Here is a 144,179-nt window from a genome sequence, read left to right on the forward strand (position 1 = left end):
AACCTGTCTGGTGATAGGTTTAGTAGGCTACGGAGTCATAGCGGGAGTGATTGGCCTAATTTGTATGAAAGTACCGAAAACATATTCCGGTTGGTCGAGCATCGTGACTTGAATACTTGCTTGTCCTGATCAACCCTCTCATTTTGAATTGAGGGGAAGAAATATGAGAGCTAAGCAATGAACGCGAGGGCAAGGTATCAAAAATTAATTAATAATCGGTCAAGACTGCTTGGGCTAATCTCGTAAATTGAATATCAAGTGGTATTTTGGTAATTCAGGTCAAAACTCTTCCGTTGATGCTTAAATTGGTGCTTTGAAACTATCACCAACTGGAAAGACTGCCAGCACCAATAAAGTGCATCAACTAATCAACTAGGATTTCCCCAAGTGATGAGGCCCAGAACACAGTTCCTACTTCGACAGGTCAGGTATTGTCAGGATGATGAGAGGCAGGATATGCCGTCAATTTGTTTAAGGTTTTGTGCTAAAGCATGCATGCCCCTTGGTTGCTCGCATTCTTAATTAAGAAGTGTGGGATGTACTTTATTACGTGAATCATGTCTTGGTAAAAGAGAAACAATGGCCAAAATCTTCTCTTGCAAACCAAACCAATTGAGAACCAGACGTACATTAGTAAGTGTAGTTTTGGCATACATATAAGTAGTAAGTGTAGTGTCCGGGGGACTTCTAAACATAAATATGGATTGGAATTGGTTAGTTGACAGATATTTTTTTGAAAATATCCGCGTGGGAAAACAAATGTCTTTCTTTGGGTGGACGTTTTACTCTAGTCCAAGTGGTAACAACACAAATCAGTGTATACTGGGTGCACTTGTTCCATCTTCCGACTGTCATCATTAAAAAAATTGACAGAATCACAGCTATCTTTATTTGGTCCGGTATGAAGCAGCGAAAGAATTTTCACTTAACCAAGCTGCACCACATCACCCTTCCAAAAATTTTGGATGGGGCATCCTCGATCTACGTCGTTTTGAACAAGCTCTCCTCTTTAAATCCATTTGGCATGGGATTTTTGGGATCGGTATTTGGAGTGATATCATCAATAGTAAATATCTGAGCAACATTGACTTTAAAGTCTAGATGAGAAATGGCCATATCGGGAAAGCTACTGGCTCTGCTATCTGGCGAAGTTTCATTAAAATACAAAATATTTTTATTAAAATGCTGGCTTGGAACCTGGGCTCTGGTCACCATATAATTATGGGTTGTGACCACATCAAAGGACTGTCTGACTTCGTCCTCCTCCTGTACCACTTCATTGAGACTCTTCATCACAATTGTATCTTCTTTTGGCACCAAGTCATTTCTACTTGGGAAAATGACAAACCAATTTGGAAAGAGGCTGCTCAGCGAAATCTCTCTGGCGTTGCTGCTGTCGATTGGAAGCTCATATGCTCACATTTGAATCTGGCGGGTCTTTACAGAAATGATTCTATGGATTCTATTACTTGGACCAGTAAATTATCAGAAAACAATATTGTAGTTGCTGATGCATATTATCAATTATGTTTACTGCAATCTGACCACCCGGGGAATGGGTGGTTCGCTAAATTTTGGAGTCCACTTCTTCCCATAAAAATCACTATTTTTCTCTGGCTGGTGTGGAAGAATAAGAATTTGACCTGGGAAAACCTTCAAGTGAGGAACTGGTCTAGCCCTGGATACTGTGTTCTATGTGGAAATGATGCTGAGAACAATACTCACCTCTTCAGAACTTGTAGTTCGGTCTCCATTTTATGGCATCAATTAGAGCACAAAATAGGCAGCCTGGGACCATACATTTGCGACATTGAACTCTGGCTGACTTGGTGGAGCAACCAATCCAGCCCAAGAAGACTCATTCCTGCCATATTCATTTGGGAAATATGGAAATGGTGCAACAACATCATATTCAACAATCACATGGAGCTGGCATCGAATGTGCTGGAGAGAATTGCTCAAAAAATAGATGATGTTCTACAATCCTCCCCAAAACAGAAGCCATCTCGGCCATTGCAAAATATGGAGTTGGTATATCCATCTGGTTTCTTCGATGGGGCTTCAAGAGATCACAAATGTGGTTGTGGTTTCATAATCAACATTCATTCAGAACTATCATATCATGTCTATTGGGGGGCTGGCTCTAGAACAAACACTAAGGCGGAAGTAGTGGCTCTGTGGGGATTACTTTGGTTCACAAATTTTCTGAACATTCCAAACTTACATGTTTTTGGCGACTCCAAGGTTGTCATTGACTATGTTTGCTTACAGGCTCATATTCATAAATCCTCTCTACAAGGTTGGCTAAAGCAAATAAAAAATATTTGGAGTTCCCTCAAAAATCCCACAATCCAGCATATCAGCAAAAACTTAAATTCCGAGGCAGACAGATTATCAAAGAATGCACTGGATTTGGAGCTTGATGGTTTACATGTATCTATTGAATTGGAAGGGTGTCTACTTGATCCCTTGTTCTTGTGGGACCCCCTATATCGGGGAAACATGGTGCTCCATCCATCAAAAGATCAGCGAACATGCAGCTGACCTAAGACATGGGAGAACCAAGTCTTCAACGTTAGCAGAGCATGCGAAAAAGACCAAGCATCAGGTTTGTATAGAGGAGGCCAAGGTTATTGCCAAAGTTGCTTAGTTCCATCATCGTAAATTCAGGGAAGCTATTGAGATGGAAAGAAGGCCTAACAATCTCAATAGAGATGACGGCTGGAAGATTAGTAGTTGTTGGATCCCTGCCCTTTCTTCCTAGTCTTTCTTTTCCTTTATCGCCCCCTTTTTATTTCGAGCTTTCATTGTTTCCCCCAGGAACCTTGTCTTTTCCTTCCTCCTAGAGTTTATCCTTCTTGCTCTATGGTTTTCTAATGGTCTTTTTCCTGTCCTTCTCCTTCTTTTTATTTATTTTTTCCCGGTTGGATATTAATAAATTATAATCTTATCTATTATTCCTTTTTAAATAACCCCCGGCTTCCTCTTTTTTTTTTAATACATAAAACTTATATATATATTTGTATTATTATCATTATATATATACATATTTATTTATTTTTATTTTTATTTTATTTATTTTTATTTTTTTCAACTAAATTTAACCTTTACCAGCTATGTTCTTAGTTAAATAATCCCCGCCTTCCTCCTTTTTCTTTTTTAATACATAAAAAATTTATATATATTTTTATTATATATATATATATATATATATTTATTTTTATTTTTATTTTATTTATTATTATTTTTTTCAACTAAATTTAACCTTTACCAGCTATGTTCTTAGTTAAATTTCCTTTTTTTTTTTTTATGCATAAAAAACTTATATATATTTCTATTATTATCATTATATATATATATATATATATATATATATATATATATATATATATATATATATTTATTTATTTATTTTAGTTATTTATTTACTAGTATTTTCTCGTTCTAATATATATTTATTCTAGCTAAATTTTATCTTAAAATTACTTTTTATATGTGTATATTAAATGAAAGATCTCCCATATAACTAAATTTAAATTACAAATAACTTATAATTTTTAATTATTAAATGATACTTTTTAACTATCTATTAACTTAAACACCAATTAAAATTATTTTTTATATTTTTATATATATTTTAAAGGTATGGTCACTGAATATAACTAACTTCCTTGAAATTATATAAAAATGATTTTATGACTCTGGTCCCTAAGTCAAAATTAGCCGTTGGAGGCTCTGCTCAGAGTATTGTGTGAACCTCCCTTACATCCAAGGGACCTCGGATAGGATTGCGAGGGTTCTGAGGAAGTACGATGTGCCCGCAACTTTTAGACCGCTCAACACTATCCGTGGCTCCCTCAGGTCTGTGAAAGACCCTATTGACCCTAAAGACATGAAGGGCGTCTATGTCATTCCCTGTTCCTGTGGGACCCCTTATATTGGTGAGACTGGTCGCTCTATCAATCAACGGATTAGCGAGCATTCAGCTGACTTAAGACATGGAAGGACCAGGTCCTCAGCCCTGGCTGAACATGCGGGGAAGACTATGCATCATGTATGTATAGAAGATGCTCAAGTCATTGCCAAAGTTGCGAAGTTTCACCATCGCAAATTTAGAGAGGCCCTGGAGATTGAGAAGAGGCCGAACAATCTTAATAGGGATGATGGCTGGAAGATTAGCAGTTGCTGGGTCCCAGCCTTGTCTTCCTAGCCTCCTCATCCCCTTTTGTTTAGTCTTAGGGTTTCTGTCTTCCTTCTCCTCAGGTTTTGTTTTTGGCGGTTGGTCCCTCCTCTCTTCCCGGGTTTTCTCCTCGTTATTCCTTGTATCCTATAGTATTCTTCGGTTTAGTCCTAGTATTATAGGGGGTATAAGTTATGAATATGTTATAAATCAATCCTGTTTATGATACTATTGGGTATATTAATTATAGATTAGATTTTTGTTTCCTAATTTCAATCTTTTATGCTTTATGTTTAATTCTACTATACCTTTAGAAGTAAAATTCCCTTTATCTAATTTCTTATATATTTAATAAGTGAGAATCCCTTTTTTAGTATTAATATATTTACCTAAGACATAGTTAATTTGAATAATTTGATAACAGATTATTCAATAGATATTGATCATTTAAAGAATATAAATTATTAAAGGAGATCTAATTCACCAATGGACCATTAGGTTTAAATGAAAAATTAGAAATTATTATTAATATATATAAGATATACCATAGTATTGAGTCAGTTTGAGTTAGATTATTTATTATTAAACATATACTTCAAATTATGATATTTACCCAATATTCTATGAATAATAATAGATTTAACAAGAATACTATTGGTTTGTTTTTAATAACATTGAAATTATAAATTATTATATAAATTATATATTATTTATTGTTTTAATGGCCATTATATTTAAATATTTAAATAATATATTACCAATGGACCATTATTGAATATGTATATAATTAAATAATATATTTTACCAATGGACCATTATTGAATATGTATACAATTACCTAACGAAACTAATTCTAGGAATAATAGTAATCTAAGACTATTTGTTTATATTAAAATAATATTGAATATTAATAAATACATATGGTTTAATAAAGATTATTTATTAATGTATGGACCATTATAATAAATATGGATTACATAAATATTATAGGAATTCATTTAGTTAAATTAACAAATGGTTTCTTTTAATTTTAACTAATTTTTAATAATAATAAATTATATATACATATACATTTATTAACAAATGAATTCTTTTAATATATTATTTAGCTGTTTTCTAAGAATAATTGGAATTAAATATATCAAGAATTTTATTGGTTTGACTATGATCATTAGGTCAAATTTAGCCGTTAGCAATATAGCCGTTGGAGTCTCTGCACGCTCTATTTAATCAAGCTAAGCCAGATTGGTTCTTCAACTTGTCCTGACGATGAACCACACTGGTTGGTTCGAAATGCGTCGACAAAAGATTGATTATGTGATTTTGCCGAAGAGTTTCTAAACAATGTTATGGATCACAGAAGTCTAAATTCATTAAGTATTTGGATCTGTTTCTTCAACTTGTCCTGACAATGAACCACACTAGTTGGTTAGAAACCCATCTAAAAAAGTTTTCTTCATGTGATTTTTGCTGAAACTCTTGTTATAGTTGATATGGATCACAGAAGCCTCAATTCAATAATTTTTTTCATCTGAAAAAAAAGTGTAGTGTACCGGGGTTGTAAGTGGTAGTGTTAGGGTGTTAGCTAAAACGCTTTATTCGGCCATTGATCCAAGCACGATGGGAAAGCACCTCGGTGAATTGTTGCCCAAACGCTGCCACTGTATATGGCTTTGGATTGGGATATGCTCTTCTCAATATCGATCTCCCTTCTCTTAATATCTCCCCGGTTCAATAATAAGAACCATACAATGGTCGGATAACCATAGCTTGAGTGAGAGAGGGATATTGATAGCTCACGGCTCTTACCTCGTTCACTTAACTCGTTCTCGTTCAAGAGGAAGGCTTTCTCCTACACTTCGATTCAAATAGAAAGGGTGAAAGCATTGTGTTTGTGACAACGACTCGTCCCTTTAAAGTTTAAGCAATGAGGCCTTTGTTCAGTGAGAAAAACCCATCCTTCAACCTTGCCCAACTTTAGCCTTAAACATCAAGTCCACAAGCCTTTCACCTTTTTCCTTAGAGGAAAAAGTCAGAAAACATTAATAGCAAAGATAGATCAGAATGAATACACATAATCCCCTCTTGGCGGGAGCTTCAATTCGTTGGGATCATCATAGCTCTCCTGAATACTGATATTATCGTTTTGAATACTGATGCTATTCTAAGAATGATGTTCAGGGGCCCCTTTGCAATTGGAGATGAGTTCCTGAATTAGAGATGAGCTATTAGAGATTAGTTCTTCAATTAAAACTTGAAAACCCTTGTGTTCCTCAAATGGGTTTTTGTTTGATGCTTAACCTAGGTGTTTAATACCAGGATTCAAATCCTTAAAGATATTTTTTTCCCAGTGGTTTCTCTTTCCCATTCAAGCTAACTATCTTGCATGCTAAAGTAGGCCCTAAAAAATCTTCTGATTTCAAATTTTTTCACTTATTGCAGAATTTGATTTTTCATATTGATGCAGGAAACTACAATTGAGGGAAAATGGAAAAACTTTGTCACAGACTATGCTAAAGGTTATTCTTGAAAAGCTCAGGCTTATGGGATAATAATACTTTAAGGTTTTTAGGCATACAGATTATTCACTTAGGATGCAGTGTCTTTGATTTCTTTCAGATTCTGGGCTTGGACTATTGTGCAAACACAATTGTTGGATATCAGATGCACCGTGGAATCTCTGGGGGCCAGAAGAAGAGAGTTACCACAGGTGGTCCAAGCAAGTTTCCAAGAATAGTTCCTTGTCACCACAGAAAATTTGCATTTGCATCATAATACGGAGGCAATTTTCTGATTGATAAGATATTTGCAAGAGAAATGTTGGTCGGTCGTGCAAAAGTTCTTTTCATGGATGAAATTTCCATAGGATTGGACAGTGCTATGACTTTCCGGATTATGAAATGTTTCCACCAAGTTATCAATCCCTTTGATGCGACAATGCCACAATGTTGATCTCTTTCTGAAGCCTGCACCTGAAACACATGAGCTATTTGATGACATCATCCCATTGTCTGCAGGAGAGGTGGTGTATTAAGGACCTCTTGAATATGTGCTTGATTTCTTTGAGTCCATGGGCTTCAAGTGCCCAGAGAGAAAATGGGTTGTTGATTTCTTACTTACATGCAGTAAGTATGATTTTTGATACAATTATGCCTAGTCTGGTGGTTTGTGGGTGGCAGTTGCAAACTACCATCTAGAATTCAAAGAAGAAATATTTACAACATTTTCACAGATATATGTTTGTGGAGATTGATAACCTTTGCAAGCTTCAACTTACCATGGTTTTTTTCTATCTGTTTCCAACAATGGTAATTAAATGAATTGTTTAAACCTTTGTTGAAAATAGACCTTAAGGATGGAGCTACTTGAATTCTACAGGTGACCTTAAGAAAGGATCAACAGTTGTATATCCCTAATGTTTTTTAGTGTTTAATAGTTATGTCTGTTCCGGTCTAATGTTTTGTCTCATTTTATAAGTATTTCAGGAAAATAATTAGTGGAACTTTCTTATGTCATGTTGATTGTTCATTAGGGTAGAAGAACAAAGCATTTCCTATTGTTATAGGAGTTCTGTAAGCACCTTGCCAACCTCTTTCTTTGTGCTATCAAGCACATATATACAAAATAGTAGGTTTTTTCTTGTGCCCAACTTCTCTAGGATTATTTGGATCTGATCTACTATTGATGCTCCTTTTTTAATCCTTTAAGAAAATGTTCATTTTTTTAACCACAAAGTTTCATTAGTGGATCATCTATTCCTTTACAATATTCATAAAAAAATGTTTATTTGTCCTTGTGGATAGAGAACCTGTGATGGTATTTCATGGTTCAACTTTTTCTTGAGAAATGAGGCTACTTTTCCAGAAGGCTTGAAAGCTACCATCTAAGAGATGTTGGGCAGCGATGCACTGAGGTTTAGAGATGGAAAAGGTGATGTGATTGCAACAAAATGATCTGTGGAACTTCCTATTGTCATGTTGTTTGTCCAATAAGCTATAAGAAAAAAGCATTTCCTTGTGATAGGTATTGTGTAAACACCTTGCCAACCTCCTCCATGCTATCAGGTACATATGTAAAAACTAACAGGTTTGTTCTTGTACCCGATTTCCCTTGAGGACTATTTGGATTTATTCTCCTATTGTTTCTTCATTTTGGACCCTTTAAGAAATTCTTATTTTGTTTTTCACTACAAATTCTCATCCGTGGATTATGTATTCCTTCATAATTATTCATAAAAAATTGTTGATTTGTCCTCATGGATAAAGAATCTGTGACAAAAATTTCTGGTTCAACTGTTGCTTGATAAAGAAGGCTACCTTGCCAAAAAGACTGAAAAATTACCATCTAAGAGATGTTGAGCAGTGATGCATGTAGGTTTTGAGATGGAAAAGATGGTTCGATTTCAACATCGACTTTGACACGTGCCATTTAGAAAATTGCAGGGAATGGAACATAAACCTTCTCGCAGATCTTATGTTCTGACGATGTTATGGAATTGCGCTTCAGGTCATCGTGTTGGAGGGATTCCTACAGAAAGTATCTCAAGTTTTTGCAGTGCATTCAAGGCCTATTGAAACTGGTTGGTTTCTAGCATTTCATCTAACACTTTTAATCATAAACCTTTTGTCAGACATCTTATTTGTTCAATACTTGTTGTCTGGCATCTTATTGTCAGACATCTTATTAATGAGATCTTTGAGAAAAATCCCACAACGATCAAGAATTTTGGCATCTAGCTTCGGTACTAGATTAGAACTGGTTACCATAACATGTACAAAGAGTACCGAGACACCATTCTAAATGGTGTTGTTGAACAATTGTATGATGAGATGGATTCACGTCATAGAGCGTGTTATCCCTGCATCCATATTATCAAGATAACCACTTTCCTAAAGAGCTTTGCAAGCTGGAGAATAAAAAGAAATTTCAAGATTCCAAAATAAAATTTCCTTTGGTCTATCGTATGGTTAGATCTCCAACTAGAAAGTTGAAAACAACCTTCAAGGCTTCTAGGCCTAACCTATTTATGTAAGGCAATTACCTGGACATATTCAGACGTTTTTAGTATAAGATTTTATGTTTTTCCTCCAGTAATTTTTTTTCCATGTCAATTCCTCTGAATTTTTGGTTGATTTCATCAACTTCATAGTTACAAACTTGAAGTACATCTAAATTATCTTTGTTTCATATGAATTTTACAAGTAAATAGAAAGCGGGTCCTGTATTTGAGTTATGTTTTGCCTTTTTGTTCTGATTTCTTACTTGAGGTAAAACTATTTGAGCTTAGTTAGGTGATGTCATCTACTGTCTCCTTGTGCTTCAAATGTTTAAATTTCAGCCTCTTGTGCTTGATATAAGCCATGTTTGCATTTTTAATATGGCATGCTATCTGGTGCAGTCAAATATATCATCCTAGTTGCCTGTTACTGATTTATGTATTTGGAAATACATGTTATGGGATTAAATGCAAGTTCATGTTTTTGTTGGTCCTTATTTTTTATGTTTTGTCATGGAATGCTATCTGGTGCACTCGAATCTATCATACTAGTTGCTTGTTAATTTTACATGCTTGCAAATGCATGTTACAAAATTAAATGCATGTTCATTTTATTTGTTGGTCCTTATGTATCATACTTTTATATATATGAAATCTATGAAAATATGTTCTTCGTATGTTTAGAGATGTTGGGAATTAAAATGTAGTGGTCAAAGAGATGTATCTTATTTTTCATAAAAATAATTGTTTTCAACAAGTCCTTGTTTTTGTTGTTTGTCTCATAGTTATGTCAATATTATTGTACCTTAGTGATATTCATGCAATACTATTTTATTTTGTTTTGTATGTTGTTTTCATGACTGTAAATGATAGGACCTTTAGCAACAGATTGATTCAGTATACATGGGAATTTTATTTATATTGGTATTACTTTGTGCAAGACACGTTTTTTATTCTTGTATGTGACGATTCCAGGTAGAAAATGTTTCACTCACAAAACATTTTTATTGTGATGCCTTCTTCCTTGTGAGATTTGTAGAGAAAATAAAATCATTTCATTCTTGCAAGTGCTCCACCTCATTCCATTCAAAGTTTATGGTAGCTCATTTAATGTATAAAACCTCTAACTTTGAATGTATCACACCTCATTGCTAATATTGAATTTGTGTTGAATATGAATGAAAGAATTGAGATGAGGTAGAGCTCACGTTGGAAGGAACAATCCACCTTTCTTTGAACTGCATTCGCTAACACCATTACAATATGCAACATGTGCCACTTGCAGGGAAGGGAACTGCAACAACATTTTCTCAGGATTAAGGTTGTTGCAGGTCTTTATATTTAGATCAACAAGCTCTGGACAGTCCAGAAACAAGGCATGGATACCAGAGTAACCCCAAACAGAGTAACCCTAAAGGGTAAGTTTTTTTGGTCTCAAATGCTTGAGGACCAGTTCATTAGTTAATGTATATTCCTTAGAATGGTGATTTTTCCTCTGTAAATATTGTTGGGCCATAAATTTCTCTTGTTCCTAAACACAGTTTATATCTTCATTGGCATGAGTGTAACATTTGTCACCTATGGTCATTCCACAGTCTTAAAGTTGCAGGAATGGAAACTGCATAGCCACTATCTGGATTCCAGCAACAGATATATTATGACAGAGAGCTATAAGAAGCTTAGAGAGGCTTCTTGAAAATGTATTTCATATAATAAGAAGTCCCGGATCAGTGATGCTTGATCCACTCAAGTCTAGCAGCTGCAAAAAATTAAAACTTGATGCCTGGGAAACAACATATGCATCAGTAATTTCCAATCCAAATGTAGGAGACAACATATGTAAAAATCTAAATTTTGTACTTGCAAGTGCAAGCACTATAAAGTGGTTTAAACAGGAAGAAGCAACATGTAACTTCGACAATCTTGGGCAGCCTTACCCCAAGTTCTCTACCAGATTACAGAAGTCAGTTGAATCATCTTCTTGAGGCACAAATAAAAGAGATAACTCTGTCAGTGATGAACAGTTTATAGCCATGGTATTCAATTGATAGCAATCAACCAACCAAAAAGTTCCGAGATGTGCAGAGCATATATTAATATTTCTGATGTCTTTTACAATTTTGTAGTTTGAAGGTTTGAATTGAATAGTTCAATCCACCCGTCATGTTGTTGATTCCACCCTGACTGATCTGGATCTCCAGAGAGGTGAGGCAAGGTGTCAAATTGGCTATAAATCTTAGAAGGGTATCATCAATTTCACTCCTAACATCTAGGGTGGAATGGTTTGGACATTTTTGAAGAATGATAAAGACACTTCCTTTTTGTTCATGGGAAACTAAGATTCAAGTCTCTTCAATAGCAGACCAGACTGAATGAGCTTATCGTTGCCATAGGGTACACATATTGCTTGCTGCCAATCATTTCAAAACTTCTAGCATACAGGTTTCTGTAAGAACACTTGTTCCTCTTCTGTCTGACAAATGCATGCTGAGGAATTCCTCCAATTCTCCACGATCAGCATGACCATATGTGTGAAAATTATCTCTTTCTTTACAACTTCCAGCTAGAATACCCATAATCAGAGTTACCAATTGTGACATCAAAGCTATGGGTTCAATGCCAACACCTACCAACTCCCTGACCTCTCTTACAGTATTGGCTGCATTAGTTGACGAGGCAAATCCAATTGATCAAGCAACTTTTCATCTGATACAACTCCAACAAGATCATACACTGGCGATAGAGTGATCCTTTGCCCCAGAAATCTCATGTTCAACAACAATACCACAATCAAGCGTGAAAGAGATTCCCTCAATATATCTAGAAGTGGTGCTGTAACCAATGGAAGCCTGTTGTCCAATAATCAGGGTTTTTTCCCTGAGCTAAATCATCTAATCTTCCCATATCTAGAGATAAAATCATGCATGTTGCCTACAAAAACCATTTTCTTTCACTGGAATCAACAGGCCAGCCCTTCCACAAAGAAAACCAAGTTGGATATTTGAGAAGTTCAAATAAAATAGATGGAGACTGTGTAAAAATCAATCTTTCAACATGAAGTCTTGCCCCTGTGAAGCAATTATCAACAATATTGGGAATGTGTTGATCTAGCTTTGCTGCATCTACTAGAACTGTAAGGTCAAACTTCTTCAAGTAAAGGGAATTCCCAGAAGTATCAGGTAAAACAATACCAAGATTTAGCACAATTCCATCAGCCACAAAAGAAGTAATTCTTAAGCATGTTTTCTCTTGCAGATCTGCATACCAATGTGAGAGGCATGCATGACCCTCCATTACCATATAGAAGGCTTCCATTCCAAATGTATCTTTACCCTTTCCCTGATTAAAAACAATTCTTGTCAAAAGTCGTATGTGCTACCTCTGTGCTTCATTTGATTTAAGTTGTTCAACAGAGAAATGACAGACCTTCTGAAAAACAACAAATAAAAAGCCTCTTATATCTTGATCGCGGGGAGAAATCCTTGTCTAAAGGGAGATTGGATACCTCTGCCTCTGATTCAACCACATCATTTTCTACAGCATTTCCCTTTAATGGTACTTCTGACTATTGTGAAATAGTGTTTCCATCACTGATATGTTGCCATGTGTAGCCACAAGCCTCTATACCGTCACAAATCTTTCTCGCCAGATTTTTCTTCAACATCCTCAGATTTGCTATCTTCTTTTCCTTTCAATTTTTAAGGTCTTTATGATTTCCTGCATTGCCATCACTCTTATATTTGTTGGAATCAGATGATGTAATGCCCCACTTAAATCTTATCCTACAAATTTTGTTAATGTTTACATTATCTGAAAATATTGAGAAATATTGGTCTGATATAAAATTCATGATTTCCATTATTCAAATTCTCCACTTACCTTTTCAAATTGAATATTAGGTAGGATATGGTCTCCTTCCATTATTTCAAATAATATATGTATTCATCTTACATTCCCCAATGTGCCTTCACATTTATTAGGGAGAAGACATGGTCCTCTCCATTTAATTACATCTCACATTCCCCAATGTACCCTCACATTTACTTGAGAGAAGACATGGTCCTCTCCAATTCATTATCAATATATATATATATATTCATTTCAAATTCCCCAATGTACCCTCACATTTACAAGGGTGAAGACATGGTCATTTCCATGTAATTACATCTCACATTCCCCAATGTACCTTCACATTTACTTGGGAGAAAACATAGTCCTCTCCATTTAATTATCAATATATATATTCATCTCACATTCCCAAAAGTACTTTTCAGATTTACTTGGAAGAAGAAATGGTCATTTCCCATTAAATTCACAATTTTATATTCATGTCACATTTCCAATTGTACTGCCAGCTTTACATGGGAGAAGAGAAGTCAACTATAAGGATGGATGAGAAGTTAATGACATTAATGAGAGGTGGTTAAGGTGGAGAAGGAAATGAGGGTATAAAAAGGGAAGGGGGAAGGGAGAAAAGGGGGTTGGGTCTTGTTTATGATTGTAGGGGTTGGTTGTGATTGTTTGGACTTGTTGTGTTTTTGGAGACCTTAAGAACCTGTGGAGGTTTCTTGGGTTGTTGAGAGGAGGGAAGTATTGTTATCTTGGTCTAGATCGTTCATCTTGGACATACACACTACCTCTAGTTGGACTTGGGCTCGGAGGGTCAGGGAACTTGTGGAGGTTTCCTGGGTTAGGGATTATTTCCTAGTTGGCTGGGAGGTAAATCTAGTTGGGTCCATCAAGAGGAGCGTTCAACAGGAGCAGCAGGACAAAGGTGTCTCCATCAGCCACCGGTACAGGTATTCCTCCATAGACTACTCTTGTAAAGTTTATTAGAATGAAATATTCACCTTAATTTATGTCTATGTTACCGGATCTGTCAGGCCTAGTGGCTGGATCCGCGGATCCCCGGATCAGGGACGGATTCGGATCCGGATCCACGAAGATCCGCCCCGCCCAACATTTGTTTGTGTATAATATGGTTTGACGTCAGCACATATTTCCAAATTATATTTCAGCGCAGAATCTAGAAAGAAAATGTCAGTGGATGAATAACCCGATATTGGAAAAATCAGCCGTGCGGGAGTTCATTAATCTGTGTGTAATATGGTTTGACGTCAGCACATATTTTCAAATTATATCTCAGCGCAGAATTCCAGAAAGAAAATGTCAGCGGATGAATAACGCTATATTGGAAAAATCAGCCGTGGGAATAATTAACAAGAGAGTTCATTAATTTGAAGATTATAAACTTGCGGTTGACCATAGTATAAACTTTATTTCAAGATACGGATGTTGGGATATTCTAATTAAATTATATGTTTATTTTAAAGGTTTGATGAAGTAAGTTCTATAAAGTAACTTCATTTAATTTAAATATAATAATTATTAAATTATATGTTTATTTTAAAAGTTTCATAAAGTAAGTTTATTTAATTTAAATATAATAACTAGTAATTAATGTTTCAATATTATGATGCATTAATTTTAATATATTAAATTAATAATTATTTTTTTCATCTGAAATTAATAATTATTTTAAAAATATTATATAGAAGTTTAATATTTAAAATTTTAAACAGAAATTATAATTTTTATTTTTATTTATTTTTATACAAATTTAATTAATATTTATAAATAATATATTAATTCTGATACTATTTATCTAATATATCTAATATATATTTTTATAAGTACTATATATATATATATGTTTTTATTTTATTTTTATATAAATTTAATTTTTAAAAATTATAAAATATTTTATTTTGTTTGTACTTGTCGTATCCGGATCCTGGGTTTTCAAAAAACTGGCGGATCTGTATCCGAATCCGAATCCGAATCCTGGTAACTTAGATTTATGTTGATTAGAATGTAAATGATAAAATTTTATTTGTTTAAAAGCCGTGTAAGTAAGTAAGTTATCGCCTTTTATCGCATTTAATTTCAGAAGAAATTAGATCCCTTATCGCATTTAATTTCAGAAGAAATTAGATCTGTTAGCATACCCAAAGGGAAGTCTCTTACACATGATACACATGGTATTAGAGCTTTGGTTTAAAATCTGGACCCAAAGCCCACTAAACTCAATATTGTACACGCTAGAAGGAGGGATTGAACCTCTGACCTTGAGGTTAAGCTTTTGTGGTAAACAGCCACATGCTCTAACCAACATGGCATCCAGATCTCTCACACTCACTCGCTTGCTGCGCCCTCGATCTCGTATGTCATTGGGAAATCCTCAATTCACAGGGCATTGGTCTTCATTCAGAAAGTGGTCAACAACCGATGCCCATAACGTTTACAGGGGTGGGAAGTGGATTCAAAGGGCGATGTTTGGGGGCACGTTTGTAGGTCTGGGTGCCCTCGGCTACCTCTCTCTCGGATGGGATACTGATTTCTCAAGGACGCTCAATGTAAGGTCCTTGAGTTCTACCCGAGCGCGGGTGCTGTTGGGCGCCGGGCGAGTCGACGGACGCGCGGGCGGTCGACGGGTGCGCGGGCGGGCGCACGAGCGGGCGCTCGAGCGGGCGCATAGGCGGGTGCGGGCTGCACGACGGGCGGGCGCGGCGACACGGGCGTGCGACGGTGCTGCGGAAGGAATGCGACGAAACCGTGCACGACAATGCGACGATACCGTGAACAGAATTACGACACTTATGGAAAATGCGTGGAGCAATGAACCTTTATACTACGACTTGGAGGAGGCTGCGTTGGGGCATGGCCGACTTAAGGATAAGTGGTTTAAGGGTGCGTTGTGCTAGTTTGGGGGTCGGCCAAGGGGCTACCACCCACATAAGGGACCACATATGTAAACAAGTTAAGAAGCATACAAATATGGCATGCGTTGATGTCATTTGAACATCCAACTTCGCACTTGGAAGTACGCACAAGGTGAAGAGGTAAAGAGTGCGTAGATTTAAGGGGTGATGCGCATACCTCATGCGCAGGTCTTAAAGAAGCACTTGAGAGGTCTCTTGAAACCGGTTGTGGATTGGGCAAGGTGTGCCCGGGTGGATTTCTAAGGTGCGGTTCTTGGTGTAAGACTTGGCAAGGATTCTTGGTGGCTCGGGTGAGCACCGTCCTTTGTGCAAGAGATGCACAAGATGTTGTAAAGGCAGGTTTGCCTCTCTTTGTATTATTCGGTTAAGTGTGAGACTTGGTTCGGCCAAGACACACTTGTATTGTAAACTGATATTCTTAATAAAATTGTCGGGCAGACTCACATTACGGGGAGTTGCCCCTCCCCTTTATACTTGTTGCAATTGTTATTGTTCTTGGTATAATTGCATGATGATAATGAATGAGTATGGGCTTCATTAAGTATAAAGGATAATTATGTTTACTTGGTTGCGAAACACAAGCTAAGTAATGTTAAAGTGAAAGTAGGCGTAGTCCACGAATGTTAGTATTGGTGAAAAGAAAGCGTTCGGTGGTGCCGCACCTTGCTACAAGCGGTTGGAAGACTACCGCAGGTGTAGGGGCGTGACAGGTGGTATCAGAGCAAGTCTGAAGACTTGGAGAAGTCTTGCAGGAAGCTGGGTGAAGCAAGTGTGCATACACTTAGAAATTGATGACAGGTGATATTGAGACTTGAACAAGGTTCAGGTGTTGAAGCATTTGAAGGTAGTTTCAAGACTCGGTTTGAGCAGGGTTGCTCGTGATAGTGGAAGCAGGTTTAGCAGAGGTGAAGCTTAGTGCTTGGACCAAGCTGAACGACAAGACATGGCAAGTTTGGGAGAAGGTGAAGGGAAGATCTTGCTTACCTTATACAGGTTGAAGCGGATGAAGGGAGAGAAGCCCCGGATCCGAAAGGAACTTGAAGTCTTGGAAAGGAATATTGAAGAAGAGCTTCTTCAACTCGGTTGGACAATGGAGCAAGATGAAGTTGCAGATTGTACTAACAAGGAAGAGGAAGCCGTGATGGTTGTAGATGTTGCAGACATGACCATGATGGAGGATGAACTTGAGGATGATCAAGTTGGACCAGGATCATGCGGTTTGCAGACATGGATGAATGAGGAAGAGCCTCATGATGATGATGAAGTAAGTATTGATACTTGTGTTTCATTTGGGCATCTGGTAGATGGACCGTATGCAGGGAGAGGCAAAGCCAGTTTGCCAATGCTATGGAGGATCTTGCCATGGATGACTAGGATGAGACCTTGTATGGAGAAGCAGGGATTGCTGATTGTTGCAGGACTTGTTGGGGTTGTTTGTGACCTTATGGTAGAAGGTGCAAAAGCCCTTGACAAGGGTGGAACTTGATGATCGTTATGGAGGATTGGGTCATGCTTTAGCCATATGGAAGATTGGCTAAGTGCCTGACATGACTCATGGGCAGATTGGAGGGCACACTCTTGGGTGGACTTCTCATGGTCGAGACCAAGAGATAGTCTTGGTGGACACTTTGGTGGAGGAGCTATGATGGAGCGACTCATGACATAATGGTTGGGTGACCGAGTTCACTAAACCGAAGATTGTAGACTTGGATGAGGATGACCGATTGTTGTGATGGTTCTACTTGATTGGACTACATGGGCAACTTAGTCATGGACATCAGGTTGAAGGCATGAAGCATGGCAGTCTTATGCAGGGACATTGTGTGGGAGCACTTGTAGAGGTGTCATGGACATCCAAGGAGGAGTGCCAAGGCAGGAATGTTGTGCGGATAGATTTGCTAGTGTGACATGGAGACTTATTACTTATGAGTTGATGGAGAGGTTGTGCACTCTTGTGCAACAAGACCATGGACTTGGATGGATTTGTGAGCAGATTTGGAGCTCATGATGACATGAGATTGTTGTGACTTTTAGGGACTTCATACATGGTGGACTTAGAGGATTTGATGCATTGAGGCGTTGAGGTCAGGAGACTTTGATGCAGTATGGGATGCATACTTTCAAAGTACATGTATGGGCATGGCTTGGAAGAGTGACTTGATGTGGAGGATCGATATGAGACACTTTGGAGTGATGGAGTTATGATGATGATGATGCCTTGGTGGCTACACTTGGGCATGGGTTGAGCCGAGACTCAACTACTTTGACACATGGGAGCTGATTGATCTATGATCATGGGCAGCACATGGATAGATGAGACAAGTGCATACTTGTTTCTATGGATGACTTGAGGGATGGCACATTGTAGATATGATGAAGGGGTGCTTCATGGATCTAGATGTGGCACATCGAGAGTCGGTTTGAGGAGATGATCTCTTCATATGGAAGAGACACACACACACATGATGATGTTGGGATAGATGTGGCTGATTTCATATAGCACATTGACACCAAACATCATGGACAGCATGTTGCAGATGAGATGGATGAAGTTCTATGGACCTGAGCATGGATTATGGAGATAGATTCTTGATGAGTCAAGGATGTGGCAGATGTTTGAGAAACAACTGATGATGGCATGAGGATGTTCACTCTCATGGTTTGAGCGTGATAGTTGGACTGATCACTCGACTAGTTCAGACATGGGGTCGCGAAGTGTGTAGAGATGTGTTAGCATTATGTTGGAGTATCATGGCAGCAGTTCACATGAGGACACATGATGAAGACAGGAGGTCAGTAATCAGGGATCGAGATGACATCTGATGGAGTGCATACCTTGGTATGGTGAGCTTGGTGGCAGTTGGTCACTAAGTCGAGGCATGATGGAGATGAGGCTTTACATATGTTGCAAGGATGTTTGCTTTGTGTTGAGAAGTCAACATCATGGATGATGATGATCTTGGTGGATGGCTACCGGGATGGTATGTTGTTGAGGACGACAACGATTTCATGTGGAGGAGGATGTAAGGTCCTCGAGTTCTACCCGAGCGCGGGCGCGGTTGGTCGCCGGGCGAGTCGACGGGCGCGCGGGCGCGGGCGGGCGCGGGCGCAGGCGCACGAGGTGGGCGCGGGCTGCACGATGGGCGGGCGAGGGCTGCACGACGGGCGGGCGTGGCGACACGGGCGTGCGACGGTGCTGCGGAAGAAATGCGACGAAACCGTGCACGACAATGCGACGATACCGTGAACAGAATTACGACACTTATGGAAAATGCGTGGAGCAATGAACCTTTATACTACGACTTGGAGGAGGCTGCGTTGGGGTATGGTCGACTTAAGGATAAGTGGTTTAAGGGTGCGTTGTGATAGTTTGGGGGTCGGCCAAGGGGCTACCACCCACATAAGGGACCACATATGTAAACAAGTTAAGAAGCATATAAATATGGCATGTGTTGATGTCATTTGAACATCCAACTTCGCACTTGGAAGTACGCACAAGGTGAAGAGGTAAAGAGTGTGCAGATTTAAGGGGTGATGCGCATACCTCATGCGCAGGTCTTAAAGAAGCACTTGAGAGGTCTCTTGAAACCGGTTGTGGATTGGGCAAGGTGTGCCCGGGTGGATTTCTAAGGTGCGGTTCTTGGTGTAAGACTTGGCAAGGATTCTTGGTGGTTCGGGTGAGCACCGTCCTTTGTGCAAGAGATGCACAAGATGTTGTAAAGACAGGTTTGCCTCTCTTTTTATTATTCGGTTAAGTGTGAGACTTGGTTCGGCCAAGACACACTTGTATTGTAAACTGATATTCTTAATAAAATTGTTGGGCAGACTCACATTACGGGGAGTTGCCCCTCCCCTTTATACTTGTTGCAATTGTTATTGTTCTTGGTATAATTGCATGATGATAATGAATGAGTATGGGTTTCATTAAGTATAAAGGATAATTATGTTTACTTGGTTGCGAAACACAAGCTAAGTAATGTTAAAGTGAAAGTAGGCGTAGTCCACGAATGTTAGTATTGGTGAAAAGAAAGCGTTCGGTGGTGCCGCACCTTGCTACAAGCTGTTGGAAGACTACCGCAGGTGTAGGGGCGTGACACTCAAGGTCTTATGGGCGCTGCCCCTTCGCCTTGGCCGAGATGCTCTCACTGCTGCGACCGTTGCGACTGGAATACCTAATTCCTGAGGAATATGTACTCGTTATGAGAGCATCAATGCTGAAAAAGTGTCCTGTATCTTCATATGCACAAGTCTGTGATGTGTTTATGAAAGAACTAGGCAAGCTTCCTCATGAAGTGTTCCTGGAGTTTGACCGGATTGCATTGGCAAGTGCTTCACTTGCTCAAGTGCATGCTGCTCGCACCCATGATGGCAGGAAAGTTGCCGTCCAGGTTCAGCATACACATTTGACTGACACAGCGGTTGTGGATACCGCCACTGTAGAGTTGGTTGTCAATAGTTTGCACTGGATTTTTTCTGCATTTAATTATAGGTGGTTAATTGATGAAGTGTGTGAGAGTCTTCCAAAGGAGCTAGATTTCCTATAAGAGGCAAAGAATAGTGAACAATGTGTTTATAATTTCAAAAGATTATCTCCTCATCTTGCACCTTATATCTATATTCCCAAAGTTGATTGGAATTTGAGTACATCAAGGTTGTTGACAATGGAGTTTATCGATGGAGTTGGGGTCACTGATGTGGATGCCATCAAGTGATTTGGAATTGGTATTACTTGACCATGGTTTATACGGGGTGCTTGATCCATTAACACGGGAGCACTATGCTAAGCTTTGGAAGGCTCTTGTGTTTGAAGATGTCAAGGGGATCAAGGAGAATAGTATAAAATTAGGTGCAGGTGAGGATCTCTATGTCCTTTTTGCTGGTATTCTAACAATGAGGCCATGGCAGAAAGTGCTTGATCCAGCAATCGACCATTTATGTTTTAATGGGGCTGATGCTGATCGTGCTAAACTTCAGGTATTCTTTCATTTGTTCTGTAGTATGTGTGTGCTCCATTGTTGGTTACTATGTGAACATTATGATATATTTGATTCTGTGCATTATTAAAAAATAGCAACGCCTTTATGTATGAGTATCTACCTTAAGATTGGAAGAGGACTCACTTTTTATTGGATAGCCAGTCAAAAGTATGTAGACTTTTTTTTGTATTTTTTTTAACTACTATTCTTTCACGTCTCCAGTAGCTTTGTCAAGTATATAATTTAAGTCACATTTAAATTGGTCAAGTAGAGCAGGTTGATTCAAATGAAATTCACAGGCTTTGCAGTTATCCATGAACAATAATTAGCAACTAAGATCTAGAATTCATGAGTAAGATCTGGAAGGAGCTCTTTATGTTGGTGGGAAGTACAAAACTAATATGTGTACCGCCTGTTATCTCTAAACAGATGGGCCAACAGAGATTGCTAATATATGTTTAAAAGAACATCCAAAGAGTTAATGGTTACAGTACCACTTACCATGTGTCGACCAGATTGTTTCCTTTAATTGACCTTTATGGCTATAAATCTTCATCAACTTGTTCGAACCGTCAATTATCAAGGAATGAAACACCTGGTTCACATAATTTGAAAGAGCAAATTAAGAACGCCCAAAATAAGATGTAATATCAGGTAGACGTCGAGACTGCAACATTATGAACTAAACTGGGTACAACAATAGTTACTGTGTGTCCACCAAAATGATTTCTTTGATTTCCGTTTATGGTTACAAACTTTCATTTTGGAGTCTTGTTGCAATGGGGTTAATGACAACAAACAGAAAATATCACTATTAAAAGAGCATGTTCAACAAGCTCTAATTCTTGTGTAGCAACAGGTAGACTTCCACATTGTAGAAATATATTTAGGATGGTGTTTGGGCTTATGAATAGCTTTGACTCCATTAGCATATCATGGCAATTTTTTCTTGATATTTTATTCTACAAGGTCCTAATCTCTCCACTTGACTTTTGCACAGGGCTTGAATGCTCTTAATATATTTCTTGAGAATGGCTGCTAGAATTGGTTCTTTAGCAATCATATTTATTCTTTTGGTATTACCTTATTAAAGGGAACTGTGAAGATGCCTCAGATTCTATGGTCCTTGATACCCACCAAAAGTGGGTTGAACAACCCGTAGGAATTTTTCCTTTTGCCCCATTGACTAGCCAACCAGGCAGCTTCTCTCCTCCACACGTGTGAAGGGCTGACTGTACTTTTCTGTTTTCTGCGTTGACCAAGTTGCACCAAGTTTGACTGATTTCTTCAAGACTGTTTTGGGCTAAATTGGATTGTTTTTGGAGGCCAAATTGACTGAGTTTAACCAAGCTCATTTGGAGAAGTAATTCTGTTGATTTGACCAGCGTTGACTGTGCATTGACCAAGTTTGACCGATTTCTTCTTGACAATTTTGGCCTGATTTGGACTATTTTTGGAGGTCGAATTGACTAAGTTCGAGTGAACTGGCTGGTTGCGGTTTTGGTTTGGCATTTTCTTAATACATTGATACCGATAGAGATTTTATTCTAGGAGATGCTATATAAAGGGATAACATCCATTCTTGACTTTCACACCCAATTATAGGGCTTATGCATGTTTGTATTCATTCCTTTGATTGCAACATGATTAAGTTGTCATCAGTTAACAACTATTAGCTATCATATAAATTGAACCCCTTGACTGATTGTGGGCCAAGATTACAAGGCTTTTGGTATTCGTACTTTTGTGAGAATCCAACAACCCTTGTATACTTTAAAGTTAAGAGATCTCTTACACCTTAGGTTCTTAGAAGGACTTCTCCCCAAATTAAACAGAGAAAAAAAAAGGGCCACTAGCATTCATAACATTTGTTCTTTTTCAATGACTTACAGTGATGCATTTCATGCTACTTAGAAATAGAAATCCATTAATGTACATACATTTGATGTTATAGGATGTGATTCTCCACACTTGCAATATGGCACACTTAAAACAATGGTTAGAATTAGTGTATGTTTGGGTTGGTATTCCAGTTTCCATGCCCTGTTTTAAGAAACGGCCGTTTCGAAACCGAAACGGCCGGCTTGATCCGATTCAATAGCAAGGATAGTGACCCGGCCTTGGAAACGGTCCGGTTGGCCGAGTCACCCATGACTCGGCCGAGTCATGGGTGACTCGGCCAACCCGGCCGTTTCCGATATGACTCGGCCGAGTCACAAAGGAACGGCCCAGGCAGCGTAAACAACAAACAAATATATTTTTTTAATGGATTTTTTAAATGTTTTTTGTTTGGTTTGGACCCCAAACAGCTATATGAATATGCTAAATGATTTTTGGGGTCCATTTCCCCCTCCCAAACCCTATTTAACACACCCAAGTGCTCTCATTCACTCACAGCAGTCTTATGCATTTGAGTGAGAGTCTTCTTTGAGAGTTAGTGAGCAGTTCTTGAGCTTGTTTTGTATCAGCAGTGAGGAGTCTTGGAGGAGCATTGTAGCTGGAGTGAGGAGCTTCTTGGGCAGCCATTTGGAGCAGCATTGAGGAGCTGATTCTTGGAGCAAGCTTGAGGAGGCAGTTTGTGCCTGGAGGTATTTTTTTCCACCTCTATAAATCTGTTTTTGCTTAATAAATTTTAGGTGCATATCTAGAAATCTTAGAGAGTGTTTTTTGTCAAATAAATGAACATTGAATCAATGTTTTTTTTTTTTGGTCATTTTCAGATTGTTTGCTTTCATTTCCTAGTCAAAAAATGGCACCTAGAGCAAGAGATCCTGCTTGGGCATATGTTGAAATGGTTGATAGTCAAATGCAATGCAAATTTTGCCATAGGAAAATTAAGGAAGGTCCTGGGGGCATTAATAGGCTGAAACAACACTTGGCAGGGATTAGAGGCCAAATTACCCCATGTACCTCACCAGAAATTGGGGAGATTAGAAAGAATTTGTTGGCCAACTTTGAGAAATTTAAAGAAGATAAGGCTACGCAAAAAGACATACAGGCTGAAATTGGGAGGAAGAGGGAGATACAAAAAATGATGGCTACCAACCCCCACTATGATTTTGAGGGTTCTTCCTCTATCCCTCAAACTGAGGCATCCAACCCTTTCCGATATGTTCCTCCCTCTTTTGGTTCTGTTCAAGATAAGGGAAAGGGTAGAATGAATTTGAAAAAGGGTGATGTGACTATCAAAAGTTATTTCACTCCCTCCTCTCCATCAGATGCACATGGTCCTGAAGTTAGTAAAACTCAAATGCAACCCACTTTAGATGACCATTGGAAGAAAGAATTGAGGGAGACTGCTTGTGATTACATAGCTAGATGGTGGTATGATGCTGATATCCCCTTTAATGCTGCTCGTTCACCATATTATGAGCCAATGTTTGATGCCATACATGCTGCTGGAAAAGGCTTCAAAGGCCCTACTATGCATGAGCTAAGGGGGTTTCGTTTGCAGAAAGAAATTCAATCCATTAATTCCCGAAAAAGAATTACCTTTCGGAATATATTTCCCTTAATGTGCCCCTTGGAAAAACTAGTAGTAATATATATTTATGGAATCTGAACCCTAAAGCCTTGGATATTGTTGGTCATAATGACCCACAATACAAAAAAAATCTCTTGGATGTGCAAGAATAAAGCCAGGTCTATTTTCTCAAAGTGTGCTCCATGAAAATATAAAAGCAGAGTTTAAATTATTTTGCAAGTCTGAAAAAAAAAATCATTTGTAAAATTAATTTGTCATTTGTAAAAAGATGATAGGCATACTAGTTAGCCTGTGCTTTCCTTGATGGCTCTACATGTTGACTTAGTCCTTCAGGTATCTTGAACAATATAATGGCCAAATATCAATGGCATGCATATTTTATATTGCAAAACTTGCTAAGAAAATAAGCCAAAAAGAAAAAAGAGCCATGTTTACCATTATACTCTGTTTTTAGGCTTTTATGCAATAAACCGTGAACAAATATGGAGTGAATTTGAAAACAAAAACCAACCAAATCAGAAAGCTCAAAAAGGGAAAAATACCGAATTTTAAAACTCAATTAATTTTTGAAGAAAATTCCCAACTAACCAAATCACAAATGTAGAATACAAAATACCTCAAAAACAAAACAAAAAAAATATAGCGGGGGACAAAAATTTACTACCTGAATCACAGAATCCAAGGAAAAGATGCCATGTACTCTCTTACCAGGGACTAAAATTATCAATGAAACTAGCCAAACAGATGCACAAAATTAAAATGCAAATGTTATCTATGTAGTCCTTTATTGGGGAATAAGATTATGAACAAATCATAGACAAGCATAAAAGAAAATGCCAAGAATAGCATATCCTTGCCTCTGTTTTTACTACAATAAAATTATGAATCGAAACTGACTCCCATTTGAGCCTCTTATCTAGATATAGACTGCTCTCTTGAAAAATTTGTATCCAGTAGAGTAGTGGACTGATTGTAGAGATTAGCAATGTCAATACTAGCAGGGGAAACACCCAAAAGTCTAAACGTTTTATCCCACACTCAGAGAGTAACGGTCCAGTCGTTTGCTCACCTGCAAACTTTTGCTGGTTTGCAATCATATCTATAATATGAAAACTTAGTAGTGGTATCTCGATTGTTAAGGTACCAATGCGGAGCCAGAGAATGTCTTCAGCGTAATGGCCTGGGATAAGAGGGCTGAGCTGGGTTATCCTGGAGAAGCTTTTGTAACATCCAAGGCCAATGAATCCCTAGTACAGGCAAGAAACTGATGAATCACAATTGTTTCTTTCAAATTCTAACAGTTTCAAATCCCATTGTGGCCGTTGGAAAGGTGACTGTATCATGAGGACACCATTACTCCCCCCTAGTTCAATCAGGAAATAATCAATGCCCCAAGTGTTGATTGGTAGATACTCCTCCCTCAACTTAATTCCCAGATTTTGGACTCAATTAAAAGTTTCTTTAGAAGTCATAACTTTCACTTGCTCTCAAACAGTTCAGACCTAATACCAGAAGTCTTTAATCTTTCTACTTTGTCTGTTGTCTTGGTTTTCTTTATGCATTACTAATTGAAAAGGAAGACATTAAAATTGAAAAGGAAGGCACCTGGCCTCATTCCTTTTGACATGTCATTAGAATGGGGCAGACCACAGAAAGATTGGAGCTCGGTGGATGGCTCAATATTGTCAACCACACCAGTGAAGCAAGGCCCTGCTAGAGTTTCTTTGACTTAGATGCCAAAATCTAGTCTGGCAAAGTCACCTAGGAACTGCACCAGGCCTCATCTTATAAGAAGTCAATGCATACAATCCACTTCGAGGGTAGAAACTCCTTTTACAATAAATACAATACAAGACAAGATATGATGGCCCTGAGACTAGGTACCCTTGCTATATATATTGGAGACAAAGGGTAGAGTAATAGCACTCCACCAATCTAGGGTAGACTCTGCAACTATCTTTGGGTGATAAATGATAAATGTTTATGAAAGACATGAGGATCTTTGTATATGTCAGAATCACTGAGGTTCAAGAATTTTTCTTTTATGTGATAGTTGAACATAGCTCATTTATGTTGTCACCTGTACTGCTTACAATTCTACATTATGCAACCTGTACAATCATCTACTATACTGTTCAGAAATGGAATTTCTATTACATTAAAGGATGAGATCTCTTACCTACTTCCCGGGCATGATCTGGGAAGTCAAGTTCATGTTACAAATTGCAGCGCCAATTTATATGAAATCGTGAGGCTTTTGCATGTTAGGTTTGGTAATATATTGCCCCCAAACAAAATCTGGCAAGAGCTCTCATTAAATTGCTATCACTATATGCATAAACTTGCTTCAAGGACAATCATAGAAGAAAATCTGACAAGAGCTTTCATTAAATTGCTAATACCATATACATAAACTTGCTTCAAGGACAATCAGAGAAGGAATTCCTAGAATTCTGTAGCAATAATGTTTACAACATTGAGCCAGACAATAGATCTGGGCATCTGCAAACTGTCCATTAACCTCCATCCAGGAATCCAGATTCCCTAAATGATTTCAAACAAAATGAAGATCAATTTGACTAAAACATTCTAAAAAAAGATTGCTTTGCATGTATTACTTAATACATCACTATTATTCTACTCTGTGTACAACATCTAGGGCTCAAGCCTAAGAAGCCCAGTTGGGGACCCTTACTGGTTTCTTCATAAAATTGAAAAAAAAATTTATCCAACATATTGAAACTTTCCTAATAAACAAAAAAAATTATATTAGCCTAAGGCAACCTTAAGGATCTCAATCAACAAAAGGTCATATGAAGCAAATAATATTCAGGGAGCCCAGAAACAAAGGAGCTTTTTCTCTGAATCCTCAACAGCAAGAATTCCTTGTCTCGGGTGGTTCCACTCCGTCCCCATCTCCATATACATCCATAATATTAACCATAATATTAACTCTGTTGAGAGATAATTGAGACTTATAGGAATCCGAATTCAACATTTTCTTGCTCACATTAGTGTAAATCTCCTTGACCACAATTTGGAATGCAGACAATACATTTGTATTATCCAGAGCCGAGGTCTCAATGAAGAACAGCCCCTCTGATTCGGCAAGCTTCTTCCCATCTTCCACAGGAACTTCCCTTATATGAGCTAAATCAGACTTATTCCCCACAAGCATTTTCACGACATTGCCATTAGCATGCACTGCAATATCAAAATTTCACATGAGTTTGAAAATAGCTTGCAACATCACATAGATGACAACCAAAAGCCAAAGCCAATTTTAAAGATGCTCTATAAGGCATTACAACAGTAATTGCTTGCAATGCAAAAGTCAAAGCCAGAGCCAATTTCAAAGATGCTCTACAAGGCATTACACAAAAACTGCTTGCAATGTTAGTATCAGAACTAAGGAAGATGCTATCACATCAAACCCAAAGATGATCCACAAGGCACAACACAAAACTGCCCATAATATTGGTAGGAGAGTGGTGGAGTGCTATTACTTCAACCCAAAGATAGCTTCAGAGTCTACCCTATCCCCCAATTGTAATAGAAAAGTTGTTCCAAATGTTGTTGATGAAGTTCAACCTTTAACAAGTGTAGTGTGAAGGAACCGTTCATGTAGAGTGGCTGAATAAATTTCTTGTGATGTTATATGACAAATGACATTTCTGTCACACACAAGGCATATACATGAACCATGTTTTGCTTAGACAATGCTCTGTTAGTCTAGGGTTATGTGGTTTTTGGTGTATGGACAGTCGGTAAGGATAAATATTTTTAGAGTTTGCATATGGCATTCAAAAACCAGAGAAGCCTAATTCAGTATCATTTATTTTAAAACTCATAGATGTATTTGGGTCCTATAATGAGCATTTCATCTATATAAAGTGGTGATTGCTAAATGTGTTTTTTGCAGAATAGTTGCCAGTATTGAAAGTGTTGCAGTGTAAATGAACACAAATTATCTGCTTTTTTTAATTATATATGATTGAAAAACATGTTGAGTATTAGGAAATAGATAATTGTCTACTTGTTTAACATGAATTTATTGTTATCTTATTTTTCAGTTTTTGAAGTGTAAAAATTGGTGCAAAAGTGGCGTTTATGCATTGAAGTGTCCTGCTTTCCAAATCTAGGTCGAGCAATTATTAAATTCATCCTTTACAATATGGCACACTAGTGAAGCAGCTGCCAGTTTTCCACCAATTCATGCAGGGGCTTGGCTTTTACTTGTACAAATATTCTTTGGTAGACAAGAATCAAAATAAATGTAAATATCTCTGTTATTCGACAGGATTTTGTTTTATACAGTATTTAATCAGTCATAAAGGAGATGGACAACATAGAAATTCGGGGTGTCCAACTCACCTCTGTAATTTATCCTTCTAGGAGATGCCTAATCTCTCCCACATGGTCATTGTAGCTTGATGTACCTTTGGGTCCCATTGCCCTGATTTGATCGTTTGTGTAATTGATATAAAATTTCTATCTTATCAAACATATATATTTGAATTGGACTAGCTTAATTGATATGTGCCCACTTTTGCTAAACAGTGCATATTTTATGTCTGGAATCTGGATTAGGTATTCTCACACACAGCCATCATACCATTATCAGCAAGGTCATGACTTTTGTTGTTTAGGTTTTACTCCTTATCAGTAAATCTATGTTTAGGTTTTACCCTCCACTTTTTTTAGTGAATAGATTGAGGAATGTGATTGCACAATCTTGTTAGAATATTTCCTTGAACATGTATGTTAACCCAACTAAAAGGTTACAATTCATAAGAGTTAAAATATTTCATGCATAGTATGGAAATTTATTAATATAAATGTTCTTGCCATTTTTGTTCTTCTGGTGATTAACTGATTTTTTATTTATTTATTTATTTATTTATATAAATATCCGGATCCGCCATGGAAATGAATCCTTCAAGCCAGGAAACAGATCCCATGCTGCCAAAAGGGATCCTGTGCCAGCTAGCCCTCACATGCTGGATCCCAAGCAACTAGCATTAGAGTTTTAGGTTTGTATAATATGCAGTCTGAATAGCTGTATAGGTAAGTAATTTATCATCTGTAGTCTGTATAGTATATGACAATGCTAGCAGGAAAGGTCTGAGAAATCGAAATTTAGTTTCAGTTTCTGATGATGCTAGCAGCAAACATCTAGGAAAGGCTTGAAACATTATATAGATGAATGTATATAATATATACATAATTTTCAGTTTTCTTTGTGTGCATGGGATGGCTGTGTCATTAATATTTTATTAAATCAATCCCGTCCAACTCTAGAGGGTCCTCTTAAAACAGTATGGCGCATAGACCATAGCATTTGTCAAACAGTGTATGGCATTCATTTACCATCATACCTACCTGGGAATCTTTAGACTTTAAGGCAAATTTCAGTGAAGATGACTGGTTGATTGTAATGTAAAGTTGAAATATTTAGATGATGAGGATGTAGACCCATTTAAGAATGTGTAGTTAGACATACTCTTCATTATCATATTAATATAGTAATCATTGATGAGACAATCAAATTTTTATTTACAGGTATCCTTTTTGTACGAGGCTTGATGCATCATGATTTTAGTCCTCAGATTTATAAATTATCTAATGATTTTAGTTATAATGTTGTGATTCATGAATGGTTTTGATTCTTAACTTTGAATATGTTCTTTAAAATTAAAAAAATACTATTATATTTGTTGTATGTGGCGTTCCTGCCGTCATTTGGATCCTGGCTATTAAAGAATCTGGCGGATCTGTGGCCATATCCCCTTCAACTTTCCTTGTAACTTTCTCCTATTATAGGTTAAGTAGTCCCAGTTAGCTGCATTCACTGGGATGTAGTTATAATTCTACTGTGATGTAGTGGTCCTCCTAACACTGAATTTCTGGAGTTTATGTTATTACATAATTATGTCTGGCCATTTTTATTTGGGAGTAAAGGGACAACTGTCTCTATCATGTAGTTTCTGCTCCAAGAAAAGCAAGGTCCACTCTATAATCCAACGTGGATGAGCATTGGATGATGAGATGTGTAACCTGATAATGCTAATAAAATAAAAAATGAAAGAAAAATTTTTAGGCCCTATCTCTGTCCCTTCTATGAGAAAGAATACAAATGTCTCTTTTGTTATGGGAAATGTTTCCTGATCTTTAGAAGTTGTGATATAGGCCCTTTGTCACTAATCTACAACCTTTTGTAATACTCTTCTTCTCAGGAAATAATCCCTTTCTCTAGTAGTGGTCCAAACACCTTCCAGCCTTGCTTTCACAGTTCACTTTACAATTTCCTTGATCATTCCCCCCAATACTATACCCTGCCCTCCATCTTGCCATTTTTGTTCTTCGGTGATTAACTGATTTTTTTTTATTTTATATAAATATCCTTGTAAAAAAATGTGTCATTTTCAGAACCATCCATTAATTTCACATAAAAGATATCATCTATATTGCAATTCTCAAAAAACAGTTTCAATCAGTTTTCAAAGTTTGTGAGTATGGCAGGAAGCCAAATGAAGTTCATTTGAAGTCTGACAATATATTGCAGAAGAGAAATCTTTATTTCCAACCTTTGAGAATTGAAACTCTCCTATGGAACATTAGACACTTTTAATGACAACATCACACAATTGAAGTTGATTATTCTTCCATCCAACATAAAGCTGAACCTGACATGAAACTAGCCCAACCTAAACTAGCCCATGGGATCCTTATTGTATTTTCATTTTTTTTCTTCTGTAAAGCATCATCAACCTATCCTTTTGTGCCTCTTCTAAATTTCCTATAAGCAAGGTTTGTCTTCAAAGTTCGGATAGCTCATTAGCTGATTGACCAGTTAGTCTCTCTAGGAAGGTCCGGTCTCTCTATCCAACCAGCTATCTATTATCCCGGCAAGAAAGCAGTCTATCTCCAGGCAAGGAAAGCATTGACTGCCTAGCCTATGGAGCAGTACCTGTTTACCTACTTGCAAATTAGACTGTAGGAAAACGGTGTGGCCAGCCAACTTGAATCTGCCAGGGGAGTAGAGCCCCCACTATTCTTCTCGGGTAATTTGAGATCAATGAATGTAGTTCAACTGACAATTAGTGGAACAAGTATAATTTGAAATATGAGTGATGATTGGGTTTGAAATAAAGCAATGGTAATGCAATCCAGCAACTCAGATGTGTGAGACTGACACAATTGAGGCATACTTCGGGATTGATTTCTCAATCTGTGAGGTAAGTTCATTGTAGAAATTGACACCAGATATCTAATGTCATGCTTTAAAGGCAAAGAAATACTATATCTTCTTATCCAATAAACTGAGGGATTTAGAAACAGAGAGGAAGGGATGTAAATATTTTGAAAATGAGACTGATAATATATTCATGAACATAAAGAAGATATTGTGTTGTAAAGAAGAATGGAAAGTTTTTTACCATAATCTCCAAACAGTGAACAAAGTAGTGATTCTAAGGCAGTGCCAGATTTCGGAGAAAACAATGTGTGCTATGTAATGTGAATCTCTGAACAAAGATGTTTCCTAATGGAGTTGCCCTTGAAGCAAAACTGACTGTTGCTCTTGAATATATTTCAAAGTCCTCTAAACAAACGTGTAGTCCTAGAGAATATGTTTCATCGTGATTGAATGGCAATTTCATTTTTTGGACCAGTTCCAATTCTGATAAAATTGTTTCATACTAAACACAATCACATTCCCCAAGGCAATGTATATATTTCTTAACACTTTAATGCTAGCATGAGCCAAATGTTAAAAGGAAAAAAAAAGGGTGGCAGTGATAAAAGAAAGTGAATGGACAAAAGTCTAGACTGAGCTCTACCCCTCCTCAGGAGCTCTTACCCAATTTCTGGCTAAATCACAATCTATCAAAATGAAAGGAACTTTGAATATCCCAAACCACGATCAACAAAGAACTGCTTCATCTTCAAGGGGTCAATAAGGATTATCAAGAACCAATGAAAACTTGCAATCCAAGCCATGTATGTAAAATTAATAATGAAAAGGCTCACAAGAAGAGTGGTAAAATATGTTGAGGAAAGGAGTAACTTAAGTCCCATGATTGCCCCTTTTTCACATTATAATACTCAAGGATATTGTGAACTTCATAGCCGATACAAGATAGTGACATCCTCCATGAAGTAGACACCACACCATGTCATTGATCACTTATAGCCCAAGATCTGCTACTTGGGAGGATGCAGAGACTATGCGTCATGACTACCCCTCACTTTTTTGAGCATCTGTGATGCCTATTTTGACTTACATAGCTACCTATGTTAAGCTTCTCTTTTGCAGTTCCATGTTATTTATTTATGAACATTATGTAATATTGATGCAATTGGTTTGACACATAAAACTACTTATATGGATTAGTTGATAGATTTGATATTGATGATAGAAATGGTTGATGTATGGACTACATGTATGACTCACTTAGTGATGGATTATCTAGTGCATAACTTATCAGAATTATTTTGGTTCATATATAGCTCAAGTGGATATGATTTATTTAAATGAATGACTTAGTGAGAATTCCCAGATTGACACATGGCTACTAGACTTAATAATGTGAAGATTATATGTCTTGTTGTTATATAAATGCATGAATGAGAGCTAACCCGCAGGGGGAAAAGAACTATATGATAGCCAAGAGGGAAGGACGAGACATCTCATGAGGTGGCAAGACGACTTGACTGGATTATTCGATGACAAGTCCAACTAGCTTTGTAGTGTGGTCCGTATTAGGGTATTGACCCTAGTCCTGCAGGAGGGGTGGAGGCATTTCCCATCGTGTATCCTCCGAAACCTGGAATTGTGGGAGGGCAGTGGTGGACACGCTCCCCTAGACGTGTGATGACGATTTCCAGTTCCCTGCTAGGGAAGTTAGGTCGATGTATTCGACGCTTCCACCATGTCGGTTTTATCAGTGGTTAGTATGGCCGTTGCCACTGATAAAGCAGTAGAGGATGGATAGGGTGGGAACGGAAGTATGCTAGGATGGATAGGGGGATATAGATCAGTTGGAGACTCTTGATGGGAAGTAATGTCATTGTCTAACTTATCAGATTTTATTGCTATAAATCTCTCTGATTTGCTATGTTTTCAAACTCCTTGCATCTTTTCATTCTAACTTCGGGACAAAGTTTTCTGAAGGAGGGGTGTATGTAATGCCCCACTTAAATCTTATCCTACAAATTTTGTTAATGCTTACATTATCTAAAAATATTGAGAAATACTGGTCTAATATAAAATTTATGATTTCCATTATTCAAATTCCCCACTTACCTTCTCAAATTGAATATTAGGTAGGATATGGTCTCCTTCCATTATTTCAAATAATATATGTATTCATCTCACATTCCCCAATGTACCCTCACATTTACTAGGGATAAAACATGGTCCTCTCCATGTAATTACATCTCACATTCCCTAATGTACCCTCACATTTACTTGGGAGAAGGCATGGTCCTCTCCAACTCATTATCAATATATATATTCATTTCACATTCCCAATGTACCCTCACATTTACTAGGGTGAAGACATCATCCTTTCCATGTAATTACATCTCACATTCTCCAATGTACCCTCACATTTACTTGAGAGAAGACATAGTCCTCTCCATTTAATTATCAATATATATATTCATCTCACATTCCCAAATGTATTTTTCAGATTTACTTGGGAGAAGAAATGGTCATTTCCCATTAAATTCACAATTCTATATTCATGTCACATTTCCAAATGTACTCCTAGCTTTACTTGGGAGAAGAAAAGTCAACTGTAAGGATGGATGAGAAGTTAATGACATTAATGAGAGGTAGTTGAGGTGGAGAAGGAAAGGAGGGTATAAAAAGGGAAGGGGGCATGGAGAAAAGGGGGTTGGGTCTTGTTTATGATTGTGGGGGTTGGTTGTGATTGTTTGGACTACTTGTGTTTTTGGAGACTTTAGGAACCTGTGGAGGTTTCTTGGGTTGTTGAGAGGAGGGAAGTATTATCATCTTGGTCTGGATCATTCATCTTGGACACACACATTACATCTGGTTGGACTTGGGCTCGGAGGGCTAGGGAACCTGTGGAGGTTTCCTGGGCTAGGGATTATTTCCTGGTTGGCTGGGAGGTAAATCTAGTTGGGTCCGTCAAGAGGAGCGTTCAACAGGAGTAGTAGGACAAAGGTATCTCCATCAGCCACCGGTATAGGTATTCCACCATAGATTACTCTTGTAAAGTTTATTAGAATGAAATATTCACCTTAATTTATGCTGATTAGAATGTAAATGATAAAATTTTATTTGTTTAAAAGCCGTGTAATTAAGTAAGTTATCACCCCTTATCACATTTAATTTCAGAAGAAATTAAATCTGTTAGCATACCCTAGGGGAGGTCTCTTACAGATGATAATTGGAGTATTAGTGCTCCAATCTGATTTATTACTTATGTGAGATTTTTGTTATAGTCTTCAAAACTTTTTAAGATATCTTGTTCACATTTTTCGTTGTGGCATTCACTTTTTGCACTATGAGCTAATTCCCATGATAGCTGATTGGAATCCCCAACGCTGGAAAGATACTGTAATAGGCTAGGGAAATTGTGCACTAGGGTTTTTTTAAAACAACTGATAAAATTGTGTAACATGATACTGGATGTGGGCGCTTCCACACCATTTTTTTTAATTTCTCCTTTGGTTATTTTGGTCTATAATTCTGAAAATAGTTGGAACTTGTATTCATGAGATCAGTCAATGTAGAAAATATGTTGCAAATTTGTACTGGGTGCTTTTCAATTAAAAAGAGAATGCCTTCCACCATATGGTAATTAATAGTAGCAGACCATCTAATAAAGTTTTGTGGGTTCATTACTTGTTAATTTTTTAGCTCTTTAAATTTCGAGGGCAATCCATTGTAAAGAGAAATGGTTAACTTAATGCTTATCAGTTGGCAGTCAGGTTTTGAACTATGGCTTGGGATGTTTTCACTACTTATGTGTTTTCCTACTTTGTAGTTTGCATGTACTTGATATATTTTATAGTGGAACTTGTGTCCTTGGTTCTATTTTCTCTAAAGAGAGGTCATCCCATACCCACATGGGTGTTGACCAGGGGATCACTCCACTTTTGTGTGCTCAAAAGTGAGGGCAGTCCCCCTACCCATATCTTATTTTCATTTAGTCAAGTGGGTTATGAATCACTTACGTCAAGAGAAAGTAGTTCTAATGGCAGGGCTAGCTATTTATCAGGTTAGACATTGCAGATAGTCATATTAGCTTTACTTTATGATTTGATATTTTTCTTTTGATTCATTAACAGATCATTCAAATTTATAATCTAAAGCCCATGGCTAGGCCAACATGTTGTGAAATTTTTGGAAAACATCTGAATGATGAAATATAGAAGACTTCATATACTGCAGAGATTTTGAATTTTACTCTCTTTCTAGTCTCTCATGGATAAATCCTGAAGCCATGCACTCTGATATACCTAAAGGTATTTCATTAATGAAGCCATAGCCTTTGTAATTTTTGTTCCCAAATTGGACTCATTTTAAAACATGCAAATGAAAAAATATGTAGTATTTTATCTGCCATAGATGGTGATAGTAGCTTCAGAACTTTATGCTTTCTCTTGAGTTTCATGGATTGTTGAAAGTGCTACTTTAGCCATGCAATTTGTTACACCTAAGGTGGTTTCCTATAATGAGGCCATAGCCTTGAAATTTTTCGTAACCAAAAGGTCTCATTTCCACCACTGGTCCCTTTGGAAGAGGTGCGAGGATGGTGGATTGTCAACAGTGCAAAGCACTTAAAAGAGCATCATCTAGGAATGGTGGCAGGGAAGATTGCCACATTTATTGCGGTGGTAGTGTTCCTCTTGCTTTAGTGATGATGTGCAAAGTCGAGTTGTTGTCTCATGTGGCTTTCTTGAGTGTTTCCATGATTTCTATGAAGTTTATATATGGAAAATAATCCCAACAGGGGTTCTCAAGTCTAGGCAGAAGGTTTCTTCACATTATTTGCATTTATCATTTTTCTTTTTAAATTTCAAAAATCACTTTTAGGTTTTACCTTCTATGGAAAGACCATATACTATAGGTCAAGACATTGCCATAGGATTTTCTGCATCTGATGGTGAGTTATAACAACTAAACACACTCTTTTGTCGAATAAGTACTGGGTATAAACTTTTCGGGAATATATGGGATGGGGTGGTGGGAGTGGATAGAGACCATTAGAATTTTGGCTTGTGAGAGCAGAAAATTTCTTCTTAGTGTTAGGAAATGGCTATGCAGGTTTGACAATGTACACACCAATTTATACTGTTTGAAATATCCTACAATGTTCTTACAAATAATTAACAATTACGTCAATGCTGAAACGACCCATTTGTTTATTATATATAGGCGGAATCTAGTCAATGTTCCATTCCTATGGGTATGCCTAGTTTTATGAATATGTTATCATTATTTAAGGTACAAAATACGCATTCCACATATATTATTATTGTTAATGGTGTTCTTCTTGTCCCTTAGGCAAAGTTCATGGTTTTTCAAGGTGTTGTTTTTTCCATGTCTTTAGTGTTAGTTTATCCATTTGGTTTGGATAGTGTTCCAACCACAGTGCTATTCCTTTAGGAGTGTTGTAGTTAGAACACTTTTCTTGTGACAGAGGGTTTGGAAGAGGCTTTGATGGCTAGTACGCTCAAACTTGTTTTCATTATTTTTTCAAGAGAGCTATGGTGGAACACAAAATTAAAGAACCAGTTCTCTGCTTAACTCATCACTGTAGCTTTATTATCATATTTTTGTAGTTTGTTTTGAAGTGTCTATTTATCTTTAATTTCATAGCTGACCAGGGACATCAGCTAGTGAGTTATCTTTCCATTTTTTGTTTCTAAAAAAGTATGGATTTTGGTTGGTGTAGTTCCAGATCTTGAAATTGTACCTTTCAGAGTCTTGAGAAGGGAGAAAGATTATGAAATCAGAGAAGTCTAGGTGAGAGTTACGAAAGTATTTATATGTCAGTCTTTAATATTTATCATATTGATGAAGAAGTAATTTTTTGAAGATACTTTTCTTGTGGGGTTTCGAAAATATCATTTTAGTTTATATAAAGAATCAGACTTGATGACAAAACATGGCTGAAATAGCGCAGACATACCTCGTAATGAGGGATTAAACTTTCTCAAACATTTGGAGTCCTACTAAATGGGCCATCTAGGTGATTTAAAATCTAAGGCTATTCTCTTTAGTGCCAATTCAGACAGTCCATTGGTGGATTGATTTCTATGCTTGTTGGGTAGTACAATGATGTGTCGTTTAACGGTAAGTCTATGTGGGCGAATCTCAAGAGACCATGGTTCAAATCTCATTGAGTACATGACCCGCTGTGGTGGTAGCTCGAGAGCAGATCCCCCCCCCCCGGCTTGGTGCCACGAGAGTCTCGATTTGCTAAAATCATAGGATCTTAGTATATCGACTTGTAGGTAGTTGGATGTACTCTTGGTGTTATAGTGGCAGCTATGAGGATTGATCCTGGGTCTCCCATAGATTAGAACTGGCAGTTACCGATTCATCACGTGGTTTAAAAAAAAGAAAAAAAAAGTGGTCGGTGCATACCTCCCAAGATTTGCTGGTGAGGTATTCCCAAGTGACAGGGAGAATGGAGTTATTCTTTATCTCAAAAGGCACCCATATTTTAGTAGTACTGGATGGTCTTGGAGATATGCTTGAGATGGAATGATATTATTTATAATGTTGTGGATTTTATCAATGTTTAACAATGCATGTCAAGAGTTAAGATCTAAATAGATAAGACAATAGAAGGGATCGACCCTAGTGGTTGCCACTATAACATCAAGAGTATATCCAACAACCTGTAACTTAGATATACCAGAAATTATTGACTTAACAATAGGGTGGGGGAGTCTACTCCTTGAGCCTTATCACAACAGGCCAAAGATATCCCTATGAGATTTGAAACCGGGTGGAGGGGATAACATCCCATTGTGTCGCACAAATTCCTAGTTCTATAGTTAGAAAAAGAAATCCCCTACAGGATTTGGCCCCAAGAGTAAAAGTATGTTGACGAAGTGGGAGCCTCACATTTGTATTCCCTTGTTCATTAACAAAAGTAATATCATATGGTTGGTTTGTGGGAAATGTAAATGATTTTGTACTGCTTTTGCTTATTTTTCTTCCATTCCACTTATCTTGCTAAAGTGTTATTGCACTCGTGGATTTAATGGCAACAAAACAATCTATGAAGTGTTTGTCAACTTATGTCCAAGATCAGATTCTAGGCTCTACCTAAATTCATCAGTACTGCTTCAGAGGGACTGATTGATGGGAATATTCTTATAATTAGTAAACTATGTAATCTTTTAGTTTAAGATCGCTTATGAATTTATTTTGTGAATAAAACTTTTTCACTGACATGACTTCAGGTATAAAGTTTCATAACTTGTTAACTATAATCAAGGTATCTTGGGTAGATGGATACGGTGTGTATGTGGGGAGATAGATACACAATACCCGGTATGGATCCCCAAAACTTGGGCATGAGTATGGGGGGTTATCATTAATGTTACACACAAAACAATATCTATCCATGAATTTTTTAAATAACTTGTATTAAAATCCAAATTACAAAATTATAGGATTTTTCTACACTGGAGTTCCACTAGAGTGTCGTTGTTGTGCCAGTCCACCTATATTATCTTTTAAAGATAGTTAAGCTTACTTTGATCATGTCTAACTAAATCTAGCTAAACCATATGTTGCATTGAACTGAACCGGGAAGAAAATTAAACTGCTAACAAGTTTATGTTGATAAATTCAAATTCTAGTGATTGAATCTGCGCAGTGTCCTTTGAATCTTCTTAGGATTCATTGCTTTGTTATATATTTTTATTTATGCATATCAAACTTCTTTTTGACTTTGATACCAGGGAAACACTGCCAATGGTATATTCATTACTTAAATTCAAATCTTTGATACCGTATAGATGACACAACAAAATTACAAGATTTCATAAAAATGACCCAACCATATTTAACAAAAAACAACAATTAGTAGTATGTGATACGTAATTATATAATGTAAGGTCAATTTAATTTCTGAAATCTTCTTGAAAATTTCTCTATTATTTGGAAATTTTTTATGTGTTTTCTGCGGCTTCGAGCCCATTATTTCCTACAAATTTGGGGGTAGCTTCTTTCTTCTGGTCACCTATTCTTGCATAGGTGTTACATTTGAGGAACGGAACATGTTCACTATGGTTGAACTACCTAATGGGGATAAATGACTTTTCCTTGTATATGATTCTAGCCACCAACTTTTTGAGATAATGTTTGATAGTTCATATCATTAATTGTGTCACATTTCTTTTTCCAAGGAAAACCTTGTGGAACCCCTCCTTGTTCCTTACAATATCTAGATGGAGAGTGGCTCAACTTCCAATAACAATAACTATTATAGCCCCAAGGGATTCAACCAAGTTTGAACTTATGACCTAGGGCCTCCCCATTGACACAATGCCTTGGGTATATACTTCAACCAATTGAACTAAACCTTGAGGCTAATTATGTTACGTTTCATATATTTTAAGCTTCAATGGTAAGCTAAATCCAAGTAGATATTAGTGATTATATTTTTTTATTTGAAAAATACATTTAATATTTAGAAACATTGAATCAAGAAGTGGAGGGGTATATACAATGGACTTATTTCCTCTTCCATAGAGCTACTAGCGCTGAAATAAAGTCAAAATAATGTATATAATGTGTATCTTAAACATCATTGATCAACAAGGCACCCTTGGCCAAGAACTTTGGATGTACCTCATCAACCCATATGGTGCAAAAAATGAACAAAGACATGGCTCAAAAACATACTTATACCTAATATTCCAAAGGGTGAATAGGGAAAAAACTTTTGAGCACTATCAAATCCCAATGAAGGATGAGAAAACCAGATAATTGCAATCTCTAAATAGTGTGGCACACCAGTGAAGCTTTTCTTGAAGAAGAATATAGTAATGGTCTTGAATGAATTTCTAATGACTCTTGGAAAATTGTCACTCCCAAAGGAGGTGTTTCACCATTCTAGAATGGCGACACTCCCAAAGGAGGCGTTTCATCATTTCAACATGTTTTCTCCCATAGTAGTGCCTTATATGGTCAGGCGGGAGGGCTTCGAATGCAACTTTTAAATGAAAATTTGGGCTTTAGTTAATGTGCCAATGTTAGGTGCAAACTCAAAAACTTTCTCTGAATCTTGGAAACCATTGCTAAAACAACAACCACTTCTTCTTTTTGAAATTCTGGGTTTTAGGCTAAAGACATGTTATATTTATACTCAAGGAACATATTCCATAATGGGCACATGTCTCAATTTGGGAAATCTAAGACAGGGCTCTTAAAATCTATAGGTATAATAGGTAAAGTATATTTAATGCTTGTTTCAATGCTAGAAGTGACAACTTTAGATGCTAAGCAACGAAAATAATCATCAATTGTGTCCAACATGGCATTGAAAATTCACAAAAAAGGCCATCCATGCTTGGTGATTTTCCATTCTTCATGGAGTTAAGGGTTGAAAAAACTCCTTTTTCAAAAAGTCACTGTCTAACCTTTCCCTGTTGCTAATATAATCCTTGTGTGGGATAACCCTACAACAAGCATTCCTAGAATCCACAATCCACCACATGATCCATCAAACATAAGGAGAAAAATAGTATGAAAATGAATCCCAAACATACCTTTCACTTTAGTAGGATCCTCAACAAGAGATCCATGTGCCGAAAATTCCACATTCCTTTTTAGAAATTCAAAATAGAACTTAGAACCCTCATCCCCCTCTTGAATCCGTTGGTCTTGTATATGGACCTGAGCAGTGCTAACAATATATTGCTCTCTTTTTCAAATTTCCATCTTCAGCTAAGTAGCATCCTTTTGAAGGGTAATATCATGGAGATATTTCACATGAAAGATGTGAACCTCCTCAAGTCTACGTTGAGCCTCACGTAGTTCCCTTCTCATTTTGTGGAGCAACATGTAGCGTCACCCTCTCATGAGCTTTACAATTTGGCATACAATAGCCTCCCACCAAAGAATTCAACCTTTCTTGCCAAGGGGCCCAAGGGTTTCCAAACTCTCTAAACAAGGTCATGCAAATCCACTAACTCTAAGTGAGGAACATTTAATAAAGTGGAACATGCCAAGTGAAATCAATTACTTGTTGAGATGACAGTTTGAATAGGAAAATGATCGGACATCACTACATCTATCAACCCATGAAGCTCGTTGGTTTTTAGCATTTTATCTAACAATTTTAATCATAAACTTGTTGTTAGACATCTTATTTGTTCAATACTTGTGCATATATAGGTGAAATCTAGTTAATGTTCCATTCCTATGGGTATGCCTAGTTTTATGAATATTTTATCACTATTTAAGGTACAAAATACACTTTCCATTGATATTATTGTTAATGTTGTTATTCGTGTCCCTTAGGTTACATTTCACGGCTTTTCAAGGTATTGTTTTCTCCATGTCTTTAGTGTTAGTTTATCCATGTGGTTTGGATAATGTTCCAACCACATTGTTCTTCCTTTAGGAGGGTTGTAGTTAGAACATTTTACAATAATGTCAAGTATAATAAACAAAGCCATCCTTCCATTGATATTATTATTGTTAATGGTGTTATTCATGTCCCTCAGGTTAAATTTCATGGTTTTTCAAGGTATTGTTTTCTCCATGTCTTTAGTGTTAGTTTCTCCGTGTGGTTTGGATAATGTTCCAACCACATTGTTCTTCCTTTAGGAGGGTTGTAGTTAGAACATTGTACAATAATTTCAAGTATAATAAAAAATTCCATCCTTTAGTGGTATGTACAATTATGTTAAGGGTACACTAGTATTTATGGGGAGAGAGATATGGTGCCCTAGGGTACACTAGTTCTCTCTTTTCCATATACTGTTATAGGTGCACAAATACTGAATCACTCTTCTTTTTACCTGGATAAGAAAATGATGACAACGTTTTATTTTGTAGTGACAAGGATAAATATGTATTGGAGTTAGACCTTGAACCCATCAATGCATCCTTTCCTTGCCCAACACGACCATCTTCCATTGGTAATGGAATTAAATTTTTGAATTGACATTTCTCTTCGAGACTATTTCATGATAAAGAAAGCATGCAACCATTGTTGGATTTCATTCGAGCACAAAAATACCACAACTAGGTCATTTTTCTTTCTTTGGTTAATATATTGCATCACTGTGTTTAATAGTTAATTCATTATTCTTATATGCACAATATATCTCTATCTAATAGCAAAGAAGAATGGTTTGGTCATTTTAGAGATATATAATGTGAATTGATTAAAAGTTCACAGGGTATTTCAATTCTCATTTTTATATTTCACTTATTTGGAGAAAATTATATATTCAAATAAAAAACTCAAATCAAACTAAAATAGGGAAACCTAATTATGAATATGTTTCTCTCTCCACTACCTTACAATGTTCTTTTTCATCATTTTACTTGTATTTCATTGATAATAACCTAGATTTATATATTACTTCTAGCACCAAATTGACACATGGTAAACATATGAATATCCCATTAAGTATGACCTAAAGATAATTCAAATAATCTCACCTTTAACTAAGCACATGGAAAAGTAATTTATGATGTGTGAAGTTTTATTAGAGCCATTGTTTGCTTGTTTGTTTTGGTTAGAAAAGGGTTTTCTCTTGATTTTATGTGACTTTCAATTTATAAATTGTATCATGTTGATAAATGGGAAATAATAATGTGTGACATTTATCTTGGAGAAATTGATGTTGAAAGCAAAGATACAAAGTTTAACCAAGATATCGGTTGATTTGGTAAAGGCAAAGGAACAACTTAAAAGGGTTCCAAAGAATACACCATATACAAAGTTTGAACACAAGTAATATAAAACTTTTTCTTTTGCAGATATGTTATTTTTTCTACCCAAGATATCACAACAAGAAAAATATTGATATTGTAGGAATTGTTTGAGGTCCTCATTGAGGTCAATTTTTCTAATTTTGTACTTGATTAATACCTTCTCATGAAATGAAGGCTTTAAATGCGAATTAATATGTTCCTGAAACAAATCAGATTCAAAGTTTGTAGATATAAAGGATAAAAACAAATATCAATGCCTCGTTTTGTTTTTACTTGACTATGGTGTAGGGATGTTACAATAAATGGGATTGGAAGAAGGATGGGGAGACCATGTAGAGCATGTCTTGGATATGATTCATTTGTTGTTGGAGATCCTTTAGGGACCTAACCCATTGACTTTGGAAATGTTTCTAGTAGGGATTCCTATGGTTTTTAATGTTGTTATTATTTCACCTCATGGTTATTTTGGGCAAGCAAACGTTTTAGGAATGCCAGACAAGGCACCAGTGGACAGGTAAACATATTTTTTATAATTTCAATGTTCATTCCATGATATACTCTCTTTATTATTTGATTGTGTTTTGAATGTTTCCTTTGATTTTGTTGTCTTTTAACTATGAAATTGAAAATACTTGGTATCATGTCCATTTAAACAACATCCAAAGCTTGAAGATGAAATTAGTATTACAAGATACTGATTGAAATAATTTTGGCCATTTTGTGTTAAAATATTTTCACGATTATTAGAAAAGTTTACTTTCATGTTGTTTTTTGAGCACAAGTTGTCTATATACTTGATCAAGTTCATGCGTTAGAGAATGAAATGTTGTTGCGAATAAAATGACAAAGATTAGACATCACACCTCAGATTATTTGTTTTCACAAGTTATCTACAACTTGATAGCATGTAACTTAGTTGGCATGACTGTGCCTAAGTTTTCCCTGAAGGTTGAATATTAAGTTACTAAGGTGTTTTTTTCTATGGTGACATTTTATTTGCTTTGTTTATACAAGTCACTTGGCCACATAGTGGGAAATATCACCCAACTCAAGAAAACTTGTTCAAGTTTCTTGTTTTTTGGGGAAAAAATGACATTGACATTGCGAATGTTGAGGTATATGTCATATGAATAGTTTAGTCTACTTTAGTTTATAGTACAATGTTCATTGTCTTTCATGCCTTATATTTTGCATTGTATCTTCTTTCATTTTCAAAAGAGGAACTCAGTATTGATGGTGAGAAGCATGAATTGAAGGAGGAGAACAATAACACTGGAGCGACAAATGCAAAGAGAGAGAGAGAGAAGAGAACCGGTCTAGTGATACCCTTAAAGCCAATATCTTGCATAAGGCACACACATAAAGACTGATGATGAAGTCTTCAGAGTTGGTGAATTCACCTGCAATGTCTTAGAAACACAATGATAATGTTTGAAGTTATGAAACAATAATCCATGTGTAAATTGTAGTCCAACCAATATTAAGTTGGGAACTCATATTGTAATACTTGACATTTCATATAATATAATTTAAGTGGTTGAAATTATTTATAGTTGTACTTGATATTATTTAGTATTGTAATTAACATATGTAACATTACGTTTTCATATTAGATGAATATGCACATTGTATAATATATATATATATATATATTTTTAATTTAGTCGCAAAATCATACTAATTAATTTATGTTGATTAATAATGAACACATAAAATCAATCTAAAACTAATAAATGAGTAGTTTATATTGATTAATGATGAATACAAATAAAATGAGTATACGACTAAATTAGTCGTTTACAATGATGATTAATTAAAGTAAATGAAATGACTTTAAACTACTAAATCAGACATTTATATAATGAATATGAAACTACCAAAAAACGATAAATGACTACTACAAATGATAAATTTGTGATTACAAATGACGACTAAATTTTGCATATATACGAATATTATTAGCTAATTTATAGTATCTTCTAACACGACCAAAATTTAGCCATATTTCTTTGGTCATCAATTGGTTTCAAACGATAACTAAAATTTGCATATATATGACTATTAGTATCTAATTTATAGAATCTTATAGCACGACCAACATTTTGGTCATATTTCCTTGGTCATTAATTGGTTTTCTTGGGTGATCATATAGTAATATATTTTGTTGTGTATTTGGTCATTAATATCGACAATTAATGACTAAATTAATGAGAAAAATTATGACTAAATATACTACTAGATGATAAAATTTAAACAACCAATTAACGAATAAGCTAAAAACGACTAAAAGTTGGTCGTGTTATAAAATACTATAAGTTAACTACTATTGGTCACCGACTGAAAAATAGTCATTTATATGCAAATTTTAGTTATTTTTTTAGCAACTAATTAGCCATTTTGTACTAGTGAAATGATGAGATTTCTTGTGGGACAATTATTTATAGGAAAACATACAAAGATAGACTTGGAGAAAATCTTAAAAATATGATATATGAATATTCGGTGAAAAGTTCACATGTTTCACCAAAATAAAGGGATGCGATGCGACAAACTTAATAGCATGAAATCAGTATGAAGAACATGCAAAACATATCTTGGACACCACTCAGATAGAGTTGTTCAATAATTTCAAATAACAGAATCATGGAATTAATGTATAAATCAGTAATTTTGTGCAACAAAAACCATGGTATATTAAAACTTTCATTGTACGTGACACTTGTTTTTGTCATTATCAAGAGTAATTTCAATCATATTACGACACCTTTCTTAATTTTGGTAAAACATTTTGGAGAAATTCATCTCCTCCTTCCTCTATTCATGATTTCATATCCCAAATTCTATGTGGAAGATAAAATCATGAATTATTTTACCAAAAGAAATGTGTTGTTGGTAAAAAATGTGATCATTGTGGAAAATTGACTTTGTTTCACATCAATTATCCAATTGAAATAAATGATCAATCAATCTCTAACATAAAAGTTCAATGGAAGAGACACTAGTACAAAATGGGAGAATAGTGACTATGCGACTAAAAATATAAGTCACCACAATTATTTTTAGTGAATTACCACTAAATTTGAGTGATTTTAAGTGACCCAACTAAAAAAGACTAACTTAAATGACTAATTTATCCTAGGGGTAAACTATACGATTAGATAATAAGTTACCCAACTAAAATCGACTAACTTAAATGACTAATTTAGTCCAAGACTAAAATATATTGCTAGATAATAAGTGACAAAATTAAAAATGATTAACATAAATGAATACTATAATCCAATAATATAAATATGACCAACTAACACATACAACAAGTATATGAATTAGTCATTTTTAGTTCTGCTGCTCTAGAAATGGAAAATTTCAATTTTGATACTAAAGTATTACATTTAACTAAATTTTAACACTGCAGTGGTCTCTAAATCCATTTGCAATGTCAAAATTTAGAGACCCCCTTGTCTCTAAATCTGTCTGAAATGTTAAAATTTAGGTAGATGGATTCAACGACCCCCTTATAGGGATCCATGAATCCATATATCATGCTAAAATTATAATTTTTTTATACAATATAGAGTATAAGTTTACAATATATAATAGTTTTACACTCCCTTTGGAAGGAGGGACAAGAAACAAAGTTTGAAATTGATATATAAAGTTTTTAAGGGGTAAAAGGAATTTGTTCCTCACATCTTAGAGATACGACAAACTATTTGTTGTGGGGTTTTTGTTGTGTTCTTACGTACCATGGTTGATTATTGCAATAGATTCATAGAGACTTATTTTATTAAGTTGAATTCAAATTTCTCTTATTTAAACTTGGTAGATTGCAAATCTGAGGCACAAAATAAGGTGCGGTAAGGCGAGAGATATAGCTGAGATTGAATTAGAAGGCCTTGACAAAAATCATCATCAACACCTGTCTTCGTCTACTCTATGTCATGTAGACTAACTCTACGTAAATATTTCTTTTGTTTGCAAGTTTATGTGAGTCTTGAAATGATTGCACGACTAACCTGTGGCTTGAGTAGTCGCGACCCAGGGGCATCTAAACCATCACAATGTGGATTGCATCTAGCCTAGGTTGCATGAACCAACACTTAGCATCGATGGATATTTTCCCATGGAGTTTCGAATCGACGAAATTTACACCAAAGAATGCCTTAACAAAATGCCCTGACATCCTCTATTCTACATCTCATAAACAAGTCTATGAAAATATTAATTTCATTTTTATTTTTGGCTTTTTTCCAATACTTAAATTTCATAAAGTTTTAACTATGTGTAAATATTAATTCAATGGCATTTTTGGTTATATTTTCAATAATTGAATTTTATCCATTTTTTTAAACAGTCGAAAAACCTATCATAACTTAGTTGTGAAACCAATAAAGGGGACAACCATCACTAGTGATATCTGCTAATGCAGTTTGACTCATCATTATTATTCAAGAAAAACCACACCACATGTAATTACCCATTGGTGGTCCATAAGGGGCCATGCTTTCACTCCTTCTAGATGCCTCTAGTTCATGGCTCATCAACTTGTTTCCTCACGTATTGTTTGAAGAAAACGGGCTCTAAGCCAAGAAAAAGCAGTTTTAAGACATACTCTAGGCCCAAAATTTCATCCATTCTTATATTAATTATATTTTCTTTAAGACTAAATATGTGTGAATTGTTAAAACATTTAAATTTATTTATATTCCATTTACCAAATTTAAAACTTATATAAATTATATTGATATTTTTTAATTTACAAAACAGAAAAAATATTTAACATGACATGGAAGATAACTACCAATTTAAAAGTCATATAAAAAACAAAATAAATAAAGCCTCCCGCCACAATTAATTGTCTTCCTTGGATGAAACCATAATCGTGCTTAGGCTACCAAATGTGTAAATTTTTCATTAATGTTATTGTATACCTAATAGCCCAACTCTAACTCGCATCAAAGCCATATAAATTCTCGGAGTGGCCTCACAAGAGGAAGGGTCATCGACTTCTCAGGAACTTACTACAATTTCATATTTCAGGGACTCACAGACTTCGAATTTGAAGCTTTCCCTAGGCTACAAGAGATATTTAAATTTTTTTCCGGTTCCGTTTGAAACAAAATTCTTTAGAAAAGAAGGATATCTAGAACGAAAATATTTGCATTGAAGGTTTCTAGTATTCTTAATTTCGTATGTTAGGGCCCTTGCGATCGAATCGCTTTATACCCAACTGCATCCTTTTCAACTTGAAGTTCATTGCATAATATAGTGGGGAAAAAGTGCACAAAGACATGCATAGGGAAAAATTGGTCGCTCTTGGCAGGCCAGAGGAAATCGTAGGTGGAATGGTGTGTACCCTTCCACAACTTACTCTAAATTCTCATTTTTTCAAATTTTTGAGGGGCGGAGGAGGTCAAATAAATATTTTTTATAACAATGAAAGTGAGGTCAATATATGTGTCTTTGTCATAATGACATGATTTTTTGACAACTACAATGACCCCAATAGATTCAAAACCCTGACTTATTTTGATTTTGCAAAATCAAAATTTTTGATGTCTATCTAAACCATTTTGTGCATGAATGCTATAGTTATCGTTAGAGAAATTGATCTTGAAGTTGTTCATCTAAAGTATTTTAGTGTTTGATTTAAACTCAATACATATTAGAACTATCGTGAACACATTAGGCAGTACAAGCAGATTAGTTTCATAGGCAACATGGTTGTTAAAGGGTGAATATTTAAACACATGCACTTTGATTTGGCTAAGTTGCCACAAGAGGGTGTACTCTTCTGTGAAAATTAACTAAGGCTTAGATGATTACATCATGCCCCAACCACTTAATCATGCCTCTGGGTATTGAACCTTGGCTACAACCAAGTGCTTTTCTATCAAAATCACATAGGACTTGAAGGTAAAACTAAATATCACAAGAAATTTTGATTAGCTAAGTTACTATAGTAGGGGTTACTCTTTTGTCCAAATATCCAAAGACTTACATCTAATTATCCAAAGAATTTAATGGTCAATTTCAATGTAAGGCTTCTCCATTTATTCTTTCTTTTGCATGGACGACTAGGATTTTGCGAAGATTTCCATTCTATGTTGTTGTTGGAATATTATTTGTAGAAGGGAATTATTCGCAACTAAGAGGATGTTAGGACTAAGGTAAAAAGTTAAAACTTCTCCAACTCTTGATGTAACCTCAGATGGTTGCAAAAATTTGCTTCTAGAATTTTCTGGTTATAGTTGTTCATTCATAGTTTGAAGTTTTTGTAACTAAGAAAGTAGGATAAGTGTGGTACATTCTGGCTCCTTGAGTTTATGGTGAAAGTAGATTTGAAGATATGATATGTTGTTAGTTGATATGTGATGTACCAATTCTAAATTATGAAAATATTTCCTTCATAAACAAAATTTCTTTGACAAATGTTTTTAAACAATTAGAGTGGAATAATTTCATCAAACACTTGGTGTGCACAGTAAGGGAAATACTACAATAAGAGGATATAAGAGGAAATCGTTAATTTTATTTCTTAATTCATAGAGTTGTTACAATATAGGAAGATCAAGGAAATTGGAGGTTCACTTGGTGACAGTTGTTGATCAATCTCGGCCCACTGGTATAGATTGGTAGAAACTCAGAAATAAGGTACATAATGTTAGCCTCCTTTAGAATTTATGAACCCTCTAATGATGTTTCTTAGTACAGGGAATTTGGCCTCAAATTTATGAAAGAAACATACATATTATCTCATATTCATAATATAATGATTGATCTCCAATATGTCCTCTTGAAAACCTTGATATATGGTGCCAAATCTGAGAACAATCACCCCTGAAATCTCATCCCTCCCATAAGAATATATTATCAACATATTAATGATGAAATTGGGTAGAAGTATGACCCTCATCTTAGGTTCTCTCAGCCGTGTAAGGTTTCCTACTCAAATCTAACAACTAGATTTAGAAAATGATGGTATTTGGCCTCTTTGGTAAAAGGTCCTCGACCCCCTTACCAGGTGTGCTCTAGTATGCTAACCTGGTAACAATAGTGCTCAAAAATATTTTGGTGTGCCAAATAATAACAATACTACCTAGAAAATGCAATATAATCTTCCCTTCCAACATGATAATGGTAACATCCAGAATTATAAGAGATTTATTCCTACCACCAAGGGAGATCATGCAAAGAAGATGCAAGGTTCTTGGCCTTTATCACAATGACAACCCCAACAAATGCAATAAAATAAATTGGCCTCCAATAATCTATAGAACTGCTAGAGTAACTTGGCCTTCTGGGGAATAGAGAGGTCAACACCTACAAATTATATAAAGCCCCCAAAAATATTTTCTTTAGTACTTGAAGATCATCTGCAATTCCAAAGTTGATAAGAAAACGAATCACCTTCTACAATGGACCAAATAGGGTGGCATATGGAATCCACCAAACTTAGCAAGGTACTAGCTACAATGGTAGAGATTTTCCACTAAAACTAGTTAAGTATCTCGCCTTAAGCCCTCTTGTAGGAACTCGCTTGAGCTCAAACCAAAACATAATGAAAAATTACCAAAAATAGAATGATTCGAAATGGCCTCCATTCTCCCTTTTAAAAGAATTTTTTGGATCTTCTAGAAATTTCCTTTTTATTATTTTATTGATTAATTCACTTATCCCCTCCAAATAACATTTTCCTCCTTTTATTATTATTAGTAATTTTGCCTCTTTTTATTAATAATAATTTTCTCCTTTTATTATAATAGTAATATCAAAGTGAGTTGGGAAAATCTCCTTTGTCCCATTAATAATTTCCATTTTTCTAGCCTAAAGGAGACAAGTTAGGCTAGTGGAAAGATATCACCATGCTCAGGGGATTGGGGACATCACAATCCTCCCCACCCAAGATTGTTTTTCCTCAAGCAATGACATCACCAATCACTGCTTCACCAACTGACCTAGACTAAATTTAATACTAGGATCCCAGATATGGAACTAAGTCACTCCATGCCCAAGTTGACCTCCTGATTCCTCTGTGCATTGGCTGGCTCACAGGGTATGGAATTTCTTTGAATATTTGTTATGGAAAATTTTGAACATCCTCTAATTTAAAAAAAAAATCTACATGATAGCAGTAATTTGGGATAAGAAACATTTATGTGATGTAGATGACAATATTTATACATCATCAAAAAAGGAACTAAAGAAGTATCGAAACGAAACTAAGAATATGGACCAAGTAAATCAAGATTCCCATCAAATGCCTGAGAGAATCCTTCTGGTAATGGCTTCAAAAATGAGAGGCATTTCATATCATCATAATACATGTCAAACAAAGACATAAATTTCATATTATGACACATTTATTTGTGCACCAAAGAAAAGAAAGATAACTTCAAATGGAGACTAATGTACCTTTAGAGAACTTACACTCGAGCATGATGGAAAACCGTATTTTATTCTTTGAAATAATTAACATAACATTCAGGTATATGACATTTCTTATCTAGTTGAAACACATAAATAACCTACAAAAGCTAATCCCTAGATAATATTGATTTCCCCCACTATCATGTATCTTTCATTTTACTTTCAATCCCAGAAGAAGAAACAAACAATTAGTAATCAAATCACAAATAAATGATGCTAAATCAATATCAATTAACATCACACTCTAGATTTCTGGAAAAATGATACAAATGGCAACTTAACAAAAAATTATATCAACACATATTCAACTTAATCTTGGATCTGATAAGCACCTTGAAGAATCAAATCATAAACCTACAAGAATTTAAAACATTGGAATAAGATCTATTTGTACTGGTATATTTTATAATTATTATGATTGAGTTTTTTTTTTTTTTTTTCAATTTAGCTTCTTAGCATTACAAATCTAACACATGTGGCTAGTTGATGCACCTTGCTACTCTTTGTTGCAAAAGTTAAAACAAAATAATGATGTTGGTATTTTTCAATTATGTGAGGTAGCTTCTAAGGGTGGAAGTTTTGTGTTGCATTTGTAAGTATTATAAAAATGTCATATTTATGGTGGCTCTTGTTAAGTTTTATTTGATGTCATAGAGATGGGATACATCTTCCTCCTACAGACTTGTACAAATGCCAATAAATTAGAAGTTGGAGTTTTGATAGAGATCTTATATCATTAGGAGTAAGCCCCGTATACTACAAGTAAAGACCCACCATCTTAGCAACAACAAACTGTATGTGAAAGAGACCAAAGCATAGCAGGCAGAGTGGGTGTGAAGCCACCCATGTGATGATGAATGGAAGGCATCATGCAAGCAACATACAACAAGAAGGTCATAAGTACAAAATGTAGACAATTTAGCCCACCTAGAAATCCAAGAGATCAATCAGCGTTGGGTGTGAACATAGACAAATGTGGTGGCAGGGTGGGGTACTAAACCACCCAAAGTGGAAAATCCTCCACCAAGACAAATAGGTGTCTTTTAAAATACAACACATTGCTCTCGAGTTGGTTTAATTTTTTTAATTATCTTAGATTTACGGACTTGGAAAGCTATGCCTCAATTTTGTGTGATTTTATACTTTGGTTTCTCGGAGTGTCAATTTTTTTTATGGGAGTTTTGATGAGTCATTGCCATTTTTGTAGCTGTTGTTACCGCCTGACTCCATATTCCCAATGAAATGAAGAGGATGTAAAGTGAAAATCACTTAGATAGGCTTAGGGTATGAAAACATCCTCACATGTGTGAAAGGTTGTGTATTATTTCGTGAAAATATTGCAAGTGAGACTAAATTTATGAAATGTAAAGTAGGGAGGTATAGATTAGTATTGAAGTCACATTTCACTCCTAAAAGGGTTATTTTCCACTTTCCATGAATCCCATAATTGCTTCAAATGTACATATGTCAAGACATTTCTGATCTCATTCAATGGCATGCTCAAAATAAGAGCACCCATGGAAAACAGTTATTTATGGATGATTCAAAGATATGGAAGGAATTTTACAACATATCACATGATTATTCCCAATGGGGTAAACCCTTTCTCAGATCAAAGAACTAGTAAATGGTCAACTTGGAAAAAGTTTTTAATAAATTATAACTTGCCTCCATGGTTAGTAACCAAACCATTTTTCTTGATGTTGTCATTGATCATATCAGGGAAAAATGTTTGACTTTAGATACAATTGATGTTTATTTAAATCCGTTATTTGACAGGCTAGTAGAATTGTGGAAAGGAATTGAAGGAATTCAAATATTAAGGGATGGTAATTCAATTCAATTCACTTTAAGAGCTTCTTTATTTTTTACAATACATGATATTCCTGCATATGGTACTCTGTCTAGTCTCAATGTTCATGGATACCATGGATTCCCAACTTTCATCTTTAATGATTTTGTGAGGCACTCAAGTAGTTTGAAAAAATGTATTTATTATGGACATTGTGCTTACATCAAAGTGAAGCATCCATATTGCGAACAAAATTTGTTTTTAAATCATTAAGAAGAAAATCGTGAAGAACCACTAACAAAATAAGTGATTACATTATTGAGAATGGAAACAAAATGTAGTTTATTGAAAATTGTGACATTTGTGGTAATAAAAATGATGCACTTAATGATAGTGGTGTAAAACGAGTGTGCATATTCTATAAGTTACCATACTTTAAGCATATAACCATTAGGCAAGTAATAAAAAGTCTCATAGCAGATACAAAAATGTCTTTGCATATAACCGTTTATTGCATGCCTTGACAAAGAAACTCTTGGTGTTGCATAACCACCTAGTAAGATTTAATAGAGGATACAAAGATGCCATAAATGATTAAACACTGGTACATCAACAAAGATAATAAAATTGCATAAAGGCTTAAATACTAGTACATCAACAATTATGTCAAAATTTATGTCTAGGGCCAGCTTCCTCCACTGCATATCATAACCATTATGCAACAACTGAAATCATGCCAATACCAACAGAACCATTATAGAACAACCAAAATCATGCCAATATGAACAATGGGATGTCTTTGTCTTTGATTACGATCCAAGATGAACCCATATTTACAAATTCCAATCAAAATCCTTATACAAGGCATAGTTATAAATCTTGGTAAGCAAGCTAAATATCCTTCAAACTCAATTGTGAAATTTCATGATGTGCACTAATAGGGATCCATATAAATTTTACTCATAAATTGTCCCATGAAAACTTATCTTCCATTCCCACTTATAGAACATGACAATGATTTTTACTCAATCCATCATGTATTTGGCTCTTCATTATAATGTTTTAGTAGGAGTAACTCATAATTGCCCTACTAAAATTTGAAAAAAGGATGTCTGTACATCAACGCACAATAGTCTCACTACTCTTGACTTCCAATGACTATAATTCCTATGACCTAAACCCTTGGTACTTCGGTTATTTTCAGAGGATATTATCTACACTCCCACTATGTTGTAACTTGATTTCCCTATGTGCAAATTTTCTATTAAAAATCATGGGTATAGAGGGGTTTCTCAAAGTTATGAAGCCATACATTGAGGTTGTCCACATTAGAAAATATGTAGGAAAACAAGTAAGCATGATGCCATTTTAATATATTCTCTACAATTCCCAATACCCACATTTAGTTGAAATGGTTACTTTTACTTATTCGTAAATGATATATATATATATATATATATATATTTATATATATTTTTTTTATTATTTTATTTTATTTTATTATATATATATTAATTTTTAATTCAATTTATATTTATTTATTTATTTTTATCTATTTTTGATATTTATTTATATTTATTTATTTTTTTATTATTTTTAATTTTTTTTTTTTTTTTTTTTTTATATTTTTTTTTATTTTATTATTTTTTTTTATTTATTTATTTATTTATTATTTTATTTATTATTTATTATTATTATTATTTTTTTTTTCAAGTGGGCATCAATGCTTACTCATGGCTTCACAAGGGAGGTAAGCCTATTTCTAAACATAAGTTAAACATCTATATTTTTTTATTGTAGTTTTAGCGGGCATGAGGTTGAAATTTCCCTTGATCAACCTATTCATGCAGTATGGAGATCTGTTAGCAAGCTCTGAATACCAAAAACTCCAAGCTCCCCTAATTGCAGTATTGCATACATAAGATGCTTCGATAGTACAAGGTCACTCCATTCGTTGTGTTTGATGGTGGTCACTTCCCATAAAAAAACAACAACAAAAGAAGTACGCCAGAAGTCTGTTTATTCTCCCAAAGATAGGGTTTTCTTTTATTATTGAGAAGCTCAAACTAGAAATGTACATGTTGTATACAAGCTATGGGGAAACTTCTAGATCATTTTTTGTTAATGGGTTAACTTTAAGGTCCTTTATCAATATCAGATTTGATAAAAATAGGGTTTTTTGTTATTTTTATTTGGGAGAACCTAACATTTGTATTAGTGCCATTTCCATCTAATATATGCTAAGCCATTTTAGATCAAAACAACCTCTTCCTATCCATCCCTGCAACTAAGGAAAGTGTATAAAATCTAGCCCCTGGTTTTAGCTTTCAGTAAAAAAATCTGAAAATTGAATAGCTATAGGGTCCAACATTAAGAATCCATATATTTAGTTACCCTTTCTCCTCGCGAATCTTAAAAATGTTGTAGGAATTGGACAATGACCAACTTGATCATCTGCGAGACACTTCAAACAGATATGTAGTATAACCAATGGTCCTTGAGGACAGATTGCGTGTGGCATAACAAACCTCAATAAAACATGGCCAACAATTTTTTTTTTCCCACAATAGCTATAGTTTCCATTTTTAATCCTATTTCATAAAAAAATCATGTTGAATACTTTTATTAATTTCCATTTATGAAAAATATCAATGCCAAGCTTGCTTTGCTTCCTTCATTAGGAAACTAATATGATATTAAGTACAAATCCATGCCTATTAGGTGAAGATTTTAGGGATATATTATTATTTGTTGGGAAAATTTTTGGAGGTTCCCTATGGGATCATACTAGTGAATTGCTCTTGGTCCCTAAGCCTCTTTCAAGGGGTAAAAATTTACTGCCACGTTTACCCAAATTCTGTGTTGTAATATGAAGTGTTTCAATTTTTTATGTGAAATACTTGATTTATAGATGTATGGGTGCATCTATAGGTGTGAGTAAAATCTAATCTCATTTAGCTATTGGTGGATTGAACTGATTATATTTCCTTACCATATAAATACATTGTTATCAGTTGTTGTTCTCTCTTTCTTAGGAGGATATATGCTTGCGTAGAATAAGCTAGAACCAAATTAGCAGGGGGAGGTGTTAAAGGTTCTATTGAACTCACCTGGGTATTTCGTTCTATAAATAAAAAATGTGGATTTGAAGTGCCTATGAAGCACATTCGTTTTATTGTCACTGTTTATAAAAAATCTAGCTTTCTTGTGATGAAGTTATACTTGCCTACAATTATTGATGTTTTGCTTCATCTATTTTCACATAGAGAAGTACATATTACACCATCCATGGAAAATGAACTAATTTAGGTAGTGCTTTTGATATTGCCAGAAATGTTCACAGGTTTTTTTGCCATCTCCATTTTTGTTTGAGATCTTGTTATTTTGAAGCTTTGTGTTCATTGAAATTTTGAACTCTTCCTTCATTAAGATCCTTAAGAAAAAAGAAGTTGAGTTTGTTGTTCAACCTTATGAATAAAATTCTCAAGTGGCTTACTTTTCTAGCTTGGAGCCAGAAGAAGGTGTAATAGTAGTTGCTATCGGTGAGGGCAATGATTTAATGGCACCTGGCTACAATGTGGATTTTTTTGTTTCTAAAAGTTCTATATAAAATATTACATTCATGTTGCCACTTTCTTTGGATAGAATATATAAATTTTCATTTGGAAGCATTTATAATTTTTTTAACTGATTATTCTTCAAGGGAAGTTTGGTTCTGTTAGATTTAATAATTCTTCTGTTTGAAGGTGTTGTAAATAGGTTATTTACAAAATGGATCGGTTTGGAGATGGATACGAATTTATAATGGACAAGGTGTTCAACTATTTTATTGCACCTTCTAGTGAACTTTCATTTAGATGTTTCACTCAAAAATTATTCACAGGTTATACTTCTAGCTTCATAAACTTAGTTGGTATTTCCTTAAGATATCATTATTTTAGTAAGGATTGGTATTAAATGTTTTGAACTATATATTGTAACTATTTAACCTCATTCTCCTTTATTTGGCCATGCTAAGACCCAATTTACTTTCTTTTAAGTTTAGGTTTATGACAGTTTGTGTCCCTAAGTTCAGCTGATATGGGACAACAATATGACTTATATTGTTTTGGTGGTTACCATTCCCACATTTTGTAGTCTTGTTTCTTGCCTTGATGATCGATAGTACAGTTAGCTCCACGGACTTGAGCAAAAGAAAGTTAATTAACAAAAAAAATGGCGCCTGGGGTGACAACGACTTAAACGTCTTCATTATAGGCACGTGTGTCCTTGCGGGTTGTGACTTTCTTTTATTAGTCCCTGCTATTGGTATCAAATTGGCACATTCATTGGTGTTGAAATATCAAAACATATATCGGGTAACTCATTTTACTTAAATGAAATGTTGAAACTCTGTTAAATTTTGACTAAGTGTTTGTTTGTATAATACTACTAAAATTAATAGTAAAGGACCAACATCATTTCTCCCCACTTGATATTGACGCTTTAATTAATCAGAGTAATTACCATCTTACAAACATATGGAATTTCACCAATTTCCTTCGCACTATGCAGAAAAACAAAGGAAAGTGTCATACTTTATTCTCAACCACCATTTAGCAAAATGAACATGCATTAAAACATTGACACTCCTAAAAACCAAATTATAAAATCACACAAAATAGAGGCATAACTTCCAATTCCACAAGTCTACGATTATTAAAAAAATTAAACCCACTTGAGGGCAATGGGCTATATTTTAAAAGACGCCTAGTTGTCTTGGTGGGGATTTTCCACTTTGGGTGGTTCAATACCCCACCTTGCCACCAATTGTTTCTATGATCACACCATACGCTGAATGATCTCTTGGATTTCTATGTGGGCTCAATTGTATACATTTTTCTCTTATGGACTTCTTATTGTAGATATCCTGCATGATGACTTCCATTCATTAGCACATGGGGGGATACACACCCACTTTGTGTGATTTTCTTTGGTCTCTTTCACATATGGTTTGTTGTTGCTGAGTTAGTGGGTCTTTACTTGTAATATAGGGGATTACTCCTAATGATCTAATATCTCTATCAAAACTCCAGCTTGTACTTTATTTGCCTTTGTACAAGTTTGTAGAGGGAAGATGTATCCAATCTCTATGCGATCAAACAAAACTTTAGGAGAGCCACCATAAATATGACATTTTTATAACACTTACAAATGAAACACATAAATTCCACCCTTAGAAGTTACCTCACATAATTGAAAAAGACTAACATCATTATTTTTTTTTAACTTTTGCAACAAAGAGTAGCAAGGTGCGTCAACTAGCCAGATGTGTCAGATTTGTAATGCTAAGAAGTTAAATTAAAATAAAAATTAAAAAAAGCAATCATAATAATTATATAATATACCAGTACAAATATATCGTATTCCAATGTTTTAAATACTTATAGGTTTGTGCTTTATTTCTTCAAGTTAGTTATCACATGAAATATTAATATGAATCTATGTTGATATAATTTGTTGTTAAGCTGACATTTGTATCATTTTTCTAGAACTCTAGAGTGTGATGGTAATTGATATTGATTTAGCATCATTTGTTTGTGATTTGGTTACTAAATGTGTGCAAGTACAAATTTCAATGCACTGACATTCTTAAGAAGCTTGTTTGTTTCTTCTTTTGGAATTGAAAGGAAAATGCAAGATACATGATAGTAGGGGAAATGATTATTATCTAGGGATTAGTTTTTGCAGGTCCTTTTTGTATTACAACTAGATAAGAAACATCGAATACCTGAAGGTTATGTTAATTATTTCAAAGAAGCAAATGAAAATTTCCATCATGCTCGAGTGTAAGTTCTCTAAAGGTATATCAACCCCCATTAAGGTGATATTTCTTTTCTTTGATGCACAAATAAATGTGTCATAATATAAAAGTTATGTCTCTATTTAACAGGTACGATGCTGATATGAAATGCCTCTAATTTTTAAAGCCATTACTAGAAGGATTCTCTCAAGCATTTGATGGCATCTTTATTTCCTTGGTCTGTATCCTTAGTTTGGTTTCGATACTTATTTAGCTTCTTTTTTGATGATGTATAAGTATTTTCATCCACATCACATAAATGTTGGATAGCCAAAATTACTGGTATCCTATAGAGTTTTTTCACAATTGTAGAGGATGTTCAAAATTTTCCATAACAAATATTCAGAGAATTGCCATAACCTTTGACCTAGCCAATACTCAAGGCTTCCAGAAATTTCTAAAAAGGTAGCTATTAGATCACCATGATTAGGAATATCATAGTTATCATTTCCAAAAATGTTTTAGTACATATATTGTTCAGGTCCAATAAATAAAAATATTTCATTGTTTATGTGATCATCCGGATAAAACTTGAGTAACGGTTCCAAGATTGATAAGACTAAAGTGACTGCCCATATAAGCATTTGCAAGAGCTCTGGACAAAATTTGCAGGAAAGCATCCCTTTGTCATAAAAGTGTTTTTTTGAGAGAAACCTGGAGTCTACATTTGTATGGATGTCTCCAACTAGTTTTCCATTTATAATGCACATGTAGGAGATGGAGGATGGTAATGATTTTTCATCGTATTGATCACACAAAATCAGTATTGCAAGGCCTCAAAGAAAACCAAAATCTTGTATTCCCAACTGAACCATGATGCAACGAGACATGTTGGTATCCAGTGAATTAATTTATTTGGTATTTTGGGTTTAAGGGTTTCCATGCCCAAACTTTGATGGGATTGTATCACAACTGATCCAATGACTATTTATTGCGTTCCATCCAAAAATAGCTTGTACTTCCTTGAGAGCACACACATATGTAGAAGTGTATGATTTTGGAGAAGACCTATCCAACATTGTTCAAGGAAGGTTGGGTCATTTCAAAAAAAGGGTACAAATACCTGATATTCTGTAATGTTAAGATTTATGTTCATGCAAAAATATGCATATGAGTTGATAACTACGTGTGCTATAAGAAGTATGTTTTTCAGCTTACATCCAATCTATTTTACAAATGAAGGGTAATAGAGGCCTCAAGGTGTTAACAGTGGTGATGCAACAAAAGTTTGCGTCTTCCCTCTTTAGCACACAAAGGAAACTAACTTCCAATCAACATCATACACCTCTTTACCATTCATTGGGTCTACATTGTTAAACTTGTAAGATGCCACCGATGTTGGAAAATATTCATGGTAGACAAAGACCTCATTTGACTCTGAACGATAGAATTATACCAATAATTAGTAGAAATCCCCAAAAGGTTCATTTCTTTTTTATGCCTAGAATATGTCATAATAGGGTTACAAATTAAACTTCCTATACTTTTTCTAGGTTCCAAGGCTTGAGTGTCCCATCTATTGAGGCTAAGGCAAGGTTGGTCGAATCAAGATACTTGAAATTATCCACAGTTTTCCTGTGATGTGCTAAAATGTACCATGGTATTTTTATCCTTCAAAGATCGTCACAATATAGTTTGTAATATGAAAATATGGATGCAAGTAGCCATGTAAAGCCTGGTGGAAAATAAAAAACACGTTCTTCGTGATTTATATTCCAATGTTTCACATAGCCATCACTCATTTGCACAATGCTCATTTCCAATAAACCAACGCAATTTGTTAGACTCTCAAGCATTTTTGATTTCTTAGAAATGGGTTCTAGTATGTTGGTTTCAGATTTCATTCCATTATTTTGATCACATATACTACCATATCATTTTACTTCTTGCATTTGTTGAGAATGCATGAGCCACTTAACTTGCAGGATTGGGAAAATGTGTAGTGCCTGTGTATAATGATCCACCTCTTGTGTATTATGGGATTGTAGCTTATTTTCCTCCAAAACATCTATAGAATGACCCACCTACGTATCCGAGCACTATTCAAAGAGACTGCAACCTCCCCTTGTAAGTGTATATCTTCCCTTGCCTTGATCATAAACTATAATTTTGTTGTCACGTAACTTAGAATGATTTTGGTCAACAAACAATGACACTAAGTTGCTTATTGTTGAAAGTGCTAGGCCATTTTTGTAACTTTTTGTCCTATACTTTTCTTCAACAAGAAAAATTCCTCCAAATTTTTCCCTTTTTCACTTTAATTTACTTGTACTTAAACTAAGCGGTAGGGAATAGCTACTATGTAGCACTTGTTTTTATTTTGACGGATCTGATTGTGAAAGTAGATTCTCAACTATAGAAAGCACCTCTCTCGATGCAAAGGTAAATCATGTGGGTTGAAAAATGCCCAAATATCTAAAAACACAACCTCTAATTCCAACTAAAACACCAGGAAAATCCATATACCTATGAAACACCAAGCAAACTATAATAGCCAATTAATGTCTGAACTCAAACACCGGACTAATCAACAACGACATTATCGCTCATAAGGCAGAGACATCACGTGTCAGACCACAAGCCTACTTATCTGGTGTCGAAGGGAAGGAACTTACACACTTCGTATGGTCATCTGTATGATATTTTCATGGAGTTTACTGCCTTCCAAAAATATAGAGTAAGTACCCAACTCAGTGATATTGATGTTCTCATCAAATTTTCATACTACAAAAGCAATGTTATTTGGATTTAATTCAAAATAGTAGCAAACCATATATCCAACAATGAGAATCATTATAGGAATTTTTTCTACTTGTAATATGGGAATTTTTTCATGGAACATTGAAGAATATTTAGCTTCATCCCCATCCTTAGGCATAGTGTATTCATTTGCAAGTGTTTCTTGGCTTCTCACATTAAACCCAAGTAAAGGAAATGATTGGGGGTTGAATGAGGGACACAACAAAATGAGCAGCATATGCAGAAGCAACAAAAGAAGGTTGTAGGGCATGTATACATACATGTTTTGGGTTTTTCCAAGAAATTAGGGGGAGATCCCATGAGGGGGATTTCAAGGCTATTGTCAATATTTTTGCATTCAATCTAGGAAAGGAAGTTGAAGTTTCCAGATTTCAGAATTGGGAAATGGGAGTCAGAAGGTGGAATTCTATCATAGTTTTTTGGGTTTTTTAGAAATGGAGATCTATGGTTTCGGAGTCCTAGTTGCGGGGTGTTGAGGATCATAAACAGGCGGGAAATTCCCAAGTAACTACTTTCTATGAAGTAAAATGAAAAGTTAGATACAATTGAATTTGGATAGTTGGTTGAAGATGGTGGTGAGTATATGGGAAATATTAATTTCGATGAATTTTAATTGAAAGAGAATAGGAAGGGTTTGAGTTTCTTGGTCCAATATTTCGCTATTTTGAATGAAATCCAGAGAATCCTGAAATGTGGAGGATCTGAAGTCGATGTGTTTCTTGATCAATTAGCTCTTGTTGTTTCTGTAGGGCTTGCGATTAAGGTAATGGAGAGTGAAAAATATGTAAGGTTGTCTTTCATGTTCTTCCTATGGGCTGTGTGGACAAAGCACTTGAAAAAAAGTTGGGATTTTCACAATTTGATGATTTCCATTTTGTGGGAAAGCAAAGAATTTGAGGCTTCTTGGGAGGTACTAAAAAGAATCAAAGGAGAAGGGAAGAAAATTTCCTTTGGAACTTTTATTGTTATGATGTCGGCATATGCGAAGGCAAGTCTAATGGAGAGAGAAATATAATCGTTTGCTGTGATGAAGAAATTCTCTTGCAAAGCTGCCACCTTCACCTGGAACACTCTCATTCACATTATTTTGATCCACCAAGCCATTCAGATAGAAAATATTCTCTACCAACTGATGTTGAAGGTAGTTTTCCATCCTAACCTGTACACTTTTGACATCCTCATCGATGGTCTCTGTAAAGAAAGTAAGGTGAAGGACACCCTTGTAACACCCTCCTCTCACATCTACCCAAGTAACGGGCCAACCGGGGTAAATGTGTGATGAGTGGCTACTATGATATGATTCAACCTCCTAAGTGACCTTAAGGAAATGGAACCAATGGAAACACACCATACAAACCTTCAACACTAGAAATAGGACTCCAAGGAACCATCCCAACTTTTATGCTAACTAGCCCCTTATTAGAGCCTAGATTTGTCTCAGGCTGAAAAGACAAGGTTCTAGGTCCACATCAAACCACGCTCAGCCTCGTAGCTAGCCCTACGAGGTCAGGAGAGGGCTCTCTCCGGGTCAATCTCAGCAAAAGGTAATCGATGAGGCTTGAGATGATTAAATTTGCAACTGATCTTAGGCTAGGTATTAAGTGCAAGGATTTGATTTGGTTTTTTAAGGGTTTTTTTGAAAAAATGGGAAAGGCAAATTTGGGCTCGGGGATGAGGCACAGTTTCTGCAGAGTTCCGATTGGGGCAAGGAAGGAAATTGTTTTGATGCTTTAAAGCAAGTGATATGGATAGATCAGACTGGTGAGGAGCTAAGGAGAGCAAGAGAGTCTCAAGAATTCTCCTTAAACAGATGAAACCATGGAAATTTAAACAAACTCAAAGGCAGAGCATAACAGTTATGGATTCCACCTTAATCACTCATTTGTTTCAAATTCAGAGGAAGAAGCATGAAAATGATACACAAAACACTAGATAAACTTACAATTACTCAGAAAGGCACACCATCAAAACATAAAGCCACAAGGATCCCAAACAGTGCTGCAAAACCCTGGTCTTTCCTTAGCAAAAAATGGAGAGATAAAATGTACAATAGAGTGACAAGCTTTTCCCAAGAGTCCAACCTTGAGAATGACTAAGAAATTACATAATATAGACAAGAAAAACCTATTCCCTTGCCTCTAGGGGTCGAGCTCATCATTCTAGGAGTTGTTTGAACCAATTCTAAACAAGGAACTGAAAACTAGGTAGTCAAACAACTTACCCCTATATGCTAGGAAACTGATTCATTCACTCACATTTCACCTTTTGGTGAATGAATCTTCTAGAACAAGTAAAAATGTGCCAATATTACATCATGGTTGTCAAATTACATCATGAAAAGTCAAGAATAACTTCAAGAAGCAAAACTGGTCAAAACTGGGCGAATTGCTGAGCTGAACAGTGAAAAACAAGCCAAAATTCTCTGTGCGCCGCGCCAATTTCTCTGTGCATCGCGCCACTTTGAGGCTGAGTTTGAGGCACTTCCTGAAGTCCAAATTGAGCCCAAGTGTGCTTGTTGGAAATCCCTACCTGTCTACTTTCTAACCCAAGTGGAATTTCTGAATTTGGTGCCCATTTGCCCCTCCAAAACTTCAATCTCCCAAGTCTGCTTCCTGTGTGTCAAAATAGGGGCAGAGAGGTCATTTTTAGGGTGTTTTTTGACCTCCCGAGGACTCAAAACTTGCCCAAACTTCTAGGCCATGCACCAAAAGTCATGATTTTTCATGAAAAATCCAAAAATATAAAATTTTTTGCATTTAGAGCCTCCAATCATAAGCGCGTGCCACGTGGCGCGGCGCACAGGGAGAAAAACCCTGTTTTTTAGTGCAAAAATTCCAAAATGTCAAAAATTGCTCCAAATTTCTTGAAATTTGGACTGTAGGTCCCCCATCAAGTGCCATGCTCAACCAAAGAAGCTTCGGTCAAGACTAGGAGCCAATCATGTGTTTTGTGCCTCTTCAGTACCCTCCTGGTGTATGCAGTTTCAGTTGTAGAGTCGTTGTCTTGGTCATATGATGTATCAGTGCCCGCCTCCATGGTGTTGAAAGTCTATGCCAAGTGTATGTTTGATTTGTTGAAAATGAGAAATGAAGGCTTTATTTCTTTGTCTCCAAGCGCCAAATATGCCAAAGGGAAATGAGGAGCTGTGAGGAATATGGAACAGTAGGTATAATGGAGTGAGGGTAAGGACATGGTTCAATCATGTGAAGTCTGCAATGTGAGGATAGTCACTTGATTGTGTTTTAGGAGTGAGAGTTTTTGGGATTTATGTATAGGAATAGGGTTTAGGGTTTGGGATTGTTGTATAGGGTTGGGATATTTTTATAAGGGCTAGGGTTTTGGGGTTTTAGGATTTGAATGTAGGAAAGAAAATGTGATGAGCTTAGTGGGGGGTAGGAAATGATGAAACAAGGGAGAAATGGGGAAGGAGGAGAGTCCTTGGTGACAAATTAAAGATTTAGGAACCCACAACAATCTTCCTTTGAAGGCACTTTAGAGGGAGGGTTTGGATTTTTTGTTTCAACCTTACCACCCAACCACCATCATGTATCACAAAATTTGATGCAACATCAAGAAGAAGGGCCTACCTGGAAAATTCACGCAAGGAATGAGAAATTTGGAGAAGTTTGAAATAATTTCAGGCTTTGGGCTATATGCGCCGCGCCAAGAACCCAGTGCACCGCGCCCGTTCAGAATAACACTAGGCAAAAACTCCCAGTGCGCTGCGCCACCTGCTCTGTGCGTCGTGCTTTTTCCGGAAGACTTTTGGAGGCCTTCCTGGTGTCCAAATTGGGCGTAGGATAGCTCATTGGAAATATCTTTGAGTCTACTTTCCAACCAAACTAGAATTTTTCAATTTAGAGTTCATTTTCCCTGTCAAAAATAAAATCTCCCAAGACTGGTCAAAATGTGCCAAATGAGGCTACCTAAAGGCAGAGTGCTGTTACAGTCAACTTTTGAATGCCTTCCTCAACTCCAAATTGATCTCATGATAGCTCATTGGAATATTTGTGTCTAGTTATCATTTAACTCATCAAGCAAGTAATTTGACTAACCAAGCTAGGAGAAAACTTGATTTTCCCAAGGTCACTTCAGAGGTGCATCAATTCTCCCGAGGCAATAGTATTTTTGACATTTCTATAAAACCATGACACCTGTGTAAAAAGTGAAGGGGATTTTTCTTCCTTCGCCTGTTTGGGACAAAAACCTCTCTCATTTTTCAAAAATTAATCTTTTATTGCTCAGAAACATCATTTGAGTGAAACTTATCCCGATGTGTGGAACAGGGGATTTGTCGAAATGAAGCGAAATGAAGGGGATAGGGAGCTTCTAAATTCTTGAGGAAATTTTGTGAAGTAGGGAGAGATGTTAGGAAGTAGGGGAAAGTGTAATCTCTGAAATTGAGTGAGGGGAAGGGGTCCAAAAGGGCAAAACAGGCCTAGCCTAGAAAATAGGGTTTGTAGCAAGAAACTAGGGTTTGTGTGAAAATGAGGAATTTGGGGGATCTCAGTGATGGGAAATGTTTAATAAGGTACATTAAGGATAGGAGAATGTGTATGAATATCAGGATACAAGTTTTGCTGATGATTTGACCGTCCAAGAGAAATTGCTTTCAAAACCCTAGGAGAGGGAAATGACCTTACCTAGGCGCAAGTGAAGCATGAACAAGGTGTAAAATGACCCATTGGAACCTGACATGATGATGACAACCCTCTGAATGATGGTAGACTCAACTTAATAGTGACATAGACCGACATTTGGACAACTTTGAAAGGAGTGAAAGCAAACCCTAGACCTAATGCCTAGTGACCAAATTTTACTTGAAGACTCACTGAAATGATAAAATTTGACCTTGACACCTTAAAATCACTTTGTAAGAGCATGTTTGATCACTGGAGGAAGGTTGCAAAGACTGACACTAACCTTGGCTCCAATGGGGATGGTAGCTCCTTGGAGGTGCCAAGAACGGCAGATCTCTGGAAGAGCTAGACAGTACCTTCATCCATTGGGCAATGGAGTCAAAACTCAAGCTAAAATGCATGACTGAAAACTGACGACTTGACGACACAAACTGACTCTCACTCAACTGAAAACTGACTCAATATGTAAACACAACTGACAAACTGGAAATGATGCTCAAAGTGGAGCTTATTCATCAAAACCTACTCTAACAGTTTCATTCATCACCTGATCAAGTGAAATGAAACAACCAATGCAACCAAGTAAGTATTTCGTCTGCTGTTTGAATTCTCCGCAAGTGCTCGCTTATGAACAACAAGAGAGAGCTACTGAAAGGCAACTCCCATGAAAACTTGGAAATAGATCCGTTGAATGTTATGGATTCTCTATCCGCCTCCAAAAACACTGCATAAGGATCTTGAAATTCATGCACACTGGGACTTAGCTCATTCAATGGATTACTTCTCTTCTCTTCATACCATGAATGCAAACTTTGATCTGAGCTTTATGACGAGACTCCTGCTGAAAATGACAAAGAAACCAGTTGCTGGGTCAAGTTTATATCAGTACATGTTTCAGGCTCACATGTAGTCAATGGAGAAGGACTTTGACTACAAACCTCATCCAAAATATCAGCTAGTGGATCATGTAAAACTTGAAAAGACTACTGCAACCCATTTTATATTGGTTCCAATGTGATTACATGATTGCCTACATGTTGCTCATTCTTTACTGAAGATGTACTATGCAATTTTGCCTTCAAAAACTGAAATGATTCGAAACAAAAAGGCAAAGATCCTTCACTTACTTCAAAATTTGTTGCACTTTCCTCGTCACTGTCATAGCTGATATGTGATGGCTGAACATTGTATTCGAGCTGCTGAAAGTGAACTTCTTCCTCCCACAAACTAGCTGCTTGTTTGTTTGCAAGATTAGCTTCTGTTTGGAGAACATAATCATCATCATACTGATCAAACTGAGGCAAATCATCAGTATAAAAGACATCATCAAGCATACATGTCATATCAACAAATCTCTCTTCTCCAAGATGATTAATAAGACAATCATTATCAGATCTATAACAATTGGGATAGGAAATAAGATGTTTTGGATCAGCAGCTGGTTCTTCTTCAATAAGCGAGCCATGGGCTTGAACACTATTCTCATTCCTTGCGTTGATCTTTTGCATCATCTCTTCCACTGCACTTACCAAAATGTCAAGCTTTACCTCTAGAGATGTCGATTTCTCAGGATCTATGTTATTCGTCTCCTTCTTCTTTCAACATTGTCCTTTGGATCAGCAGATGAGCCTCTACATTTACTGCACTGTTCTGCATCTCTTCAAGTGTTGCGACATTCCTTTCTCTCAGCTGAAACTCCATTTCCGGATCAAAGGCGCCCGGATAGTGCAAGAGAGCAGATCTAGGAGGAGGTCTTATATCAACTGGAATTGAATAATAAACTTGGTTAAATCTGGCAGAAAACTGTTGTACTGTCTTCCCTGGCAGTCTTTTCAGTTGGTTATACTCTTCTATAATCAAGAAAAGGTTCTGTCTGACCACCCACCTGTCGAGGAAAACTTTGAAGAACTGCTGGAGATCTGAGATGCTCGCATCAGGTAGGGCTTTGAACCAACTCTTCACTTTGCCTTGCAAAGAAAGAGCAAAAAGCCTTATACTGAAATCTTCTTCATCAACTTCAAAAAGATCTAGAAAATTCTCAACATTCTGCACATGTTGCTCAGTGTTTATATTCTTACATTCACCGTCAAACCTAGACAAGTATAGATCATAGTTTTCGGGAAAAGCATGAAGAACAGAAGGTAAAACAAGAGGTTTATACCTATTTGGGACAATAAAAGGTGTAGGAATATATACAAGAGCTACAGGATTAGTTTTGTTTTCTTTAGGTTCATCACTCTGAAGAGGGTCATCACAAGATTCAGAAGAAGGGTCTTGATCAAGCTCAAAGGCATGAAAATCTTTGGTATTTACCATCTTCAAAGGGAAGGAATCAAATGCAGGCCTGGGATCTTTTCTCAAGCATAGTATACTTTGCAAAGCCTTGTTAACATTCTCGGGAAAAGAGAAGAAATAATTTAGAACAAAGAACAAAATGTCTTGGATGAAACTCCAACTTGAATACCTGATCTGTCCATATTGTCTTTTCATGTTTCTGCTCGCCAGGTTCATCATCCAGTGGAGTCTTTGGATCTGATCTCGAAAATGATTTGGAATCACCAGGTGAATGATTTCAGCCTTTCCAGTGTCTGATCGTTGTCCACCATCAACAATCAGATCTGAACTTGATACATGTACTGGGGCAATTAACAAGTTAGATGTCACGTTTACAAGCTAGACCGGAGATTGACTGAAGCAGCGTTTATCTACTTCCGCTAATGCAAATCAAAAGCGTTTCGAAGGCTACCTGGCATAACTTCAGGCTCCGTCTGTAGCTATAAAACAAATGATATCAACAAGAAAAACATTTTCTTCCCCAGTATGGTCGCCACTATGTTAGAGCCTAGATTTGTCTCAGGCTGAAAAGACAAGGTTCTAGGTCCACATCAAACCATGCTCAGCCTCGTAGCTAGCCCTACGAGGACAGGAGAGGGCTCTCTCCGGGTCAATCTTGGCAAAAGGTAATCAATGAGGCTCGAGATGAATAAATTTGCAACTGAACTTAGGCTAGGTGTTAAGTGCAGGGATTTGATTTGGTTTTTTAAGGGTTTTGTTGAAAAAATGGGAAAGGCAAATTTGGGCTCGGAGATGAGGCACAGTTTCTACATAGTTCCGATTGGGGCAAGGAAGGCAATCGTTTTGATGCTGTTGGGTCCGATAATACTAGTGATTACCCCATTACTATTGTATTTATACCCCTTATTTATATTGTTGTGCCCCCATTGCCCCCATATTGTTATTAATTTTCCCATAGAATCCCTCTATTGTTATTTTTGTGGCTTTATATTATTATTGTTAGGTCGGCTGGATTATATTGTGACTCCTTAGACTCCTATATATAGAAAGGAGGTTTTTTAATTTGAATCATCCAAGAATTGTTCATTTATGTAATGTAAAGGATGTTGCCCCCTCGAAGAGGCTGAATTCTAAGGCGTTGATCTATCTTTTCTATCTTTTCTTGTGCTGGTTTCATAACATTTGGTATCAGAGCTTTGGATTCTAGGGTTTCGCTGCTCCAAACAGGTCATCGTGGAATTTTCGCTATAACTTTTTTTCTGTGACGTTTCAGAAGTCGCAAAAAAAACCCATTTGGGAAGAAATCGCGACGAACCTTGGACCTAAATTTCAGAGCATTTTGCGTGATATTTTCGGAGATATGATCTGAGGAAGTTGGTCTTTTTGTAGACTCCTGAATTACATTCAAAACAGGTGACCTGGGGAAAATCGTCATAAATTTCTTTCTGAGCATCGGATTGAAATTTCATAAGAAGGTACAGAAAGAGGACGGACTCTAGTTTTCTTGTATATATTTTTCAGAGTCAAAGGTTGGAAAAGTGACACATGGCACTTCATACAATTTCGCTCTACTGAACTAGTCTATAATCAAGTCACTGTGGGAGATTGTGCATAACTCTTTCTTGGAGAATCCAATTTGGATCAGACTAGTGGCATTGGAAAGAGGACATAGAAGGCTACTACCGATAACAGTTTTAGAACTAGATGATTCGAAATTACAGAGATACATCAGATTCAATATCAGGCTTCTACGAAGTAAAAAAAGGTGTGTAGTTTTTCTTTTTTTTAATTTTTGCACAAGCTTGGTTTGAAGGAATTCAAAGGGCATAGTAAAGCATTATTATCGGTAACTGATGCCCCGAGGAAAGAAAATGCAAACACCTAGTAAGGAACCTGAAAGTCTAGCATGACTCATGAAGAAGAGGAAGAAATGCTACTTGATATATCAAAATTACAAGAACAAGTGCAACAAATGTCACGCTCACAAAAGCTAACAGATGCTAAGATAAATGGCGTGGAATCTAAGATAAAGGGCATGGAAGCTAAGATGGATGATCTGAAGACAGATTTGAGGACAGATTTGAAGACAGACATGGCAGATTTGAAGACAGATTTGACAAATTTTCTACAAGAAATACTTACTAATGGTGAAAAGGTTGTAAAGGAAACTCATGATGTGAACAAAAGAAATGTTAATCATGATTCCATAGACTCTAATGTTGGATCAAAGACCCACCATATTCCAAAAATCGATATGAGGAAGTTTGATGGCAAGGATCCCGCCACATGGATATTACAGATGGAGCAGTTCTTCGATCTCAATAATGTGCAAAACACACAAAAGGTACGTATGGCAACTTTATATTTGGAACCAAATCAGTTTGTATGGTATCAATGGCTTTGCTCTCGTAAACAATTTATCACTTGGGCAATTTTTACGGAAGAATTGATAGCACATTATGAGGATACAAAAAGCAACACTTTTTTTAGCCAATTGATAAGTCTCAAACAAAAGGGTTCAATAATGGAGCACATTGAGGAGTTCCAAAAATTGAACATAAGGGTAAAAGATATTCCAGAGGAGCATAGGATTGATGTGTTCATAGGGTCTTTAAAGGATAATATCCAACATGATGTTCGCCTTTGGGAACCTGATTCATTAGAGAAGGCATTCAGGTTAGCAAGAAAAATGGAAAGCAAAATTATGGCAACCAGGAAGCATACCACTCACAACTATAAAGACGGAAGTGCAGTTGCCCCTAGTCTTCCACAACCTATAAGGTTGACACCACAACAATTGGAAGAAAAAAGAGCAAAAGGGCTTTGTTACAGTTGTGATAGAAAATACACTAAAGGTCATAAGTGTGCTGAGAAGAAATTATTCTACATAGATTGTGAAGAGGAAGAAGAAAAGGAGCAAGAAAGGTCAAAAGAAGAGGATATGCTCCAGGAACAAAGCCTAGATGAAGAACAAATAAATCCGACCATATCTTGTAATGCATTGGCGGGAATTACCACTCCTCAAACCATCAAGATAGAAGGACAAATCAAGAAGAAAAAGGTAATAGTGTTGATTGATTCAGGAAGCACCCACAATTTTATTCATTGTAAGGTAGCAAAAGAATTGAATTGCTTCCTATATCCAGCACCAGAGTGTCAAGTGATGATTGCAAATGGAGGAACAATAAATTGCTCTGGAAAGTGCCATAATATCAAGCTATCCATGGGAGAATATGTATTGACTAGCCCAATGCTTTCCATTCCAATGGGAGGTGCTGATGTTGTACTAGGAGTCCAATGGCTACTATCCTTGGGTACAATAATTTTTAATTTTCAAGAACTTTTCATCAAATTTTCTACAGAAGGAAAGGAAGTTGAATTAAGGGGTATTGTAGGGAAACCAGGAAAGATAATCAGCTCTAATGGTATGACAAAGCTTCTAAAAAAGGAGCAAAGGGGTGTAATTGCACAATTATGTTCGCTAGATGTTTCCACATTAGAATCATCTATTTCTCCAGATCTCCAAAAAGTCCTGGACAATCATTCCAAGGTATTTGAGACTCCCAAAGGTCTCCCACCTATGCGTGATCATGATCATGCTATTCATCTGATTCCAGGAAGTGTTCCTCCAAACATCAGGCCGTACAGATATCCCTATGTCCAAAAAAGTGAAATTGAACGTATGGTTGCAGAAATGCTAGAGGCTGGTATAATTCAACCGAGTCAAAGTTCTTTCTTTGCTCCAGTAGTATTGGTGCACAAGAAGGATGGATCATGGCGCATGTGTCCGGATTATAGGGAGCTCAACAAGCTCACTATTAAAGATAAGTTCCCCATTCCTGTCATTGATGAATTACTGGATGAATTGCATGGATCAATTTACTTCACCAAGTTGGATCTTCGTTCAGGATATCATCAAATCAGAATGAAGATTGAAGACATTCCGAAAACGGCATTTAGAACTCATGAGGGTCATTATGAATTTTTGGTCATGCCTTTTGGCCTTACCAATGCACCTTCAACATTTCAAGGTTTGATGAATTCAATTTTCAAACCATTCCTTAGAAAATTTGTGTTTGTATTTTTTGATGATATACTATCTACAGCAAGTCTTGGAAGGATCATGTTGAACATGTTGACAGGGTGCTACAACTATTGGAGGAGAAACAATTATATGCCAAAAGATCCAAATGTTTCTTTGGAGTCCAGGAGGTGGAATATTTGGGTCATATTGTATCTCATGAAGGAGTTAAGGTAGACCCCAGCAAAATTAAAGCCATTAAGGAATGGAAAATCCCCACATCCATAAAGCATCTGCGAGGATTTCTTGGGTTGACAGGGTATTATCGCAAGTTTGTTAAGAATTATGGGAGAATAGCAGCACCTCTAACAACATTATTGAAGAAAGATGCATTTTCATGGACTCCGGAAGCAACAAAGGCCTTTGAACATCTTAAAGAGGCAATGTGCCAAGCACCAGTCTTAGCTACACCAGACTTCACAAAAACCTTTATTGTGGAATGTGATGCTTCAGGAAATGGAATTGGTGCTGTTCTAATGCAAGATGAAAGACCCATTGCTTTTGAAAGTCGTCCAATCAAGGGAAAGTTTTAAGCAAAGCTATTTATGAGAAGGAAATGTTGGCAATACTCCATGCACTTAAGAAATGGCGACCCTACCTAATGGGAAGACACTTCAAGGTAAAAACGGATCATGATAGCCTTAAATACTTTTTAGAACAAAGATTATCCTCTGAAGAGCAACAAAAGTGGGTCACAAAGATGTTGGGTTATGACTTTGAAATCATCTACAAAAAAGGGAAGCAAAATGTGGTGGCAGATGCACTCTCAAGAAAGGATGAGGATGTGGAAGCATTGTTGTGCGCTATTTCTATCATCCAACCAGATTGGATAAATGAAGCAAGGGAGGAATGGAAGAATGACGAAGAAGTGTGGGCACTTATTCGAAAGCTACAACAAGATTCCAGTACGTCTGATACATTTAGCTGGAAAAATGATTCATTATGGTACAAAGATCGCTTATACCTCTGTAAGAATTCCCAGCTAAAACAAAAGATTCTTATGGAATTGCACACTTCTCCCCTAGGAGGGCACTCAGGATTTGTAAAAACTTACCACAGGGTTAAGAAGGAATTTTTTTGGGATGGCCTTAAATCAGATATTCAAAAGTTTGTGGCAGAATGTTTGGTTTGCCAACAAAATAAAGTTGAAACAGTTAAGACACCGGGTCTATTACAACCTTTATCCATTCCAAGCCAACGTTGGGAGGAGGTATCAATGGATTTTATCACAGGTTTACCCAAGTCTGAGGGAAAGAGTGCCATCATGGTGGTAGTTGACAAACTTACCAAGTATGCACACTTTTGTGCATTATCACATCCATTTAAAGCCAGTACAGTTTCTACTGCATTTATGGAAACAATTCAAAAGCTACATGGAAACCCAAAGATTATTGTAAGTGACAGAGATCCCATTTTCACTGGAAATTTTTGGACAAACTTATTTTCTTGTCTTGGTACTCAGTTAGCTCATAGCTCATCTTATCATCCTCAATCTGATGGGCAAACTGAGATAGTAAACAAATGTTTGGAAGGATATCTTCGTTGCTTTGTATCTGATAAACAAACACGATGGGTCAAATGGTTGCCTCTGGCTGAATGGTGGTATAACACTTCCTTTCATACAACAACAAAAATGACCCCATTTATGGCACTTTATGGGTATCAACCACCATCCGTCACATCATATTTAAGAGAAAATTCTAAGGTTCAGGCAGTGGAACATCACATCGAACATCAACAACAAGTCCTCCAACTCTTAAAGGATAACCTCATGTTGGCACAGAATAGAATGAAACAACAGGCATATCAACATCGCAGTGAAAGAAGTTTTGATGTAGGTGATTGGGTATTCCTACGGCTACAACCATATAAGCAAATGTCCCTCAAGCAAGCTAAGAAGGATAATAAATTATCACCAAAGTATTATGGTCCGTACAAGGTGTTGCAAAAGATTGGTACTATGGCATACAAATTGGAGCTTCCTGCAGCTTCTCGAATGCACCCAGTTTTCCATGTTTCATGCTTAAAGAAGGTTATAGGCGACAAGCTCCCAGTTCAAACAATATTGCCAAAACTTGATGAGGAAGGAAAAATTATATTGGAACCGGAAGCAGTTATAGAAACAAGAACTCGATAGCTACGAAATCGATCAATTTCAGAGTACCTTATCAAGTGGAAGAACTTATCCGCTGAAGATTCCACATGGGAGGATGAGAATTTTATGCAGAAGTATCCAGAACTACTCAAGCGTTGAGGACAACACTTTTCTGAAGGCGAGGGGCATGTTGGGTCCGATAATACTAGTGATTACCCCATTACTATTGTAGTTATACCCCTTATTTATATTGTTGTGCCCCCATTGCCCCCATATTATTATTAATTTGCCCATAGAATCCCTCTATTGTTATTTTTGTGGCTTTATATTATTATTGTTAGGTCGGATGGATTATATTGTGACTCCTTAGACTCCTATATATAGAAAGTAGGTTTTGTCATTTGAATCATCCAAGAATTGTTCATTTATGTAATGTAAAGGAGGTTGCCCCCTCGAAGAGGCTGAATTCTAAGGCGTTGATCTATCTTTTCTTGTGCTGGTTTCATAACAGATGCTTTAAAGCAAGTGAGATGGATAGATCAGACTGGTGAGGAGCTAAGGAGAGCAAGAGAGTCTCAAGAATTCTCCTTAAATAGATGAAAACATGGAAATTTAAACAAATTCAAAGGCAAAACATAACAGTTATGGATTCCACCTTAATCACTCATTTGTTTCAAATTCAGAAGAAGAAGCATGAAAATGATACACAAAACACTAGATAAACTTACAATTACTCAGAGAGGCACACCATAAAAACATAAAGCCACAAGGATCCCAAACAGTGCTGCAAAATGCTGGTCTTTCCTTAGCCAAAAATGCATAGATAAAATATACAATAGAGTGCCAAGCTTTTCCCAAGAGTCCAACCCTGAGAATGACTTAGAAATTACATAATATAGACAAGACAAACCTATTCCCTTGCCTCTAGGGGTCGATCTCATCATTCTAGGAGTTGTTTGAACCAATTCTAAACAAGGAACTGAAAACTAGGTAGTCAAACAACTTACCCCTATATGCTAGGAAACTGATTCATTCACTCACATTTCACCTTTTGGTGAATGAATCTTCTAGAACAAGTAAAAATGTGCCAATATTACATCATGGTTTTCAAATTACATCATGAAGAGTCAAGAATAACTTCAAGAAGCAAAATTGGTCAAAACTGGGTGAATTGCCGAGCTGAACAGTGAAAAACAAGCAAAACTCCTCTGTGCGCTGCGCCAATTTCTTTGTGCGTCGCGCCACTTTGAGGCTGAGTTTGAGGCACTTCCTAAAGTCCAAATTGAGCCCACGTGTGCTTGTTGGAAATCCCTACCTGTCTAGTTTCTAACCCAAGTGGAATTTCTAAATTTGGTGCCCATTTGCCCCTCCAAAACTTCAATCTCCCAAGACTTCTTCCTGTGTGTCAAAATAGGGGCAGAGAGGTCATTTTTAGGGTGTTTTTTGACCTCCCGAGGACTCAAAACTTGCCAAATTCTAGGACATGCACCAACAGTCATGATTTTTCATGAAAAATCCAAAAATATAATTTTTTTTTGCATTTAGAGCCTCCAATCATAAGCGCGCGCCACGTGGCACGGCGCACAGGGAGAAAAACCCTGTTTTTTAGTGCAAAAATTCCAAAATGTCAAAAATTGCTCCAAATTTCTTGAAATTTGGACTGTAGGTCCCCCATCAAGTGCCATGCTCAACCAAAGAAGCTTCAATCAAGACTTGGAGCCGATCATGTGTTTTGTGCCTCCTCAGTACCCTCCTGGTGTGTGTAGTTTTAGTTGTAGAGTCGTTGTCTTGGTCATATGATGTATCAGTGCCCGCCTCCATGGTGTTGAAAGTCTATGCCATGTGTATGTTTGATTTGTTGAAAATGAGTAATGAAGGCTTGATGTCTTTGTCTCCAAGTGCCAAATATGCCAAAGGGAAATGAGGAGATGTGAGGAATATGGAACAGTAGGTATAATGGAGTGAGGGTAAGGATATGGTTCAATCAAGTGAAGTCTGCAATGTGAGGACAATCACTTGATTGTGTTTTAGGAGTGTGAGGTTTGGGGATTTATTTATAGGAATAGGGTTTAGGGTTTGGGATTGTTGTATAGGGTTGGGAGATTTTTATAAGGGCTATGGTTTTGGGGTTTTAGGATTTGAATGTAGGAAAGAAAATGTGATGAGCTTAGTGGGGGGTAGGAAATGATGAAACAAGGGAGAAATGGGGAAGGAGGAGAGTCCTTGGTGAAAAATTAAAGATTTAGGAACCCAAAAAATTATTCCTTTGAAGGCAATTTAGAGGGAGGGTTTGGCTTTTTTTTTTCAACCTTAACACCCAACCACCATCATGTATCACAAAATTTGATGCAACATCAAGAAGAAGGGCCTACTTGGCAAATTCATGCAAGGAATGAGAAATTTGGAGAAGTTTGAAAAAATTTCAGGCTTTGGGCTATATGCACCGTGCTAAGAACCCAATGCGCTGTGTGCTCCCAGTGTGCTGCGCTCGTTCAGAATAACACTGGGCAAAAACTCCCAGTGCGCCGCGCTCGTTCAGAATAACATTGGGCAAAAACTCCCAGTGCGCCGCGCCACCTTCTTTGTGCGTCGCGCTTTTTCCATAAGACTTTTGGAGTCCTTCCCAGTGTCAAAATTGGGCACAGGATAGCTCGTTGGAAAGGTATTTGAGTCTACTTTGCAACCCAACTATAATTTTGCAATTTTGAGTTCATTTTCCCTATCAAAAGGCAAATCTCCCAAGAATGGTAAAAATGTGCCAAATGAGGCTGCCTAAAGGCAGAGTGCTGTTACAGTCAACTTTTAAATGCCTTCCTCAACTCCAAATTGAGCTCATGATAGCTCATTGGAAATATATTTGTGTCTAGTTATTATTTGACTCATCAAGAAAGTCATTTGACTAACCAAGATAGGAGAAAACTTGATTTTCCCAAGGTCACTTCAGAGGTGCATCAATTCTCCCGAGGCAATAGTATTTTTGACATTTCTATAAACCCATGACACCTGTGTAAAAAGTGAAGGAGGTTTTTCTTCCTTGGCCTGTTTTGGACAAAACAATCTCTCAATTTTCAAAAATTAATCTTTTATTGCTCAGAAACGTCATTTGAGTGAAACTTATCCCGATGTGTGGAACAAGGGATTTGTCGAAATGAAGCGAAATTAAGGGGATAGGGAGCTTCTAAATTCTTGAGGAAATTTTGGGAAGTAGGGAAAAGTGTAATCTTTTAAATTGAGTGAGGGGAAGGGGTCCAAAAGGGAAAAACACAGGCCTAGCCTAGAAAATAGGGTTTGTAGCAAGAAACTAGGGTTTGTGTGAAAATGAGGAATTTGGGGGATCTCAGTGATGGGAAATGTTTAATAAGGTACATTAAGGATAGGGGAAGGTGTATGAACATCAGGATACAAGTTTTGCTGATGATTTGACCGTCCAAGAGAAATTTCTTTCAAAACCCTAGGAGAGGGAAATGACCTTACCTAGGCGCAACTGAAGCATGAACAAGGTGTAAAATGACCCATTGGAACCTGACATGATGATGACAACCCTCTGAATGATGGTAGACTCAACTGAATAGTGACATAGACCGACATTTGGACAACTTTGAAAGGAGTGAAAGCAAACCCTAGACCTAATTCCTAGTGACCAAATTTTACTTGAAGACTCACTGAAATGATAAAATTTGACCTTGACACCTTAAAATCACTTTGTAAGAGCATGTTTGATCACTGGAGGAAGGCTGCAAAGACTGACACTAACACCCCTGAGTCTCACTGGGTCTTTAAGCTATTAAACATTTGGAAACTCCCATGTTACATGCATGCCAACATCTAGAGAGCTCTGGACTCTCCCACAAGTCAGCATGCCTGTGTCCAGGGACTATTTCCAGCATACCTGTGCTAGAGTCCGGGGAATTTAACACACTTTCCAAGCCTAGAAATTTGGCCACTTCCCAGAACTTGTTGTAACTTCCAGAATCCATTAAACACATGATGACAAGATCAATGATATGAATTTTGAATATTAGTTTTCTACTCTAATATCCTCATCAGAATACAAAAATGTGCTTGAGGTTTGTACTCCAAAATAACAAGTAAAACACATGAGTTTTTATGTGTGTTTTCTTAGGTTAATTTCATGGAAAATATTAAACATGAAATCAAAGCACTGAATGGAAGCATGCATCAAGAAATAATACACTAGCCATTTTTAAAGGAGTTCACCCCTCCTTGGCTACATCTCCTTCGATCAGCTCTAATGGCACCACCCCTTCTCATTATGCTCAATGTTTAGAAAATATGAGTACTTAAAGTGCTGAGAAATGGAATGTTTAGTTTCTCCTTGAAAGAAAAAAACTTCTTCAAGAGTTATCACTCCAAATACATGTTAAACTATAGTCAAACATGTAAACTTGCAGCAAACAAAGGCATCTTGCACCAAGACCCCATACTCCAACTTCCAAGAGAATCAACAATACTACAATCCACTTGAAGTACATAAGCAAGTATCTTCTCCAAACCACATAGAGAAAAGAGGAATAAAAGCTACAACATTGATGTAATAGCTGTTGGAGAAATAACATGGAGGCTAGAAAACCCCTGCAAGATCATCTCCATCTTCAAACTCCTCCATAAACTAAATCAACATTTTGGTTGACCATGGCACCCATAGATTTCCATCTGCAAAAATCCTATCTAGAAGTGCTCCTTTAATTTTGAGGCCTACTCCAATGAGTCCAGAATATCCAAAAATGACTACCTAGCCTCTTTTTTCATCCAATTTGGTCAAAAACTAGAGAATTTATGACCTCTCCTAGTTTCTCAACTATTCACTCTACAAATTGCACAAAATCCGACAACATCCTACAATTTCACCCCATTTTCCGCTAACGGAGCAACAAATTCCACAATTTCCAAGCGGATTTGTAGGACCGTTAATTTAGACGCTAAGGCCTAAAAACCAAAAGAATGGTCATGTGGGGGACGATGTGCCCAAGGGCTAGTCCTCAACGCTGGCCCCCTCCCTCCGACGATCACATAACATGCTAGCGGTTTAGAAGGCATGGTCACATGTGGAGCTATTAGCGGTGACTGTGAGTGGTCTTCGTTGGCGGTGATCATTGGTGGTGATCGTCGGTGGTTATGGTGTTCACATGGGGGGTGGTTAAGTTCGCCTACTCCCCCATATTATGAAACATCAAACTTTAAGAGGAACCCACCTGCCCATATGGTTAAGAAAGATCGTGGGGCACATTAGTAAGTCGTTTGTCTATGCTATGGGAGGTCACGGGGTTGAGCCTGACCTCTGCCCTGTCTGCCATAATAAATTTTGCATTAACACGAGTAGGACACATGGCGGTCTCAGGTTTAGCCACGTGTCACCTCCTCATTGGCCCAAACAAAAGACACGTGGACCAATAGAACGATGCCACCAAGCCCGAGAATATTTCGAAGAATATGCTGAAGGAATATACAACATGAATACACCTAGAATATTCCTTTTGTTGACTAGGATGTATAGATGCTCAGTAAACTGTTGGGTTGTGTTATATAATATAGGGTTTTGGGACACTATATTAGGTGGGGCAGACCTACCTATGGTTTTGTGCATGGATTTTGTACATGGTTTTGGGTGCGATGGTTTTCGGTCCACGGTATTTTGTAGATCCGGTCAAGGGAACTACAGTTATGTTATAATCTAGGGTTAATGGATTGGCATTTATGGATGCTCCGACATGTATATATATGTATTGTAACAATGAAATGAACATAATAAAAAATCAATGTGGTAGTCCCAGCTTTGGGATCCAGGGGTGTTGGGCACGGGATCCCCCAAGGGAAATTTTGGGGCTCAAAGCCCAGATTTTGGTCAAAAGATGTAAATCCGATGTAAAAACTCCACATTTTATGGGCACGGAGTGCGAAGTTTGTACATGAGCCACAGGGTTGCCCGCCCTTAATTTTGTAATGTAATGTCAGCTTTAGAGATCTACCCATGGTCCGCGGACCATGGGATTGTATAAATAGAGCGAGGCTCTAAGTAGTAAATCAGTTAGTAATAGAATGATGATGTAATAGAAGGATAGTCGAAGATCTAAGTGTAGAGTCAAGTATTTAGGTTTTAGAGTAGGAGAAGGCTCTGCAGCTGAGTGCGCAAAGGCCTAGTAGTCTGTTGCTGAGTGCGCGGACCCCTGTAGCTGAGTGCGCAAGGCAGGTTGAGTCTGTAACTATTGAAGCATTAATAAAGAGAAGTTTTATACCATTCCTATGTATTCATTTATTGTTTTTATGCTTTGAGTATACTGGGTATTAATTGCCTTTTCACTGTTTATATGGTGTGAGAACTTATATGATTATGTTGATTAAGTAAATGTGAGAAAAGGTATCTGTTTACACGAAGTTAACTAAAAATTGTAAGAAGATAAGTAAGATACGCAGTGTAACTTGGAGAATTAGCATAGATCGTTTGCCTAGCAGGACGAAAGCATCTCAGCCCCTGATTAGGGCTATGTGAAAGGTGATCCTAATAGATCGCGAAGGTATTGCAGGTTAGGATAGTGCGCGAAGTGACCTGCGTGAAGGTATTCAAAGTTGGACTAAATCGACCCCTCAGACATCTCCAGGGTGAGAAAACTTGGTTCCAGCATCCCCCCATACTACTTTGGGTGAGACTTCAGTCCACGCTCCGCGGGCTGATGCTGAAAAGGCCAGTAGTGTAGGGATTTGTTTGACTAATTAACTCCGAACCTAGGTCAGGCCCTTAAGCCAACAAGGGGAAAATACCAGTGTATATATATTTTATGTGTTATTCTCTTCCCATTGTTTATTTTCTATTTTTAGAATTCGTATGTAAGTAATTTTTGTATAGGGTTAAAACCTACATTAGCATCCATGTTAGCACCTGCAAATATTTTTCTTATTTGAGCAAATGATCATCATGTGATATGTTGAGCATATGATATCGGTTTTCTGTGAAACGAGTTGTGCCAGAATCAGGACGACGAGATCTATGCAGTCATTGAGGTTCCAAACCATTCTAAAAACTTTGAATTTTTGGCAAATTTTGAGCTCTTAATCACTCTTCCCCACTAAATACTTTTGGTCCCCAAAATTTCACTTTCAATTGTTCAACATTTGAAGTTACGGTTCCTTCACATTTCCAAACTCGATCCAATCAATGATTGTAGTGCCTTGAATTTCACTTGTGTTAGCTGTTTCTCAAGATGAACTTGAAATATAACCTAACCAAAGAATTCAAGTTCAATGTTCTTCTCAGCTTGTCCATGTCGCTATGGCCATCCACAACAACATCCTTCCCAAGAAGAAATCCCATGGCGATCTTCTGTAAAATCCTTATCAAGGATAAAGTCCCCAAAAGACTTTGACAAATGAACCAAACAAGTTTCACATAGTGAATACTTGTATAACTGAGTGATCAACACATTTGTAATATATTGAATGTGATGCAACTACTCATACAACAGTTTTAAAATTCTTTCTTAAACTACAAATAAAAATGCTTTTTACAAGATGGAATAAACTTGACTCCCAAATTTTCCATTCAAGTTAACTATCAACAAGCCAAACTAGCATAACAATACCCAAAGAAAACACTATTGCATATAAGTGATTTGTTTATGAACATCACTTTTACAAATTTTCCATCTATGGGGATATGCAACTAGTGCAAAACAAAGACTTACAAACTTCAGTTGGATAAATAGTCCACCCATTTCTTACCCAACCAGGTAAATGAACCCTCTATTTGAACTTTTTCTTCTTTTGGAGTTGCTTGAGGGATGGTCACATATTGTGCCACTTTTTCTTTTGTCGCTTCCTTTTCTGGTGCTTACATAATTTACTTGCCCTTACCATGATGAAGTTGTTGAAAAAATTTCCAACACTTCTCGACCCAATGCCCACTAATATTGCAATGAGTGAAAATTTTCTTTTGAGCTTCTCTTAGCTCACATGTCTTTAACCTTGGATGAAATTTTTTCTTTTCGGTCTCAATTCCATTAGACATAAACATATTCTTGATGATTTCTTTCCTTTTATAGAACTTATCTACACAATGGTTAGATGAAAGGAAAAAGGTGTATGGAAACACATTCCTCAACATGTTATTCAAATCAGCATGTTGTTTTCCATTAAGAAAAGCATTTGAATTACCGGGATGATTATACCTCTTTTTGTTGTCCTTTGGTTTACGCTTCTTGCGTGAGGAACTTGCATGGCAAGAATAACTTAGCTTTGTTTCTTCTTCAACTTTTTCATCTCTCTTTGGATATGTTTTGCACTTGAAGTCCTGCTTATGCTTGAGGAACCAAGCGGGTACCAATTCTGGATACAAATCCCACCATCTTGCCTCCTCATGTCTTCTTTTATTGAAAAAGGAACACGATACCCATGCGCTGTCACTAGAAGGCCATTCTTGTTTTGCAACATAGCCTAAGACTTCATATTTAGACCTCTCTATTGCCTTAATTAGATTTTTAATGCCTTGATGATTCACTCCAAGGCCTCCTCCCTTGTAACCCATCTTGGTCAAGAGCTTGGATCCAATGCCTTTACTTTGTTTTTCAAATGTTGCAAATGAATTTACATCAACACTTTCATGTAAATAAGAAGCATGTAAATTCTTACCATTTGCCTCATCTTTTGATTGACATACAAAGTTTTTTTCAAAATCTCTTTTGAGTCTGGATTTGTCCTCTTGGAATCTTTGGCTCTCTTCTTTCAGCTCCTTGAGTTTGGGTGTTGATAGAACCTCATGCTCCACATCATGTGGAAAAAAGGTAAAAACTTGGCCATCTACCTTCTTTGAGGGACATTCTACACTAGAATGTTGCATAAGGGTTGTATAAAAACATGAATATTGTGGAGAAGATGGTGGTTTATCACCATTCCTATTACCTTCTTCCCATAGAGAACATTCTCCTCTTGGAGGTCTAGATATTCCACTTTGCAATTTTGTATTCGTCTCTTCATAGAGGATTTTCACCATTTCTGCCATGTCTAAGAAAGCCTTTCTAAAAGCCTTCACATCCTCTAACATTCTTGCAGGCTCTCCTCCTTGGGAAATGCTTTTCTTGAAGCTTCTACTACAACTTGAGGTAGAACTGGTGGTAGAGATTGTAACAATATCGATCTCCTTTCCAGAACCTTCTCCTCACTTGAGCTTCAAAACACATTCAATTGCAAATAACAAGAAATTCCTCCTTACACAAAGAAAACCAGTGCTCTGATACCAACTTGATCTGATTTTGAAATATTAGTTTTCTATGCTAAGATCCTCATCAAAATACAAATATGTGCTTGAGGTTTGTACTCCAAAATGGCAAGTAAAAACATGATTTTTTATGTGTGTTTTCTTAAGTTAATTTCATGAATTTAAACATGAAATCAAAACACTGAATGGAAGCATGCATCAGTAAAAAATACAACAACTCCTCCATCGGTAATCTCCTTAGTGATATAGGGCCCTAATAGTGCATTTTTAACTTCCCTGGAAACTTATCAAACTTACTATCATACAACAAAACCAAGTCATTTACCTTAAAGGTGCGCAACTTAATGTGCCGATCATGCCATGCTTTTTTGCGCTGCTTTTGGACCTGTTGGTGAAATCTAGTTAGAAATCTCTCTTCCTTAAGCTCAGCCAGTTGCATGAGCCTCTCTTCGAGGGCTCCACGATCCGTCATAGCCGTAAGCACTGCTATGCGCAGACTAGGCCTAATGTATTCCATGGGCATCACTGCTTCAACACCATATACGAGCCTAAAGGGTGTCTGTCCAGTCAACTTTTTGCATGTCGTCCGATAAGCCCATAGCATTGCAAGTATGCGTAGGTCCCAATCGTTTTGCTAAGCATTGCAAACCTTGGTCAACGTGTTCTCTAGCACTTTCTTTAATGATTCCACTGTCCCATTAGCCTGTGGGTGATAAGGTGTGCTTTTCTGGTGATAGACCCGAAATTCCTTTGTTAGCGTGTTGATCATCTCATTTAGAAAGTGTGTACCTCAATCAGTCATTAAAATCTTTGGACACCCAAATCGCGTCAGTACATACTCTAAGCGGAACTTCATAGCAGTCGTGCTAGTACAGTCCTTCACAGGCTGTGCCTCTGCCCATCGAGTCAAATACTTATCCGTAGTGATTATGTATCACACTCCCATATTCTTACCTTGGGGCTAAATGGGCCCCACAAAATCGATTGCCCGTTTCTCAAAGGGTTGTAACATCATTTGCGGATTCAAAGGTAGTTCATCCCTCTACGATGGCCTGCCCATTCTTTGATGCACATCACATGCTTTGCAGTAAGCTTTTGAATCCTGGTGGAGGGTTGGCCACCACAACCCTGCGCGTAGAATCTTCTACGCGGCTACTCTCCCTGAATAATTTCTTCTCGCAGTGCCCTCATGAGCGTCTACGAGGATACTGCTCCTTTCAAACTTAGGTACATATCGTCACAATATCTCATTAGACCCCATTTTGTACAGATGCACCGTGATGACAGAAAAGTCTGCTGCACGTACCACTAATTCCTTCTTTTGCTGGACGTGTACCCTTCTGGGGCACCCCCCATCATTAGAAAGTGTATATCCTCAAAATGACCATTTGTGACGCACACAACAAATAGTTGTGCATCAAGTAATCCTTCCTCCAAATTAGTGGGCTCCTCTCCTGTTTCGATTCATGACAGACGGTCTGGTCCTGCGTTTAGTTGTCCAGGCTTCATAATAACTTCAAAATCATACTCTTGGAACAATAATAACCATCTACAGATTCTCCACCCGAACACAGGCTTATTGGCTAGGTACTTCAATGCGGAATGATCTATATAAATCTTAAAATGGCCACCCAGGAGATAATGTCTATACTTCTGGAGCATGTATACCATGGCTAACCCTTCGTGCTCGATAGTGGAATAGTTCTTCTCAGCCTTAGATAACCTTCTGCGTCCGAATGTTATAGGATGGTCCAATTCCCCTTCTTGAGCCTATGTGAGTACATCTCTTAGCGCAATACACGACGCATCCACATGTACATGAAACTCCTTCCTCCAATCTGGGAAGACTAGAATCGACACGCTGACCATCTTTTCTTTCAACACATCCAAGCTTTTCTTACAGTCCTCGTTCCAGCAGAACGTGACATCCCTTTTCAACAATTTCTCCATAGGTGAGGTGATCTAGGCATATCCCTTGATAAAATTCCTGTACTACCCGGTATGTCCTAAGGTAGCACGCAACTATTTCACACTCCTTAGCACCTCCAAGTTAACTATCACTGCGATCTTCACAGGATCTACCATCAGTCCCTGTCGACAAACCACATGACCCAGTAAGGTCCCAAAAGGAATGAAAAATAGACACTTCTTCAATTTTAGCGCGATATGGTACCTTCGATAGGTATCTAACATCAATCGAAAGCTTTCAACATGGTGTTTCACCAGCCCAAACACTGTCCTGTCATCAAAGTATACTTCTAGGAATTTATGAACAAATTCTTTGAACACAACAATGACTACGCGTGAGAAAATAGGCGCATTATTCAGTCTGAAAGGTATCACAGTATACTGGAAACATCCCCACTCAGTCGTGAAGGTTGTATTTCTTCTATCTTCCGGTGTGATTATGATCTGATGGTACCTAGAGAACCCATCAGTGAAGGAATATGCTTCCTGGCCACCTACATTGTCCAAAACTTCATCAGTGAACGAAGTTAGAAAAGGATCATAGATGTAGGTGTCATTCAACTTCCTGAGGTCTATGCAGATCCTTATTTCATCCTTCTGTTTCTTCTCCTATACCACCATTGGGCTTACCTAATCATATTTTTTCCACGGGCTCAATGATTCCTGTAGCGAGCATCTTGTCTAGCTCTAAGCAGACCTTCTCCTTATATTTCGGATTGAGACAGTAAGGCCTTTTCTTAACGGGCTTTGCATCGGATTTTAAAGTTATCTTCATAATACCCAGGTCTCCTAGTATCCATTTTAGCTTTGTGAACTTTGTGGGGAACAAATCCTGGTATTCGCGGATCAATTCAGTGACCTTATCCACCGTCATGGAATCCAATTAATCTTCAATATTTGCAAATTTGGGCTCTGCCTCTGTGCCAATGTTTACTTGTTTCGTTTTCAGCCGCGTAGTTATATCAGGATTCTCAATCTGTGGTCCCTCAACTTCGCGGTGTCCCTCTATTTCAGGGATTTTAATCTTCTGCGGATCCTCATCTTCTTCTTCAGCAGTCATGTTATAGCATTCCAGTGCGTGGCTCAACTGAGTAGACCACGCGGGTTGAACCAGATCCAAGGGATCCTGTGGTATCCTAAATAGGGATGCTTTCACTTCTTGGAGCACTTCGGCAATACAGTCAAACCTGTCTTCAAAAATGAATGTCATCATGAATCCTTCGCGCAGGATATCCCACTCACTCGTACCATGGTAGAGCTCTGTTTCCAGGTACCACTTCATTGGAATGACATCCAAGGTATGATAGAACAAGTGTACCCATTTCGGTTGGGGATTCGCTTCATAAGCCTGAGCCCATTTGTCTAAGTGTGCGCATGGATCATCCTTTCCATCATACTTATCCATTATTCATACCTTTGGATTCCCGAAGCGAGTGCACATCATCCTTCTACATTCATGCCAATCATCAAAACTACTTTTGTGCGTACCCCACCATCTCGCAGGTGTAGCGCACAACACCCAATCCAAATCATAGAAGCGCTGCTTATTTGGTACTTCCCTCTCAAATGTGTCTACAAATACATCTACATCACTCAGACCATCATAAGTGGGCAAACTTCTTACCTCTGACGACACACAGTGCAGCGACCGGGTCATCATGTTACAACTTAGTGTGTTTACTTCATGCAGTCGATTCTGCGAGCGCTCTAATTCTTCATCAGAGTTTGAGGTGTAGGAACTATCATTATCCCATGTAAGTCAACCATCCACTGTTGGATTTACCCAATATTGGCCTCGCGCCGTTATCTTGTAAATACAGTCCAAGTCATCATCGCTCTCATAATCGCGCACTGGTTCAGTATAGCACGATCCTTCAGCCAGGTCCAGGGGTACTACTACGCGCACCGATTTCTTCTCAAATATCATCTTTCGCTTCTTCAGGTTGATTAGCCCATTCATGTCAGTGGCCCAATCGATTCCAAGGAGTGCAGCATAGGGGTTACTGTCATCCATATTTCTATTACTTCAAAGACTGCCAGTGCGCTCGCGCCTTCAATATATATAGTGACGCCTTACAACCGTCCCATAGGGATGATCTTCTGTTGATTCGCCATCCCTAATTGAATTGGAGACCATTGTAGCATAGGTCTACCCATCTGCTCCCATGTTTGTTTTGGTAAAACGTTTGCATCTCACCCAAAATCCAGAATAACTTGGTCCATTTCGTATTATCCTATCTGCACAGTGAGTCTCATCTCTCGCCCCATTCTAGTCTTATGCTTGCCACTCTTTCAGACCATGCGTGGTTCACCAGGAGTAGTTCTAGCACACCTTTTTATAAGTTCTTGTAACCCTTTGACCACCTTACTATTGCGCAGTAGCTTCATGCAAGTTTCCAAGAAGGTTGTAAGCATAGAAGGATCCATCCCTTCAGCAGGTGTTTCTCAGCTTTCTGAGGTGGAGGTCTCAGCGAAGCTCTTCTTCGCTTCCATGAATGTTTCACGTGTGCACTCCAGATCAAATTCAACCTCATTTTCGGATGCTTTGTCAACCCATGTGTTGTCTTCAGGTTGTTTCCCCTTGTCATCACGTGTCGTGATTCCACTGCGTAGCACTACGTTTACGTTCGGATCTTCTTCACAAGGTTCAACCCTCATCATTTGTAGGTTCTGAGTTGGTTGCAGGGGTAGCGCCCCCTTTTCGCACATTCATGTTATCAGTGTAGGGTAGTCCTCAGTCTCATGATCAAATTGAGTACAAAACTTGCATGCTGGTTGTGTCGGGTTAGTACATAAGTAGGCGTAGTTCCCCGACCCTCCGCGATTATAACAGATCAGCTGTCCCCAACCTCTACCAGGTCCTCCTCTGCCTCGGCCTTGTCTGCGCCCCTGAAAGCCTGTCCATGCTATTCCAACACCTTGGTCAGGGGGCTGTGTTTCTACCTAAACTTTGAAGGTGGGAGTCCTATCCATCATTAACTCATAGCTCTGACAATTATGCTCTTCATTCCTTATTGACTTATAAAAGTTGCAGAACAACTGTTGTGGATTTTGTACAAACTTCTGCAGTAGGTGACAATTATCAATTTCATGTTTCCCTGGTACTTGGATTATAGCGCACCACAACGTAGGCCCCGCACTTGATCCTGCTTTGGCTTCCGGCCTTAAAGGCATCGATCCTCCTCCTGAAATGTAGTTCGCAAAGACCGGAAAGTGGTCTTTTTCATGCTCCTACACTTTACACTTGAGGCACTAGAGTTCTTCACGCACCTCTGGGTGAACTGTTTTGTCATGCTTTAAACTCTGCAGTTGTAAGAAAATATCTCTCAGCTGCGCATGGATCTACTGCACTCCCAGATTCAGATCATGCATCGAAGGTTCATGTAGTCTCATTGTAATCTCCAGGGCCTCCACCTGAGCTGTAATCTTCTGTTGTGACAACGCAACCCTTAGGTGAGGTGAGAGCAAAGCCACGAACCATTTGTGGTGCTACCCATCTGTTAAATTCATACTAGCTTCACGGATTGTACACTTCAGTCTCTGATCCAACTCCCAATGTGTCTTGCTTGGTTTCATCACAATTTCCTTGAATCCCACAATTGACTGCACCTCTGATTTGGGTCTACTGAACTCTTTATTCAACGTGGTCAGGATGTTTGCCAACGCAGTGTTTAGATTGTCATTAGAATACTTGATGTACCAAGTCAGCACGCGGTCCTACAAGGCACAATGTCACCTTCTTCATATTATCATATGTAACACCTGTTTCCCATACAAATTTCATGACGAACCAAAACTGGTCTGGGTCCTCATTTCCCAGGCCTTTAAACAATGGTAGTTTTACTGAATTCGCCATGCTGAACCACGGTGGAGGTGGAAGTGGTGTAGGTGAAGTTGCTGGTGAAGGTGGTGAACCTGGAGGTGGAGGTGGTGTAGGTGAAGTTGCTGGTGAAGGTGGTGAACCTGGAGGTGGTGTGGGCAGAGGTGGTATTTGCGGAAACCCTTGTCTTATTAATTGAATGGCACTTCGCAGAGAAGCCTGTGCTACTTCCTCTCACTATTCAAAGGAGGTGAGATCAATAGGCTATACTTAGGACCTTTTCTTTCTCCACTTCTGTAGCTTTTTCCACTTTGTGTAGCCCCAAACATCAAGGTAACTGCATCACCCACTTTTTACGCAATAAAATTTTAATCCAAGTGTTTAAAGACTTCAAGTACTTACCTCACAATCCTTTGAAGAAGTGCCGCTCTGCTTCGCTATAGCTGACCGAGGTATCGATCGCGAATTTAGTCACAAATCCCCCTATAATACGATCAAGCCAATGATCGATAGCACGAGAGATCTTATCCTTCGAGGCTTCCAACCTTCATACTAACTTCGGGGTCCAAACAATAGGACCGTTAAGTTTCCACCTTCCTTGGCCGTCTACTAGCTTCGTGGTCCACTCATATAGTTCAATCGGAAAAAAGCAGAAAAAGATTTTGTGCATCTCTATATACAGGTACCTGTCTAGCCAATCTTCTTTCGTCAGTCGTGAATTTCTGTTTTCTTGCAGCACAAATTTGTGGATCCTTTTGTCCAACTAGCCTTTGATCTCTTTCTTAGTTGGATTCTAGTGATACGACATCACACATCTCTCATGCAGATCGCAGTCCCGGCAACATAACCATTTGTTGGCTGTGTGGGGCTGACCTAGGTTCAGCGTTAATTAGCCAAACATATACCTACATTACTAGCCCTTTTGGCATCAGCCCGTGGATTGCGGACTAAAGTCTCACTCGAAGCAGTATGGGGGGATGCTGGAACCAAGTTTCTGCACTCGGAGATGGTTGTGATGTCGGTTTATTGTTTCCGGGAAAACTAGTGTCTTTTCGATCTGCTAGTCCCACTAAGACAGGTAGCTATCTTAGAAACAAACAATCAAAGTAACTTGTGATTTCCTTTATGTATGATAGATAAGAGAGAAGCAGAGAGCACCAACCTGAATATTTCACTTGGCTCCTTGCTTGTTTCCTCTCTCACTTGATAGAGCTTGCCACTCCTTTCCTATTTGTCCCGCTTTAGAGAATACCTGTAAAGGCAAAGCAACAAAACACCATCAAAGCATAGAGATCTATAATACCATAAACAATGCAGAATCAGAAATACATTAACCATAAAATTGCATTCACAAATAGCAAGATTCACAAATACACAAGTATATGGAGGAAAACTCAAATAACTTTATTGATAGTAGAAGATAGGATTACAACCTAGTTGTCTAATCCAGCATCATCCTCCCAACATGAAAGCCCTCTTCACCTCATGAAAAGCAAGATCACCCAACAATACAGTGTCTCAAATAGAAACCAATAGCACTTCCTTACAAATTACAAAATTCCAGCCCTTAGATCTCTGAGATGATGGATCCATATATAGATATTTGTAGAGGGGTGAGTCAACTTTTGGGTTTTTGATTAGTGTCATTTCACTGATAGTTCTTGGTTCCACTTGGAGATTTCATGATCTCTTACTCATCCCTGGGTGAATTCAGAGAGGCAAGTGTCATATGAGAAGTTTCTAGAAGATTCTCTGGGTTTCCACTTAGCAAACTGTCTCTGCCATTTGTCTACTCTCGCCCATCACACCCCACAGAAGGCCCTTTCAGTATGCATCACACCTGGCTAGTGTAGCAGCTAGTATGCATCGCACCCTAAGCATGGAGCAGTCTGTATGGTTCAATTTTGGCCAGTTCTGAGTAGTTTTTGAGGTGGAACTTCTGGGAAATGATGTAATCAGTTGACCATGATCCTTTATGGTGTGAAACAACACTTTTAGGGGTTTAAGAGACCTTGGTTTATCGACATATGTGATTGGGATTGCAGTGCCCAAATATGTCTATAACAGTTGTCCCCTAAAGCATGAGGTCGTAAATCTTTTGATGTCGGGTGAAATGCTTTATCATGAGGATCCGAGGTCTTCGAACTGGAAGGTGACCTGTATAAAATACAATACAATACATTATCTTCATATTATTTTCATGATCTAGCTGAGGCAGGCATTTCCATGCTCAGCTTTATAAATTCATTTTCATGTACATAGGACAGAGAATCGTTCGCTGTTGCAGACTGGTGATTCTTGTAGATCCATCATCCCTTAGCTTGGATTATCATCTGTGAAGCTATGGTGTACATTTGATGTCTTTATTTTCTTGAATATATCACAGCCCGGATGGATGGAACTAGATCCGGGGTTTTCAAACTCATTCAATCTTCGCCCGATGTACAAGTCGATCCATGTGAAAAGATGCTCTGAAGTCGAACATGGAAAGACATCGCCTGATTACTAGCCAATGATGTGAGCTATTAACAGGGGTGAGAGGAATCACCAATAATGATAATGAACCTCAAGGTACTATAGTACAATTCACGTGGTGTGAATATATGAGTCAATGTCGAACACCACACAAAATATTTTGGTTGAAGGCCATTGATGTAAACCTGTCGCCGGAAGTGAGAAACTTGCCATTGAGGCATGCAAGCTTCAAAATACTGAAAGGGTTGTTCCTAAGTCAACTTCTTGGATAATGAGCTGATGTTGACAAGAAGTGACCTGTCATAGGAGGGCCTTAATGAATTCCACATCTACGACATGAAACGAAGCAGTTGATTTTCTGGAGGTGAAAACGATCTGATGATACAAGGTTCAGGAATGGCAATCATGAAGAAGGGAGAGTGAAGGTATTGCAGTGGATGAGGCATTAGCTGGGTGAAAAATTCTCTGAATGAATTCACTTGAACATATCGGAAACACTGAGATGGATTGGTAGTTTTTACCCCAAAAATGGATGGTACAGAGGACCAATGGTGATGTGACCGGTGAATGGAATAACCCAACCCGACTTAATCATGGTGATGGAGCGAAAGTGTCATGTTCAAGAGCGACCTACTACCAATGAAGTTCTTCAAGTTTTCTTCCCTTTTTCCCCAGTCACTGCTGACCAGTACCTCTTTATTTTTGTCAAGCTTGTGGAGGATAACATATGCTTGTTCTATAATTTTCCCTTCGGGCAAACCTGTTGCTATGTTTTAGCGAGCCTAGCGACAGTGAAACTCGCTCTTGTCCGGATGGACAAGTTTGTCGCTATTGTTTTAATGAGTTTAACAACAAAGATAACTCTGTCCTTTTCATGTTTAGAGAGTTTTAAAAGGGACGGAAAAGGAAACTCCAACAGTCCTTTTTTGTGGCATAATCCCTCAAGTCCGAAAAAGTATAAAATAATACGAAAGGGATGACTTTTTGATTGCTTTAGCGAGCCGAATAAGACAAGCACTCGATATTTTTGTGGAATGATCCCTCAGGTCAAAAAATATTAAAATGTAGAGGAGGGATGGCACTTCCCCTTACTTTAACGAGCTGGAAAGGCCAGTAGCTCGACAATATTTTCATATTTTACGAGTCTAAAAAGAGCTTAAAAGAGACTCGTTTTTGAGGAACGAGTGATGTTTTCGGGTAGCAACTGGTTCTAGGTAAGTTTTGAACTTCTCAAACACGGTAGTGTATGATCCAGGTGGATATTGGTGGCCACCTGCCAAGTCCACCTGGACCCCCACCATTGTTTCTCTCAGCATTTTCAGTTTCCTTAATTGTAGCACAACTTACTATTTTTAGCAGTTTTTCGGGTCCTGAACTTCTGGAGCAGTTTTGAGGCCCCAACGACGTTTTTTGGGAAATCTGGGGGCAACATGGGTCCATGGACCGATGTTTCCCTTCCCAAAGTGGTAGTGCTCGGATAGATCTTTCTAACGAGCTATTGTACGCGTCAAACAGAGATCGTATGCCAAAGTTACGACCCCGGGAAGTTGATGTACCAATTTACTCAAACGGGGCCCACAGTTTGGCGTTTCATCTCCTAGGGTTAGGTTTTGGAATGTGAAGGGTTTTCCATTGTTTCTCAACAATAAATAGGCCTTCGAGCCTCATTGTAACATAGTTCAGAGGCATGTAGCCACCACATCTCTTCTCAGAGATAAGCTACCATCACCCTAGCTGGTTTATTTCCATTTCTGTTTGTAAGCATATTTCAGTATTTTCCATTAATGAAATGAAGTATTATTTCCGCTGCATCTTTGTGTATATGGTTATCTCTGTAATTTGTTGCGTTCCTGTTTAAATCCGGATCAGTGGTATCAGAGCGGTCTGCTTTTTCTCTGTTTTTCTTTGCATGTCCCCAACAAGGTCGGGATATAAGGAGTTAGGGCTTGAACTGGTTGAACCTTTGCAAGACCAGCCTCGCAAATCCTGACGGCCTCCCATGGCGGATGAGAAGAAAGACGAGGGGGCAGGAGATCCCATCAAAATATTGCTCGAAGAAGCCCTCGAGCGACAACGGAACGCGATGATGGACAGCTTTGCCCAGATCCTTCAGCGGCTACCCAGAAGCGACGCATCGGCTTCCAACAGCTACTCTAGAAATGCCACGCCCTTTAAGGTACAAGTTAATTTTGAAATCCCCATATTCAAGGGTCAGATAGATGCAGATGCCGTAGATAAATGGTTAAATCTGCTAGAGGGTTATTTTTCTGTTCATGAATTTTTGAGTTGGGAAAAGATTGTTTTCGCTCTTCTCAAAGCAGCCCCCCACGTCAAGGACTGGTGGGAAACCTACTGCAAGAAGAAGGATGAAAGTATTGGCTCACTATTTTCAGCCACACCCACCTGGAATTCATTCCGGGATGCCATCAAGGAGCAGTACTACCCTGTCGGAAGCTATGAGGATGAATACATAAAGTGGACCACGCTGCGGTAGGGAAGGGACCAAGACGTGCCGGAGTTCACCAATCTTTTCCATACCCTTCGCACAAAGTTGGGTATCAAGGATTCAGAGCAACATTTGATACTCAAATACCATGGCTGCCTACACAAGTACATCCAGGAAGAAATACAATTCGTGAACATCTCCTCGCTCGGTGCAGCATACCGATATGCTGTCAAGGTCGAGCAGAAGTTTAAACAAAAGAAGCGAGACTTTGGATTTGCGAATCCAAAGCAGGGGAAAGGTGCCCCTAAACCACAGAACAAAGGAAAAATCCAAGGTGGGACAGCCCAAGACAACCCGCCGAAGCTGCAAGAAAAGAACAGCGCCGCGAAGCCGAAAAAGGACACTGGAAAATGGTGTGAGTTCCATAAGAGCTCCACTCACAACACAAGTGAGTGTCGGGCCAAGCAGTCACTGGTGGCTGAGCTAAAGGTTTCAGAACCAGATGCATGTTTCGACTCTGAGTCAGAACTTGATAAGGGGAATGAAAAAGGGAAGTAGATCATTGATGCGGATCCCAACGCCACTGTTGCTACCGCCAAGATCCAGAAAAATGAACCCAAAGATCCAGAGGAGGAGGAGCGTCTCTTCCACTCCCAGATGTGGGTAAAGGGCTCCTCGATACAGTTCATTGTTGATAGTGGGAGTCAAAAGAACCTCATTTCGACAGAGGTCGTGAAGCGGTTGGGCTTACCGACCACAGCACATCCACAACCATACACCATTGGGTGGCTTCACCAAGGACGAGATCTTCGCGTGAGCCAGCAGTGTCGCCTTCCATACAACATCAAGCCCTTCACGGATGAGGTATTGTGTGACATTGCTCCCCTTGAAGTTTGTGATGTATTATTAGGACGACCATACTTGTGGAAGCGACATGCTGTGTATGAATCAAGGCCCCGTGCTGTTATTATTACATTGGGAAATAAGTTGTACAGGATACCAGAGGTAGCACCACCTACCGCCATCTCTTTGATTACTGCAAAACAATGCAGTAAGATCATTTCCAAAACTAGGAAATTTGTTTTCCTGATGATACGCCCTCAAGGAAAGAAGAAGACGGTGGCCGCGGCCTCCAGGCGGGGTCCCTCTGCACGACAACTACAGATGGACAAGGTTGTGGAGGAGTACGAGGACATCTTCACCTCCCCTGCAGGGGTTCCTCTGCACTGTCAGGTCAAGCACTCCATCGATCTGACCTCAGGTGCACCGCTACCCAATGGACCAATTTATCGGCGCTCTGTTCTGGAGAACAATGAAATCAAGAGGCAGATTCAGGAGCTCCTGCAGAAAGGTCACATCCGTCCGAGTTCATCGCCTTGTGGGAGCCCGATCGTGTTGGTACAGAAGAAGGATGGGACGTGGAGACTCTGTATTGACTATCGGGCACTGAACAAGATCACTGTCCATAATAGGTACCCGATCCCACGGATTGATGACCTCCTGGACCAACTAAAGGGGGCGAAATATTTCAGCAAGATCGATCTGAAGTCAGGATATCACCAGGTACCAATCGAACCCTCTGATGTGTGGAAGACTGCCTTCAAATCCAAGGAGGGCCTTTTCGAATGGTTGGTTATGCCTTTCGGATTGACGAATGCTCCTGCAACCTTCATGAGGCTAATGGATGACATCTTGCGGCCATTCACCAACTCCTTTGTAGTAGTATACTTGGATGACATTCTGATCTTCAGCCAGAGTTGGGAAGAGCACCTCCACCACATCCGACAGGTTCTCCAAACACTGCGGCAACACAAGCTATGTGCCAATTTGGAGAAATGCACTTTTGGCATGACCTAGGTTCAGTATTTGGGATACATCATTGATGAACAGGGGGTTCATGTCGATCTAGCCAAGATCCAAGTCATCCGGGATTGGCCATCTCCAACCACTCTAACAGAGCTCTGCAGCTTTCTAGGTCTTGCCAACTTCTACCGCAGGTTCGTGTTGGGGTTTTCTCATATTACTTGGCCCTTGAGTCAAGTCACCAAGGGAGGGGCGAAAGCAAAATTATTTTGGTCTGAATCTCAACAGAGGGCATTCTTGGAGTTGAAGGATCGCCTCTGCACGACACCAGTGCTCGCGTTACCAGATTTACAACAACCATTTGAGGTCGAGACAGATGCCTCTGACTATGCTATTGGGGCAGTCCTTACTCAACATGGACATCCAGTGGCATATCACAGTGAAACACTTTCAGACACAGTCCGAAAGTACCCCACTTATGATAAAGAGATGTATTCCATTGTACAGGCCTGCCGACAATGGAAGCATTACATTTTGGGGAAGGAAACGGTCATCCACACAGACCACCGACCCCTGCAGTTCATACAGACCCAAGGGAAATTGCAGAATGATCGCCATCAGAAGTGGTCTACATACCTGCAACAGTTCCACTTGAATATCAAGTATAAGAAGGGCATCACCAATAATGTTGCAGATTGCCTCAGTCGACCACCGATCATGGCGTTAACCACCGTGCTCAACTCTTGTGGGCACGAGACTTCTGATTGGCCACTTCTCTACAAAAGCAACCCAGAATTCGGCCACACATACCAGACACTCTTGGAGGGTCAGCATGTTCCAGATTTTCACCTCCAGGATGCCTTGTTATGCCACCTGGGTCACCTTTGTGTTCCGTCAAGCGAGCATGCCAAGATGATTTGGGAAGCACACTACAGTCGGGCTGCTGGGAATTTCGGGGTCGAGAAAACAGTGGCAGTACTGCAAAATTATTTCTATTGGCCGAATCTTCGACAGGATGTTGGGAAGTACATCAGATCATGTACTGCCTGTGCCATTGCCAAACCGACCATTAAGAAGCACGACCTCTATACCCCGTTGCCTATCCCTAGTCGACCTTGGGAATCCATCTCCATGGATTACATGTTAGGCCTTCCTTCCACTAAGCATGGAAATGACTGTGTTTTTGTGGTTGTCGACAGGTTCTCGAAGATGGCCATTATGGTGGCCTGCAAGAAGAATATCACAGCAGAAGCCACTGCTAAACTCTTCTTTGAATGAGTGTGGGTGCACTTTGGGATCCCACAGTCTATCATCTCAGATCGGGACAGTCGGTTTCTCAGCAAATTTTGGTCCAGTCTCTGGTCAATGCTGGACACCAAACTCACGAAGTCCACAGCCTTCCATCCTCAAACTGATGGCCAGACAGAGGTTGTCAATAGGATGATTGTGCACATTCTGCGCATGTATAACTCAAAGCATCCACGCACATCGGACAGGAGCCTCCCCTATGTTCAGCACAGCTACAACCGAGCTCTTCACAGCTCCACTGGCCATAGCCCTTTTCAGGTGGGTTTGGGATTCCAGCCACTATGCCCCATTGATGTGGCCATGCCACTTGCAGCTACTCACATAAATTCAGCTCATGTCCAGTCCGAAACAGATAAGGCCACCATCTTCATTGAACACATCCAACATATTCACCAGCAGGTCCATGACTTTCTTGAGAAATCAAATGCCAAGTACAAGCAGCGACATGATCAACATCGGGTGCCACACAAGTTTCAGGTGGGCGACAAAGTCTGGTTGCATTTGCAAAAGGAACGCCTTACTGGAGCCTATCAGAAATTGAGACCACTCTGATATGGTCCTTACACCATTACTAAGGCTATGGGAGACAATGCATTTGAGCTCAGCATTCCCCCATTCCTTGGCCTACACCCAGTGTTCAATGTGGACCGCCTTCGGCCGTACTTTCCACCATTGCTAGACACATCCGACATTGCAGAACAACTCAGACCCATAGAATTAAATCCAGATTGCATGGAACAAGCTGCAACTGATCGGATCATGGACACAAAGATCAAGAACACTCTCCAATAGAATATCCAACTATATCGAGTTGTCAAAGCAGGCCAACTCCTTCAGCAGGGCAAGTGGCTCACCAGGGAACAAGTTCAGCAAAAGTTTCCTCATCTCATGGAGGAACTCAACGCAATGGGGACCATTGCTTCCTAAGGGGGGAGGAATGATCCAGGTGGATATTGGTGGCCACCTGCCAAGTCCACCTGGACCCCCACCATTGTTTCTCTTAGCATTTTCAGTTTCCTTAATTGTAGCACAACTTACTATTTTTAGCAGTTTTTCGGGTCCTGAACTTCTGGAGCCGTTTTGAGGCCCTAAACAACGTTTTTTGGGAAATCTGGGGGCAACATGGGCCCATGGACTGATGTTGCCCTTCCCAAAGTGGTAGTGCTCGGATAGATCTTTCTAACGAGCTATTGTACACGTCAAACAGAGATCGTATGCCAAAGTTACGACCCCGGGAAGTTGATGTACCAATTTACCCAAACGGGGCCCACAGTTTGGCGTTTAATCTAGGGTTAGGTTTTGGAATGTGAAGGGTTTTCCATTGTTTCTCAACAATAAATAGGCCTTCGAGCCTCATTGTAACACAGTTCAGAGGCATGTAGCCACCACATCTCTTCTCAGAGATAAGCTACCATCGCCCTAGCTGGTTTATTTCCATTTCTGGTTGTAAGCATATTTCAGTATTTTCCATTAATGAAATGAAGTATTATTTCCGCTGCATCTTTGTGTATATGGTTATCTCTGTAATTTGTTGCGTTCCTGTTTAAATCCGGATCAGTGTAAAGAGGGTGGCTAATAGAATCAATCGTCGCAGCTGTTCCTCAAAAGGGTAAACAATCAAGTGGAAGCGTATGATCGGCCAAAAGAATGGAGGTGACGGTAATAACACAACCAAGGCTCAAAAGGCTGATAGCAAGCCAATCACAAAGGTTATTTACTGAGGGTGGATTCATTTTTTAATGAGCTTGAATCAGAGGAAACTATGCTCAGTGGCGGGTTTATTTTTTAACGAGCTTGAACCTGCAGTAACATTGCTCATTGGCGGGTTTATTTTTTAACGAGCTTGAACCCTATGGTAACATTGCTCATTGGCAGGTTTATTTTTTAACGAGCTTGAAACCTGTGGTAACATTGGTCATGCCAGTCGTCTTTAAATATGTCTCTTATTAGTAGGTTCATTTTTTAGTGAGCTTGCCCCATGCGAAACTTTGCTCATTGCCTTTTGTATGCAGGCTGGAAACGACCAAACTACAGAACTAACTACACTAAGAGTTAATGAACTACTGAGGTTAGGTAGGATAGTTTTGTCTTTCGCCTAGATAAAACATTTCCTTTGCTTTGCCTACACGCTGCTGACAAAGGTGAATGGTGGATCAGACCATTCACCTAACCTAAGCAGTTGAACTAAAAGTTAGGCTAAAACACTATGAGGTTAGAGTTAAACTAGTCGCTTTTCACTTGCATAAAAAAGGTTTGCATGCCCCCAGGTGTTGAGAAAACGAGAATTTCCATGTTACCTTATGGAAGTTCCTGCATTTAAGCAGGATTGTTCTGTCTGTGGAGCAGACAAAACACTTCCTTGGCTCTGTCCATCGAAATAGACAAAGGTGAATGGTGTGAGCTTCCAATCACATAACATGCAAGGAGATAAATGTTTCAGACTGATCCCATATCCTACACGGAGATGGCGTTTTAGACTGGTCATATAACCTTCAAGGAAATTTGTTTTTTCAGTTGGGTTCGCCTGCCGAAGCAGACCAGGGTGCATGCCCCCTGAGCTTTGTTGCATTCACCGAATTACTCGCGGTAATTAGGTGGATGAACTAGAGGTTGAAGAGACATTATTGATGCAAAGAGACCATTTAGGGATGGTATTTGACTCGTAGCTGTGTTTGAACCAGGAAATGAAAGCTGGTCGACAAGTTGCACCATTCTGCCTTCATGCAGGAAACACATTACCCGAAAGAGTGTGGAAACAATAGCTCCCATGCTATAAATGTAGTCACGCCCAGGGAGTAGATTGTAATCTAGTGGCCCTTGGACCACCATCACGTTCAAGTGAATGGTTTTCCTTCTCAAAGTTATAGGCAAATTTGGAAGGATCCCTAACGGTCGACTAGTTCCTTTGATGAAGCCTAACGAATTTCGATTCTCAGGCAGAAGCGATGGTGAACCAAGCGCTTTCCAAGCAGTTGAGGAGAGGATACTCATGGAAGCCCCTTCATCTATGATAGTGCCAGAAATGATCATTTTGTAAACTTGCACTATGATTCAGAATGGTAAATTAGATGGAAGGCGGGGTCCCACTAGTAGATTCCAATCGAAGGAAACGACTAGATTGCTTGGAGGGGGGACTGAATAAACGGCTGGATGAATCTCTTGAAATGGGGAAATTCCCTCCTATCGTAAAGGAACGGGTAGATTGCCCCCATGTTCATCAGACTTTGTATTAACAAAAATAATTTGAACGGTATCGTTCTCATTCTCTTTGGAAACTGTATCATCTGAAGGTGGACCTTCTGAAGGCAAGATTGGGTCAGCTGCCGTCCCGACCTATTGACTTTGGTTCGGTATGGACTCAAAGCGTTTATCTTCAACGATAGGCGTTTCGACCGAAAAATGAGGTATGCTAGTCAAATTTTCAACTAGCGATGGACTTGGAAAGAGTTTCTTGTATCCAGTCGGAAGTCACTGCGGTGAAGTAGGACAGTTATCCAAGAAACTTGTAGCTTCATCCAAAAAAGGACAACGGTGAAGGGCATGATCGCCTTCACACAACCTACAAGGAAATATGAATCTTCCTTTTTGTCCATTGACTTCATTTTCGCTAGTCGATGGTGTGTTCTCAACATGATTGATAGAGGTTGATGACACCGGATGGTGCAAGCGGGGAGACCAGTCTTTCAAGATCCATGGAATACAAGGACAATCTTGATGAAAGTGGTTTCCTTTGCAAATTATGGATGGAGATTTGGGTTTGGAAGGTTCGGTGTGCGGATTTTCACCAGATGATGCCTAGTTGCCCCCTTTCTTGACTGGCTTCTTCTTCTTCTTCTCCTTTCTTTCTTCTTCTTCTCACTTACTTGGTTTTTAGTATCACTAGTTTCACCAAGCGAAGAGGAAGAAGGAGAGGGAGAAACAAACGAAGTAGAAGGTGAGGGAGAAACTTCAGTATCATCCGGTTGTTGATTCGATTTCTGAGGAATTATGGTGTTTTGAACGACAGAGGTTGAAAATAGCCATACCAGCAGGCCAATTGTGATCCCTGGAAGGGAAAATGTAGCCATATATGGAGCACCAATATCTCCCCAAGAAGAGAAAGGACTAGGATTCCCCCCAAGGGGAAATCCTTGATTGGTGGACTCCATTACCTCAACCTAAGATCAACGAAGGAATAGGGATGTTATTTTGAATTAAATAAATTTTATGATGGTTTGACACAACTTGCTTTTTCAATTTTTAAGAGTCGAGAAAAAGCTAAAGGTGACTCTGGTCGCCTTCGATTTTTAATGAGCCTGAAGTGACAAGTGCTTAGATGGACCTTTTCTTTTAGGGAGTCTAAAAGGAACGAAAGTGACTACTCTAGAAATCTAGACAGAGGGATTACCAAACCAATCACAAAACTGCAATATACACCTTGGTGGTAAATTAAAGAGAAATTACCAAGGACTTTACGTACGACAGTCAATCTTCCTAAATGCTGTGTTTAGTGCATTGCAATCGATAGGGCGGCAGACACGACTTCCTAAGGATAAAGGATATCAGCCTATTGTGGTCTCCCAATATATACTCGATGGTACGGGGAGCACAAGTCCGTACTGGCACTTGTTGTATCAAAGAGGAGGAATCACCCAACCTTAGATGAAAATGATAGTTACCAGGTTTTATGATGTCAGAATACGTCTCTAGCCTAGACTTTTATATGTGTTGCGTTAGGTTCCAAAGCGTTTTTATGTTCATTGAGGTTTATTTTAGAGTTGATCTTTTTTAGAAGTTTGTCTTTCAAGGTTCACCATGTGATGTAGATGTAAAATTCCTAAATATGCAATCTAAAATGATAAACAATCGTTTGTTTTCTTTTAGCAATGAAAATCCTAGCTACTAAGGAAAGAAAAGTACGATTCTTTCAACAGAGAGCAGAGAGAACACACTAAATGCACTTTTCCTAAATCATTTTCCACATGCAGTCTAAATGCAAATGCACATGCATGTATTTGTTTTTCCTCTTCCTTAATGTGAGAATGCCAAAAAGGAAAACTAAGAACAGATCTGAACTATTTTCTTCAAAGCGACACTTCAACAATTTCTTTTCAAAATGAAAGGAAGACTAAAATGACACTTTTGATTTCAATTGGAAAACTGCTTTTGACACTTCAAATATTGACAATTCAAATCAAATGCAATGAAAAAATTACAATCAACTATCTAGAAGAGGAAGACTTTACAACACTCTTCTTCTTGACTCAAAACGACAGTTATGACACTTTTAAATCAAAAGACGACAGTTTGATTAAGTTACTCTTTGCAAAGGAGGACTATAAATGATGAAAAATACATGAAAAACATTCTCAATTCCTGATCAATGGAGGCTGGATAATGTAAAGGAAGAAGGCTTCAACAATGATATACTGATCATAAGCAGCAAAACTACTGAATAGAGTTGAAAAAAAAGAAGAAAAAACCAAATTCCAGAGAAGGAAACAGTATCATTTAGTCATCGCACCTGTCTTTAAGGGAAACAGGGACTCATCTCACCTGCAACACACGGGAGGTGCGATGCATCCAGGCTGCCAGTTATAGACAGTGCGATGGACCAGGGAACGAAAATGAGCTTGGTTTTTGCTCAAAATTTGCAGCTAAGTTCAGTGATTTAGGTTGAGCTATGATGGACAGTAACAACAAAGTACATGGGTATGATCTTATGAGGTTATTGAGCTACCACAAGGGCACTTAGGATGTTTGCAAGTCAGATGTTCAGTTCATAAACCAACCCGGAGATTGACTGAAGCAGCGTTGATCTACTTTGCACTTGCATAGCAAGTGCAGTTCGAAGGCTAGCTGGCTTAACTTCAGGCTCCGTCTGTAGTTTATAAAGCAAACAACAATAACAAACAAACAAACTAATCACTCCCCAGTATGGTCGCCATTTTGTTTCTGGGAAAACTAGTGTCTTTTCGATCTGCTAGTCCCACTAAGACGAGTAGCTATCTTAGAAACAAACAATCAAAGTAACTTGTGATTTCCTTTATGTATGATAGATAAGAGAGAAGCAGAGAGCACCAACCTAAATATTTTGCTTGGCTCCTTGCTTGTTTCCTCTCTCCCTTGATAGAGCTTGCCACTCCTTTCCTACTTGTCCCACTTTAGAGAACACCTGTAGAGGCAAAGCAACAAAACACCATCAAAGCATAGAGATCTATAATACCATAAACAATGGAGAATTAGAAATACATTAACCATACAATTACATTCAAAAATAGCAAGATTCACAAATACACAAGTATATGGAGGAAAACTCAAATAAATTTACTGATAGTAGAAGAGAGGATTACAACCCAGCTATCTGATCCAACATCATCCTCCCAACATGAAAGCCCTCTTCACCTCATGAAAAGCAAGATCACCCAACAATACAATGTCTCAAAGAGAAAACAATAGCACTTCCTTACAAATTGCAAAATTCCAGCCCTTAGATCTCTGAGATGAGGGATCCATATATAGATATTTGCAGAGGGGTGAGTCAGCTTCTGGGTTTTTGATTAGTGTCATTTCACTGATAGTTCTTGATTCCACTTGGAGATTTCATGATCTCTTAATCATCCCTGGGTGAATTAAGAGAGGCAAGTGTCATATGAGAAGTTTCTAGAAGATCCTCTGGGTTTCCACTTAGCAAAATGTCTCTGCCATTTGTCTACTCTCGCCCATTGCACCCCACAGAAGGTCCTTTCAGCATGCATCACACCTGGCTAGTGTAGCAGCCAGTATGCATCGCACCCTAAGCATGGAGCAGTCTGTATGGTTCAGTTTTGGCCAGTTCTGAGTAGTTTTCGAGGTGGAACTTCTGGGAAATGATGTAATCAGTTGACCATGATCCTTTAGGGTGTGAAACAACACTTTTAGGGGTTTAAGATCCCTTGGTTTATCGACATATGTGATTGGGGTTGCAGTGCCCAAATATGTCTATAACATTTATATCCTCTATTCGTGCTTCGCGCTAGTTGCTGAGTCCTGGAATCATGTTCGTTTAATCCTTCTTTCCACCCCTCAGTACCTCCGCAAAGGAGGCCAGTTGGCCTTCGCGCAACCTCAACCTATAGTCGGTTACTTCCGCGCTACTATGACAACTTATTGTACAAATTTCCTAGTTATCTTGAGTATTTTCCTTATCTTACTAAGAAATCACAGTTAGTGTAGCGTAAACAAATATTCGTACTTGAGTTCATATCACAAAATAAGCTATGCAGATTCGCGCATCAATAGACATTTAAAACATAAACCCACTATTCATTATAACTTACTCGCATGCATTCATAACATAAGTAAATGAATCAAACACATGTAATTCTAGAATAATTATTCCTTATTAATAACTTTTGATGCTTACAAACTCTATCTGCCCTGCGCACATAGCTGCAAGGGTCCATGGACTCAGCTATGGATATCTACCTAGGCCTCCGTGCACTGAGCTACAGAGCCTTTCCTACGCTAAAACCTGATATACTTAGACTCTATTACAGACTCAAGACTTCTTCTATTACTTCTTCGCTACTTCATCCTTATAGCTTTGCTTACTTAACTCTTGTTATACAATCCCATGGTCCGTGGACCATGCGTAGGTCTTTTACAGCCGACATCACATTTACAAAATAAGGGTGAACAACCTTATGACTCTTGACACCTTTGCGCTCCGCGACCACAAAATGCGGAGACTTTAATATTTTATTACAAAATTTAACCAAAACATGGGCTTTTAGTTCCAAAACTATCCTTGGGGGATCCCATTCACAACAACTGTCCATAACCTACATCCACCTCTTTCAAACATCCTTTTCCATTGTATCAAACTCCACTACCCATCATTCCACTTTTCACTCATACCTCACAGTTTTTCTCATTTTCTTGCTGCTAGGGTTTCTGTCATCATGGAAGTGGAATCTTCACTAGAGAGGAAGAGACATCACAAGGGAGGGAAAATCCTTCGATATGAACCATCAAATTTTAGTGAAATCAACTCGTCTCCCTTTATCAAATAGTGCTTTGAATATGTCAATTGTTTGGATTTCTGCAAGAGGGTGAATGAAGTGGGTTTGAATGAGCAGTTGACAGATTGGGTGGTAACTCAGTTAAAAGGTGAAAGTGTTGTTATTGCTGGTATTGAATTCACATTTTAGTGTCATCCATTTCACTTGCTATAGGGCTGCCAAACAATGGTGAATATTGGTTCAAAGGAATGAGCTTAGATCTTGAGTATTATAAACCCTTCTTGAAAACACTATATAGGGAAAAACATGCCCATATTATTCCTTTTAGGTACTTATTGGAGAAGTATGGCCCTTTGATGAAGATTGTCATGAAGTTCTTTACATGTGAAGGAAGATTCTCGAGATTGTATGCTTATCCTATTCGCCTCCTAATGCACTTTACCTCTCAGAAGCCACTAAATATGTGCAACTACCTATGTAGGAGCATTGCCAAAATGTCATAGAGGATTTAGATGAAGAACAAGGAGAACTACCCTAGCCTGTTTCATCATAGTCTGATCAAGACTATAGTCCTTCATCAACTTGCAGAGAAAGGTATGAGTTGGGAAACTTTTTTAGAAACAACCCTGAAATGGCATGAAGCCAATGTAGCAACTCAACCCTCTAACATGCTAGCAAAACAAATGGAAGTGGGGTCCTCTAGAAAATTAGTTGAAAAATCCAAAGCACCTAAGCCTGAGGTGACTAGGATGTACAATAGAGGGAAGAGGCTTGTGTTTGATTCTCATGGTGAGAAAGGGGCCAAGCCTTCTACATCAACTAAACAAGGATTGGCAGCGCATGATAAAGACATGGTTGAGCATGAATTTTAGCTGGTTGATTTAGAGGAAGAGGATTAGACTTCAAGCATGCAGCAGATGATCAGAGATAAATATTACCAGATCAAAGAGCTCACAGTCAACATGGCAAGAGCAAGGTATATCATCTCATTCCTTGAATAGGATAATAGTAAGCTCAAAGAAAAGCAATTGATCATGGAAAACGAGAAAACCAAATTATTGCAGAAAGTTGGCAAGGACAAAGTAGTCATAGAGTCAAGTGAGCCTAAAGGAAAATAAGGGAAGGGTAAGAGGAAGAGGCCAAGAACAAAGGGGCTAAAGAAGGCATTGCAAGAAGAAGAAGAACATATTTTACTGAATGAAGAGCTAGACCTAGAGGACAGAATTTCTCTTGAGGTCAATCAAGACAAGGAGTACTTTCTCAACAAGGTGAATGATCAATTGGAGAAGCTTCTAGAGAAGGAAAACAGAGACAATCAGCTGCTTAGGCATATGGCGCACCACTACCAGGCTCAAAACATGATCTGTAACGTCAAAGTCAAGCAGCTTGAAAACAAGCTCAAAGAAGCCAAAAAGGACCAAAAAGATGAAGGAAACTTGGAGATGCTTGCTGAAGCATCTATGAAGGTTTAAAATCTATCATTTTACAACTCTTGGCCAATTTTGAGAAAATTCTGAGCAATTTTGGTTTTTTGTAAATTTTGAAGCCAAATTCAGAAATTTAGCAGTTCTAGGAGTGTAGCGCCACTTTTTCCTCAGGCATCTATTTCAGGAAAACTCTACATTTTTGAAAATATCTTTCCATCCTATAAAAACCCATTTTCTCAAATTTTCCATAGGTGGCTCAGTTTTTGAGAAAATGGAAAAAAATGGCAAAAAACTAGATTTATGGACCCTTTTTTGACAGGCACTGTGCTCTTGGAGTGACCTTGGGAGAATAGATTTGTGAAGGCCTTCCCATGGGTCATTTTCAAAACTTCAAACTTTTTTGGAAATTAGATGTGAAGGGCTAGTTGACCGTTCTCCCTTATATTCATTTTGACCTCACGAAGGCACTTGAAAATCAGCTCAAAGTTGGCGCTGCGCTTCTACATTTTTCTGTGTTTTAAATTGTAAATTTCACTGTGTAAAATTTCTGGTTTCCAGTTTGAATTAGTCAAAGTCAAAACTCTTTATGTAATGGAAATTTTTTTGAGGCTAGGTGATGTAGGCATGAATAAATTTACATGATAGTTTGTTTTTTATGTTTATTAGGCCTTATAAAGGAAGCAAACTCATAAACAAACTCTTCAAGAAGTGTTTGAGTTTCACCTTCTCACTCTCACCTGTCGGTTGAGAGAATCTTGTAGTTAGTTCCTCCACCTAGGAATTTGACACCTGAAGGTGGGAAAGTGGTCTAAGAGAGTCTATATATATCATTTCTCTTTCAGAGAGAAGGGTTGGACTTTTTGTGGAGGAGGCTTGCATGTAATCATATTTTCAGCTAATACAGAGACAATTGTAGCTATTTTTAAGGAACTCTAGCCCAGTGAGTTCATGGTGTTTGTTCTTCATTTTATTTGTTTTCTAATGGTTAAAACATATTTATATACATGATATCTCTTCTTTCTATGGATGCCTTGTAGTGAAATACATAGAATTCTTGTTCACAAGCTCTGTTTATCTAGTTTTCATAGTTATGTTTATGTCTTCCTAAGCTAATGAAATCATGTTTACTTATGCTCATTAGTTTCTTCTTCACTCTCTCTTCTATACTACATTGACAATATTCTAAATACACCATGGTCTTCTGACATCTAGCTCCTTTCCATATTTTCTTTTGCACTCCTACAGCCTAAACCTATTTGTGGCTCCAAACCCTAGTCCAACAAACCCTGAAATCCAAATTTTCACCAACACACAAACAATTATACAAATCTAGCCTAAAAATTATTTGTTGTAAGGTCATTTCATTGATAAGAGACTTTGGGAGATCCTTCTCAAGCTCAGTAGGGCTAGCTACTGAGCTGAAGTGGTTTGAGGTTACCCTTCTCATTCTCCTTTCAACCTACGAAATTGTAAGGACTAACATAGATTGTGCTTCAGATTTCATTATCTTTTCTTTTGCCTTTGAACATACATTAGCAGCAATCATAATGCAGAAGAAAGATCAAAAAAATGAGCAGCCCACAACATTTTTCATTCACACCATGAGAGATGCAACACTAAGATACATCATTGAGAAGCAGGCCTTGGCTTTGGTGAAGACTCTCAAGGGTTTTCAAGTTTATATTTTGCATTCTCACACCATTGCTTATGTTCCTACAATGGCAGTGAAAGAAATCCTTATCCAGATAGATCTTGAAGGAAGAAGGGGAAAATGGATTTCAGCCAGGCTGGAGTATGATTTGGAGATAAAGCCTACAAAGCTCATCAAGGGACAAGGTTTGGCTAAACTTATGGCTAAATCAAATCTACATGCACTAGACATTAATTTGATTGCTACACTTTCTGAAGAAGAAGAAGAATACCCATACTTACAAGTGTCCAATATGTTCCTTTCCTCTCCATGGTATTCTGACATTGTCTATGTTTTGCAACATTTAAATCCTCCATTGGAAGTTCCCAAAGGTAAAGCTAGATCCTTAAAATTGAAAGCTTTGAAATATTGTATTCTAGATGGTGTTTTATACTGGAAGATCCTAGTGGTGTGCTGCTAAATTGTTTGGTAGAAAATGGAGCTAAGGATGTGATGAAATATTTTCACAAAGGAGACTGTGGCAGTCACCACTTTTGGAAGAATACAACAAATAAGATCTTGAGAGATGGCTTCTATTGGCCCAATATTTTTTCTAATGTATATAAAACAATGATGAGCTATCATGAATGTTAGATTTTCCAAGGAAAAAGAAAGATTTTTCCATTACCCTTGCATCCCATCTCAATTTCAGCCCATTTTCAGCATTCGGGTCTTGATTTCATTGGAGAGATCTATCCTTCATCATTAGCACAACATCAATGGATTTTGATAGCCACAAAATACTTCACAAAGTGGATATAGGCAATCCCAACCAGGCAAGCTACTGATTATGTTATCATTCAATTTATTGAGTCTAATATCTTGTCTAGATTTGGCTGCCCATAGAAAATAATTATGGATAATGTTGTTGCCTTCAAGTGAAAAATAATGGTAGAGTTATATGCCAAGTACCATATTATATTAGGACATTCCATTGCTTATCATCCACAAGGGAATGGTCTGGTCGAATCTTCCAACAAATATTTGGTTAACATCATCAAGAAGGTTTTAGAAGTGAAAAATAAGAATTGGCATAAAAATCTCATTAGTGCCTTATGGGCGGACAGAGTTAGCACTAATAAATCAATAGGTATGTCTCCTTTTCAGTTGGTGTATGGGATTGACACAGTCTTTCCTTCATCTCTTGTTGTCCTGGTCACGAAAATTTAGTAGGAATTCGACAGTGAGACTAATGATATGAAAAGAAGGATAAATAATATGATTCATCTACAAAAGACTAGAGAGGAGGTTCTTCAAAACACCTCTAAACTTCAGGAGATGATTACAAAGATCTATGATCGCAAGACCAAGGAAGACAATTTCAATTTAGGAGATGTGGTTCTTTGGTGGGATGCTAGAAATGAAGAAAAAGGCAAACATGGAAAATTTTAAAACTTGTGGAAGGGACCTTACAAAATTTCTGCTTTCAGAGGGAAGAATGCTTTCTTATTGGAGGAAATGGATGGAGAAGATTATTTAGGAGGAGCAATCAATGGTAGGCTTCTCAAGCGCTACCATGTTTGAAAATGTTATGAAATTACATCATCATTGTATATACCGGTGTGTTTTTTATGTTCCAGTATTTAAGTGGATATCATAGGAGTTTGAATCTCGAAGAGAAGGCCCTAAGGCTTCTTCCGTAAGATGTTTTTATTTATTTATTTTACTTTTGCAATCATGTCATTTCAAAAATTCAGTCAGTTTTTGAGTCTAAGTTTGGTTTTCTGCATGTTGACTCCATCACCCTGTGAATAAGGCTACCTTGTCTACGGTGTTCTTGACACCTACAAGGAGCTTCCATCCCCAGCTGGAGCCAATGTTAGTGTCAGTCTTGTTCTCCTATCACCAGTGATCAAATATGCTTTTACCAAGTTTGTAAAGCGTATCAAAGTCAAATTTTACCATGTCACTAGGTTTACAGAGTAAAATTTGGTTACTGGTTAGTTGGTCTAGGAAAGAGTTTAGTCTTTTGGGAAAGTCACATATGTTGGTCACCTATATCACTTAGATCAAGGTGTCATAATAAAAGAAATTTTTTCCTTATATCAGTCATCATCATCATTCCATTCAATTTCAGGTTTTCCATTAGGTCATTAGGGTTTTCAAGGTCCATCATTATCATGTGTAAATCCAGCATTGAATAAAGCATGACAAGGAGCTCTTTGACATTAACATTTTGAGTTTTCACAGGTTCATCATGATTTTAGTTTGAAAGGCTCCAGGGGAAGAAGTTCCAGTGTTCAAAAAATGAAAATACATCCCACGTTTTAGCTTTCTAAGGTGACTCAGTTTTAAAGGTGAAAAATTAGTTTTTCAAAAGGTTTGTGGGGCCCATTTCTTTTCAAAGAGGAAATTAACTTGCCTATATAAACCAAAAATCCCCAAACTCATTTTATTTTCCTCTTATTCCTCTTTGTGCATAGAGATTTCCCTTCCATTGGTGAGAAAAAATCAGGTTTCTAGGAAAGATTAGCAAAAAACTCCAGGCGTTGCGCTTCCAGAGACTGCCCTGCGCTTCTAGACACTGCGTTGTGATTGCAGAGACTGCATTGTGCTTGTGCTAGAGCAACTCAAAATCACCCATAACTCACCCAAATCAAAATTTTAAGCTAAAAATTTGTTTTTCTTGCAAACCTGGACTCATCTACAAGGTTTTTGTCATCATGGAAGGAGACTCTTCACTATAAAGGAAGAAACACCACAAGGGAGGCAAAATTCTCAGATATGAACCATCCAACTGCAATGAGATCAATTCATCATCCTTTATCAAACAATGCTTTGAAGATGTGAATTTTCTAGATTTTTGCAAAAGGGTGTGTGAAGTAGGTTTCCATGAGAAGTTAACAGATTGGGTTGCTACTCATTTGAAATGAGAAAGTGCCATTATTGCTCGTGCTCAGTTCACATTTTCAGTGGCTTCTATTTCACTTGCTACAGGGCTACCTGATCATGGTGAATACTGGTTCAAGGGGATGAACTTAGATCTTGTACATTATATATCTTTCTTGAAAACACCATACATGGAAACCCATACTCATATCATACCTTTTAGGTACCTGTTGGAGAAGTATGCTCCATTGATGAAAGTTGTCATGAAATTCTTCACCTATGAAGGAACTCTCTCTAGACTATATGCCTATCATATCCAACTTCTAATGAACTTTACAGCTCAAAAACCTCTAAACATGTGAAACTATCTATGCAGGAGCCTTTCCAAGATGTCAGAGAAGGTATAGGTGAAGAACAAAGAAAACTATCCTAGTCCCTTTCATCATAGGCTGATCAAGACTATAGTGCTTCATTAACTTGCAGAGAAGAATATGACATTGGAATCTTTCATGGAGAGAGCTCTGAAATGGCATGAATCCAATGTGGAATTTCAACATTCTAACATGCCAACACAACAAATGGAGATTGGGTCCTCAAGCATATCAGTGGAAATTCCTAAAGCACCTAAACCTGAGGTGCCTAGGATGTACAAAAGAGGAAAGAGGCTTGTGTTTTCTTCTCATGGTGAGAAAGGGGCCAAGCCTTCTACAACAAAACAGGGACCACCAATGCAGGATAAATATTTGGTTGAGCATAAGTTAGAGTTGTTTGACTTAGAAGCAAAAAATGAGACCTCAAGCATGCAACAGATTATCAGAGACAAAGGCTATTAGAGCAAGGTTTATCATTTCATCCCTAGGACAAGAAAACAGTCAACTGAAGGCAAAACAATTGATCATGGAAAAGGAGAAAACTAAACTTATACAACAAGAAAGCAGGGGAAAAGTAGTCATGGAGATCAATGAACCTGAAGGAACAAGAGGAAAAGGTAAGAGAAAGAGGCCAAGAACCAAAGGGCTTAAGAAGGCATTAAAAGAGGAAGAAAAACACATCTTACTGGATGAGGAACTAGAGCTAGAAGACAAAATTGCCTTAGAAGTCAATCAATATAGAGAGTACTGGTTAAACAAGGTCAATGGCCATTTAGAGAAGCTTCTAGACAATGCCAATAGAGACAATCAACTGCTAAGGCACATGGCACATCACTACCAGGCCCAGAATATGATTTTGCAATGTCAATGTCAAACAACTTGAAAACAAGCTCAAAGAAGCCCTAAAATACCAAAATGATAAAGGAAACTTGGAGATGCTTGCTGAAGCGTCCATGAGGGATTAATGTACCTATTTTTATATCTCTTGACCAACTTTAACGAAATTATGATCATTTTTGGTTTTCTGGAAATTTTAGTGCCTTATGCAGAAATTTGGCCAGTCACAGAGGCACTGCGCTTTTTCCTCAAGAACTCAAATCAGGAATGGCTTACATTTTTGGAAAGCCCTTGGCATCCTCTCAAAACACATTTCTTCATATCTTCTAGAGGGGGCTTAAATTTTGAGAAAAAAGGGAAACATTGGTCAAAAATCAGCTTTCCGGACCTCTTTTAGACAGGCATTATGCGTGTGGAGTGACCTTGGGAGATTGAATTCTTGAAGGCCTTCCCATGGGTAATTTCCAAAAATTAAAGGTGTTATGAAAACTAGACTTGAAACTCTAGTTAGCCATTCTTTCATATCTTAATTTGGATCTCAGGAAGGTATCTTAACGTGAGCTCAAATTAGGTGTTGTGCTTCTGCAATTTCTTGTGTTTTTATTTTAAATTTCACTATGTAAATTTCCTAGTTTTCAGTTTGACTTGGTCAAAGTCAAAACTCTTGATGTAATTGAACTTGTTTTGAGTTTATATGATGTAAGCATGAGTAAATGGACATGATGGGTAATTTTTGACGTTTAATAAGCCTCATTAAGGAAGAAAAATCCAAAACAAATTCTCCAAGGAGTGTTTGTGTTTTACCTTCTCACTCTCACCTATTGGTTGAGAGAAGCTTGGAATCAGTTCCACCACCTAGGAATTCAACTCCTGAAGGTGGGGAAGTGGTCTAAATGAGTCTATATGTTTCATTTCTTTTTTAGAGAGAAGCATTGGACTTTTTTGGAGAGGCTTGGTACCTTATGTTCTCTTACAGCCAATATAGGAGCACTTGCATCTATATTTCAGGAATTCTTGTTCAGTGAGTCTATGGTGTTGTTTTCTTTTCCTATAAGTTTCTAATGGATAAATCATCTCTCTTTACATGCTTTATCTTCTTCCTATGAATTTCCTTGCAATTATATAGACATAAATCTTAAATTTAAGCTCTATTTATGTGGAAATCATGTTTGTGTTTCTTTTCTTCCAAGACTAATGAACTCATGCTTTCACATGCTCATTATGTTCTCTTAAAATCACAGAACTACACTATAGTGACAAACACTCTAAGTGCACCATAACACACTGATATATAGCTCCTCTTTATACTTGTCACTACATACTTGAAGCCTTGACCTAATTACCTGCTCTAATCCCTAGTTCAGCAAACTAAAAAACCTAAATTCACAAATACTCAAACAAGAATTGTATATCTATCCTAAAACCTATTTCTTTTAGTTATTCATTGAAAAAATTTAGAGAGATCCATCTCTGGTTCGGTAGGGCTAGCTATTGAACTGAAAGTGGTTCGAGGTTACCTTTTTCAATCTCCTCCTTAGCTTAGGAAATTGTAGGTGCTAACATTGTTGGCATCGTTGCCGGGGAACTACTGATAAATCATTTCCAGGAGATATCTTAGAGCTTTCAAAAGAACTGGTTCTGTAGTTGACAATTTCCAGTATCCAAAGACAGGTTGAATTTATAAATTTCATCAATTTTGAGGTGTGAAAAAATTATGGCTCCTAAAATACATACTGGGTCAAATCCTGACCCAAATCCACCTTTTATTGTTGAAGATCCAGAAAAACTGCTCAAAAAACTTAAGATACCTATCAATAAAAGTGCAGTTCGAAAATTAAAAGAACAACTTATTTACCTAAAAATCTACTTGCTTTTGAGAAACTTCCTTTTGATGTTCAAATAACGTTGTCTCTTTCAAGGTCAAAGTCCAAGTCTTGCATTTCTGAAGTGATATCAGAGCCTTTAAAATTTTAAAATCATTCTCATTCTTCAGAATCTTTGTCCACTAAAGTTTATCATGAGTTGTGGTTGAATTTTGTCAAGCTTCAAAGCCTTGCTGACCAACTCCATATCATTGCTAAAAAAGCATACATCTAGTATCAACTTGAATACCTAACCACTGCTTCATCTTCTACTACACCTCCATGAACATCTGTTACATCTCCATACACTTCAGTTTCATCATCTTTTTAACCACCTCCATTAGTTTAATCATCATTACCTACATAGCCAATTGTAGTACCTCCACTACCTACAGTGGTCTTGGCGTGATTTGCACCTCTCTTACTGCCAGCTCAACTTGCTTCTCTCCCTAAGAATTATGGACAAAGACTCCCTCCATTTGATGGAAGTGAAAAAATCACATCTCAACGGCATGTTGAAAAATTGGTGGATTTTATTGATCTATAAGAAATTGATGAAGATGATGCTAAGATGAGAATCATAGCTTAGAGATTTTCAGGAGATGTGAAGAAGTGGTTTCACAGCTTGGCTACTAGTTCTATAAATGGCTCACAGAGGTTGATTGAGTTGTTCCTAGCTCATTGGAAAGAGAAGAAGAATCCATTGTAGATATTGGCTGAGTATAACTCAATGAAAATAATATCAAACAAGACAGTCCAAGAATTTACAGCAAGATTCAATATGGTGTACAATTCTATACCTGATGGTATGAAGCCTCCACCTGGCCTAGCACTTCTTCATTATCCTGATGCTTTCGACCGAGACATGGAATATCAACTCAAAGAAAGAGACCCTGCCACTCTTGAGGAAATGCAGCAAAATGCAGTCAGTGTCAAAGCCAATTTTCTCATCAAGAAGTCTAAATCAAAGCCTGAGAGGATCGAGAAGAAAGTTGTCTTTAAAGAAGTCCCTTCATGATATTCAGATGTAAAGCTTGACCCTTTGATAAAAACCATGGAGAGAATTATGGATAGAATGTCCATAGCTATTCGATAAGTAGAGCCTTCAGTGGGGAATTTGAACTTTCGTGGACAACAACAACAACAGTTTAGAAATCAACAATGAAATCAAGATCCTCAAGATCAAGTAAGGGCTCCATTTCATCAAAATTATACTGAAGGCCAGGAAGAAGATGAAGAAGAGATTTTAGAAGCAAATCACTTCTTTGAAGAAGATGAGATTCCCACCTTTCTAACAGAAGAAGATAAGTTTTCTGAAGATTATTTCATACCAAGTGATCAACAACTTGTGCGTTCAAGTGACGATCTATGGGATGTTCAAACTGAAGAATACCAAAGGGGATATCAAAATGCTCTTAGTCATCTCCAAAAGTAGTACAACTTGAGGAACATAAATGTACCTGTTACTTTGAATCAAAAGAGACAAAATGTATAGAAAGACACACAAATCAAGGAAGAAGCTCCTAAAAATTAGAAAAAAGAAAAAGAAATTGTCATACTGAACTGGGATAAAACAAATGAGGCCTCTACCAGCAATGTGAGAAAGGACAAGGAATTTCAAACTGAAAGTCACTAGAAGGAATATCAAGCTAAAGGGCAGATTGAAAAGAAGGATATCACTGCAAAGGAGGTAGATAGGTAATCTAATATTTTTAGTTTGGAAAATGAAATTTCTAAGTTGAAATTTTCTATTCCTCTCACTGAATTAGTGAAGAATGATAAATATAAATTTCATATTGCAAAAATTCTTAAGGTTAACCAAATGTTAGATATAGTTATTGTGGCTAATGATGAGCCAACAATCCTATTTGGTCCTGCCTTAGAAGGAACTCTCGAAGATAGTGAAATCCATCCTTTTTATCTTAGTCTCAAACTTCATGACTTTATCCTCCATAACGCTAGACTAGATTCTGGTGCCTCGCGTAATCTTATGCCTAAAGTCATCATGGACAAACTAGGACTGAGTATCACCCGACCTTATCATGATCTATATTCTTTTGATTTGGGTAAAGTGAATGTCTTGGCCTCATTAAAGACTTGGTAATGTCCTTGGACCAAATTCTAGCCAAGAATGTGCTTATGGATGTAGTGGTTGCTGATATTCCTCCTAGGTTTGGTATGTTGCTTTCAAGGTCTTGGGGAGAAAAACAAAAGGGCACTCTACAACTTGAATTTTAATATGCCACTATCCTAGTATTTGGGAAGGTTCATAAACTCTATCGGGAAAGGAAGATGGAATTCATGATCAACAGTAAGGAAAAGCCAATCAATCATCCTATACATGTTGTCCATACTGATTTTGATTCTTTCATTTTATATAGTGATATGAATTTGGTTGATGATGAAAGTCAGCTTGTAGAAATTTCAGAAGTTCCAAGGGTTATAAGAAGCATGAAGAAAGTCATCACAACTGAAGGGAAAGAGATGAATGAAAATCCTTTGTAGCCATCAAACCATCTTGAAGAGATAGTTGTGATAGTGTAGAAAACAGAGGGTCTTGAGACAGCTAATCATCTTCCTAAAGATAAAACAGTCCAGCCTTTAGAGATCCTTTTTCTAGATGAAGAAAATGGTCTTTGGACCATGGAGTTTGATGGTGCATTGGGAAGAGAAGGAGTTGGGATTGGTGTTTGGATACATGGTCCACTACATTAGTCATGTAAAATTCCTCACAATGTAAGAATGAGTTCTTACAAGTTAGATTTTGAATGCTCAAACAATGAGGCGGAGTATGAAGCATTGATTACTAGCCTCAAAATTCTGAAAAGGTTGGGAGCAAAGAAAATTTTTGTTTATGACGACTCTGAATTGGTAATCAAACAAGTTACAGGGGAATAGTAGGCCAATCATCCAAGAATGAGAGATTATTGCAATGTTGTACTTGGCATCCTCAAAATGTTTACAAAATATACTTTGTCTCTTATTCCTAGAACTCAGAATGTTATAGCTAACTCTCTTGGTACTACAGCTAGTATGGTGAAGATTCCTATTCACCCTAATTAGAAGTACTCTATCCATGTCAAACATCGCCCAACTATCCTAGATAATATGAGATTTTGGCAAGTGTTTTGGGATGATAAACAGATCGGAAATTTTTTGCAATTGGAAGGATAGTTTCAAAATTCTCACATTGATGACACATCCAATATGAACAATCCAAACATCTAATCAGCTGAGATTGAAATATTTCAGCTGAAGGAAAACAACATTCCAAGAGGCTTGGTACCTTTGGAAGAGTTGTTTGATCATGACAATGTTGCCAAAAATCCCACCATGGTTCCCATAGAAAAAGGTGTTGAAGATGTAAACATTGGTGCAGCTGACAAGCCTAAGATGGTCAAACTATCAAAGTCCTTATCTCCTGAAATGAAAAGTAAGTACATAGCTTTAATGAAAGAATTTTCTGATGTATTTTCTTGGGACTATTTAGATCTGAAGGTTTATGACAAGAGTATCATTCAACACACCATTACGATCAAGCCTGATCAAAATCCATTTCGCCAGAAACTGAGAGGGATTAACCCTAAGTTGCTGCCATCAATTGAAAAAGAGGTAAATAGGATTTATAAGTCTAGTATCATAGTTCCTATTCAATTACCTGAATGGATGTCTAATCTAGTGCTAGTAAGAAAGAAGAATTGGGAGATTCGTCTTTGCATTGATTTCAGAAATTTAAACAAAGTGTCCCTGCAGGACAATTATCGCTTGCCAAAGATGGATCATATACTTCAGAGGGTAGTTGGGTCCTCTAGGATGTCATTTCTAGATGGATATTTCGAGTCCAATCAAATTCTAGTGCATAAAGATGATCATCTCAAAATATCCTTTACAACACCATGGGGTACATTCATGTATGCCAATATGGCATTCGGATTAAAGAATGTAGGAGCGAATTTTTAGCAGGCTATGGACATAGCTTTCGCCAATGAAAAAGATGTATTTTTGGTTATATATTTAGATGTTCTCATAGTGTTTTCCAAATCTGATGAAGATCATTTGCATCATTTAAGAATTGTTTTTCCCGAATGCAAAAAATTTGGTATCTCACTCAACCCAAAGAAGAGTTTATTTGCGATGGAAGAAGGTAAGATGTTGGGAAACATCATCTCTAAGGATGGCATTTGCATTGATCCTGCAAGAGCACAAGCCATTCAGCAATTAGATTTCCTAAGGAACAAGAAAGAGATTTAGTGTTTTAATGGGAAAATCAATTTTTTGAGAAGATTCATCCCCAATATAGCTGAACATTTGAAAGATATGATAGACATGCTGAATAAGGATAGTGAGGTAAAGTGGTCTTTAGAGGCTAAGAAATCATTTCATGTAGTAAAGTTTTCATTATCTATTGCTCATAATTTGATTAGTCTAGATTATGCTTCATATTTCATTATCTTTTTTTTTTCCTTTGAGCATACATTAGCAACAGTCCTAATGCAGAAGAAAGATCAGAAAAATGAGCATCCCATAGCATTTTTTATTCGCACCATAAGAGATGCGGCACTAAGATGCAACATCATTGAGAAGTAGGCCTTGGATTTGGTGAAGGCTCTCAAGGATTTTTGAGTTTATCTTCTGCATTCTCACATAATTTTTTGTGTTCCCAGAATAGTGGTGAAAGAAATTCTTATGTAGACAGATCCTGAAGGTAGAAGGGGAAAATGGATTGCAGCCATGCTGGAGTATGATTTGGAGATAAAGCCTACAAAGCTCATCAAGGGACAAGGTTTTGCTAAACTTATGGCTTAATCAAATCTACATGCACTAGACATTAATTTGATTGCTGCACTTTCTGAAGCAGAAGAAGAAGAAGAAGAAGAATAAGAAGAAGAAGCATACTTAAGTGTCTGATATGTAGAAGAAGAATAACCATACTTAAGTGTCTGATATGTTCCTTTCCTCTATTCCGACATTGTCAAGAAGAAGAAGAAGAAGAATAATAAGAAGAAGAAGCATACTTAAGTGTCTGATATGTAGAAGAAGAATAACCATACTTAAGTGTCTGATATGTTACTTTCCTCTATTCCGACATTGTCAAGAAGAAGAAGAAGAAGAAGAAGAAGAAGAAGAAGAAGAAGAAGAAGAAGAAGAAGAAGAAGAAGAAGAACCATACTTAAGTGTCTGATATGTTCCTTTCCTCTCCACATGCACTAGACATTAATTTGATTGCTGCAAGAACCATACTTAAGTGTCTGATATGTTCCTTTCCTCTCCATGGTATTTCGCCATTGTCAAGAAGAAGAAGAAGAAGAAGAAGAAGAAGAAGCAACATACTTAAGTGTCTGCTATGTAGAAGAAGAAGAACCATACTTAAGTGTCTGATATGTTCCTTTCCTCTCCACATGCACTAGACTGCAAGAACCATACTTAAGTGTCTGATATGTTCCTTTCCTCTCCATGGTATTCCGACATTGTCAAGAAGAAGAAGAAGAAGAAGAAGAAGAAGAAGAAGAAGAAGAAGAAGAAGAAGAAGCATACTTAAGTGTTTGATATGTTTCTTTCCTCTCCACATGCACTAGACATTAATTTGATTGCTGCACTTTCTGGAGAAGAAGAAGAAGCGGAAGAAGAAGAAGAAGAAGAAGAAGAAGAAGAGGAAGAAGAAGAAGAAGAAGAAGAAGAAGAAGAAGAGGAGGAGGAAGAGGAAGAGGAAGAGGAAGAGTAAGAGGAAGAGGAAGAAGAGGAAGAAGAAGAAGAAGAAGAAGAATTGATGTCTGTTTGCATTGAGTGACTGCTTTGTTGTCTTGGTTTTCTTGGTTTGGGAATGATCTCTCTAGAAGAAGAAGAAGAAGAAGAAGAAGCATACTTAAGTGTCTGATATGTAGAAGAAGAAGAACCATACTTAAGTGTCTGATATGTTCCTTTCCTCTCCACATGCACTAGACATTAATTTGATTGCTGCACTTTTTGAAGAAGAAGAAGAAGAAGAAGAAGAAGAAGAAGAGGAGGAAGAGGATGAAGAGGAGGAGGAAGAAGAGGAAGAGGAAGAGGAAGAGGAGGAAGAGGAGGAGGAAGAAGAGGAAGAAGAGGAAGAGGAAGAGGAAGAGGAGGAAGAGGAGGAGGAATAAGAAGAAGAAGAAGAAGAATTGATGTCTGTTTTCATTGAGTGACTTCTTTTTTGTCTTGGTTTTCTTGGTTTGGGAATGATCTCTCTACCCTCTCATAGGTAGGTGTTCACTAAAAAAGGGATATTTCATTCATTCTAGCTGCATCCTAGGATTTGTTATATACATACGGTAAGGCCTGAAAAATGAAACATAATTCAAGATCAACTCTAAAATGAACTAAATAAATCTAACAATGCATTGGAACATAACGCACACATTTAGAGGTCTAGGCTAGAGATGTGCTCCGACGTCATTAAACCTAGTCACTTTTGTTTCCACTCAAGGTTGGGTGATTCCTCCTTCTGTGACTCAATAGTGGTCTAGCACGGAATTGTGCTCCCATGTATCGTCGAGTATATGCTGGGAGACCCCACTAGGTTATCATCCTTTATCCATAGGAAGTTGTGTCTGCCGCCTTTCAAGCCGTAACGCACCGAACACAACATTCGAGAAGATTGACTACCGTATGGAAAGTCCTTGGTTTTCATATGATTGCCAAGGTGTATATGCAGTTTTACGGATTTGTTAGATAAACCTGTTGCCTAGTTCTCCAGAGTAGTCACTTTCGTTCCTTTTCGGACTCCCTAAAAGAAAAAGTCCATCTGAGCACTTGTCACTTCAAGCTTATTAAATATTCGAAGGCGACTAGAGTCATATTTTGTCCTTTTCTCGACTCTTTAAAGATGAAAAGGTCAAGTTTTGTTCCTGTGCCTTAAAATTTATTCGGCCACGATTCACATTTACCCTGTTAGATCTTATTTTTGTTAGCTTGAGTAGGGTCCTTCCTCTTTAGTTTTCCTAGGATCTTTGAATCATCATCCTGGCGGAATCACCAATCCCGTCTCCCGTTCCGAGTGACCAAGGGTCTCCTTCTTCTGTTGCTCCTGAGGTACCGGTTGTGAGTGATACTCTCCCTGTTATTTCGAGTATCCAACCGATTAACTCTCACGCTCCAGAGGACGTGACTTACGAAATTCACTGGAGCCCTGTTTGGGAGCCTTCCGAAGAAGATATTTCCGGTACTCCTCCTAGTGTTTTGGTCCCAATGTCTTCTTCTGATATGGAGGACACATCCCCCATCACAAGTGAAGAATCTGTTGCGACGAGCGGTGAAATTCCCACCTCAACAGAAACTACACCTTTTCGTATCACCCCCCTTGGTGTTACATTGCCTTTACGCTATAAGGCACTGAGGGATGTTATATCTTCTAGCCCCCCCCTTACGAGTTCTATGTGGTCGCACACCATCACTCCGACCTTGGAGTCCTTTATTCCTCAAATTCACAATGTGTCTGTAACTTTCGTCTCGACTATTCCAACTGTCTGTGTGGCTTCTTCAAGCCCCGTTGTCAGTGCCGTTACTGCGTGCTCAGTGGTGACTGCTGCTACTGGACCTTCTTCAGGGTCAGCTAATAGTGGCCCATCGACATCCGTACCCGGAGTGGTTGATCCTACACTAAGTGCCCCACCTTCTTCTGGTTCTATTCCAGCAGGGGGGCATACGATCAATATATGCATGCTCTTCACAATCTAGATCCTCAAAATCTGTTTCATTATTATGATTCTAGAGGGGCTCATCTCTTTCACCATGGATCTTTGCCACCTTGGCCTACGGTTGAGGTCATGGTCCCGTTATCCGTTGCGGTGGCCAGGTATCACCTGCACATCTTCAAGGACTACCTTATCAAGGCCAACCGTCTTAAATGCAACCCTCTTATGGGCAGCAGTATTACGGGCAGTCTTATCTAGGGCAACCTGGAGGCCCACAAGGACAACCCTTCCAGAAAAAAAAGGGACAACCTTCGGCCTCTGGTGGTCTGTATTTTACCTATTTCGCGCAACCTTCTGGTAATCTGGGAAAACCTTACATGCAACAAGGCCAACCTGGTGTCCAGCAAGGCTACCCTTCTGGGCAAGTCGGTCAACCTTACGTTCAGTAAGGCCAACCCAATGTCCAGTATGGTCAACCATCTGGACAATTCGGTCAGCCTCAAATCCAATCAGGTCAACCAACTGTCCAGTTTGCTCAGCTATCCGGTCTATCAGGACAACCCTCAGTTGTGCAAGGATAGCCCAACACCTAACAAGCTCAACCTTCTGGGCAGATGGGTCAATCTCAATCTCAACTAGGTCAACCTTCTGGCTAGATGGCTCAGCCTCAATTCTCTCAAGGACATCCTTCTGGGCCTGCTCAACCGGGCACTCAAATGATTGTTGCTTCTCAAGCTCAACCCGGTTTTCAGCCCCAGGCTGGGCTCTAGACCCAATCCGGTCTTCAAATGCAGGTTGGATCTCAATCCCAACCGGCCTATCAAATGCAGCCTGCCTCCTAGGCTCAGTTTGGAGCCCAGCCGCCTTATGGTTTCCAGCAATCCCAAGGGCAAACTCAATTTGCCCCGTATCAAAATTATCAACAACTGCAGGTGAGTCCTTATCAGAATTACCAGCAACCTTATGTTGCTCCTGTAGGCCAAGTTGGTAATCAATGGAATGCTGGGGGGCAAATCCAGAGTCAGCCATCCTATAACCCCTATGGACAAAATCCCTACGGACAAAACCATCCTGGGCTAAGTCCGTATGGACAAAATCAATGGGGGAAACTGGCAGTAGGCTGGAACCCTGGTACCACCTCCTACCCGCGGCCTCAGATGTCCTTTAACCCTCAATTACCCTTTTTAGCAACGTTGGAATTACCAGATGTGTCCAAATTGACAAATGATCCTAATCTTCATAATCCGTATTGGCCCTCGGTTCCAACTAAGATTCCCGGTGATTGTCCCAAATTCAATGGTAAAGCTGGAGAAGATCCCCAGGTTCACGTCATGACTTATCATTTATGTTGTTCATCGAATTCGTGGCTTGATGATTCAATCCGGCTCCGCCTTTTTCAAAGGACTCTCACTGGCTCTACTGCTAAATGGTATATTGAGTTATCTCGCAGATATTTTTAGGATTTTAACTCATTGGCTATGGAATTTTTAACTCATTTTCAGTTTCCGATTCGATATGAAACGGGCACACACCTCCTGACATCCTTAAAACAGACAATGGCTATGCATATCTCTGATCATATCCATGAATGGAGATGATGTTGTCGTTTGATTAAGTTTTGGATTCCCGATAAGCGTCTCACTGACTGGTTTACAACCTCATTCGTCGGTCCGATAGCACGGGACATTGCTATGGGGGCATGTGTAACTGAAGAGCAGGCTATTGCACGCGCTCAGTACCTTGACTTGGTTTACTCCCAGTCCGGTACGCTATATGATTATTTGCCTGATGCCCCGAGACCCGGAACTTCCAAAGCCCCGCCAACACCATCTGTTGACGGTGTCATTGGTTCTGTTAATCTGCCTTCAAAGAAATCTTCCGCGAACCCTGGGAAGCAAAAGTCGAATGCTCTAAATGAAAATACTTCTCAGGTTGTATCTAATTATGGTAGTACTTCCGAGGTTAACGTCGTTCAGTCCACCACGGCAGACAAAGCCTCGAAAGGAAAGAAGAAGGGAAAAGGAAAGAATAAAGCGGATCAACCTAAGCAGTATTCCCCTAAGCCTCCACCCGAGGACGGTGCCAAACACAAACCCAAGTACCCTTGTCTTATCTGTGACGAGGATCACTATACCAAAGATTGCCCAAGGTGGTCTGAAGTTAGTCATTTGTTGAAAGGTGCTCTCGGGACTCCTGCTATGCTCAAAGAACCTTTTCCCTCACAGCAAACGCAAATGGTGGCTGATCCATCCCAATCCTCTTCTCCCTTTGGTTCTCAAGTATTTATGGCTGGGATGATTCCCATCCACATCAGTACTCGGGCAAAAGAGTATCCGTCGCCTATCGGGAAAGAGCCTGAGGTCCCCTCTAGCGCTCCTCTGTCTAGTTCTGGTCCGCTCCATATCGAGAGACCTAGCACTGAGACGCCCGTCCGACCCCCTCCTAAAGGTGTACTCCGGAAATCTTCTTACAACCCTAATGCTCATGCTGCTCAGCACTACAGCATCGTTGAGGACTTAGCCCAGGCTCCGTCAGCTATGTCCGCCTTAGAAGTTCTCCAGAGCTGCCCCTCTCAGAGGAAGTCCTTGCTATCGGCCATCGGTGGCATAGACCTGACTGACTCGGATCTGATTACTTTTGACCTGGAAAGCCATATACCGAGACTGCCTCACCAAATTTCCTTCCTCATTCAGGTCATCATCAATTCCAAAACGATTCATCGTACAGTCATTGATGAAGGTGCTTCAACTTGCATCATGTCTGTTGCCTGTTGGAAGGCTATTGGTTCTCCGACTCTGAGCCAGTCTCCTACGACCTTGGAAGCCTTTGATGGGAGAGAGTCTCACCCTTATGGTATACTCCAACATTTTCCCATTACTTTGGAAGGGAAGATGGTCGAAGTGGAAGTTGAAGTTGTTGATGCTAATCTTACCTACAACCTCCTTCTGGGACGCAACTGGACATACGCCATGCGAGCCGTGGCTTCCTCTCTATTTTGTGTCATTCATTTCCCTCATCAAGGGAAGATCGTCACAGTAGACCAGCTATCCTTCTTCGCCTCCTCTTCCGAAGGCAACGTGCCCTTTGTGGAGCATACCTCCATCCCATATGAGAGTGTGGGAGTTGGACTTTTTAAAGATCCTGCCCTGATGGGTGTTTTTTCACTCCCACCTCCTAACATCGCTCCTATCAATATGATCTCCGTTCGCTCTGATTTGTGGGTTCTTCCCCCCGCTGATCAGGTAGACTCTTGGGGTGATGAGATGCTGTTGAGTCCTGCCGAGCTCAACTACGTCGAAATTGTTTCTGCATCGGCTCCACCTCCTGAATCTGCTCCTTCGAGCAGAGCTCTCGACTCGTACGCTCATTCCCCTTGGCTTGGAGATGACGCTTCTTCGGATCCTTTAAAGGAAATATTTCCTTCTGATGAAGCTATTATCAAAACCATGTCTCTTGAGGAACCCCCTTGGTCTGATCATCACCATCGTTCCTCGTTTCTCCCTGCTCACCGGGAAATGCTTACCTGTCTCGAGCGGTTTGCTCCTTGTCTCCCATCCCAACCCCTTCAGATACCTATTCAAGTTTATCAAGTGTCTTCTGAAGGAAATATGGGAAACATCACGCAGACCCAGCCGATCGACATCTCTATGAAACTAGGGATTGTCGAGCATATCCATGTCGGAGTAACTTGCACTCCGGAGGAAATTCAACTCTATACTAATCTTTTCTGCGAATTTCATGATGTCTTTGCTTGGTCCTACGAAGAAATGCCCAACATTGATCCTAGCATAGTAATGCATGAGATACCTACATATCCGGGTGCTAAGCCTGTTCGCCAGTGTCTACACCCCATGCACCCCCGAAAGGCTGCGACTATTAAAGAAAAAGTTGAAAAGCTTCTTAAGGCTGGTTTTATTTACCCCATCCCACTCACAGATTGGGTCTCCAATATTGTCCTTGTGACTACAAAACAGGGTACTATTCGAGTTTGTGTTGATTATCGTGATATTAACCGGGCCTATCCTAAAGATAACTTCCCCACACCCTTCATTGACCAGCTCATTGATGAGTGTGCTACGAGCGAAATGTATTCATTCATGGACGGTTTTTCCGGGTATAACCAGATCAACATTGCACCCGCAGATCAGCACAAGACTGCCTTTATCTATCTGTGGGGCACTTTCACCTACAAAACGCTCCCTTTCGGTTTGAAGAACGCTGGTGCTACCTTCCAACGTGCAATGTCTTATGCATTCCATGACATTTGACACATTGTACAACCGTACCTGGATGATCTACCAGCTCTTTCATCCAAGCACCAGGACCATCCTGATCATCTTCGTGAAATCTTTCTCCGCTATCCACACTACGCATCAGGCTTAATCCTCATAAGTGTGTTTTCTGTGTCGAGTCATGGCGACTGCTCAGGTTTATCGTCTCCCGAGAGGGCATCCGTTTGGATCCCCTTAAAGTCAAGGCTATTTTGAGTCTTCCTCCCCTTGCTTCTTTGTAGCAATTGCAGAGCTTGCAGGGCAAAGCAAATTTTTTAAGACGATTCATCCCGAACTATGCCGAAGTGGCTAAAGGGTTCACGCAATTATTAAAGCGAGATACCCCTTTTCATTGGGATGTCGCTGCTCAAGAGTCCTTCGAGCGTCTCAAGGGTCTCCTTGTTTCTGCTCCATTGTTGCGTCCTCTGAATTATCATCGCGACTACACTCTGTATTTGGCCGCTGCCGATACCACTATTGGCATGGTTCTTGTTCAAGATGACGATGATGACATTGAGCATGTCATATATTATCTCAGCCGCAATCTTCTAGATACGGAAACTCGATACGCTTACGTTGAGAAGTTGGCATTGGCCACCGTTTGTGCCGTCCAGCGTTTCCACCATTATATCTTGTTCCGTACTACGACAGTGGTTTCTGATTGCAACCCGATGACGTACATCTTGTCACGTCAGCTGCTGGGGGGAAAGTACTCGAAGTGGATCGTTATCCTCCAAGAGTTTGACTTGGAATTCACCACCGCCAAGTCTAAGAAATCCATCGTTTTTGCTGAGTTTCTTTTCTCTTTGCCATCTTCCACCACACCCTCTCAGTCAGAGGACCATATCCCAAATGAAACTCTATTCCTAATTAGCACCCTCGATCCTTGGTACGGGGATATCATTGTATATCTGCAGACGTCCTCTTTTCGTCCCGATGTGTCTAAGGATGCTCGGCGATGGATTCGTCATCAGTCTCAGCCCTATCATATTATTGGGGACACCCTGTACCGTCTCGGCGTTGACTCTATTCTCCGCCGATGCCTAACATTCGAGGAGGTTGAGCGAGTTTTGAATGACTGCCATTCTGGCGCCTATGGTGGTCACATGTACGGATATGCTACTGCTCAAAAGATCCTCTGTGCCGGTCATTTCTAGCCCTCCATCTTTAAGGATTGCATTCTTGCCATCCTCTCCTATCATGAGTGCCAGATCTACCAGCGGAAGATGCGTGCGCCTCCCGCTCCATTGCACCCTGTTATTATCGTCGGCCCTTTTGCAAAATTGGGAATTGACTATACGACCTGTAACCCTCGCTCGGCCGGGGGGCATGGGTATATCATCATTGCCGTTGGTGACTTCCAGATAGAATCTGTGTTCTCCATACGTCTGAGACACATGTCTCTCAAAAAATCACCAGCAGGAAATAAAAACCTAGGTGTCTACTGCGGTGGGTTATGCTCCCTATAGCATACCACCGCCCGTGCCACTCACCTCAACAGGTGGTGCACCCTGGGTTCCACTCCTACTGTGTGGATCTGGAACGCTATGGGGACCTCCTCGATCCCCATGTAATTTGGAATCCCTGCTGTGAGGCCCTCAAGGTTTCGGGCCACCATCTCCATTGTATCATCAGCTGGAGGAGCCAAGGCTAGAGCTGCAATGTCCTACGCATCCCTCCGCGCCTCTGGAGCCAGCCTGACAGGTCTCACTGGTCCTACATCTGCATACCATAGCGTTCGTCATTAGGACATATACATGAAAAAATAAAAAAACATCATAAAAATAAAAATAAAAAAAATGTGTTATCAAGTGTCTTACCACCATCATCCCACCGCTCTCTAGTGGGCAGCTGCATGTCAGGATCTCCACAGAAGTCCATGCCAGCATATGGAAAATCCTCCACGAAGATCGTCTAGCACTCCAACCACTCTTGGAACAATGTCCCCCACGCCACTGGTCATCCGCCACCTCCTCGTGGCATGACGTGAGCCCATCGTGTGGCCCTTGTCTCATGTGGCCTGGGTAAATCCAAATCCATGTCCTGTAACTGCAGTGCCGACACCCGCTCCAGCATGAGCGGGACTAAGATGGATCCATAACCAAACTGCTTTGTCTCTCCTCGACGGCAGTTGGTGAGTTGCCTCTTCGTGTTCGCCGTCACCATCTCTGCCCAGTTAAACATGGTGGGATTGAGACACTCGAGAGCCCATCATAGATGGGTCTTCGAAGCCTCATGTTGGGCTTGGGAGCCCACTGCCCGTGTCACCATGAAAAGCGCAGGACAAGGAATACTTACCTGGAACAAGTTTCGGGGTGAATGATGGACGATCAAAGCCGAATTTAGCTCGCCAACTTCAGTGTTTCAAAATGTTCCACAGTGCAATGAACAGTAACTATGGTAAAAATGGTTGGATTAACCCCTTTTTATAGTAATTTTTGGAAATTAAAAAATTATATTTTATAAATGTGGGGTTTTTCTCATTGTTTTGCAACATGGTTAGTCAAAATATGGTTTTTACCTATGTTTCTATGTATATTTTTCATATTATCTCGAATGGGTTTACGTGTGACATGTTTTTGTGCAGAGCTACAAGTAGCGGAGTTATGGTAGTCTCATATACACTTGATCTATAAAGTCATCTTTAAGCTCTTTTTCGACTTAATGAAATGATAGCCGAGTTTTCCTCTTGACTCGTTAAGAGAAATAAGAGGCGGTGGACTTTAAGCTCTTTTCTGACCGTTTAAACGCAAAAATATTTCCGAGCCTTTGTCGTTCCAAGCTTGTTATCGGTTACGAAACGACGTGCTTCTGACCTCTTTTCTACTTTTTCGGGTCAAAGTCACTAGTCACGAAAAGTACTCCTCGATCGTAATGTCGGGCGGTTCTTTCGAGTATCGTTTTATACTTTTTCGGGCTCGAGAGACACAAATTTATGAAAAAGGATCCCCCTGGAGTTTTCTTTTCCATGTCTTTTTCAAACTCTCTAAACATGAAAAACACTCCGAGTTTTACCTATGTCGGACTCGTTAAAACCTGACGACATTGGACTCGTCACCATGATGGAACTCGAGCTTCTCCTTCCTAGGGCTCATTAAACTATTACTAGGTTGGACTCAATGAAAGGTTTATCATTTATTGTCTATGGTAGCTAGTCACTCTTGAACATCGACACTTTTGCTTCTTTTCGGGTTGGGACATCCATACATCGCCATTTGGCCTTCCACGGATTTGGGTTATCATTCTAGCCTCATTCCATCTGATTCATGCCGTCTTCATCGAGCCTTTAATCCCTTGGTGCCTGAATGCTGCCACCCTCTGGAGTCGTGTCGCCGACATGTTCAAGAGTATAATCCTTCTGTAGTTTACACCCTCATCCTCTCCTCTGATACTCTATTTCCCCATCTACCACTTGTTCCTTATCTCGTGTCGTTGATGGGGGAAAAATTATGGCCCTCCTGCGACGGGTCATCTCTTGTTGACATCAGCTCATTATCCAGGAGATTGATCTAGAGATCCCCTTTGGTACCTTAGAGCTTGCATGCCTCAATGGAAAGTTCTTCGCACTTGACGGTCAACTTTCATCATTGGTCGTCGATTGGGTGATTCCACGAGTGTTCGACTTCAGCTCCTTCTTCACACTTCGTGGATTGTGCTAGATAGTACCTTGAGAACCATTGGCATTATTGGTGGTTTCTCTCGCGCTTGTTAACGATTTTCATCATTGACCGGTAATCAAGCGATTTTCTATCATGATCAACCTCAGCACATCCATTCACATGTTATAATTTGTACTATGATCAGATGGGTTGAAGACCCCGAACTCAAATTACACATGTTCAGGCTGCGTGGATTAGTTTATGATTACATGACTCATTGATGGATGGCTGCAACAATACCTAAGTTTTCGTGGATGGCTGCGACCATACCTTTATCATCATCATGGTCTCATTAGCTGGATGGCTGCGTCCATACCAAAAACCCATTTCGTATGTCTTTTGGATGGCTGCGCCCATGCCTAGACTACATGTAATTCATCATCAGAGATATCAGTTGTACTTTCATGCAGGTTCTTCCATATGGTGGTCCAGCTCAGTAAGTTTCGTAAAGAATTTCACCCCTCCAACTGTCTCAGGCTTCATACTTTAGGGGGCATCTGTTACACAGTAATTTGTCACTGTCTTCATCCCAGCCTTCCTACTGTGTCATGTGTCCAGAGTCATACATGTTCATATTAGACAAATGCTCTATGATGTTGCCAAATGACCCACTTTTCCAAAGGTTTCTGCCTCATCGCGTATGTTGGCTAAATAAACACGTTGAATGACACTCCAAAACAGCCCAGAAGCGCTGCCATCGTAGAAGTACACCTGATTCCCACGATGGTCCAATTTTATGTGCCAGCACGACTGTCGTTTGTAATCTTTTGCGATGACTTGACTAGCTACGTTATTCAATAGCGATGTCAGCGCGGAAGACCAGTTATGTGCCCGCGATGATCCAGATTGGGCGAATTTGTTTCAACAGTCGGCCTTCCAGATGACTCCAGACCTGGTTGTTGGCATAGTTTATGTCGTCCTCCTTTATCTGGCGTGGCTATTCCATCATTTGTGCTAGCTTCCTTGGAGATAAGCTCACCTTCCCACCTTTCATGGAGACTCCTCCTATTTAAACTCTCACCATTGCTATGTGCTGCTAGTTCTTAGTTTTTGGAATGGTTGTTGATAGTGCTGTTAGTGCTTGTGAGTTTGCTAGATAGCTGGTGTGAGTGTGACAAGTGTGGGATTGTTTGTAGCTTGAGGAAGGTTGTGAAGTGCCCTTAATCTTGTGTAAAACTTGTGAGTGAGAGAGACTTGTATGTTGGGAGATCCATCTTCAATGAGTGAATGCTTGAAGAACATGCTGGTTGGATCCCTTTGAGAAGGCTTGTGACGTCAAGACTTTGGTTGTAAGCTTTCTCTTATTTCATTATTAATGCAATCAATGATGTTTTCCTATGTCTTGTATGTAATGTACTTGATAGCTCATGAATTCTTGACTTTGTGAGTAAATAGATCATTGTTGTTCTGGTTACGTGCTTCGTTGTATTTCCTTTGCATTGTTTCAGGTTGATCACTCATTAGGAGTAGGAAGCGGAAGCTGGAGCAGCACAACGGAACTCCATCGACCACCGGTTGAGGTAGGCCTCCAACTATGTCTGTTTAAGGAAAGCTATTGTTGATCTGTCCTTGTTTGTGGCTAGACACACTCTAGGGCTAGAGGGGTTGCCTCTGTTCGCAGAGGGAACACTTTCCTGCATCACACTCTCCATGGTATTGCGACATTGTCAAGAAGAAGAGGAAGAAGAAGAGGAAGAAGAAGAAGAAGAAGAGGAAGAAGAAGAAGAAGAAGAAGAAGCATACTTAAGTGTCTGATATGTAGAAGAAGAAGAACAATACTTAAGTGTCTGATATGTTCCTTTCCTCTCCATGGTATTCCGACATTGTGAAGAAGAAGAAGAAGAAGAAGATGATGATGATTGTGGCGGTCATCACTTTTGGAAGACTACAACAAATAGGACCTTGCGAGTTGGCTTCTATTGGCCCACTCTTTTTTCTGATGTATATAAAACAGTGTTGAGTTGTCATGAATGTCAGATTTTCCAAGGAAAAAGAAAGCTTTTCCCATTACCCTTGTAGCCCATCTCAATTTCAGCTCCTTTTCAGCAGTGGGGTCTTGACTTCATTGGTGAGATCCATCCTTCATCATCAACACAACATAAATGGATTTTGATAGCCACAAACTACTTCAAAAAGTGGACAGAGGCAATCCCAACCAAGCAAGCTACTGATTATGTTATTATTCAATTTATTGAGTCTAATATGTTGTCTAGATTTGGATACCCGCAGAAAATAATTACTGATAATGTTATTGCCTTCAAGTAAAAATTAATGGTAGAGTTCTATGCCAAGTACCATATTGTATTAGGAAATTCCACAGATTATCATCCATAAGGGAATAGTCTCGCCGAATATTCCAACAAATATTTGGTTAACATCATCAAGAAGGTTTTAGAAGAGAACAAGAGGAACTAGCATTAAAAGCTCATGAATGCCTTATGGGCAGACAGAGTCAGCACTAAGAAATCAATAGGTATGTCTCCTTTTCAGTGGGTGTATGGGATTGACACAGTCTTTCCTTCATCTCTTGCTATCCTAGTCATGCAAATTCTGCAAGAATTAGACAGTGAGACTAATGATATGCAAAGAAGGATAAATAATATGATTCATCTACAACAGACTAGAGAGGAGGTCCTTCAAAACACCTCTAGACTTCAGGAGAGGGTTAAAAAGATCTATGATCGCAAGACCAAGGTGGACAATTTCAATTTAGGAGATGTGGTTCCTCGGTGGGATGCTAGAAATGAAGAAAAAGGAAAACATGGCAAATTTGAAAACTTGTGCAAGGGACTTACAAAATTTATGCTTTATTATTGGAGGAAATGGATAGAGAAGATTATTCTAGAGGAGCGATCAATGGTAAGCTTTTCAAGCACTACCATGTTTGAAAAATTTCTAAAATTACATCATCATTGTATATACCGGTGTGTTTTTTATGTTCCAGTATCTAAGTGGATATCATAGGAGTTTGAAGCCCGAAGAGAAGGCCCTAAGGCTTCTTTGGTTAGTTGTATTTTTTTAGTCATGTCATGTCAAAAAGTCAGTCAATTTTTTAGTCAAAGTTTGGTTTTCTGTATGTTGACTCCATCGCCCAATGAATAAGGCTACTTGGTCTACGGTGTTCTTGACGCCTCCAAGGAGCTACCATCCCCAGCTGGAGCTAATGTTAGTGTTAGTCTTGTTTCCCTGTCACCAGTGATCAAATATTATTTTACCAAGTTTGTCAAGGGGCTCAAAGTCAAATTTTACCATGTCACTAGGTTTACAGAGTCAAATTTGGTTACTGGTTAGTTGGTCTATGAATGAGTTCAGTCTTTTGGGAAAGTCACATATGTTGGTCACCTATCTCACTCACATGAAGATGTCACAATAAAAGCAAGTTTTTCCTTATATCAGTCATCATCATGATTCCATTCAGTTTCAGGTTTTCCATTAGGTCATTAGCGTTTTCAAGGTCCATCATTATCATGTGTAAATCCAACATTGAATAAAGCATGACAAGTAACTCTTTGAAATTGACTTGTTGACTTTTCACAAGTTCATCATGATTTCAGTTTGAAGGGCTCCAGGAGAAGAAGTTCTAGTGTTCAAAAAGTGAAAATACAGCCCAGGTTTCAGCTTTCTAAGGTGACTCGGTTTTAAAGGTGAATAATTCATTTTTCAAAAGGTTTGTGGGGCCCATTTCTTTTCAAAGAGGAAATTAACTTTCCTATATAAACCGAAAATCCCCAAGCTCATTTTATTTTCCTCTTATTCCTCTTTGTGCATCGAGCTCTCCCTTCCATTGGTGAGAAAAATTTGGGTTTCTAGGAAAAATTAGCATGAAAACTCCAGGCACTGCACTTACAGAGGCTGCGCTGTGCTTCTGAGGCTGGCACTGTGCTTCTGTGCACTGCGTTGTGCTTTGGAAATGTGCTTCTAGAGACTGTGCTACAGTTCTAAGGCTGGAACTGTGCTTTTGGACATTGCGTTGTGCTTTTGCGTTGTGCTTCTAGAGACTGTGCTGCGCTTGTGCCAGAGCAGCTCAAAATCACCCAGAACTCACCCAAATCAAAATTTTATGCTTGTAAATTGTTTTTCTTTGAAACCTAGAGTCATCTACAAGGTTTCTGTCAGCATGGAAAAAGACTCTTCACTAGAAAGGAAGAAACACCACAAGGGAGGAAAAACTCTCAGATATGAACCATCCAACTGCAACAAGATCAATTCATCACCCTTTATCAAACAATGCTTTGAAGATGTGAATTGTCTAGAATTTTGCAAAAGGGTGTGTGAAGTAGGTTCCATGAGCAGTTGACAGATTGGGTTGCTACTCATTTGAAAGGAGAAAGTACCATTATTGTTGGTGTTGAGTTCACATTTTCAGTGGCTTCTATTTCACTTGCTACAGGGCTACCAGATCATGGTGAATACTAGTTCAAGGGGATGAACTTAAATATTTTACATTAGAGATATTTCTTGAAAGCACCATATAGGGAAACCTATACTCATATCATACCTTTCAGGTACCTGTTGGAGAAGTATGCTCTATTTCTGAAAGTTGTCATGAAATTCTTCACCTATGAAGGAAGGTTTTGTAGGCTATATTCCTATCACATCTAGCTTATAATGCACTTTACAACTCAGAAACCTCTAAACATGTACAACTATCTATGCAGGAGCCTTTCCAAGATTTTAGAGAAGGTACAGGTGAAGAACATAGAGCACTATCCTAGTCTCTTTCATCATATTTTGATCAAGACTATAGTGCTTCATCAACTTGCAGAGAAGGATATGACATGGGAATCTTTCTTGGAGACACCTCTGAAATGGCATGAATCCAATGTGGCAGTTCAACATTCTAACATGCCAACACAGCAAATGGAGATTGGGTCCTAATTATATAAGTGGAAATTCCTAAAGCACCTAAACCTGAGGTGACTAAGATGTACAAAAGAGGAAACAAACTTGTTTTTTCTTCTCATGGCGAGAAAGGGGCCAAGCCTTCAACATAAGCAAAACAGGGACCACCAATGCATGATAAAGATTTGGTTGAGCATGAGTTAGAGTTGGTTGACTTAGAAGCAGAAAATGATACCTCAAGCATGCAATAGATTATCAAAGACAAAGACTACCAGATCAAGGAACTTACAGTCAACATGGCAAGAGCAAGGTTTATCATTTCATTCCTAGAACAAGAAAAAAATCAACTAAAGGCAAAAAAATTGATTGTGGAAAAGGAGAAAAATAAACTATTGCAGCAAGCAGGAAAGGGAAAAGCAATCATGGAGATTAATGATCCCGAAGGAACAAAAGGGCAAGGTAAGAGAAATAGGCCAAGAACCAAAGGGCTTAAGAGGGCATTAAAAAAGGAAGAACAACACATCTCACTGGATGAGGAACTAGAGCTAGAAGACAAAATTGCCTTAGAAGTCACTCAAGACAAAGAGTACTAATTAGGTAAGGTCAATGACCATTTGGAGAAGCTTCTAGACAAGGCCAATAGAGACAATCAGTTGCTAAGGCACATGGCACATCACTACGAGGCCCAGAATATGTTTTGTAATGTCAAGGTCAAACAACTTGAAAACAAGCTCAAAGAAGCCCTAAAAGACGAAAATGATAAAGGCAACTTGGAGATGCTTAGTGAAGCATCCATGAGGGCTTAATATAACTCATTTTACAACTCTTGTCCAATTTTGAGGAAATTCTGATCATTTTTGGTTTTTGGAAATTTTAGTGCCTTATGCAGAAATTTGGCCAGTCAAAGAAGCGCAATGCCTTGGAGTTTTTTGCTAATTTTGCCTAGAAACCCGATTTTTTCTCACCAATGTAAGGGAGAACTTCATGCACAAAGAGGAATAAGAGGCAAATAAAATGAGTTTGGGGATTTTTGGTTTATATAGGCAAGTTAATTTCCTGTTTGCAAAGAAATGGGACCCACGAACCTTTTGAAAAACTAATTTTTCACCTTTAAAACTGAGTCACCTTAGAAAGCTGAAACTTGGGCTATATTTTCACTTTTTGAACACTCAAACTTCTTCTCCTAGAGCCTTTAAAACTGAAATCATGATGAAATTGTGAACTCAACAAGTTAATGTCAAAGAGCTACTTGTCATGCTTTATTCAATGTTGGATTTACACATGATAATGATGGACCTTGAAAACCCTAATGACCTAATGGAAAACCTGAAACTGAATGGAATGATGATGATGATTGATATAAAGAAAAACTTGCTTTTATTATGACAACTCACTCACCCTGATTTCAAAAATGTGGTCAAATCAGCTTGGGAGAGATTTATTCCCTCTGGCGGCTCAACTATGTATAAATTCCAGTAGAGGTTGAAGCATATCAAAAGGAAAATTAAGTACTGGAATCACACCACATTCGGTAATATCTTTTAAGATTAAAAAGTGCTCGAGCAAAGTATGATAGAGATACAACAGAAGATCATTACAGGAGGCAGAACCGATACTTTAGCAAGTCAAGAACAATCTTTTCTCACGCAAATGGAAGAAAGGAAACAAGAGGAAATGCTCTGGAAACAAAATTCAAGAATAAGATGGCTAAAAGAAGGGGAAAGAAACACAAAATTATTTCACCGCACAACTATCCAAAGAAGAATGAACAATACCATCTCGTATATTCAAAATCCACAGGGAGAGAGAATGGAGAAACATGAAGATATTGAGAGAGAGCTCATTAATCACTTCAAAACAGTACATCAAGAGCCGCCTACAGATAGACAACATGCAATAAACGAAATACTCCCACATATTCCTAGAATTATAACAGAGGAGCACAATCAGCTGTTGCTGTGATCGGTTACTATGATGGAAGTAGAATCAACTTTAGATCAATTGAAAGATGGGAAGGCTCCAGGACTTGATGGCTTCACCTCTAACTTCTACCATCACTTTTGGGATTTAATGGAAGAGGAGAGCCAAAAAGTTTCAAATCTAAATGGTTTCCTATTTGAATTTCTGGGATCTGTCCATTGTAGGGAAATGGGCTAGTGATTTGAGCCAGCAATTGGGAGTATTGAGGCGGTAATATCACCTCCTAGATGTACTGAGTTATCTGAGATAAGGTATCTATCCAACCTGGATGAGATTTTTTGAGAGCCCGTCCTTTTATTATTCCATGTGAAAAGACCATTATCAAATGGTAAATCAATTAGCCAATTATTTTGAATGTATTCTTTGAAGCTGCTGCTTTCACTGTCCAGCTTCCTTCTGCCTCCTAGTTTTTCCTCTAGCCGAGTGATCATATTGAAGTCACTGCCTGTGATCCAGAGTGGATGTGTTCTTGTGGAATTGAGAATTTCCAGCGATTTTAGCAGCGTATTCTTTTGCATAGTATCTTGAGGGAAGTATACATTTGTCAAGTGACCATGTATATTGGTTCCGATGATGTGAAAAGTGGCTTGGATAAAATGATGAGAAGCATGGAAGTCTGTAAGGGAGATGTGTTGCGTGTTCCAGGCTATAGCAAGCCCCCCCGAAGCTCCCGTTGCATCTACCGTGACAGTTTGGCATCCCAACCAGGCTTTGGATAAAATGGAAGCTAATGTGCTAGTATTACATTTTGTTTCTTGCATGAAGAAAATATGTGGTCTTTCATGCTGTATCATGTTCTTTATCATCCTATATTTCCCAGGACTATTAAATCCTCGAACATTCCATGAGATGAGCTTCGTGGTTGACTAGTAGGTAAGGATCTGTAGTATTTAGTCAACTTGGAGCACCTTCTGGACTCAACTATCATTTCCCCAATGAGGATGGTGCGTTGTAAATCTGTCTTTCTACCTCTTTTCTTCCCATCTTTGGTAATGTGTTTCCCATCCCAACTGCTTCCTTGTTGTATGCCCAGTGTGCTGTGTTGGTGCACTCTTGAGGGTGCTACTTCTAGATTTTCAAGTTGCATGTCTGGTATTTTTTCAAACTCTTTATTCTTGCACACTTGTTCTAAGCTGAAAATGTATAGGTCTCCTAGATCAAAGCTTTCAGGTTCTTTTTCCATGAGACTTTGTTGACTTCTCTCATCCATGTGGTGGGTTGTGTTGAGTGGGTCTGTCAGCAAGTTGTCAATGTCCATTCCTTTTGCGGACCAAAGGGCTTTGTTGTGATCTTGAAAGTGTATAGGTTGCGAGGTTGTTGGTTGCGATCTAAGTTATTTTCTAATGATGGTTGACTAGCATCATTAGGGGTAGGTACAACAAAAGGTTTGGTGGATGGCGTAGAAGTTGTCTTAGCTATATTGGAAGGATCTGATTCTAGCATATCTAGGTTTGACAGAAGGTCAAAACTGTTGGTGGAGGATGGTTCATCAGAGGATGATATTAATTTTTTTGGTGTTGTAGGGGGTTTTTTGTTATGCTTCTTTCTATTAGCAACTTTGGTAAACCCTTCCGCATCTGATTTTCCCCCACGTTCTGTGGATTTAGGAGGGGCATTTAGAGGAAAATCATGGAATATATGTCCATGGGTGTGGAATTTCCTGCATCTAAAGGGCACATGTTCATAATCTATGGGTTGAATCCGTGACTGCCTTGCCGAGTTTCATATAAACGCAGATGCGAGCATATGAGGTGCACCAGAGAAGCTTTTTTTCCTCTGCAGTCTTTATGAATTCTCCTAGCCCATTGCCAATAGCTTTAAGTGATTCTTCATCCCAGTATTCTAGAGGTAAGGAATACATGCGAATCCATACTAGTGCCCAGCTGAATTATTCCTTGTCTGGATTGAATATTTCTATCTAGTCTCATAGATATAGACCCGCTGCATTTAAGAAATAGGGTCCTCCATGAAGAATGCAATTTATGTCTTAAATGTAGTTGAAGATGGCTATAAAAAAACCTTTGGGGCCTAGCTGTAGGATTACATGTCCCTTGGGCTTCCACTTTGAGGTTATCCACCATTGCAGAGATTTTTTGGTAGGCCAGTAGCCTGTAAATTTACCTATCAGTGCATGGTCTTTCATATATTGTATTTGTGCATTGATTTTGTGATTGGGTAACTCAATATTGGGTCGTTCCGCTGCAATGGGCTTGCAACTGGAAGATGATGCCTTCTTTGATTTTTCAGGTGTTGCAGGGTTATTTTCTATTTCATTGTTCAAGTCTACCTGTTTGTTCTTCTCCTACTGCTATGCAGGCTGTACTGATGGCTATTCTGTGCTTCCAGTTGAGGGCTATTCATTTTCGTCCCCATGTGGCCGATTTCCATTGTTGCAGCCTATGGGGGGAGGCCCTGTGGCCTCCCCCATCAGGATGTTCATTGGTTTTTTCTACCAGTTCAGCCAGACCCGCGCTGGTAGCAGTACTACTTGATTCTGATAGACTACTTTCACTGTCCTTGTGCCATGTAAGGGTTTGGTAGAAACCCTAGTCCACCATTTTCCTCTGCTCACAAGCTCTTATTATTTTTCACCTTCCAACATCTGACAAGTGTTGATAGTATGAAGGGTCATATATTTTTTATAGTGCATTCTCCTGTCTTTGATCTTGAATTATATGAAGTATCATATTGAATTATGTGCGCTGCCCATGGTTGAAAAGGCAGATATGTGTTGACTGCACTTTGATATATGGTGTGAATGTTTTAAAGGTTGTGATCCATGTTGTGTTCCCAAAGGCTTCAGGATAAATGGATTAGTATTTTTTGCAATGTTGGTCTGCCTAAATTTTGGTTGTGCTCCAAATGGATTGGAACTTGGTTGTATAATATTATTCATTGTGAAATCCGATATTTATTTGATTATGTTATTTTCCAAAAGAAGCCTTAGAAACCTCGATCTGTGCAGCTTGTTTCTTGATTTTCATAGGAATTCAGAATATTGCTACTACAGTGCAATTTTTTTACATCAAAAACTCATTTTTTTGCCAATAGAAGTATTTTTATAGCACATGGATTTTACAATGCATTCAATCATATCTATTGTGGGAGTAGTTCTCACTGGCAAGGAGAACTATCCTGAGTGGTCCTAGAAGATAAAACACACCCTCATTTTCAATGAGTTGTGGAAAGGAGTCTGTGTTGGAGATGGAGACAAAAAGCCAGAACAACCTACCTCAGACAAGGAGTTCGCCATTTGGGAAAATAAGAACAACAAAGCCTATGCATTAATTGCAACATCTGTAAGTGAAGAGGTGAGTCGCCATATTTCGCCATTTTAAACTTCTTTTGAAGCCTTACAAAAGCTGAAAGAACTCTATGAATCATACTCTGCACTTGAAGTTGTTCAACTCATGATTAAAATATTCACTCTTGAATTACAAAACAATGATCCTCTTGCTCTTGCATCAGAAGTAAAACCTATAATGCATGATATCAAATTCACTAATGTTGAGGATATTCCTCTGATAGCTTTTCTCAAGGAACTTTATCCTACTTACTCCAATTATCTTGAGTCATTGCAAGCAAATGGAAATCTCAAAGATATTACCTTTGACTCTCTTGTGAAAAAATTTGCTGAAAGAAAGAATGCTTTTGGAAAGAAGACAACCCCTGAATCTTCTGAAGAGGCTATGTGCCTTGCTCATAAATAAAAGAATCTTGCCCAATATTCTTCCAAAGGAAGAGGTGGTCGAAGAGGAAGAGGAAGATATTTCAGAGGCGGGGGGGGCAGACACTCTCAAGAAGAAAAGTCAGATTTGCACTGCATACGCTACAAAAGAAATGGATCACATGATGCCTCCACATCCAAGTTACCTTGGGACAAAATTGAGCAGCAAAGAAACCAACCCAAAGGTAAAACTAATTACACAGACAAAGGTAAAGCACCTGAATCCGCTCATTATGTTGTGGCACAATGTAATATTGGAGTAAATGAAGACCTATTTAATGCTTCACTTGCTTCCTGGAAAAATGATTGGTTGCTTGATTCAGGAGCAACTTGCCACATGACTCATAGAAAATATTTTTTTGAAGAATTTACTGACAATGTTGATGGAGCAGTATACTTTGCAGACCAATCAAAACTCAAGCCATCAGCGCTTGGCAAAACCAGACTTAAATTGTCTGGTCTTCCAAACTTTCTTCTGCATCATGTTCTATATCTCCCATAGCTGAAGAGAAACTTGTTGTCCTTGGTCCACATCCACCAGCAAGGTCACTCCATTCATATGTTTGATGGCAAGCTTGAGGTGAGAAAATCATCTGACCACTCACTTGTCATGAGGGGGGTAGAAGAAGAAAGGCTTCTCAAGCTGCAGGGTACCTCTGCTCGTGCACAACATTTCTCATAGAATTCTCATTATGAAGAAGGTACACTTCCATCAAGTTTATTATGGCATGCTAGATTTGGACATTTGAACTATGACAGCCTCTGCTTGTTGAAGAAAAATGGTGTTACTGGTTTGCCTACAATTCCTAGGAAACTTAAGCAATTTGATGCTTGTATTCTAGGAAAGCATAGCAAACAGTCTTTTCATGATTCACATTCAAGAGCACATAGAAAACTTGAACTCATTCATTCAGATTTATGTGGTCCAATGCCTGTTCCTTCTGCAAATGGAAATAAATATATGATGACATTCATTGATGACTACACTAGAATGTGTTGGGTTTATTTATTGAAGAACAAATCTGATGCTTTTCAAACATTCAAGAACTTTCATACATGGATTGAAAATGATGCACAATCTCATATTGGCTCTATTCACACTGATAATAGAAAAGAATATACTTCAAATGAATTTGAAAACTATCTTCGCCAACATGGGATCAAACATCAAACAACTGTGCCTTATAATCCCCAACAGAACAGTGTAGCTGAAAGAATGAATAGGACAATCTTAAATATGGTGCGCTCCATGATGTTTTTCTAAAATGTAAAATTGATGTTTTGGGCTGATGCAGTTCTATGTGATGTATATATAAAGAATAGATGTCCATCTAATGATATCAGAAATAAGACTCCCTATGAAATGTGGTATGGGCACATTCCTTCGGTAAAGCATCTCAAGGTCTTTGGTTCCACCTGTTATGCCTTGATACCAAAGGTACATAGAAACAAAATTGGTGCAAGAAGTCGTAAGTGTATCTTCCTGGGGTATTCAAACACCTCCAAAGCATACCGTCTCTAGGATGAAGTCAATAAAAAGTTTTTTGTATCTAGAGATGTAATCTTTCTTGAAACATCCAAAACTGACAATGTTGTTGAGCGGAAACTTGATTGCTTGGATAGATTCAAAAATGCAAAATCATTTCAAGAATTTGATAATAAGATTCCACATCTTGAAGGGTGGATTCCTATACTAGATCAACCTGTGGAATCTTCTTCTGAAGCACTCTCTCCCCCGCATGAAACTCCAACAACGGATGATACTTTAAGTGATGTGATTGATAGAATTGGGAGACTCAATCTTGATTCAGTACCAACTCAATCAACGGAGTAGTCTGGACCATCTGAGAAAGGTCCCCCAAAGTGGCTGACAAAGACACTTGAAAGTGTTCATCCTGATGAGGTTGGAAAGACAGGAACTAGAAATTCAAACCAGCAAAATGGAGGTGATGTAGATGACTCTGATTCACCTATTGATATGGATGTTTCTTATGATTGTGAATTGAATTTGTCTACATATTTTGAACAAACTTCCTTCAAAGAAGCTGCTTCTCATGATGAATGGAAAGAAGTGATGCAAAAGGAGTATGATGCCCTGATAAAGAATGGCACTTGGAAGCTGGTTGATACTCCATTAGGAACCAAACCAATTAGCTGCAAGTGTGTCTACAAGAACAAGTATAAAGCTGATGGCTCACTTGACAAGCACAAAGTGAGGCTTTTGGCAAAAGGCTTTTCACAAAAGGAAGGGGTCGATTTTGAGGAGACTTTTGCCCCCACAAAAAAATGGGCTACCATCCGGACACTTTTTTCCCTAGCAGCTCAGAACGGTTGGAAAGTCCATCAAATGGATGTAAAAAATTCTTTCTTGAATGGAGATATAAAAGAGAATGTTTTTATGTCCTAGCCTGAAGGATTTGTTGTGAAAGGACATGAACATAAAGTATGAAAACTTGTGAAATCCTTGTATGGCCTAAAACAAGCACCGCGAGCCTGGTATGAAAAACTAACTGAGCATCTTCTGAAACTCAATTTCAAACATTATTATCTTGATGATGCAACTTTGTTTGTCAAGAAGGTTGGAAAAATAGTTGTATATCTTTTGGTATATGTAGATGATCTTTTGATGACAGGGAACAATGAAAGCTACATTGCATCCATAAAAAGAAATTGAGGAAAGGTTTTGAAATGAC

At 38.4% G+C, this 144,179-nt stretch overlaps 1 protein-coding gene and 2 pseudogenes across 1 annotated transcript; 1 reads left to right on the forward strand and 2 right to left on the reverse strand.

Annotated features, from left to right (window-relative positions):
- Nucleotides 1-8,910: 8,910 nt before the first annotated feature.
- Nucleotides 8,911-13,394, reverse strand: LOC149250892 (F-box/LRR-repeat protein 17-like; annotated as a pseudogene).
- A 5,701-nt stretch (nucleotides 13,395-19,095) lies between these two features.
- On the forward strand, nucleotides 19,096-27,873 carry LOC149250893 (putative ABC1 protein At2g40090 pseudogene; annotated as a pseudogene).
- LOC149250894 (ras-related protein RABA5b-like) lies at nucleotides 27,288-90,358 on the reverse strand. Its single transcript, XM_089453783.1, has 3 exons — nucleotides 90,203-90,358; nucleotides 27,727-27,781; nucleotides 27,288-27,622 (listed from the first exon to the last, which is right to left on the reverse strand). Exons 1-3 carry the CDS (start codon nucleotides 90,356-90,358, stop codon nucleotides 27,288-27,290), a joined length of 546 nt encoding a protein of 181 aa, XP_089309909.1.
- Between the last annotated feature and the right edge of the window lie 53,821 nt (nucleotides 90,359-144,179).

The sequence above is a fragment of the Pinus tabuliformis genome, chromosome 7, assembly GCF_031772625.1.
Source record: "Pinus tabuliformis cultivar Carrire ecotype Pingquan chromosome 7, CPIR1, whole genome shotgun sequence".
NCBI lineage: Eukaryota > Viridiplantae > Streptophyta > Pinopsida > Pinales > Pinaceae > Pinus > Pinus tabuliformis.

Bases quoted from the DNA above. Each gene is read 5' to 3' on its own strand.
- LOC149250894 (XM_089453783.1), bottom strand. From the start codon at position 90,358: ATGGCGAATTCAGTAAAACTACCATTGTTTAAAGGCCTGGGAAATGAG. The intron at 27,782-90,202 runs GTACATCAAGTA...AATGCCTTGTAG, and splicing joins TAGGACCGCGTGCTGACTTG to AGCATCTTTGAAATTGGCTC. The intron at 27,623-27,726 runs GTAATGCCTTAT...TTGATATTGCAG, and splicing joins CATTGCAAGCAATTACTGTT to TGCATGCTAATGGCAATGTC.